Source organism: Pseudopodoces humilis, chromosome 17 (genome assembly GCF_049639895.1).
Source record: "Pseudopodoces humilis isolate 2021_Gansu_Grassland_sample_001 chromosome 17, ASM4963989v1, whole genome shotgun sequence".
NCBI classification, from domain to species: domain Eukaryota; kingdom Metazoa; phylum Chordata; class Aves; order Passeriformes; family Paridae; genus Pseudopodoces; species Pseudopodoces humilis.
In genome coordinates this window covers 7,492,397-7,636,575 of record NC_142216.1, presented here as the reverse complement: position 1 = coordinate 7,636,575, position 144,179 = coordinate 7,492,397, and the positions used below count along the sequence as shown (strand labels likewise).

At 43.2% G+C, this 144,179-nt stretch overlaps 2 protein-coding genes across 8 annotated transcripts; both read right to left on the bottom strand.

The window, feature by feature from the left end:
- Positions 1 to 607: 607 nt before the first annotated feature.
- On the bottom strand, positions 608 to 11,009 carry CLK4 (CDC like kinase 4). 5 transcript variants are annotated; one of them, XM_005523538.2, is made up of 14 exons: positions 10,809 to 11,009; positions 8,926 to 8,985; positions 8,168 to 8,325; positions 6,893 to 7,118; positions 5,620 to 5,710; positions 5,165 to 5,231; positions 3,866 to 3,982; positions 3,597 to 3,763; positions 3,397 to 3,491; positions 2,913 to 3,042; positions 2,536 to 2,618; positions 1,966 to 2,045; positions 1,044 to 1,131; positions 608 to 963 (listed from the first exon to the last, which is right to left on the bottom strand). In XM_005523538.2, the coding sequence occupies exons 2-14, from the start codon at positions 8,977 to 8,979 to the stop codon at positions 826 to 828; spliced, it is 1,494 nt and encodes a 497-aa protein (XP_005523595.1). In that variant the 5' UTR covers positions 8,980 to 8,985; positions 10,809 to 11,009; the 3' UTR covers positions 608 to 825. The 5 variants fall into 5 exon arrangements, with proteins under 5 accessions (XP_005523595.1, XP_087919752.1, XP_087919750.1 ...); XM_088063626.1 differs by having other exon boundaries at positions 10,812 to 11,009; XM_088063624.1 differs by having other exon boundaries at positions 10,816 to 11,009.
- Positions 11,010 to 24,028: 13,019 nt separating this feature from the next.
- RASGEF1C (RasGEF domain family member 1C) lies at positions 24,029 to 88,681 on the bottom strand. Of its 3 annotated transcripts, XM_088063557.1 has the most exons (15): positions 88,555 to 88,681; positions 50,941 to 51,021; positions 48,272 to 48,454; positions 46,547 to 46,669; positions 43,918 to 44,055; positions 39,261 to 39,473; positions 37,222 to 37,296; positions 33,757 to 33,852; positions 32,632 to 32,734; positions 32,452 to 32,531; positions 31,709 to 31,804; positions 27,227 to 27,322; positions 26,954 to 27,077; positions 24,896 to 24,968; positions 24,029 to 24,508 (listed from the first exon to the last, which is right to left on the bottom strand). In XM_088063557.1, exons 3-15 carry the CDS (start codon positions 48,446 to 48,448, stop codon positions 24,484 to 24,486), a joined length of 1,419 nt encoding a protein of 472 aa, XP_087919683.1. In that variant the 5' UTR covers positions 48,449 to 48,454; positions 50,941 to 51,021; positions 88,555 to 88,681; the 3' UTR covers positions 24,029 to 24,483. The 3 variants fall into 3 exon arrangements, with proteins under 3 accessions (XP_087919683.1, XP_005523596.1, XP_087919684.1); XM_005523539.3 differs by lacking the exon at positions 50,941 to 51,021 and having other exon boundaries at positions 88,555 to 88,646; XM_088063558.1 differs by lacking the exons at positions 50,941 to 51,021; positions 88,555 to 88,681 and adding an exon at positions 86,490 to 86,610.
- Positions 88,682 to 144,179: the final 55,498 nt, after the last annotated feature.

The window sequence follows — 144,179 nt, the reverse complement described above, 5'->3', positions numbered from 1 at the left end:
GAGTTCAGGAGTCACAACTGAGAACCCAGCCACCTCCATCCTGTACAGGCTCAATGCCAGCATTTCTCAGTTCCCAAGGTCACTTAATTTACCAGTAACTACAAACAAAGCTGCACAGAAATACATATTGAAGACTTCAGAATGATCTCATTACTGCAAGAGCTTAAATATGCCATTATTCTATGGCAGGCCATATTTCTCTGCAGTCTAAAAACTTATCACAACAATGTTCATCTTTAATGACTAGAAACAACACTGAAAGTAGGAAATGTTACTTTTCAGACCTTAACTAAAAAGATTAGCTCTGAATAATTAACACCTTAAGCATCAGACAAGTTTCCAAAAGCTAACTGGCTGGGGAGCAATGCAGCTATGTAACAGAAAATCTGGAAAAAAGGTGACCCAAAAAAGCCACCTACTTAGGATATACGGTTTCCAACAGTTCAAAATGCCATCAAACTGTTACACACAGCATAACTAGCTGGATCTTTTCTTCATGACTGATGAAAGCAAGTTTTGGGGAATGTTTCCAGAACTCCTTCAGCTAGCTCAGACTCCTCACCTACAGTGAGACTAGCATAATCTGTAAAAGGAGAGTGGTGCAGGCTTTCAAAAATGAAAATTACTTTTATTTTTCACTTTGATATCCATAAGACTACAACTGCTCAACAAGGTAAACATAACAGTTATACAAAACATATGTAATTATTTACAGACTTAACTGTACAAAATAATTTAAAGCTTACAAAAGTTTCATGCAACCTCTGCTGACTGACTGACACAGTCTAGGAAATCTCCTTGAAGAAGCATAGAAGATCTTTGAATTTATTTATTTAATGGATCAAAAAATGGATGCTGCAAGGCTTCATCAAGAGTAATTCTTTTGGCTGGATCATATTCCAGCATTCTGCGAACAAGGTCAAACAGACTTTGATGATCCGTGTCTTGGCAATGCATGAATTCCTGAAAGAAACAAGCAGGAGGTATTTTAGCGAGAGCTTTCACAACTGCAGTCTAACAGCAATAAAAATGCTGTCTCCTACCTTCAGAGGCTTACAGCGTCTCCTGACATACCGGCCTGCAGAGCTGTGCTCATCCCAGTCTAACTGGTCATGGTGAAAATAATGTTTTCTGCAGGACAAGGAAATAACAGTAAGTTGGTGTCAGTGCACACAGCAAGCAGATGCTTTTCCAAGAAGTTTAAAAACACCATTAAGTGTTCCTGCATGTCTCTCTGCATTTGAGAGCTAACATTTCTTTAAGTGAATATTTATTCACAGAGATCTGCTGCTTTTTTATTTCAGCTGCCACAATCATTAGAAAAAAGCTTTTTTTTTTTTTTAGTATTACTTGAATCTATTGCAATTGCTGCTTTCCAAGCTTTTTCCTGTTTTTCAAAATGCACTATAATCAACTGGACAACTGTAACAAACCATATACACTATCCAACCCAGAATTATTGCAATTCTACTCTAACATGAATTACAGAATTATCTACATGAACTGGCAAGAAGACAGCTTATGTAAGAAAGAAAACAGACAATCAAATCCCAGGACCTCTAAATCTTGGACATAGAGGGGTCAGGGGAGAACCCTGTGCTGGCTGCTTGTCCTTGCCATGGAAGTGAGAAACTTCTGTTGCATGGAGTTATCTTTGAGGAAGAGAGAAAGATCACTGAAGCATAGGTCTGAAGGATATGGAGGGGCAATAGAAGAGGATGACAGCTATATATGCAAGCAAGGGCCCTCTTCTTCCTCACAGTAATTATTGTGATGACATGGTCTCTATTCTCAGAGTTAAAGAAAAATTGATGTCCAATATTGTTCTGGTGACCATACCAAAGTTAGCTTTGAATCTTTGAATCCCTGTTGATCTGCAGCAATTCATAGCTTACAATGGCAACTTTGCAATTTCTCTTGTAAGAGAAAATATTAGGCAACTTACCACTTCTACAATGAACATACCTGGATTTCTTGATCATGTGAGTGGGCAGAGGCCCCAGTATTCTTTCCATCATTGCCAGGTGTTCTTTACTATCATGAGTCTGTGTAGAAAAAGCAATGAAAGCACTTAGCACATTTTTCTCCTCTGAGCCACTTGAGTGCTGGTAACAACACTCAAACTGCAAACATGATTTTGCTAGAGCACTGTCACAATATCTTTAAACACTGCCACCTTCAATTATAAAAAACAGATTATGCAATGCAGATTATACAACACTTTCCACAGTTAGGATGACCCTTGAACAACAGTTCATAAACCAAACATTGTACAGGTGTTTTCTTTGCTCTTAATTCCAGCAGTATCATGACAGTCTTCTTCACTCAAAATGCCAGAAAAGACCATCTTAGATACTCTGATGGAGATATCCAAGAGGTAACATTTTCCTGTATGGATGCTGGTTTTCCAGTCTAATCTATATAATCCTTAAAACCCCATGAGGTTATGCCTTTTACATAGTTAAGTGCATGTCATTAAAAGATTAAAATCAGTAGTCTGTAGGAGACATGTTCTATGTAAGTGTAGATACACACCTGAAACACTGTAAATCCCAGGTAATACTCAATCAGAATACAACCAATACTCCACACATCACACGGCTGAGACCATCCCAGTGCTGCAAAATAGGCAAAGTTTGTTTTACTTTTTAGTACGTTCTCAGAATCTATAACCCACAAAGCATATGCCCAGTTTCCACACATTTACTGATGCTCAACTTACACCCATGCCCTCCTCAGACCCTGGTGTTTATTTCTGGTTTTAGAATATTTATTTTACTGTTTACTCTCAATTTTACTACCACCATCTAAGAGATGACTGATTACCAGAACCATGAGCAACTACTCTGGTTTATGAAGTAAAGACATCTGAATGAACTACGATGAACTTTCAGTTAAGAGTCTCTACTGACCTAAAATAACCTCAGGAGCTCTATAATGTCTTGTAGATACCAACGTGCTATGATGCTCATCATCAAAAGTTGCACTTCCAAAATCAACAACTTTGATGTCTGTGTTTTTCAAAGTGCGTTCATCTCGTTTCTGCAAGAAATCAAAATGCTGTTAATTCTTTTTAAAAGCATGCTTAGGCAAAGAGCATTATCACATTATCTTCAAAGTACCAGCTAGCATAAAATGTGTAACAAAACACTTCCTCCAAATACTTTAATTCCTGTGCAGCTCAATGCTCCAAGAAGAGTGGGTAACAAAGTGATTTAATCTCAATACCCCAAACAGCTGAGTAAAGACCATTTACAGTAACAAGAGTTCTTTTCCTCTTTTGTTAACCTTAAATTAGCTTCAGTTACTTGTTATCTCTGTATTTTTTCTTTTTAAAGTTTCAATGAAAACAGAAGTAGTGAAATTCAAGTTGAGAGAAACGAAGAACAAACTTACCATTTTGGCATTATACTTCACTATGTAATCAGACTCCACAAACAAAATATTTTCAGGCTTTAAATCTGTGTGAGTTAGTTTATTATGGTGTAGAACTACAAGGAAAAAGAGAACAGTATTCCATAATTTGCACATTAAATTCCTAAAGGAGAATCCAAAGCACAAACATATATTTGAAAGGAGTATTGAAATTTACTTACAGTTTATAGACTGGCAAATTTGATAGGCCATGTTCCTAATGTCATTAATGTGAAATGGCAGAAAGCTGTTTTCCTTAATGAAGTCGTAAGTACTGAGCCCCAGTAGCTCAAAAACAATGCAGACATGGCCATGGTGATCAAACCATTCCAGCATCTGGACGCAGCGGCTTAAAAGAGAAAATAAAAAAAAAAGAAAACAAATGAAAATTGATTGAATAATGACTTTCTTCAAATCCTTGGTATGCTGACTACTCAAATTCCATACTTACAAATTGCTGCTTGGATCCATGTTGTTCAAATGTTCCAACACCTGTATTTCTGAACGGGCTGCCTCCCGGTATCGACCAACATTTTTCACTATTTTAACTGCTACATGCATTCCTCTCCTTGAAAAGAAAGTAAAGCATGGCAAACTGGATCAATTATTGTTAAATACCACAACCCCAAAGCAGCCTGATTTTAATAAAAGAAACACAGGAAGATTAAAGGTCATGGAGAATTATGAGTTGGATTAGGGGAATTTGATTTAAGCATGCTGCACTCAACCAGAACAGTTCTATAAAAAACAAAGTAATCCTGATCTTCTCTTTCTCAAATACCTATACTATATGCTTTATTAATGACTTCTCAGTATTACTATCTCATCTGAAGTAGAATAAACATTGGGACTCTGCCAGCAGAACAATCAAAAAATTAACAAAATTCTCATTTAAACAAAAATACTACAAAAATTTTATTTCTTTTTTTTCTCCCTGCAACTTGCACAACTTGTCCTGGCTCTTTTCCAGTGCTCTTACGGAATCAGGGGAATTGAGTAATTTCTGAAGTTTGGATTGTGAGCATTTTATACCAATGAAAACTGCCCTGCACTGAATGCCTGCATGCATTCAGACTGTAAGGCTGTCACTGAAATGGAACACAGACACAGCTCCTCTGTCCCATTCACTCTTAGACAATTCAGAACACTCCTTGCCATCACAACATGATCTCAAACTCCAAAACACTTATGAAATGACAAACAAACCAAAGATGGAGGAAAAGGTACTAAAGCTATGTCACAGAACTGCTGCTATAAAACATACAGTTAAAATAGACTGAGTTCTAACAACTGTTAGAAAATACAGTTAAGCTTCTCCTTCAGCAGACATGTCGCCAACATGGAAGCAATCATTCCATTAAGTAAGTACTGGATACTGGGTTACTGTTGATTCAAAAACACTTTAAAGGATAATTTTGATTATGAAAACTGAGGAAAGCAATTTACAGCTCACCCAATTCCAAGCAACTGCTTTCCAGAAACTGCTTTTATTAAGAAGCAAAACTACTTTCTCAGTAATTCACTGCACCATCTTTTAAAGTCTCCCAAACTAACTCTGCATTCTTTAGCTGCTCTCCTCCAGTTACAGTAGCAGCACTTAATCGTAACAGAAAAACGAAATAAAATTCTCAATCATTAAATAGGCCATTTGACTGCAACTTTCTCTTAAATAAAATGTCCTTGAGCTTTAATTTCTGATCTAAGTAGCTTTTATCATGAGATCCACTAATAAAGATAACCCAACACTTACATATCATGATCTATGCACTCCACTACTTTTCCAAAAGCTCCTTCTCCTAAAGTCGCAACAATTTCATCTAAAAAGAATAAAAATAAGTTAGAATTATACAAATACTTAAAGGAAAATGAACATATTAATGTAGATTTAAAAATGTGCCATTACAAAAGCATAATTACTTTAAATTTCAGCATCAGAATGCATTATTTTATTGGACAGGAGTCATGAAAACAGTTAGCCAAAAAACTATCTCTTGTTCTAATCTCAAGTTCATTTACTAATTGGAACTTTTTGAACACAGTATTTAAATTCTACAGAAAAGAAGATATGCAAAAAAACAAAAAAGCACAAAAAAAAACAGAACAAAAAGAGCAATGAGATTTCTTTAGCCCCCCTCCTCTGACATACTATTCTAAACAGATTTTTTTCTGAAAAGTTTTTTAAAAGTGTTGAAAAATGTTCTATACATCTTGCTCTTAGAACGTCTCCACTTTCACAGATCAGGTGACCCTCCTCATCATCCTCTACACTCCTGGATCTTTTCCTTCGGTGACTCTTCTGGAAACGGCACCAAGATCGTCCAGCCAATCAATATATCAGAGTGAATTCAGGGCAGAATACGCAATTCATTCAGCGGGGAGATATTCAGGCATTCAGTTACACACCAGGCCACGAACAGTTGGCAGGAGCAATTTCAAATTCAGTCCCCAGAAATTCACAGGGCACAGTTTATGTTACAGAAGAAAAACATGGCAAGGAACAGATTTTCAGATAAATACTTAAAGTGATACAAGCAACAGAAAAAAAACAACACAATTTTGTCTCTCAAACAGTGGCTTAATTGAAGACAGATTAAGACTGCAACACTGCTATTTCTAATACTTTGCTAGCAAATAGCAAAAAAACAGTAGTATTTATCTACACACCTAAGCTCTCAGTCAGGTGAAATGTTTCTATTCTTAAAACATCCACTCATGTAAACAATTTTACTTCCCCCATGTTTAGAGAGGGGAGGAAACGTACCCTGAAGTCCTTAATTTACATTATATAATCTAATAACTTTGCTAATCTTGCTGTTCTACTGCAGAAAAGTGGTATAAAACACCTGGAGCTGTAGATGCATCAGTGGGCATCACGACAATCATGAGAAATTCAGAGCACACCTTCAAAGAAGGCAAGCAGCAAACTTATCCCATCTCACTAAGACATTAGGTGCCATTAGCTGGGTACCGGGCTCATCAAAGCTTTCTGGAACTACATGTAGAATTGTCCACATCAATTTACCAGACATGCACTTTCATCCTTTCAATTCATGTTAAAAAGGCATGTCAATTCAATTACTTTTAGCAATAGGGTGGATAACATCTCACAATCCACCTGATAAAACATGGTTCACTATGCTGCAAAGCTAAGTGACAGCTGTACTTCAAAACAGGACAGCTACCTGTCTTCATTTTCAAGACATTTTTTTCAGATCAATCCCAGTGATTTTGACTATCAACCACCTGCATTCCCAGCGTACAACTAATACTGACGATCCCACTCCCCCACCCAACACTGATCCAAGAATCTCAACTAACAACATATTCACATGCTCCACAAACAGACTCAATTAAATACAAATCCTTTTTCAATAATGTATTTCTTAAATACCGTGGATCAGGAATTGCAGCTCTAGCACTCATTTACGAAGTCTATTACCACTAATTCATTAATAATAAAGTTAAAAATTACTCATACCGAATGCGATTGGTGACTGGAGCAATGATGTCTCTTATGCTTCCTTTTATGACTACTTTTCCTGCTCCGACCAGAGGATTTGCTATAGTGATGATGGTGACTCTTTTCATAGTCTCTGTGATAATGCCTGTGGTCATACACTTCACAGAAGTCATTTCTGTATTCCTCAACATATCTCCGGTCATGATGGTCTCTTTCATTTATGGCTCTATCGTCCAAATAATGACTGAAAATATATTTTAAGTGAATGTTCTCCACTTCAAAAACTTGAGGTTCCAACAAGATAAGTGACCTGAGCTGAGTTATACAGTATCTGTCTTTACAGCAGAAATGTTTTTTTTAATTGAATCCCTCCCCAAAAATAGTGGAGCTTTTCATGTTACTTTATTAGGGATTTAACAACATTGTCAGTCTCAATTACATGGCAGCCATCCACATGAACAATGTATGATCTGTCCACAGTTTGCATAGTAAGAAACTCAGACTTAAAAAAGATAAACACTTCCTAAAATATACTGAGCAACTTCATTACAACCTTTAAAGTCATATGATAAACCACTTTCAATACAGAAATCATCCCTTCTATGCTTTCAAAGCTCCAGGTGTTAAATAAAGCCTAGAGACTGAGAGAAGTAGCATAGCTCTAAGTGCTCTGCAACCAACATTAAAACCTCAGATTATCTGGAACAAGGATCTTTTGCACAGAAAACAGACCATTAAGAAAGCTGCTGAGGCACAGAGTTCCCTTACTGCTGTACGCCTACTCCTTCCAGCATTTTAATAAGCATGAGTATGAGCTTTTAAAATAATTCCATTGGATCTTTTCAAGGAAAAAAAATCAACACAAACCAAGACAAAACAGAAAAATACATCCTTCCAGTGAAAGCGGTGTAGGAGAAAACACAAATCACTTCCAAATTAGTACGAGAAATTCATACTTACCATTGTATTAAATGATTAAACAAACCTTCACCCTTCTTTTGTTCACATTAAGTTAAAAAGCACTTTTCATATGAAATTTAATATTGATTGTATTCAATACCAATATTTAACTGACATCACTGAGACAAACTAGTAACACTCACTTGCTTTTATTCAAGAATTTCTATTTAATGGTTCAGGTGCTGTGTTAACAGCTACGTATCAGGCTTGTCTTAAGCAAGCTAAGCCATAAGGAACTGACAACTCTAGGCATTCAAAAACTCCTACCCTGAAAACACATTTACTTTAGACATGGTAAGAAACATTTGCACTACTCAGTTCAGAGCCTTATACCTTTCTGAAATGCGACTGGGTTTATAGTGCTTGCTCTCTTGGCCACTGCTGTGGGACCTCTTTCTGCGTTTGCGGCTGCTGCTGTGCTTCCTCTGATCCCAGCTCCTTCTGTCGTCCCACTCAGGACAATGAGATTGCTTTGAATGCCTCATCTCCCACTGCAAAATACAATAATTTTTTTTTTTTAAATCAATGAACACACATGTAGGTGCAAGTCAACAACGGTAGCTTGACCAAGTATGACAAAACTAAAAAGACACATTTTTTCTCAGCTCCCTCCCCCAACTATGTCGGTTTGGCAGGCAGACACAGCTCCCTCATCCCAACACTAACACTGTTATGAAACACAAATCAAGATTAAATGGGCCAACTCATCTTCATTTAATAGCTTCAAACATGTCATTAAAGCCTGTTTTAAATAAACCCTCAAGTGACTAAACACAATAGCATCCTTAAAGAGCCTTCTACTGGAAGAAACCTTCCTCTCCAGACATCCTCTAACAATAAAACCTGGATTTAGGTCTTCCTACTGTATTATAAAGTAAAATCAAGTATGCACAATCAGCCTAAAAACTTCTCACACTAAACTATTTACAGAACACCAGGAAACAGTCACTTTTAGCAACAACCACTGTGAACGCTGATGGATTAACACAGCTTTGGAGCACCTGGAGCCAAGTCACAACTTTTGCACCCTATTAGCATGCAGGACTGTGAGTGTTCTACAGTTCAGCTGATTTGCCAAAGACAAAACCCACCAGCTTCTGTTGCTGGATGTTAGGTGCAGGAAATCTTTGTTCAAACAGGTACATGCACAACTGAAAAAAAAAAAAAAGGCAAAGTAAAACACAGTAGAATTAGTGTAACAAAACCAACTTATTTGTTTACTCATCTGAAGAGTATTTTAAAAGTAAGAATAATCTTCTGTATCTACTTCAGTATATTCCAAAGAATGATTTTATACAAGATAATAAAAAGTTTCTGCAGTAAGCAGTGACAGTGAGAACAGTACTTTAGAGACAATGACAGCAATAGAGTAGAAAAATCATGACTGTAAATCATGTGTAAATTGTGCAAATCTGTGTAAATTTACAGAGAACAATGCCTCTATACAAAGAGAATGCATTAAGACAGAAACTCCTAGAACATGCAAACGACAGGCCTATTCTGGAGGAAAAAAAAAAGTTTTTTTTATTATACTTTCAGAAGATCTGTGAGAGGCTGGTAATTAAAAAGAACGAAACTAAAAAAACCTACAGACATCCGCAACAATATTTTTTAAATCAAAAGCATATTACCAAACCGTGCAAAATATGTGCCTTGTATACATTTCGGGTGAGTCATGATTCAGAAAATCTTACTCACTTGTGAGATTCTAATAAAAAATAAAAATAATAATGTAACAAATGACAAACAAAAACACCTGAAAAAATTAAAACCGAGTTGGTGTTTCATTTATGTGCTTTAATTTCCTCTCTTTTTACACAGCTCCAAAGCCATTTTCCTCTTTTTTCACCTTACATAACTCAGGTTCTGAAGCACACTCAGGTTTCAGTGACTCCTGAGGTGCAGAGCTCCACGCAGTTATAGGGGAACTGAAAATTCTACTTATGGTTGCCTGGGATATTTTTTCTTTCCCTGCTTGGCAGAAAGTAGGCTGCACTGAGGTATTGAACAACTATCTAAATAAAATCACCATTAAACTGTTCTGCAGAGCAGGGCTTGGGGGCAAGAAATACTTGACACAGGAAACTGGAGAAAATGCTTTGCTGAAGACTAACTACTGCTTAACTACAATCAAATGCACATAGCACACGTGAAATTAGGATAAAAATTACAAATTGTGTCCCTAAAGGAGCCAAGTAAATTTAAATGAGGAGGAAATGGCCAGAATCGGTCTGAGTCCATTTTAAGGTAGAAGCCACCTTAAAACTTTTTACTACTGTGCTCTGTCTGATTTTAAGCGCCGAAGAACTTCACTTATGTAATACTGACAGCTGCCACGAACATATGCATTTCTGTAGCATGTGGAACTAATCCATGTAACAGGCAATTTTCACTCCCACATTTTGCCATAAGGAGCCATTCCCCTACTGAACAGATCCATACACACAAGGGCCACGAAAGCCCTGCCGTAAGCTGCCTACACAGCAATTTTTAAATGCCTCTCCTCAAAATCCTGGCAGGCGGAAGAGGTCAAAGGCTTATTCCTTTGGGATGACCAAAAGTCCGACACCGCAGATCCTGGAGGGGACACCCGCCACCCCAAGCCAGGGGCACCGGGCCCACTTCACGCCACGTTCCCCCGGGGAGGCCTCCGGGGCCGGCGGGGGAGGAAGGGCCCATTCCCGCTGCCACCTGGGCGGGCGCCAGGCACGGCGGGCCCGGATGAGCCCAGCTCCGCCCAGCCCAGCCCTCCGCGGAGACCCCCACAGAGCCCCTGTACCGAGAATCCTCCTCCCCTCTCAACACCTGATGCGCCCTGCGCCGCGGAGACAACGCGAGCAGCCCTCCCACCCAACCCCACGCCCTGCGTCCCCTCCGTCTACCCGCTGCTTCGTCCCCCCTAGAAACAGAAAGGAGTGGTGAAAAAAGCGAAGGAAGCGAAGGTGAAAAGAGAACGAAGAAGGGCCGCCCTCACCACTTACAACTGGAACAGAAAGCGAGCGAGTTCCGTGTCCTCCAAGCGCACAGACAAAATGGCGGCTGCGAGCGCGGAGAAGCTGCTTCCTCCTTCTCCCTCACTCTCGCGGCGTCTCTGAGCCGTGACGTCAGACGCACAACGTAAGACTCGGCAGGGCGGGAGCTCCATGGGGAGGTCCCGCCCCTGAGGTGGTGCCGCTGTCAGGGCTGCGGCTCTGAGGGCAGCGGGGAAGTGTTCTTTAGGTCCCGTCCCAACCCGTCCCAGCCCAGCCCAACCCACCCCACCCCACCCCACCCCACCCCACCCCACCCCACCCCACCCCACCCCACACGCTGGGCATCGACTTTACCCAAATCTTCATGGCTTTGTAAGCCAACCTTATGGAAAAGTTCAAACATGGAGGGCGAGCTCCACTCCAGAGTTGCAGGCCTGCCCTCCTGTGGTGCCTCATCAAACGCGTTTAGCAGTGCAGAAATCACTAATTAGTCACAACCCCTAATTAATTCCTTCTAATGAACTCGCCAAACGCAGTGTTTAAGCAGTTTGGTTTAAACATACTGGGGTTAATTCTGCAGTCAGGCCTGGCTTCATGCTCACAGTTCCCTGTGCGAGCTCTTCCTGTGTGATGCTCACGGTATAAACCCAGTAAAATATTTTATCTGCCGGACTCCGCAGCTTGGAGCTGCCCCCTCTGCCGTGTGCAATCGCACGGATCGCGGAGCGGTTCCTGCCCCGTTCCGGAGCACGGGTGCGATGGCGGATCCAGCCGAGTCATGTCCTGGCAGAGGTAAAACCCAGCGTCCCGGGCCTGAGGTAATGCTGGACTGCACGGGGAAACTTGGTATCACCAGCTCCTCCTGCTGCCATTAATAAATAATGGGTTTATATTTTATAATATTATAATAATATAATAATATATACTTTATATTTTTAAATAAATAATAAGCCCAAGGATATTGTTATGAAGTAAAGAAGGGCAAACCCCAAAACAGGGAAAAGTTGAACTGAAATGCAAGCTTCAGATTTAGGAGCTCACAAGGTTTTATCTGGGATAAATCACAATCTCTGAAGGTTAATGGGTAAATTGAAAAATTCCTGAACTCAGTGACTCTCTCCCAGCATAATTTTAGCAAGTGTTGCTTCTAATACACCAAGGTTTTGCAGCTGAAGCAAAATCTAGAATAGCTAAAGTGTAATATACTTTTAATTTAATGAGTGTCATTGTCTTTTTAATGTTAGTCCCCAATAACATTAGTAAATTGTTCTAAAAGGAGAGCATACTTTTGAATTTGTGGTTTTAAAATTTTCATTAAAATTCATTTGACAACAAGGGTAAGGTAACCATATTAAACCTGGTTTGCAACTTCATTACAACCTTAAACCTTTCCACTAGAGTGGAAATCCTGTTCCTCTTCTTGGGATTTTTTTTTCTTGTTTTTTTTTTGTTTTCTTCTTGGTTTTTTTTTGGGTTTGTTTGTTTGTTTTAAGAAGAGAAAGTAAAATACAGAGCATTGACACCTGTTTATTGCCCCCTGTATTTTTAAAAATCTTTTGACCTCGTAATTCATGTTGTATACCGAATCTATTAATGCCAAATAAGGCTTTGGTGTCATTGCTTCAGTGTTTCTCATTTAGCACAAAAATGATTGGTTATTATTCATAAAAAACTAGTAATATCTGCCAAGCATTAAGATTTTTCTCACTATCCACTGATACTGTCTGAGGAATTCTCTCAGACTGCAAGCAGCAGAGAAAAGATAGAAACATAAAATTAAATTTACAGAGAGTGAACATGCACCCATGAAGAGGCAGAAAATATCCATGTACCCAATATTAGCCAACTGTACCACACAATTACAGTTTTTCTCTAATTTCTTAATCCAAAAGGTGTGTCTGGGAAGACTATCTGGATTTTATGGAAAGTTGCTTGCTGGAAGGCTGATGAAAACCCAGTGGCTGGTATTCCTGGCAGGGCAGAGAAGATGGGATGTGACAGGATCACACTGTCTGCTTTTCTTGCCTTGCTACCTCTTCTAAGTTTTTACTGGATTTTACTTTTAATAATTTCCTCTCCCCTTACAAATGGATGCCAGGGCCTCTAACAGGATATAGCAGTTCAGAAACAATTCTGGGAAATCACATTTAATGGGAAAAAAGGAAATGAATGCAGAAGAGATTCTCAGAACTGGCTACCTTTGGAAGAAGGAAAATTTTAGGTTCTAGGAGATTTTGGTTCTCTCCTGTTAGGAATAACGATCTTCAGCCTGGAATAGCAAAGGTAGAAATAACTATTGTCCATTGTGAATACACAATGAATGGGAGCTGTAAGTTTACTGGTTTCAGTCAGAGGCTTTCAGCTGACAGTTGAAAGAGGAATAAACCTATCTGAAGTCAGTAATTAGACCTTTTTGAAGAAGAAAAACAGTGTATAAAGGTTGAACTACCATCATATCAAACAGACATAAAGAAATTTCCCTCTGAAGCAAAAGCCTTACAATGGATTTTATAGAATGTAGCCTCTGCAGACAGATTGCAAAGCAGTTCCACTCCTGCTCTGTGTGCTGAACAAAGCACTTTGACAACCACCTTTGCAGACATTCAAAAGAAAAGCACAATTGGAAGTTAATTTTGCTTTCTGTTCAGGAGGTGGCAGTGGAGACACAGCAGTGGAGGAATGTCAGCTGGAATTTAGGTGATGTCTCAGAGAAGGATAAAGTCAGGAGAAATTTTCTGGCCATGACCAGGTGTTGGGGGTTAGGTGTCCTTCCTTTTGCTCCTTCTCACCTACAGAATATTTCCCCATTACTTGAGGGGAAACCTGACTGCTGGTATTTATTGGGTGCCTGAGCAGACAAAGAGATCTGGGCTGGGAACAGGGGGAAGGGGGGCAGGTAACAGGGAGGGCAGGGGCAGCTGCGGGCGGGCTGCTTCCTTCGGCTTCAGAGCAGGACACACTCGGAGCTGTTGTTTGGAGAAAGGAATTCACCGTAACCCACACGGAGATGCTGCTTCTTCTTGTCCTTCTTCGTCTGTGGGCCCCTGCACCCTCTGCCCTGCTGGGATGTGCCAGTGCCAGGTATCGCCGCGGAGCTGCTGATCCACCTCATCCACCGGCCCGGGATCTCAGCTCATCCCTGCTGTTCCAGCTGAGTGTTCCTCAGAGCCCTGCAGGAGCACGGGCACTGACCACCCGAGGGGTTTGTGAGGCAGAGCCTCTCCTCCATCCCTTCCCATCTCGGCCAAGGAGGCTGTCACGGGGTCCCTGGTTCTGTTTTGTTGTTAATGCTGTAGTTAATGTTTGTTTGCCTTGTTATACATACTAGTAAAGAACTGTTATTCCTATCCCCATATCTTTGCCTGAGAGCCTTTTGATTTCAAAATTATGATAATTCAGAGGGATGTGGGGGGTCTACATTTTCATTCCAAGGGAGGCTCCTGCCCACCCTAGACAGACACCTGTCTTCCAAACCGGGACACCAGGCTATGTAGCACAAAGTGGCAGTCCCTCTAGAAATGGCCGTTTTTAAGTCAGGAATGAAGTGAAGAACACTGAAGAATCAAATTAGCGAAATTTAATATTTACAAAACTCAGGAAATCCATTTGAGTGTAGTTAGAGCCACTTCTGCTGTCAGCCCTTATGGTATTTACTTTTGTTTATGTGAGAGATCTACTTCTTTCATTAGATTTGCAATGCCAAATGTATGCACAGCTTGTGGAGTGAGCAACACAATGCAACTATGTTTTAGATTGCTTCCTACAGTAGAGTACATTACAATTCAGTGTTACTGCGCTGCTGGGACACATTTGTGAGTGCATGAAAAGATACATTAAAACCATTTGCTTCAAAATGCAATTTTGTAAGGTCCTTCTTTCAAATGCCTTACCACAGGAAGTGATCCATCCTCACAGCAGCTCTTCAGGAGATACAGATCTTACCTAGTTTTCTCATTGTTTGGATACAAAATTAAAAGCAAAGGTCATCTGTCTTGCTCAAAGCCTCAGAAAAACTCAGAGGCAGAGCCAAAAATTCCTGGCTTTCAGTACTTCCAGTGCTGTGCTTGCTTTCTTTTAATTACAGATGTATTTGTTTTGTTTTTCCTCTCTCTGGTTAGTGTCAGAGGGTGACTGATTAGCAGTTGTGCTTTGCCTTTAGCTGTTCATGGAATTCTGCAGTTCCATGGTTTAATTTTCATACTGACAGAGATTTTCTTAGGTTCCCTTGACTGTGGGGGAGCAGCTGTATCTTTGCTTGGGAGCTCAGGGACAGAGTAATGACATTACTCTCTCTTTATAAGGGACTGAACTGAACAAGGATGGAAAATCCACCACAAGAATTTCTAAGATATAGCAGGCAAAATATATTATTCATTTCACAAATCACTGTAACTACTGATCAAGGGAGACAGTGTCCCAGATTGTTGTGGCATATGTAAATTCAAAGAGATAATAGGAGCTTGGATGTGTGGATCAGCAGAAAGGCAAAGTGAGAACCCACTGACAGTTCTATTTCCATTCCATGAGAGTTTGTTTTTATAAAGGAAAAATTTTAAATAGATTTTTAAAAAAATTATTATTATTTTTAGATTATAAAGCTGAATAGACAAAATGCAAATATACTCAGCCAGGTGAAAAAGAACAAGGTATGGTTATTTAGGGACACATTCTCCTGCTTTAAGACTTAGTAGAATTTTTCTTAGAAAAGCAGTGACCCAGAAAGTTTGTGTGAGCACGGGCACATATTCATTCCCATATGCACTGGGGAAAAGTTGTGACCAGGTAATAGGATGGTTCTCCCTGAGCTGAGGTCAGTGGCAGACTGGAATGGCCTCTGCTGCCTTCAGCTGTTCCCGTTATCCGAGGGGCTCTGGGGCCAGCGTGCCCTGAGCAGCTGGCAGCTCACCGGGAACAAGGAGCGTTCCCTCCAGTGGGCACAATGGATCTCACCTTGGTGATACACCAGCCAGCTGGGATCACCTTGGGCTGAGCTGGTCCACTCCCTTTAACTGGAAAGCTCACAGGGATGCTTGAAACCTGGGACTGCTCTCACTCTCTGTGGCACAGCTGGGCCTCCTGAGGACTGAAATGTTTTAGCCTTATAGAGGACTGGGGGCTTCACAAAGGGAAGAATAAACCACAGTTTACAGGAAATTCAGCCAGATGACTCAACAGTTCCTTTTGGCAAGAGCTCTGGCACTGTGAGTAAGAACACTGCTGAGAAAGGAGGTTGCACATCCCACTTCTACAGGCTTTGGAGTCAGGGACACCACTCACATGGAGCTGTTCTCCCTTGGTGACAACAGACAGGACCAGCAGTGCTGAACAGCAGTTACACACTCACAGAAGCATCGTGCCGCAGGTGCCAAATGTTATGTCAAGGGAACTCCACCGCTTCTGTCTACACAAGTTTCACCTCTGAGTCTCTTTCTTCTTTATTTAAAAGAATTCTAAGCTGCTTGAACCAATGATGTCTCTTACTGTATATTGTTACTGAAATAGGGCCCTCATGTAAGCAGCATTTCTCAGTTTATTATTTGTATTGTCAGCAATACAAATATTAAAAGAGCACATTTAAACATCAGTTGTACCACAGAGTTTTATAGAACCAAACTGTAAAATACTCAGACCCAGTCTCAGCTTTTTCCTCCTATTATTATTATGAAGTTTCCATTCTACGACTCCTATTTAGGAAAATACTTTATTATGGTAACTGTGAATCTGTCTCCTTTCCTTGCAGTGCACATGCAGTGCAATGCTCTGAACATGTGACGATGAAGAGAAGCAGTAAAGTGGAAATGAGAAAGAACAGAAACGCCAGATTTCTTCCTACACACATATTCGTGAGTTGTTGTGCAAAGTTGGGGACATCACTGTATTTTTTGAGTTTCAAAGCAATGTGAGTTTCTTCACAGCCTATCCTGTAGATTAGCAGTTGTTGAAATCTTTACTTCATAAAAAACAAAACAAAAAATCCCCACAGCTGAGGGTTTTTTTTTTAATTGTTATTCTTATTTGACACTCACATTACAAAATTTAGAAACCATAGACAGTTCAGGCAAACTGTTAAAACACAGTATAAATTAGGGGGGTTTAATATATAAATTCTATACATAGGTAAGTTAGCTGGAACATGACTGACAAAAGGATTTCATAACAATCTTACCACAACTGTATAAAAAGGCATGGGAGTAGGATGGGCACTATCATCATGGATGCAGGTTAAGACATTTTCCACAACAGCTATAAAGCGTAACAATGACCATGCTATTCTCGCCGTGTTTATGTGGGCTACAGGATGCATATTACCAATAACATTTTGCAAGATCTATGTACAGTCACAAAATCATAACAGCCACTTTCAGGTAACTTTACTGTTTCCTGCCTGTGCAATTAATAAAGTGTTGGTATTTGTTCTGGGAATTTCTAACAAAGCTACATGGTTTGCGTATTATGGATGGGTTAAAAATTTGACTCGATCTTAAAGGTCCTTTCCAACCTAAATGATTCTACAATTTTATGGTTCTATGGTAGAGGGATTTCAATTTGACCTGAAAATGCTAATCACAACATGAATTTTTTAATTTAATGAAAAAGATACAGTAAAAGCACAGTTCCTCATTGCTATCACTCACATGATTAATATATAACCCTCTTTTAAGCCGTATTTATTTCTTAGCTTGATTATTTTTAAAACCTAAGTGACAATTTATTCCCATTTATCTAAGCACAGCTGTAAAAAGGAGTAACACCAGAAGAAATGTACAACTAAAATTTGGGTATCTTTTGGGGGTAATTTTTGAAAGGACGTGCTTCCCAGGTAACCCTGGGCCTGTCATGCAACCTTTGAATTTCTCAGTCTGAAAATAAAGACAGTTCTGCTTACCCATTTTTATTCTGCACTTTTAGGTCTGTGACTAAATAGTATCATTCTAATAGTTTTAGAATACTATGTTATTGGAGTTTAGGTTTAAGATAGTTGATAATCACTGTTATTAAAAGTGAAAAAAAAATTAAAATCTGATTTTTCACCTTTATAAGCCGACGAATGCTTGCTAAGAGTTCTGAAACACAGAGGGTATTTTTTTTTCTATGTTGTGTACTAGTGTTGGTGTTTTTACAGACAGACCCCTAAGGGAAGTACTTGTACATTTGTAAGAATCAGACTTTGAAGCACTTTAATTTAATAGCTGTGTGTGCATCTTTCACTAAGTTTTAATAATTCGAGCAATTGAATTAGAACAATTCCTTCTGGTTCAAGGCAAGGACAGACAGTAAGTGGTAACTCAGCTTGGGCTGCTAAAGAAATACAGATGATGTCAACAGTCTAAACTACAGCCCCCATTTTCTCTATTCTGTTTGCCCACAGACCAATCATAAAAACCATCATATGTTCATTTCTAAAAGGCTGGAATTTTAGAAGCATAATTCAATAATGAAGGCAGTGATATAGTACTGGCCAGTAATGGTTTACTGAGGAAGTTATGTTTCTCTGAAAGGTAGCTGGAATATGGAATTTTCTGTTAAGAATTCCATCAGCTGGGGCTTTTCACCTTTTAGAAGGAAGGTTCCTTTACAAACATTTAATTTGGAGGACTCCTGAGCTCTGAACTCCTAAGTCTTCTGCATTCTAGGAGGCCTGGGAACATTGCTACACTGTAATATTAATCTGGGTTGGCAGTTTTAAAGCCATGGGGATGAAAAGAGAGAAGGACTCCTATTCTGTTATGACAGATCTGGAGTATGAATACAGAGCCTTTGTATGGCAGAAAGCTAGAAAAATGTTCCTTTGTCATTTTGCAAGAGCAGTTTATGGAGCAAAATTCTTCTGTGGAGGGAAAGGCATCAAGGGAGGAGCAAGCAGTCCAAGCCACTCTGAATTTACAGCTCTGTGCTGGCCATGGAGCAGGGCAGGGGAGCTTAGGCAGGAGTTAGCTTTTTTCTGCAGCTGAGGCTGCAGCCTGAGTTTCAGTGTCTTGCACCCATGCACAGTGTATGAAATACCAGCCATACGAGCTATTTGCTCCCTAGCTACGCTTGCATAATGTAACAATGCAGGATGTGATGCCTTGTATGAACATTAGCTTTAGTGTACTTGGTATTTTTTGCGTATCTGAAAATATGCAGAAATAATTGTAAAATAAATTAATACAAACCAGATTAGACAGATCTGTTCCATCTTAAAAGTTAACTGGTTCAGCTGCTCCTCAGAGCAGGGAGCAGTGGTGTCAGAACAAGGGACACGCTCTAGCCAATATTAAAACAAAATGATTGGTAACATTTTCTGCACCAGTATTTCATTGTATTCTCTCCTGTCTTCACCTGCCCAGCTGCCATTGGTATTAACAGAAGATATTTTGTTCCACTCTGCTTCCATGCAGTGAAATATGAAAGTTAACAACCATCAAAGTATTTATCATAATTTTTAAAATACTTATTTTTATTAGATCTTAAAATCTCTGTCAACTAAGTAACAAATTCTTCACTGTTTTAAATCCACTAGAGAAAACCTCTTTTAGTTCAAAGAATTTTCTTGTAATCATTCTGTTGGGTGGATAAGGAAGTATAAGTAGGCTTTGCCTCAGGTGAACTTCCAAAACTTTCTCTCTTTCAAAAGGGATATGCCTGAGCATTGGAAAGCAGAGTGCAGGCTCAGGTGTGAATGTGCACTCAGCTTTGTCCAGGATCATCCCATCACCCCTGTGTGTCCCTGATGGTGCCTGTGCTGCCAGCCCGAGCTGGGTGTGTGTGTGCTGCTCCCCAGCCACACTTCAGGAATGCTCTGCACCACCTACAGAGGGAATTCCATCTGACAAGTAATGTTAGAAAGTAAAGACAGCTTTGGCCCACAGTTGTGCAGTGACAAAGAGGCTTTTCCTTGTTTCTCTGTCACTCCCTAACCCCATCCTGCAACTACAACAATGGAAATAATCAGTTCACAATAAAAGGGGGTTTAATTTCCAATGAGAGTAATTTGAGACAGTATGGCTAATTTCTACAAGTACAAAAAGAAAGGTTCTTAAAGCCAGAAAGTCAAATTTTACTCTTAGATATTAATTAATTCATTTGATCAGATTTAGTCCTTGAATTTGCTGCTGAAACTTCAACAATGTCAAAGAAAACTTCTGCTAAGGCTGAATCTTCACCTTACTAAGTGCACCTCCCATCTGAGAGTTGCACCTGGCACAGAGACTACACCAGCTGACAATACAGTTTAATACCTATGAATAACTAAAAACTGCACTACAGTTAGTAATTGCAGGACTGCTCCAAAGCCCATCAAAATTGCTTGGAGATTTTCCTCTGGCACGTTGCTGTGCTTGGGATCAGCCTCATTCCATGGAACACAGTCATTGCTAGGCCAGAGACTGTTAACTGTGTAACATTTTTACACTGATATGCATAACTATCTTTTCTACTAACATGTCTTTTCAGTTGATAATTCCAATTACATATTCAATGATCTGAGCTCTGTTCTAAACTGTATTTACAGTCATGTGCAAACCAGTGCTCATGTGCTTTAAGTAAAGGTGCATATACTATTGCAATAAACCATGATGAAATAACCAAGATATCAGGAAAGGACAGGCTTAATTTTGAGTGATTATCTTATCACCACTGACCACATTATAAAATATTCTCAAGCTGAGAAAAATATCTCTGCATTTAAATTGTTTCTTATTTGAAGTGCTTTAGCAGCTGTCCACACTTTTTTAAAGTGACAGCTCAGCAGAAGCTGAGATCACAGTTTGCTCTATCCACATGGGGAGCTTCCAGAGATGTACAACAGGACTGTGCTCATTGCCTAGGAGAGGGAACAATGACAGTCTGATCAGGGTACTCTGGTGCATGGGGTGCTTGAGTGCTTGACTCATTTTGAGTTTCTGCCCCGAAAATTTAGTCATGCCCAGCTGCCCTACATCCCTGCACCTTTAATTCGGTAATGTGATCAATGCTGATGTGAAATTGAGGCAACATTGTAGGATTAAGTGTCTTTTGAAAGGCATTGAGCAAATTCATCTACTGACTTCACACAAGCTAAAGGCACACAATTCCCTCCTTGCTTTCCACTGAGCTTTATACCTAGCCCTGCATTGCAGGATGGCACACTCATGAAATGGAAAAATGGGACTTGTGCTACCATTCTGATTACACTGGAGGAGGTGCAGAAGTGATTTCATGTATTTAGGTCTTTTAAAATACTTTTAAAATTCAAGAAGCTAAGTTAATGCTTCTGCAAGACTGTGTCATATTCACATCGTACCAGCTTAGAGAGAGGTTTGATACCAGCACTGCAGATCTGCAAGTCAGGTTTTGCTCTGTTCTCTGTGTAGCATTACAGAGAATTGTAGCATTACAAGCAGCTGTCAGAGAGTGAATCCACGCAAAGAAGCAGAATTAGAAAGCTACAACATTACTGCAAGTAACCTGTCTAGATGTTGATCTAATGACTGCACACCTTACAGGGGTTTTAGTTCTTGGTGGGAAACGATCCTTCATTTTCAGCATGGCAGGAGTTCTTTATGCCTTTATAGAAAAAAAAATGGATTACTGGACATATTTATGTTCTCATTTTCATGGAATATTAATACATTTTTAGAAGAAATATATTGCCCAAGTTATCATTCTTTGTTTCCAGTTTCACCAGTACTGGTGCTTGTTGGTGAAGCAAAGCTCTGAGCCTGCTCCTACCAGGAGCTGTTCACCCTGGTTAGGCCAGAGATCGATTAGAAATGCAACCCACAGCTGCAACTTAAGGCTTACATTGTTTCTGTTTAAATAGCATTTAGCTACAAAATTATGTGAAGACAAGCTATGGCTCCTGAAGTCCGTTTTTTAAAAGCACTGTCTTCTTATTGTAAGTTGTTTCGCACTCTCATCTCAATGCAAAGTCCTTTAGCAAAGAGCAGTGAGTGTCTCTGGAGATCAAATACTTCAGATTAATGTGCCACGCACTTCTATAAAGCAATAATTGCTTCACTACTCCCCAGGAGATGAGGATGTTTAGCACCTCTGAAAAAAGACCTTTTAAATGTGTGACTACATAAAGGCTTAAGAATAATTTAGTGCTTCTGACAGTCCCACTAAGCCCTTAATACCTACCTAAATCTGACCTTTATGCTTCCATTTTAAGCACTTGAGGTTTGAAAGTTTTGGACTACGAAAGTGGTTTAGTTTGCAACAGTGATAAACTTTAGATCTAATTTAACTTGTACTTGCAAAATTGCTCAAATTCATGAAAGGTGCCCCAAAATATAAGGAATTATAATGGTGCCCCAAAATATAAGGAATTATAATGAGAAATCACATTTTAATTAATTGTCATGGTTTTATAATCTCATCTGTACCAACCTCTAGTGGCTCATTAGAAAAAGAGTGAGGATTTCCATTTTAAAAAGCAGGTTTTGAGAAAGGGCCCATCCACCTGCACTGGGTTTCAGATAAGCAAAACCCCCGTATTTCCACTGTGAAGTCACACTGTGCCTGCTAAAAATATGCAGATAGTTAAGAAAAAACAACCATTTAGCAAACACACTTAAACATTAGCATTGTTGTAGATATGTTTATGGTTATTGCTCTGGATTCATCTGAAATTTAACAGGCTTTTAATGGCTTCATTTTGGAAATGGTTCTGCCTGAAGGAACAGCTATATGTGTATAGTTTCTTTGTATAGCTCTCAGCTCATGTACAAAAATTAACCAACAGCAGATTCACAGTATCAGCAGAACAGTCATCATTCCGTGGCTGCAATGATGCTGTACCATCCTTACACTTAGTTCTTCCATACAAAGCTCGAATAAACACATTAGAGTTTTATGTCCCCGTCTGAATTTATGCACTGATAGATCTGCAGGAAAAGGAGACCTGAAGTTCTGCCTCAAGCCCTGTCTGCAAATCCTGAAGAATCCATCCTGCTCAGCTCAGCAAGCACAAGTGGATTCAGTGAGCCAGACTGGGCTCCCACAGGCCATAACCCAACACAGAAATGCTCTGCAGACACACCAACCCTGGAGTGCACCACACAGAGCATTCTCTAACAGCAGCCCACCAGTGCCTCCGGGTCAACAGCTCACTCAGGCACAGACAATTTCAAAGCCTGGCAGAGGGCAGGAACAGTTCCAGTTTTCTGGCTGAATAGGCCAGCACAGCCAGGTTTTGTGATTTCCATAATTTTTCAAAACATTACAGCCATTTGGAATCACTCTGTGCTGAAATAAAATTATTACTGATTTCAAAGAAAGGCTTACATCCTTCTGTTGTAGGGAGAGAAGGGCTGGAACATCTGAAAAGGTAGCACCAAGTCAGTAAAAAAAATGCAAAGTTCAGTATGATGTGGCATTTAGGTTTCATTTAAGCTTTTTAAGGTATTTTCTGGGGCAGTTAGGAACATTCCTTCCACACACAATAAGTCTACTGTTAGGGCTTAGTTTTGAATCTAACAGAGTTCATTATCATTTAATATATCTATTATAGTAGCACCTTGATTACTGTACAACTTTAAACACAAGATATAGTCCCTATTTCATGTTCTCTGTAAGGAAATGGTGAACTTTACATCCTAAAAGTAACAAAGACAAAAATGGTTATCTGCTCACGAATGACAAATTCTTTAGTGCATTCATTCCAGTCTGAAACCCTTTGTCCTTTTGAAGCATACCAGGTAGTTCCAAAGTTCAGAGCAATTACCCCCCATCCTCCTAAGTATCATGTTACAAAATAAACACTACTGTGTTAATTGGAACCTGATAGAAATGGTAATGCAGTATCTTTTTTCTTTGAGTGTGATAAAACCCCTTAAAAGATGCAACTCGGCATCAATAAATTTAGGGAATACACTACATACATTAAATAGAGGTAAGTTGAGTCCAGAGTAATTTGCTTCTTCATTCAACCTCAGAAGTGGTGGGGGTGTCTTTAAACAGCACCATCAACGCTCTGTGCCCTCCTCAGACCAGCCCAGATTCACAGTAAGGAAAGCAACAACAGTGGTGGGAAGAGTAATTGAACTTCCAGGCTGTTCTCTCTAAAAATCCATGGGGTCAGGACAATGGTCCCGTGCTGATGTGGCCGAGATGTGACAGACGTGTATGTGAGCAGCGTCAGTCCTCATCCCTGCAAACTCAAACCTGCAGCAGTCAGTGCTTTGTTCAACAAGGCTGGGGGACTGCGAACGCAAGCTTAAGTTCTTTTTTCTTCATTCAGCAATTAACCAGATTGCTGTTGTCTGTCTTTGATTTAATTTTACAATCCTCAGAGGTTTAAAGAACTGTTGTCTGAAGCACCTGCTTCTGAAATACTCTTGTATATTTTTGCTTTCCTTTTTTATACTTTTCCATTCTCTGTTGCAGTACCATGATTCCCCCTGCTCCCGGTTTTCTTGCATTTTCCTTCAGAGACAAAATTACAGTGATTCTGACGCAGTTTGGGCACAGCCACAAATTGTCGGTTTGTCCTTCCTCTCTCTGTCTCATAGAAAAGCATCATTGTGCACACAGTTCTGTTGATTTCAGTGGATGAATCCAGTTCATCCATCATGTTAGGCAGTCAAAAAAAACCCAACAAAAAAACTCAAACAAAAGAAATTGTCTAAATCCCAAACAGGCATCTTTGGAATCAGTAGTGCAAAATGTTTGCGGATTTCTTTTCCTTGACCTACTGCAATATTCTCTCAATCTTCAAGTCTTTCCTAAAATAGTGGATCTGTAAATGTAAAACACAAGGACATTTTTTAAAAAAAGCAGATTTAAAGGTTTGTGTTGTTTTAATTACTCTCTTCATATTCTCACTTATATCAAACCATTACATATCTCTTACAAGAGCTGTAAACTGTTGGAAGATCCCATTGATCTGGGGCATTCTTCATCTGCATCAGGCTTTTGCATGGGTACAGCAAGATGAGGGTATTCTTTACAGGGAGGATAATTTGAGATTAAAACCAGCTTTTATCAGTGCAACCTCAACTCTGCAAATTAGTTTTAAATGGATCTCCCTCAGAGGTCACAGCTTAAATACCTGCAATACAAGCTTTGGTATCAGAGCAGCCATTTTGAGGTACTTTAGAAATGAGCTGATAAAATGAGACGTTACCTTAAGGATTTCCACCTGTCTTTTTCTGTCTGGTTTTCTGGACTTTCACTTTCATAGGAAGCCAGATACAAACCTGAAAACGGTGAATATGTGTTATTTCCAACAGCACTGGTAACCCCCATCCTCTGCATTCTTGTATGTCCTTTTGTACCATACAGAAAGAGAAATTTTAAAACTTCCTGGCCCCTCAGGTAGCTGGTGATCAGTGGGAAAATGATGTTTAGCTCACTTTCCTACCTTGGAATACTGTTACGTTAATTTTGAGGGAACAGTGAGGGAGCCCAGAGTTAAAGTATGCTAGCATGACCGTCTCTTTATAGTATTAAGCAGTTGAATGGTTTTACATGCATAGTTCTGGGCCCATTTCCTCCATCACAGCACTGCTGCTCAAGAGTTACATGAATTTTAGAAGAGAGACAGTGAGAGCTGACACCTAAACACATAAGCTTTTAAAAACTAAGGATATTCTCATCACATAACACAACTTTATGTTCCTCAATATTTTTAAAGCTTATGGGGACATGGTATCTTGAATGGATACACAATACCCTGAAGGTGAGTTACAGAAACCAGAGCAGGAATACAGTGGAAGAAAATCTGTCCTTTCCCCCCCCTGCAAATCTTTACACTGTAGGATGTATTTTATCCCACCAAAATTAGTCTAGATTGTAGAGTCTCCTCTGCAAAAGCTGGCAGTGCATTAAGACCTCACTGTCTTCACAGAATCACAGGCTGTAATTTGTGTTCACACACATTTCCTCATTTGACTGTTTCATGATGCTTTTATTCTTTAATGCCGGACCTATCTCAGCATTCAAGTCTGTGCTACAAATGCATTGTCTTTTAATATTCAAATGTTGGCCATTCCTCCACATTGTGACAAGCAGAGTACAGCTGCATTCCAGATGTCACTGCTGAATCTCTCTCAGATATCCTCCCACCTTTCATTCAGAGCAGTTCTTTCTACTCTGCACTGCCCCTGGGTAATGGGGGAAGGCTTCCTGTGGCTTCTGCAAAGGGCATTTCACAAAAGCACTATGAATATAGGGGAGGACATGAGGGAGAAAATGTGCAAACAATTAGTGGGTTGAGGTCACTCTTTTTTAGTCCAGTAGCCTGAAAACTGCACTTTTACCCTGACTTTCATTTTCTGTCCCTTTAGAGCCTAAAACAAGAAGAATGCCTTCATCCTATTCTCCTTTTGATACATATTAATTTGATCACATTAATTATTCTATTTTGGCAGTCATTCTTAAGATTTAGGCAGGATTTTAGAAGCAGTATTTTGCTTTCTGAAGTAGTCTGTGAAATAAAAGCTGTCTGGTCTGATTACCTTGGATTAGAACAGAAAACTGCCTATAGAATGAAGAAGAAATAAACACACCACCAGAATAGCTTACAGGAGGGTTGCTATAGACAATTCAGTGTGTGACAATGTATAGAGAGGCAGCTGACACAAACCAGTATGAAGTGACAGTCTGACATGCTGGATACCAAACTGACAAGGACAGAAAAGTACAAAAAGACAATCAGAGAAATAATTTCAGAACAGAAGTTTCATAGCTGCAGCTGAAATTAATAGAAAAGGTTTTCTTAAAAATTCTTTTCTGTACATAACATGTGTCATTGTTGTAGAGAAGGAGGTCAGCTGGACTCCATCGCCCTGGGCTGTGTTTACTGAAGAGATGATGGCATTGGTTTGTGAAAGAGATTAGCTCTGGTTCCATCAATCACAGAATGAGTGGCTAAGGGACAGCTGACATTCACAGCAGCCCATGACATGCTTGTGTGGCCTCTTTCTGTGATTACAAAAACAGGGCCACAATGGCAGCTTCCTAGACAGTGCCTCATAGAGAAGCTACAGACAAGGCAGCAGCTTCATGTGTTAAAAGGTTTTATTTGCAAAAACACATTGATAGACTATCAATAAACAAGCTGTTTGGCAGGAAAGCTAGGAAACAGCTGGGACTGGGCAGTGAGAGAGATCCCCAAAGTATGGATCAGGGTGTTAATTAGTAGGGATGAAGAGAGACATTTTCAGTGATGAGTGAGTCTTACCATCTTCAGTAAAAATGGGAGCAGTGTGCAAGTAGTGGATGATGTTGGGGTCTTGCTCAAATGGACACTCCACTTGTTTCCATGTTATAAATTCTCCTACTTGCTTAGCCAGTTCCAGAAATTTCTGTAAACATAAAATCATTCCACTCAGATATAGTAAGATTAGCTCATATTCAATGTTTGATGGTCTGCACTGAAAACTGCAGGCCAATAGTTTCCGACAGTCCCTTGGCTGTCGGGGTGGGAGAGGTAAAAACGTTTTTCAGCTCTTACTTCAAAGTTGACGTGCCCATTTGGAAGGCGATTAGCACATCCCTCATTCAAAAAATAAATGTCTTTGATCAATAGGCTGAAGAAGGGGATCACAATCTGTGGAGAGAAATGACATAACCATTATCTTTTCAGTTCAGTATTTTCTCTGCATGGAAGAACAACTCAGGTGGGAGAGAGGAGAATAAAGAAGTATGAACTTTTCAGTGTGCTGTGCACTTAAAAAGCAGTACAGGGACAGGCAGGCAAAAGGGCAGTAGTGTCTAGAGAGACCTTCAGCCACCAGGAGAATGTATGCTGAGATGAAAGTGACCTGAACACAATGTTCACTGAGCACAATAACATGACTAAGAAAATGCTAAAAGCCCAGTTTATTATCAACATCACCGTTTGATGACAACATCAGACAGCAAAGAGCAAAATAACATTGCAGAACTCTTCCCTTTCCTATTGTGTCCTTATAAGCAGAGATGTGGAACACACAAATTGAGCAATTTAAACACAGGTGGGAACCAAAGAACCAATATTGTCCCTGGAAAAGGAAAGACAGCATAAAATCTGATGACCAAGGGCTTGTCTACAAACTGTTAATCAGGAGCTGTTTCATTTCAACAGCTCCATGCATGGCTACCTCTTGAGGCATGTAATTTCCTTCCTGGTGCCTGATTAGTACAACATGCTTCTCCAAATTAACCTGCAGACAACAGGATTGAAAATATTAATCTGGTTGACAAGAAACTGCTAACAGTAACCAGAGAGGCTGTTGTAGATCTCAAAGTTATCCCTGGCCATCATTCCCAGGGCAGAGTGGCATATAGCAGTGATCCAAGCCTTCCCTCTAACCCATCAGAGTTGGGTCATAATTTGCTATAAAAGAAGTCTGGGTAGGACTCTTGTAATTAATGGAATTACAAGCAGAGATAAATAAATTTTATGCCAGATGCTCTACAGGAGAAAGCAGAAACAGTGCTCCTGAAGTGCATCCTCAACCCCAGCAGAGATGCAGAGTGAAGCAGACTCCCTCAGGGTCCTTTGTCTCACAACTCAAAGGGACAAGAAAGGTAACACAAAGGACCAGTCCATGAAAGCTGACAGTCAAAGCTCAGTCTGCCCACCTCTCCAGCAGTGACACTGTGACTGCAAAAGGCTGCCTGGGGGGGCTTGAGCTGAAGGTCAGCAGCTGCCCTGTGAGAATTTTCCTGTGTCAGCAATGTCTGTCTTTTATACCACCAAATACAAACTTAACCACCACAAACATAAAAGAAAACACACTGCATGGTAGTGTCCAAATGTTTCCACTTTTTATATATTAACTGAACTGGACCTTATTAAGCAGCACCAAAGCTGAAGAGCCCTCATGGCAAGCAAGAACAGCCAAGAGAGCAATCCTTTAATTATTTACTGTTATTCCATGTCTTGCTGTACATCAGCTGTAACAGGATATGAAATGGACCCAGAACAGGATTGGCAGCTGATATTTTCCAGTCTACATGGATGCTACAGCACTGTGATGCTCCAATGAGTGTGAACAAGTCATAGAAGCGAAAACACTGAGGTAAGGAGTCCACAAGCCAGTGTGTGTTGTGAAAATGGAAGCCAATTTCTGTTCCAGCTAAATTAACATATCCAGTAAATTTATAAAGATCTGCATCTCTGCTGGCTTTCTTATGGGACAGCCACAGATAAACTCTGTAATGTCACTGCAAACACCCATAAAAAAGCCTGGACTGACACTCCAAGAGCCACTGGATACTTATCCTGATACATTCCACTGATAAAACTCAGAAATGAAAACAAAGCACAGCCTTATCCTCTCAAAATGCTGAGCCCTCCTATAAGGGTCGGGTGGAGCAATTTCTAGTCAAATTGAGCTAAGTGTGTTTCAGGATTTATTCTCATGTTATCCAAACTAGATCAATCAGCCTGCAGTAAAGAATACAACTCTATGTGATTTGTTTTCTACCAAAAATGATGATGACTCTGTAACCAGTGTGATCTCAAAAGGTGGAAAGATACAGAGAGCTGGAGCCAGACACTGATGCCCAGCTAAAAATCACTGCCAGGTTCTGTCTACATATTTGTTTGCAGGCAGATGTGAGCTTGTTCTGTCCTGCTTCACTGCCTGGGAGCAAGGTCAGCACCATTAGTGGTACTAAACATGAAGGAAAAGCCTTGCTGAGAGGAAAGGTACACAAATGTGGGCTGGATGCCAGGCTAATACAGCTACAAAGCCCCCAGTCAGCTCAGACCATGGCAGAGCTCGTTCTCATCTCATCCAAAAGGCGCTAAAGACATACCCGAGGATGCCAATTCTCTACACGTTTCCAAGGAATTCCTGTATTTTGGTCACCATTTATTTCCCCAATAAAAATATATTACCCTGTATGTTTTGCTTTCCAAATTTCTGTAGAAAAAACAACAAAAGTGGTTACAATTATACTCTAATACTGGCTTCACTCCAGGCACTTTGCTAGTATAAAACCTGGGTTAGTGCCAGAAACTCATATTTCTCTCCATTTTTATCCCCCTTCCATGCCATCCAACCCACCCACATACTGAAGGACAATTGCTCCTGCAGAAAGAAGAAAATTAATGAGATTTGACATGTTCTTGCTCCACAGTATCAGACAGCAACAACACACAGCACTGTGCTGTACATACTCCCAACATTTCAAAGCCACAGCCATGCCATGAGTACAATGCAGAGTTTCCCAGTGGAATGGCTTCATTTTGGAGCTGTCACAGGTCATTTGACTGCACAGACAAAACCAGACTTACTAACCAGTACAGCCCTCTGCAAGCACAATTCAGTTTGAAGATAAAGATTTTCTTCAGAGTGAGCTTTGCTATGAGTTTGCCAAGACACAATGTAACATCTTCAATCAAAAAGGAGTGATCGTGTTCTTTTGGATTTGTTCATTAAACAAATAAATTATAATCTTGCTTATAAAAAGAAACAAAATTCCTTAATGCTACAGAAGGCATTACATGATTGCTGTATCTGACACTGTAAAATACCCAGTATGAGCAGCTACCAGATCATATCCTGGAGCATTTTCCTGATCTAATGTTGTCTACACAAGGAAAACAGAATATGGGCTTTTTCTGATGTAAAGTAGATTCCTTTCAGTCTAATAACCTCTCTGCCATCAGTATTAACCAGCTGGGGTAGAGATATGACAGAGATTGCTAACTTCACAGGAAATTAAGTCAAACAACAAAGCAACTGGTTTGAATATCTATGATGGTTGCAGAAAAACTAAACTGCAAAAGCATCTCAGGCTGACAGGTCCTCGCTGCAGTGTGTGAGAGTTGAAAGAATTTCTTTTCCAGTCACAAACATCCAAATCATGTCTCTTTTGCATAGAGAAGTGCTTTTCAGAACAACTCAGTGTACTCCCATTGCAGCTGAGTCAGCCTGCCACCAGATGCTGATCTCATTTCACTGTAAATGCTGTGAGATTCCATTAGCTTCAGCAGATTTACATCAAATTTACAGGGGGTGTGAGATTAGCATCTGGCCTGGCTCCTCTAGTGAATGAATACTAAATTCCATATTGTGCTTGTTCATGCAGCATCTACTTTAGCTTTGCCATGCTTACTGCAGAGATTACCCATTTATGACTATGGGTAATTGCAGCATAAAACACAAACCCCTCTTTTATATACCAAAAAAATAAAGAATTGAATGGAGGAATAAGAAAATTAACAAGAAACATATCAAGGCACAAAACAGGAGGATCCTACACTCTAACATCTTGTCAATCTGATTTTTGCAGCATCAGTGACATGTCAGAAAGCTCCACATCTGCCATGAACACTGATATAACACTTCAATTCTTGCTCACCGAGATGGCAACAACAACCAAATGAAATGAAAATTCACAAGGACAGAATATTACCCCAAATTTGTTGCAATGAATTCAGACTAGACTCCCTTGCAGGACTTGGGATAAAATCTTTCCTTTATGCAAATGGAGAACCACCTCCTCTCCACTGCTGTGCCCTTTGCTCTCCATCTCACCTCACACATCTCACAATAGGGGCTTCTGTGCCAGAGCCTCAGGGCACAGTTGTAACAAAGCACAGCTCCATGTTCTGCCAGGCTCATGCTCCATCACCAAAATAAAAGTAATTTCAGTCTGGAATACCTGTTCCATCAGGTTTATCAATCTGAACAATGAGCATTTTCCAGGGGTGTAAAGACATTTGCAACAAAGTCCTCCATGCTGTGTCCTGCCCTCTCTGACCCTCCAGTTGTCTGACAGCAAGTCCACAAAGATTTGCTGTGATCCTATCCAGACTCTTTCAATCACATTTTATTTTTTTACATTTTACATTTCCAGCTGCATCTTGAAGCACACAGGCCTCGCACTGGTGACCCATAGAAGGGAGGAGAGGATCTACATCAAGTGTTTGAGCCACAGACTCCCAACAGAAGTGTCCCCCAGCATGTGTTGATGGACGGGATGTGCTCACACCCACCTTCTCCCTGTTGCTGTGTGCTGTCAGGGACCTGTGGGCTGCCCCCCGCAGCGCTGTCCGGTAGTTGTAGAAATTGCCAGTAGGGTCCATCTGGTGCTACATGCACAAAACAACACACGTTGGTTAGGAAGTAGCCTGGGCCCTCTAAAGATAATTTTACACTCAGCTGTAGCAAGCCATGAGCAGAGCAGAGCCTACATCTTCAAAATGTACATCTTCAAAATCCACATCCCCATGCACCAAGGGTACAAGGAGAGGTCTACAGCCCATAGCTGTTTATACATTTGATTTTACTACTGACAGTTATGTGACAGAGCTTTTATATGAAGAATAAGCACTGCACATTCTGTGTGTGCCAAATCCTGGAATCCTCAACACAAAATAAAGCCTTGGATCTTCACTCAACCTCCAAGGTACAGACTGGTAGCTTTACACTCAGCATTGTGTCCAAGACTAAACAAAACATGCATCAGTGGAAGCACTGTGGTGTGCATATAGGTTCATACTTTGTGGTTTTTTAAAGTCATCTTATTTATTTGAGTACTCTGAATTCCCTCTACATATCATCAGCTTTACACCCTGCTCACTACACCTGGGTTATTTCAGCTTAGAATCAGGCCCTCTGCCTGTGAAATGTGTCTCCAAACATTTCACACCTGGGTAACAATGCAAAATTGCTGAACAAAAATATCCTGCATATTATTAAAGCAGTGCATCAGGAATTTATTTATTTCTTTTTTTACCTCAAGAATGAAGAATTTGGCTGTTTTCACTTTTGACCAAGTCTTCTTTAGCCTGGAAACTGGACTCATATTCATTCCAGCTATGAGTGAGAGAGAAAAATACAGAGCCATTGATAAGAGCTGAGTTTCCTTTTTCATCTGTGACAGCTGATGGAAGACCCAGTTAGAAGCTGTACTTACAAATGATTGCCATCAGTGAATTAAAATTCCCTATGTTAAAGCACTCTCGGGCAACATCAATGAAGAATTCGATGACTTGTGCTCGCTGTTTCTTTTTTGCAGGCTGTAAATTAAAATAAATGAGTATCTGTAATGGGCATATGCAGAATTGGAGGTCATCCTAAGAATTTGTTCCATGCATAGTGTGGCTTCACGCACAGCTTGGGCCATCTGCTTTCAGTCATTGGCCCTAATTCTGTTCCAGCTATCCAGTGGATGCTGGTGACTGGCAGCCTCTGAAATCAAAGCTTTCCCTGCAGTGACACAGAAGAAATTCACGGCAATTCCCAGCCCCTGTGACCGTCTCAGTGCTGGAACAGGCAGCCCAAGCAGCCCTGAAGCAGAGCCTCAGCTCCCTGATGGCCTCCCCAGAGTTGTGGGCTCATCCCAGAAAGATTTTCTAATGTTTCACTGCATTAATCCCTTTCCCCTCTTCTGTCCCTTTAGCAATATGGCCAGGCCAAACAAGAGCATTTTAAATACACATTTTAATTGGACTGGAATCACCCTATCTTTTCCAAAGAGGATCTTCAAATGGTAATTCTTACATGTCACAGGCTATCCAGGGTCTTTAAACTATTATTCCTTCCTTCCAGGATACCCTCTTCAAAGAGGAAAACATTAATTTTCATTCTGATGGGACCAAGTTAAACAAACTAAAACCACTACCAAGTTAAGAAACAACAGCCACAGCTGCACTAATGGGCAGCAGGACAGAGAGCCATGAAGTAGGAATTCACACACACAGCAGGTCTTTAGGATGACAGATAACAAATATGGCTCCATAGAATCTTTGCTGGCAGAAATCTCACAGGATAACTCAAGGCATTTTTTCCTCTCTTTTTCCCTGCAGGGTTCATTATTCCACACTGTGCTCCCACTACATCAAGAGAACAGTGCATTCCCCTGTGTGCTGCTGCCTCTGGTTTGCAATACATTTGTCATTTATCCGGTCGCTTCTGCAAGTGCAACACTACTAAAACTTACCATCAGATGCTTAGCTGGGTCCTAAGAAATAAATCCCCAGGATTGCTTATTAATATAAAATCTCAGAGTGGTAAAACATGGCACGTACTTATAACTTACCATGCAAATTTCTGTTGCTACAAGATAGCAGAGTCTATTGAACCATTTCACATAGGCCTCAAGGTTACTTGTCTTCTTCTGTTCACTGAAACAAGTCTGGGGGGAAAAAAGGCACAGAAAGATGTAACTGTGTTCCAGTCAGTGACCTGATTGCTAAGATAAATACTGCACAAAGGTAATTACTGGCCACATCTCTCTCATGCTCATGGAAGACTGTGCATTTAAGGGCCCCTTTTAAAATCCTGTGAGTGGCAGATGGGGGGTTTTAGCTGGATGTGTCACACTGCACAATTCACACTGGTGTCCAGAAAACAGCCCCATTTTGCCTGCAGCAAGTGTTCACTGAGAGTCTGCACTGACCCTTGTTCACTGGGATGTGAACAGCTCAGGCATTGCAGGATTGTGACATGAAGACAAAATAAGACAAGGCAAAGTCTTTCACAGCAGGCTCAATTTGTGACTTAGATTCCAGGATTTCCTCCACCTCAGTAAATAAAATCACCCACAGCCCTTTTCAGGAGGGAAGGGACCAGAATTTAGTGAAGTATACAAGAGGTAAATAAGGGAAAACACAGTTCAGGTTGATTTTTTTTATGAAAAAACCCACTATTTTCCTTAGTGAGTTTTCAGAAAAACAGGTCCTTAGCAGCCAGCTCTGCCTGGGTGGCTGTGCTTAAACAGGTCACTTACGTGCCAGAGGCACTTCACTAATAAGAGACATTACAAGAAGCATATTTTTCACTTACGTATATAAATGTAACATAAATTCCCATAACTGATACAGGTTATGTGAGCAGATACTTGACCAAACTCTTCCAGTTCCTTTGTCATCAACAGAAAATTTGACTTCAGAGCAGTGACAGGGCAGCTCACACAGCCTGAATATGTTTCTTGGGATTGTAAGAATTCAAGTGCTTTTCCCAGTTTTAAATCCTTAGACAGTCCATCCAGGACACTCAGCTCTCTAAAGTTGGAGATCTGTCTGAACATTCAGTAACATCCACTAGAGGGTACCAGAGAATACTGATTTTTGTTTCATTAGGATGATCATTTCCCAGAGGTACCATAAACACATGCCACTAAGAGGAAAATCATAATGCATAAGCAAAGATCCATTAATGTCAATGGGATCACCTATATCATGTAAGGTAAACCAGTGACTAAGAACCCCTTCAGAAATATGGCTTAATATGATTCCCAGGGTAATTCCAAGTAAGAAAATATTCACCTGTGATTCTGCATACAGACGTGTTTAGAAACAGAAATCAGTGTACCGTGCTATGGAGGAGCAAAGCCTAACAGGACTGGAATTCTGAGTCACCTTGTGAATAGACTACAAACACAATAAAAGTGTATTTTTAAAGCATCTCAAAAGTAAATGTTAGCAAGCAGCATGCAAATATCAAAAACCCAAAGAAACCCCAAATCTAATGGTTAGCCCCAGTCTAACCATAGTGGCTGTTTTTCATGTGCCCTGTTTCTTGTTTCCTATTACAGAAAAAGTACACAAACTCCAGGTTTTGCTCTGAAAATAGTATTTCCATCTCAGAACTGTTGTCCTGTGCCAGGGCGTAAGAGCCACAGCTAATAACGCAAGACTTGTGAAAAATGTGCAACAGTAAAGTTGAGACAGACTGCTTTTTAAAGGTTAAGCTTTATAAATGGCAGCAGTATTTAGCACCTCCCAAGCATCTTCCATCTGCAGCTCAGAATGCTTGATAAACATTCATAAGTGAAGCCTTTTGAAGCCCTCATGCAAGAAAGTTGTTTAGTATGATCTCCAGCTGGAGGGAATTCAGACCTGAGCCAACTCCCCATGTTTGACAGGGATGTTCTTCATGGGTCAGGGAATATGACTCCACATAAGGTTTGTGCTACTTTGTCCAAAGACATGTCCAGAGAGGGGCAAAGGAGCTGGGGAAGGGTCTGGAGCACAAATCTGATGAGCAGCAGCTGAGGGAGCTCAGCTTGGAGACAAAGAGGGGGAACCTTCTTGCTCTCCACAGCTCTGTGGAAGGAGGTTGTAGGGCAGGGAAAAGCTGGTCTCTTCTCCCAAGTAACAGGCAGCAGGACAAAAGCAAATGCCCTCAAGTTGTGCCAGGAGAGATTTAGATTGGATATTAGGAAAAAATTTCTTCACTGAAAGGGTAGTCAGGCATTGGAACAGGCTGCCCAGGAAAGTGGTGGAATCACCATCCCTGGAAGTGTTAAAAAAATGTATGGATGTGGCACCTAGGGACATGGTTTAATAGTGGCCTTGGCAGTGCTGGGTTAAGGGTTGAGGTGAATGATCTTGGAGGTCTTGTCCTACCTAAACTACTTTGTGATTCTGTGTGCAATGGTCTCCCCCTGGGCTATAGCTTGGCACAGAAACTTTTCTAAATCAGCCACAAAGAGCATGAAGAAAAGCTCCAGACTAGCCCCACTCTGATCAGCTTTGCTGACTTGAAACCCAAGTGGCTGAAACCTCACTGTGGCTGATTTGGTATCTTGTGTTTCTGATGCACATTTGCTGCCTTGGGGTTCCTTTCTAAAGAATGTATCAATGCCCAGAATACCTGGAACTCCATCTCTGCCTATTTCCCTCATCCTGAAACAAACTAGACAATCTCCACAAGTCCAAGAAGAGAAGGAAAGGGCCCAATCTTGCACATTCCATCCATCCATCCATCCATCCATCCATCCATCCATCCATCCATCCATCCATCCATCCATCCATCCATCCATCTTTTCACCATTACAAGCTATTTTGGTGCAGTTTGTGCAGCACTACAAACACAGGTCATCCTGATACCTTTGGCATCCAATGAGGAAATTCAGCCCTTGATCTCAGTGGGAACGCATATACAGTTCAGGGGAAGAACTTTCCACCCTTTCTTTTCAGACAGCATGTGAAATCTCTGACTTTCCCTCTCCAGCTAGGAAGCCTCTTTCCTTATTCAGGCACTCTCTGAAATGTTACTTCAAGCCTCAGTGGAAAGACTCCAAGTGGCTTTCACATCCTTTGGATGAAGCCCTGATCAGACTCTTCATTCCCTGTGGTGCTTTGGGTTAGAAGCTATTGTGTAGAGAGAGAAGAGTTGATTCATGACGCACTGACTCATTGCTGTGGTGTCTGGGCACACACTGAGGCCATTACATCACACCCCGAGCCTTTAGTCCTTCAGCAGAGCAGCAGACATTCCCTGGCTGTGGACAGCCACAACCATCTGTCCCAGTCAAAGCAGGTTGGGAGGAACAAGCCCAAAAGCACGTCAGGGTGGTGGCCAGTTTGTCACCAGGGAGGAATGGCAGTGACCTCCAGTGTGAGCTCTGCCAACAGGTTTCCAGCCTTGCCGTGACAGCAAAGGCCACCAGCTGGGCTGGCCCATGCCAGCTTGAGACTCAGGCCCTGCTCCTGGGGACCTCATCACAGCTGGACAAACTGTGCTCACAGGAGTCACTCTGCACGTGGAGAAACCATACCTTGGTGCCGTCCAGAGGGTCCTTATGTACAAATGCCTGCACAAACTCCTCAGGTCCAATGTGACTTAGTCTTTCCTGTTGAGGGTAGGGGAGTGGAAAGAGAGAGGGGGAAATAAGAAAGCATCCCAGAAAATGTTCTATTTCTCTTGATAAAGCATCATCATTTTCTGTCAGCTCTGAGTGGTGTCACTGAACTGGTAGACAGCCAACTAACCAGACATTAAAATTCATAGTAACAATTAGAACTATGTCAGCACAAAGATGAAAATCAGAATAAATATGTCTCCTTACTGAGAGGCTCAAAAACCTTTCTTCAGCTGTTACAGTGGCAGTAATGCTGTTATCTGGTGTCCACAGCACCCCACTGCTCACTGCCCACGCAGGGCTCTGCCCTGGCTCCCTGCCCACTGACCCTCAGGTGCTGCCTCAGGGTGCTGGCTCTGGGTCATTGGGTAAGGAAGGCACTGAGGATGCATGGGACACATTAAAAGCTTTGCTTACACTGGAGAGTGTCCCAGGCACTAAGCAAAAGAATAAATAAAGTATCCAAATCTCTCTTAGTAAAAGAAAGGCCACCTCCAGCAGTTTCTGAAAAAATGTGGCAGCTCCAACCACACACTGACCTTCCTGCTAGGCTTTTCACTCTCCTTAAACATGTTTATTACAAAAAGAAATATTTTCAGTAGGTTGTAGGCCACAAAGGTACCACAGAGAAGGTATTTTGGAATTCCTACAGCCCAAACTTAGAATACTCAAGCAACAATAAAATAAATTATAATCCTGCTTGAGGGAAAATTTTACGTCTAGTCCTATGCTTTTTCTCTGGGGCTCTCACCATAACACTGATAACTGCATAGGGCTCTTACTAATCAATAACTGTTATAAATAAGTATCAGATAATTCTTACTAACAAATAAACATTGGACAGTTTCAGTGCAGAGTACTTGATGTATTGGACATAGCAATGAAAGAGAAGGCAGAGAATTCATTACAGTACAGTGGGATTATAATCTCTAGCTGGATCTGTTTTAAAAAGGCGGTGATGCCTCAGTTACAGGGAATTTCCCCTTGGAAGACAGTTGTACTGTGGGGAAAAAAAACAAAAGCAAGGAAAAAACTCCATGCAAAGGACTTCTACTCTCTGGCTTAAGTTATGTAAAGCAAAGAGAGCCAAAGCTGCATGTTCTGAAAACTAACCATTCCACTTCTTGACAAACAGAATATAAACTATCTTCAGAAATAAAGGCTGATTTCCTAATACTCACTCCAGTCCACAGTGTGTTTCATGTTTAGTTTTTCCATCCTTCCCCTGAAGGATGAGCAGAGTCCACAGGAGGACAGGCAGCAGGGCACCAGAGCAACAAGAGATCTGCAGATGGCAGCAATGTTTTATGTTCTTCTCTGCACATCCAGGAGGTCCATGGGGAGGACCTGACCCTGGGAGAAGGGTGTGCAGCACAACAGCACATCCAAGGTTTCAGCACTGCCATTTTTCACACAAGAGCCTGCTTGGGACCAGACTACAGCCTAGCACAGGGGGAACAGCAGGAATTTGTGGGGGTGGTATCTGCACACCCTTATTTGCACAAAATCCCAAAGAGAAGAATGAAAGCCTCATCAGATAACTCACATGTTTTGTGCATCTGGAGAGATGGATTTGAACTGCTAAAATTTCTTCCACATTTATAAAAGGGTTAATGACCAGCCATTTCCATAGCACCTGCAGAGCTTGTGGGGCTCTGAGCATCTTATAGAAGTGACATTCCTGGGACTTGACTCTGCTGGGATAGGGTTCTCATTTCACAAAAAAGCAAGCTGAAGCACAGTGACCTGCTCCAACCTGCAAAGGGACACTGATATATAATCTGCTTCCCAAGCATCTCTTAACCTGTCAAACCCTGCCTCCTGCTGCAGTGCTGATACAGCATGGGATGTGCTGCAGCAGTGCAGACATTTTTTGGTTATGTCTGGAATACTTAGCAGCTGATGGCTTAAAATAACATCTCTGGCTGCAGAAGTTGGGAACCATTCCCACTTACCAGCTCCACATGTGTCAGCTGCTGAGCCAGGGTGTAAGGGTCACTGCAGACACTCAGGATTTCTCTCTGAATTGATGGAGGTTTAGTTTTAAAGGCAACCAGCTTATCAGAGACAGCAGTACTGATCTTGACAATCCCTTCTTGCCCATGGCTGAGGGTTGCAAGCTTCTGATTCAGGGCTTGCAAAAGCTGATTCATCTTTTTCCAGTAAGCCTGGGGAGACAGGGAGAGAAACATAAGCCACCCAGAAAACTTGATGTAGGAGTGGGTTTTTGTGCTGAACTTTCCTTTCTGCAAAATACTCCTAAGGCAGCAACAGGTTACCGTTTTATTTCCAACAAGCCTATTTCAGAATAACCAGTTGGCTTAATTACAGTGCAGTGCTCTGGACACAGTGGCTGCAGTCAAGAGAAGAGGCAGGCAGGACTGGTGGGTTGGGCTGGCACTGATACTCCAGATTCCTGCCAACATCAGGTTCAAAGGAGAGGCAATGCTACAACAAGACTTACTCCAGCTTTCTGGATCACAGCTGCTTTTGGTACCTATCTTTTATGTCAGCTACATTTTGGCTGAGAACTCTACCTGTTATTGCTGCCTTGTCAACTCTTATTTATTAGGAATAAGAAATGTTTCTAATGCTGTTTTCTCCATCCTTTTGACCTGAATGCAGATCACAGCTGCCTGCTCCCCAGCTGGAGTGGCTGGAGCATTGTGTAGCTTTGAGTATTTAATATCCAAATGTTCATTGCTACTGAAGGAAGCTCATATTGTATTCCAAGCACAGCCATGTGCTCAGCAGGATCATCATTACCAACTTGCCCACGTTGTTCTCAGAGCTGGAGCAACCTTTTACAGACAGTGAGTGCAGTCTCTGGCCATGGAGGATGGGCAGAAAGAAATTTCTTCAACTCTTCATGACTGACAGATGCAGACATCACAAAACTGAGAAAACAGAACTGGTGAATGGGTTCTAAGGACAAGGTTAATTGGAAATGTCCTTGGCTAGACTGTGCCTCACCTCAAAGAACACCACACAGGCTGGATGCAGCTCAAGTGAGCCTTCGGGAAGTAACCCCACGGTTTAGATCCAGCCCCTGTCTTCAGAATTCTGTAGGCTGTGGATAGTCTTCAGTGTTAGGCACTGACAGCGTTCATGTTTGAAGTGTTCAAGGAACCAGAAACCAGAGTCACTGCTCTTCTCACCTGCACAGAATCCAATCTGCACATTGGAGATAGCACCTGCTCCTATTTCACAGTGAAGAGTAACTCCTCACATCTACTGTGTCCTCATCATAGGGCAGGAAAGGCTGCAGACCTTTAGAACATCCCAAGTGCTTCAACTGTTGCCATACTTTGTAACTTTGATGCAGCTTTTCTAGCAAAGGTTTCACATTGCTTTCTTGGACTCACATTTCTCTCCTTTCACTTAAGGAAGATGCTCTCTCGAGCTGGGCTAGAACGTGTACCAGATAAGCAGGATGTAGTCAGGCTGGGTTTTTTTGTAAAATAGAGCTGTTAAGTCTGAAATGAAGCAATCACCCAGAAGGCAGGAGAGACATGTCTTGGAGAATGACAACACACAATGTATTTGAAATCAAATCCCAAAGGTGGAGTGAAAAATGACTGAGGAAAAGAAAAGCCCACTCTTTTAGCTTTTCTCTGTTACTGACGTATATTAGCTCCAAGAAAGACCTTCTTCTTGTAAATCCTCATGTCAACAGATAGTCACACTTTTGATTTACAAAGACTCTTCTGGGCCCAAACTACTGACCACCATCTAAATATTTCTCTGTTTTACATCCAGGTGTGTTTGCAAATCTCAACACAGCTTATGAAGCTCTGTGAACATAGTTTGATTTTATAGTGAAAACTCAAATAGTGACATTTTGTGAACTTATTTTGTAAACGGGAAACTCAGGTTTTTGGGGGTGGGGGTGAAACCCAAGCCTTCTAATGAATATAAAACATCTGGCTAAAAGACTTGGCTGGAAACCCAGTTCCTCTTTCTAAAAGGAGTTTGGATGAAAAATCTTAGATCAGCCATGTCTATGTGGTATCAAATTCTTCATAGTTTGGATGAAAAGCCAAAAAGCCACATAAAATTGCTTGAAAGACATGCATATTAGCCAGTGTTTCAATAAATCTTTATCAAGAGATCTAGTTTCACCTCATTTTGTAGGGAATATGGCACAAAATATATATATAGACAACAGTAAACAAAGACTCAGGTAAGCCAACCACCTAATAAAGAATGAAAAAAAAAAGAGAGATACTTAAAGGACACAAACAATTACACAGAAATCAGAGCTCTTGAAAAGACTCACTGGAAATCAGTTGGGTGCACCCTTGCCTAGAAAGCTTTTCTGTGCACATTGGGAGAGAAATAAAAAAAAAAATCAAAAAAAAAATCCTGCTTTTGCTCTTCTAAAAGCCTTTCCTGTCTTCTTTAAACTACATCCACTAACTGAAAACAACATTGTTCATTACCTTCAATGTGCTGGTAATTATCTTGCCACAAAGTGACCCCCCACCGTACAGGGGCTGCATGCTGGACTTTATCAACCCATCTCACTTCACTGCCACATTAACAGTCAAAAGAAGCACACTACTGTTTAATATTTAAAGAAAATGTTTCTTTCTTAACTAGGAAAGTTCCTCTGAAGACAGCAGGCCTCAGCAGGTGGCTTAGGAGCTCAAATTTTAATTAAAATTTCTAACTCTAAATGCAAATCACAGTACTTACTAAGAAATGCTTCTCAGCATGGACACCTTTATAAGCACATCACAGCCTTTAGAAAGTGGACTCTACGAAGGACAGGAGCAGACACTGCAGGGGAAAATCCTTCACTGACCTACATGGACTGGATGACATCACAAATCTTTCAGTCTTTAATTTCTGTGGTTCACAATGGGAACAAGTTTCTTCCAAAAAACTAATGGCCACCATCACTCTTCTGTGCCATCCCTTAAAAAAAGGAAATTTGCATTTGGAGGATATGAGCTGTTTCTTAAATTAATTATTGATTTTGCTCAGGCATAATCACTTGCAATTACAGTCCCTAGTAATATCTGAAAAACAGTGATTTGAAACTAATATAGTCTCCCCCAGGGCACCCACAAGCATTTGTACACAGCTGTGCACGCTCCAGAGCAAAGGTGTGCAGTGCTTGCTCAGGTTAGGCAAATAAACCACTGCTTTGCATGCAGAAAGTTGATTTATAGCATCTATGATTCTTCACCAGGACAACTACTGCTCTTAAAGAGCACGTGCTAAGTCGCTGTTCTCCACCCTTCTCTTCCTTCTTTCCAACAGACACACTTCTGGTGGGTCTGGACGGGTTTCCCTCACTTCTGACGATGAAGGGCTGCAAGGCATCTTTTGCCATAACTGGCCAGGAGCAAGTCCATTGCCTCTTTCCCTTGAGGGAATTCTACTACTCTGGTTAACGGAACTAAAGCCACTTTGGCTCCTTCTGAGTTTATCTGTTGCCTTCACCTCCACCACTGTGTCTCACAGCTTCCCTGTCCTGCCCCTTCTCTCCCACGGGCTGCCCAGCCCAGCCAGTCAACCCATGCCAGCCTACAGCTCCCTGAAGTGCCAGACATGATGCCAGCCCAGTCCAAGAGCAGCTGTTCCCATTTATGAAGTATTTCATGAGCATTGGAGAGCCCAATTACATTTCAGTTGTGCTGCAGCCCTGCTAATTTCTTCTGTCCTCTCTCCACTCTTCTCTCTCATCCTCAAGGATGAGTATACTCATTGTTCTACTGGACTGCACCCCTCTCTGGCTTGAGGCCAGGCCTTCATGTAGCCAGTGAAACTGAATTTTTCCACATCCCATGGTTAACCTAGAAGTAATTAGAGACTCTCAGTGTACTATTTTGCTTATTATTTTCATCAACTTTGTGGTCTTTTTAATGTTTCCAAATTAACTTCTGGGGTTCACCCACCTGAATTTGCAAGCAGGTCTCCCAGAGGCTCCATTCACTGTGACCCACTGTGCCACACACAGAGCTCTCATATGTGAGCACCAGGACCATGCAGACATCTAGCCTGAGTCTGTGCTCAGCAGGCCACACACCACTGTCTTCTGCCACCTCCATGCTCCCAGACAAGCTACATGTCCACTAATATCAGTATTTTCTTTAAATGCAAGAACTTGGATCCACAGAAGCTGTTATTGCCCACCCTTGGAAGTGTTAGGGCCAGGTTGGACAGGGCTTGGAGCAACCTGGTCTAGAGGAAGATGTCCCTGCCCATGGCAGGGATAAGGAACAAAGGTCCCTTCAACCCAAAGCAGTCTGTGATTCTATGATTCTAACTTGGGAGATCACAGCTCTGCTTCTATTTGAATTATCACCAGCACATTCAGTCTATGCTATGCCTTCATATATTCCTTCCATAAAATGGGAATGTTGTTATCCTACAATTCAATGTGCAGCAGATAAATTCCAGAGCTCAGTGCTCCAGGAGCACCTAAAGAGAGACGTGGCTTTCAGGGAAGATAATACAGGATTTTACATTATTGGAGAAAAAAAACTCAGAGTATCCAGGAAGAGGCACGGAACAGAATGCAGAAAAAATAGAAAAAGGAGGAACCAAGTGGGAAAATGAATTTAACATATCAGCAGAACATGCCAAGCCAGGCATCCTCACCTCATCACATGGGGCTATCCTGTGAATCATGTCTTTCAGATGGCCAATCATCCGCTCTTCCTGAAAGTCATACGGGAATGTCTCTGTCCACTCTGTCAGCAACTGTAAGATTTTGGGTCCAAATTTTCTGATTCGAGCCTGAAATGCAAAGCATTGAATGATGGACAGGGATTGAAACATATTTACTCATTAAAGTCTCTCACTGTGTGTGTCACTGAGCTTGGGGCCTGGTTTTCAAAGAAGGCATTTGTGTTGCACCTGTAAAAACTCACACATGCATACAAAGAGTGTGGTGTACAAATAATACATTTTGGCATGCAAAATGTACCAGAACTCAGGTGCATGCACAACTGCCTGTTTTACATGCAGATTTAAGTATTCTGCACATGCAACTGGCCTGTTTATGGCTGGATGGACATTTTGTTGGTGCAACCTTTATACCTTTTTTAAAAACATCTGGCCTTTTTGCTGATTCAAACCATTTGTTCTTCCCTTTTGTACTTAAAACCCTTCTATATTTTCATCCTTCTCTGAAAAACTGCAATGAATTTCTTGACAAACAAAAAGGTTTTTTGCTCCTTTGCTTTCTGGCTGTATGAAAAAAACTGCTCAGTGACCAGTGGCAGATGTACAATGAAGAAAAGATGAACAAAACAGCAGCACTTTTGTAACTTTACCTGGGCTGCTGGTAATGCTGCTCTCTTCCCACATGAGCTCAAGGACATGATGGGACAAGGACACTCAAATAGCACACAGCTGATGCCCACCTCTGGTGGAGATTTATCTGAGGATGTGGCAGTGGAAATACTTGGGATGGGGCAAGGAGGGAAAAGCAGGGAATGGCACTTCTGGTGCATTAGTGTTATCTCAAAAGACAACCAGCGTGGCTGCTCCCAAAGCTTTCATCCTCCGTTACGTGAAAAGGAAATGGTGTTAAACGACAAACTGCATTTTTATTTACAGAAAACACAGACTGAAACAAACAGCCTTCTTCTGCATCCCCACATGCTGCAGCTAAAGTGTACCCTGTAATCAGGAAAAATTATACTCTTAAGCTCCCTGGCTCTTTGTTTTTCAACCAAGGTGGTTAAAATGCATATTTCAGCTTTCCACCAACAACAGGTTTCAATGAACCACATCTCTAAAAATAACTGCTGTCAGCCAGCATTAAGCTCAGGCTCAAAGACCAGCAGGTGGCTGCTAAAGGGAAAGCTTTATTGGAAACTACAAAGGTCTGGGGAGACATTTGCTCCAGCTGTGTAAACTGCATTATGAATTGATGGAGAGGACTTTGTGTAAGTCACAGGACGTGGGATAGGAGGTTGCTTGTGTACAAAGTTTCAAAATCAGCCCCACTCTCAGGGTACACAAAATCAGCTGTGACCCACCAACCTTGTGTTGCTACAAAACCCAGATGCACTTCAGGCAGATTAGAGGTCTTCATAATAAGACAGTGTTTCTCATTTCTTGAAAGTTTAATGAGCAGCAAAACTTTGCAATGCTCACGTTTAATCCTCCTAAACTTGTATGTGTCATAGAATTGGAGAACGGAACCTCAAACCTTAGAAAACTTGTTTTGCATGGTTCATCCCATACAGATTATTAACACACTGTATGGGTAACCCAGACCTGGGATTGCTGAGCATTCTGGAGAATGGCTCTCCACAGTGAAGGCAGAGCTCCTGTTACTCATGGAACCAGTTGCCTGTGCAAAAACAAGCACGTGGTCAGATGCTGGTGACTCAGTATTTGATGCCAAACTCACAGTTTCAAAGCTGGAAAGCCTAATCCTGAAAACCATTTCAGAATTTTGTGATTTCTGGAAATTTGCAACAAATGCATGTTCTTTCCCCCTCCACTGCTCTGAAGGTGCATCTCCTGCTCCAGATAATGCACTGAACAAGAGTTCATCGGTGCAGCAAGGAGAGCTTGGGCAGAACCCAGACTGAACAACATCCAGTGGGATCCATCACCACTGCACCGTCTGTGGCACTGCCAGAGGATGTACGTGTGCTGCTATACACTGCACAGTCCCTGGGGCAAAGAGGGAGGAGTGCTGAGGCAGGAACAGCTTGGATTTTCTCAGTGTTCACCTGTCAGGGCCCCACTGCTGCTCCTGCCCGTTCCTGGTGCTCCATCGGTGCCACTCTGCAGCACACAGGGCAGGAGCGTGCTGGGCACCTGTTACATGGTGCTCAGAGTGACAGGGAAGGCCAAGAGGAAATACTACTGTATCAGAAGCAAGAAAGCAAAGGGACAGAGACATCAAGTAAAAATGGGAGAGAGAGTGGTGTGTGGACATCTGCACTTGACAGTGTGTGAGGGTTACGTCCTACCTCCTTGCATCCCGCAGGCTTCACCAGAGACTTAAAGAAGTTAAGAGGGAAAGTCACCTGGGAAGACTGAGACAGGGGGAAAGGGAAAATTAGAAGATTTGAAGTGACTACTGCCTGAAGCATTGCTCTCAGACATGGATACCAGGATGCCTCAATGTCAGGATCTCAGTGGCAAATCCTTTATGAGAAAGTTTCATTCAATCTAAAGAGAGGCAAAGGAGACACACCAGAGCCCCAGAATTCTACACCCATTGAAAATACCTGACATTTTCCTGCTGTAAGGATAAACTAACCTTGTCCAGCACAGGGTCATCCAGCCGCTGCTGCTCAATGCACTTGTGACAAACCCGGGACAAAAGCTCATGGGGTTCGATGAAGAGTCTGGAGCTCAGCAGGAATGTAAAGATGTAGGCTTTCTGCAGGAGACAGACAAACAGACCTGTAAGCAGCCACACAGTGGGTAATATTGACTGTAAAAGCCCTGAACTTCACAGCTTTTCCATTTCTACTTGGCAAGACCTTTTCATCTAAAAGATGTAACAATTCCTGACGCTGAATATGGAACTGGTTATACTGGGTGCAGGAGGCAGCAGCATCTCTTCCTCCCCAGCAGCCACTTCCAGCACTTGGTTGCCTAAACCCTGGGCAAACATTCAGTGTGCAGTGTGCAGGAGCAAGCCCAGGTACAGCAGACAGCACAACCAGGATGCTGGAGAGGCTAAATGGGCAGGAATCTCTGTGTTCTACTGTGCTGGGAGCTGCAGACACCCCCACGTCAGCCACATCTTGCTACTGCCCTGCAGATCTCACCCAGCCTATTTTAAGCAATATTTCATTTATTCTATTAACTCCACAAATTTCATTTCTATCAGCCAATTCATATCATATGCAGTTCCACATCTGTGAGGCTGTGGGAAGCAGGTCTGCTGGATAAATCCTTGGATTATTCAAATTATTCCAGCAGTGAATTTAAAATACATGCATGAAGTCTCAGTTGTTTGCATCCTGACCCCTCCTTGCATCTTTGCACCTGAATTATCTCCTTTCCCCCAGCCCCAGCTATGCTCCCAAGCAGCAGGTATAATATTACATATCACACCTTGCCTAATGAAAATCTCACAGCCTGATCTGTCCATTACCTATTTTTATTGCTTTTCTGGTTTGTTTTTTCCTTTTTTTTTTTAATTGAGATGCTTCTTTATTACTTATTTTTAGCTGATCAGAAATTGAGCTCCGGGTAATTTAAAACATGCTGCCTGTTCTGCATTGATAACTTTCCCAGTCTCCTCAAGTACCCAGAAGTCAATGCTACTCTGTGCTTTGAAATACAAGTCATGGAGTTATATTAGCACTTAAAAGTCTTCCAGTCAAACTGTCTGAATTCCACTGAGGATGTGCAAAATCCAGTGAAGTCAATAGCTTGCAGTACCATAAACCTTCTTCCAGTTTAGACCCTCACTCTTGGTGAGGAAACAATTTCCACTGATGCAACAAGGATTAGGATCTGGATTTTGGTGTCCAGTGACTACACAGTTGTGAATACAACACCAGGTAAATTATAAACCCAACAGAAGCATCATCTGTGTTGTCATAAATGGAACACTGTACATACAGACAAACCTGGATGACTTCAGCAGCCACTGAAATTTAGTTAATTTAATGCCAGTTCAGACTTGGGAGTTTTTTGCTTCAGTTTTCCTCTAAACCTCTCTGGGAAGTGCTGCTATTTTTGAAGTGCTCCAACTGCTACATCACTAATTCATCACCACGACAGCTCCTCCCACTACCCTGTTCTCTTATTTAAAGGCAGTATCATCTTTGGGATCTGCTTTTTCATGGGAACAATTATAGAGCAGTGAAACAGCATTTAAAGCAATGCATCAATTTACCAAGCTTTAATTGTATGCAGCTTTTAAATGAACCCTCGTAATTCAAAATTTAACACATTTGCACTTTTGCATAAAGCACTGCCCCAATTCATCAAAATTAAACCATTTATTATACTGTGAATTGCTTACTTCAGGGTAGTAATCAGTGGTAGGTATCAGATGCTGGATTAGAGCATCCAGAGATGCTGAGGTAAGGTTTCCATCCTGGAAGATCAGTCCTCCTTGTTCACCTTCTTTTGAAGTATGTAGATGAGGGCTGAAGCCACATGGGGTAAACATACTGGTAGAACTCAGCGTTTGGGGCATGCCTTCCTGCAACAGAGACAAGATCCATCAGATCCACAGCCAAGTCTGTCTTCTGGCTGATTTGAACAACACAGTCACTAATGAGAGCTTCCTGTTCACAAAATTAACACGGTCCCTGATCGATAACCTCCACGTCTCTCTCACTGCTGGCACTGGCAGATCACACCTGCAACGGGCAGAACATGGTAAATGGGACATTTTGATTGTTTCTTTTGGGCCAGAAAGTGATGGCAACTACTTTGAGCTCTCCCCCTGTCAAGAGTGTCTGTTACAATTCCCTTTTCACTGCCATCTCTGGTCAGGCCCACACAGGAGAGGAGAGATACCTGGGACCTAAACCTCAGCAGGTTCCTCAACAGGCTGAAGGAGTTTGTTTGAACCTCTGCCCTCCTGAGAATGAGGCAGGGAGAATTTAGGGTGTGAGGGAGAGAAAAGGGGATGCCACCTAGAGCTTGCTTGGGATGGACTTTGGAGATGCCCTGTGGCAGAAGTGTCAGTGTGATTGAGGAGACAGAAGCAGGAGCAGAAGTCAGTTGGGGGAGGATGGAAAAGTTAAGGGAGATGGAGGAAACAGAGAATGTGGGAGCTGATGAAGAGACCAAATAGCAAGGAAAAGAGAAATGAGGAAGAGTGAGAAGGCAGACACCTGAACTATATTTGGAGCCTGAAGTTAGTCAGTCCTAGATCTATACTTAGGTACTAAATAAATGTTTCAAAGAAATCCTGAGCACTCATCGCCTTCACTAGAGCTGCTCAGTCCTCAGCACTTCTGAAAAGGAGGCCAGGCAGACTCTGAGCACACAGCTCAGATTCAAATCCCTGCATTTCAGTTATCTGGGTTTTTCAGGTTGCGTTCTAGGTTTCATCTTGATTTTGTGGTTTACACCCAGCTTTGAATGCTCCTCCTGTTGAGCAAAGTTGTTTTGTTTTTGAATTGCTGCAGAGGGATGAGAGATTTTGCCTTGAGAGCTTTAAAGCATCTCCAGCTGCCTCTGAAATCCCCCCTGGAAGCTTGTTCCTCTCTCAGCTAGAGGCAGCATTATAGGACATGGATGGGAAAAGAACAGTGTGTGCTCCCTTCCAGGTCTGCAAATGCATCTTCCAGAGCCAGGGACCTCTCTGTGACCTGACTGTTTGTTTCCATGTTTGATTTTACCTCATAAAAGGGAAGATAGGAAAAAGATAAGAGAAGAGCACCAGAGCCAAGCAAGATCTGCACCTTGTGCCCTGCTGAGCCAGCACTGACCTCCCACAGCAGAAGGCTCAGGGCCATGGTGACAGCGCTGCTGGGGCTCAGGCACACAGACACACCTTGGGTTTTAATATAATCCTCTGTCCTTTCCTGTGTTCTGTTCCCTCTGCTTTTCTGCTTCTTTACTATCCCATACAGGTGTATCAGTAGCTGTGCTGTGACCCAGACAGCTCAGCCCCAGCTCCAGGTACGGCTTGTTGTGCTCAATCCTGCAAAAACCCTTCCCTGCCTGGTACAACCCATCTGCTCCCCCAGCTCAGAGCCACCCTGGGCCACCAAGGAGAAGGGAATCATTCCTGTGAGCCAGGCAGGGTGTGAAGCCCTGGGAGAGGCTGGGAGCTGAGTCCCAGCTCTGTGGGAGATCAGGCTTTACAAGCAGAACTTGGGTGACTTCATCCTTCAGAGGAGGGACTGCTCCCTGGAGCTAGCAGTTCAATCACTTATCTCCTTCTGGGAGGCTCACACGGGCTGCCTCTGGGGTTTGCAACCAACAAAAAGGAACCAAAATGTCAAACCTGACCAATTCCTACCTTGACTGGAAAATAAACTAGATGCTGGATTTTAGTTTAAAGAGCAGAATATGTAAATGCCATCCCAGGCAGGATGGAAGCTGAAGCATCTAGTTCTAATGAATGTGCAGATGTGCCTGTTAATAAAGCTCTGAGAGCAAGTAATTGCTGCTTTTTGTACTACATAGCTCAGACTCTGTGTAGTAAATGGGAAGGATTGCCAAATCCCATTTGTTACTTCTAACACGCTCTATGTTATGGCTTGTTTCTATAGCAATAATCCCAAGAAGGATTTCATGTCCACACAGATCAAGAAATAAATCTCTTGGACATACAGCTGTCTAGATGAGGAAAATAAAAAGTTAAAACAGCTGTGAACTTACAGGACATCCTGGCTGCAGCATAAAACAGCAATGATTTATTCAGTGCAATCTCTCACTGTCAAAGCCATTTTTATTATCAAATAGAAACCATCTAAACAGGATATTGCCTGAACTTTTGCATCTTATTAAATGAGAAATCTTGTTGAAATACATGGTAATGCTTTTTAAGAAAAAGTTACATTTTAAAAAAAGGAAATAAAACAGCTGTACAACTGTCACTGAGACATTTATCCTGGGTATTGTCAAAAAATTAAATTTTACTTTTTTATTATGAAGTTCCTGGTCTAACCTCAAGTTTTCAGGCAAAACCTATGTCATATCTGAGCTGGTGTACGATTGCCAACTTACTTGCCACCAAAGAAGATGTGAAGTTTTTAATAGATGCCTTTTGCTCCTTTTTGCATTACATTCTCAGCAGGATGAGGCCAGCTGTAAAAAGGATAAAAGCGTCCTTCTTTACTAAGCTCAAAAATAACTAACATTAGCATTTGGCAGACATGAATTCAGGACAGGGACTTCTCTGCTCACACTGCCTAATTTCTTTTTCTGTTCATACATTTCAGGAGTTCTCTTTTCAAGAGTACTAAACAGAAACAAGGTATTTCTTTGAAAGAGCTCAAATATACAGACAAGGTTCTGCTGTCAATCACATGCAGAATACAGAAACAAGGGAAAGCACTGAGAGGAAAACAAACAAGCAAACAACCAAGGAGATTTGTCTCATTGAACTCTTTGGATGATGGAAAAGGCAGCACAGACAGAGGCAGACCCCTCCCTGAAGAGCAGTGACAGGACGAGAGGCAGCACTCCCAGGCTGCAGCAGAGAAATTCCAGCTGAACAGAAAATCATCCCCTGAGCACTGTGTGAAATTGGAAGAGGGACCTGGAAAGGCTGTTCAATTTCCATCCTGTGAGGTTTTCAAAACTCAACTAGACAAGACTCTGAGCAAACTTCAAGCCCTGATTCAAGTGGGAGCTTGGACTACAGAGTGCAAGCAGTCGCTTTTGATTAGCCTCTCTGTAATTCTAACACACGTTTCCATTCAAATATTGCCCTATTTCTGAGCTTTTTAATATAAACCCTGGTAAGAAAAAATTGAGTCCAGATTATTAGATATTTGTAAAGAAGTACATCTTGGCATAAAAAGTTTTTTTCCATTTTTCCTGGAAACAACAGCTCTAATACGGTAAAGAATACTCAACCTCACTTGAAAACCTCTTGGATTTAACCTGAAGCCAATGAGATTCAAACATGTGAACATTCAGCAGGTGCTTCCATGAACTTTCATCCAATTCAACACACAATGTTTTGCTGTTCCTCTCATTTCAGAAGCAAATCTGATGCCAATTTCAGTTGATAAATGGTGCTCTGGAGGAAGTCAGATGGTGAGATATTAGTGAAGGGCAAACTTCCACCCCCAACAAAAAAATGACTGATGATACAGGTGGCTGCACATACACAGCATTTAAACTACCTCTGTGCTCTGAAGGGGCGAGACCAGGAGACAGGAAAATGTTTCTGCACTGGCTAAAAAAACCAAAGAGAAAATCCAGGGGCAGACTGTTTCTGGGACTGGTCTGTGTTACACAGAACCTCCCATGTGGCAGAAGGCAGGGCATGTGCCTCCTTCCTTGCCTACAGAAAAACAAGGTGATAAATTAAGAACAAAGGCAGACTGGACTCAGCATTACTTGGAAAAAGGAACACCAAATGCTGCAGGGCTGGGCTGGTAATATTTTGTGCTAATTTTACCAAAATTTTATGTCCACCAGCTGTGGCCAGAGCAATCAGCACCACCATTTTAAAAATAATGGCAACATACACCTTTTTATCTTTCCACACTGGCCAGCACTGCCTGGTATTTCAACACATGAAAAGAGACACAGACACTTCTCACTACAAATGACACTGCTGACACAAAATATTTCTGGACTTGATTCTCTGAGCTGAAGCATGGAACCAAAGGATCACCAGTGCTTGGGAGAAAAGTTACCCACAAACTGCACAGCTATCTACATCTGCAAGTGCTTTGAAATCTCTGGAAAACCAGTGCCCAGACCTGGAAGACCGAGGAGGCGTAAAGGAGCCCTAAGAATGCACGTGGGCCCAGTGATCTGCAGCAAGAGAGGTTCAAGGTGCCAGAGAACAGCTGCAGGCTGCCAGCTCTGCCCTCCTGCAGCACAGCCAGGAGGGGAAATACCCACCAGCATCCTCCTGCTCCAGCACTTGCTGTCACAAGTGTCCCCATGGCAGGCACAGATCACGCTTATGTGGACACAAAATGTTCAGAAAACATTTAATGTGGTTTTCAGCGCCTTTGATGTGATAAGTGTTTTATCCTTTATCACAAACCTAATCACACTGTTTACTTTTGATCTTCATTTCATCTCTGCCTTCCATCTGCTCTGCCTCTCTCAAGGGGAAACAAGAGCTGGTACCATGTGACGAAAGGAACGGGGCTGCCGACTTATCTTCCCACCCACTTAAATTTCAGATTAACCAAATAAATAAAAGCCTTCCCACTTCAGGGATGAAAGGCACAAGCTTCTGACAATCTCCCAGCAGAATTACAGGAGCTAGAGAGGGTGGTATGGGAAGGTGTGGAGGCTGGGACATCCATCTGTGCCACGAGGGAGGCTCCAGTGTCACTCAAGTCAACATCCAAGGAATATGGATAGGACCAACCAAGACCCAAGTCAAGCATTAATTTGGCAAGGTGCAGACTTTAACAAACATACCTAATCCAGAGTGAGCTGGCAATCAAGATAGGAGTCATCTGGCATCCCATCTCAATCCTGAAAAAGCCTTTTCTGATCAAACAATCACCAAAACCATAGCTAAAGGAAGATGGCTCACAATAAAACATTTTGGAAAAACATCTTGACTAGTTTTAGTAACCAGGTCTATTAGTGTATGTATATATATATATATAATAATCAGCCATCAGGGAGCAAACCCTGTCAGAATAGCACAAGACAAACTGAGGTCTTCTCAGCCTCAGTACCTGCCCTCTGCTGTCACACAAGCCCTAAATACCACTGAGCTCATCAGAAACTTCAGTAGCAGATGCTCATTTCTCTTTACATTACTTTCAGTAATTTTCCAGCTATTCATCTTTTCTGACAAAAAAAAAAAAAAAAAAAAGAAATCATCAGATAATCATAACAAGTTAACATTCAGATTTTTCTCTGCTTATTTTGTAGGGAGGGAAGCAGAGGAAAGAGGAGAAAATAATTCTGGTGTTTCAGAATACAAAAGGAAAACCACTGCAAAGTAATTGCTTCCAGTTGCCAAGGCCATGGTTATAAACGTATTTTCAGCAAGAGTACCTGGCATTAACAAACTCAATGTATTTGATGATGATGAAATTAGGAAACTGGTAGCAGATGTAACTTTCTTATCACCTTTTAACCAGGCCCTAAAACATTCCATTTACAGCCCATGAAGTTGTGAGATTGCTGAAAACTGAACCTGTCAATCTCAGTACTGCTGGAAATGGTTAAACGAGCAATATAATGAAGTCTCTACAGGAGTTAGAAACACAAAGGAAGCACAAGGGATAAGAACAGTGGGGAAAAAACATTTAACTGCAATATTCTCCAGTCTCAATAATGATGATTATAACTTAATGCAGGTTCCCTCCCCTTTTGTACCCAACTCCTTGAAGCAGCTGAGGACTTCACTGAGATTCCCATGAATGATGCTGCAAGAGCAGCAAGCGAATTCATGGCTTTCTATATCTAATCAGAATTAGATGACAATTCTGTTTCCTTTGATCCCACCTGGTTCTCACCTCTTACTCATCCACCCACACGTATCACTTCCCTAAAGAGTTCACCTGGTGAAGCCTTCTCAGAGAGAAGGGGAAGGAAAACTCCTCACAAATCTAAACCAGCAATCACAGAAAGCAACCTTGGGTAAAGGAAGGGGAGCTGAGTAGCAGAGAGGACAGGACAAGACAGCTTTATGATGTGCTGTGGTACACAACACCCCAGAGCAGGGGATGTGGGTCAGGAGCCTCAGGGTGCCTGGAAGACTTTTCTTCTTCTTCTTCTGCAAAACTGATCTCCACAGAATTTACAGGGCTCTACAACTCCACAGATTTACTCCAGGCTAGAACAAGATCTTTTGTAATTCTCCAAGAAAGGCACATAGGTGCATTCAAAGCTGCAGCAGAGCCAGTGTACGTCTGCCTGCTGAATTCATTCCACCACAGTAAAATGATCCTAGATGTAAAATGATCTTGTACTAGAGGTTTATGAGAAATATCTTGCGGTCAGAAAAACAACCATGCTGACCAATTACCTCGAAATCTGACGGACATGCCTCAGAAAGAGGCTCAATTTATAGGTAAAGAGGCATTAAATCAATTACCAGCACGGTGCAAGCAAGAACAAGGTCACCTTGCTGAAGGAATATTTCTGTTTATGCTCATGTCAGAGTATTTTGCTCAATAGAGAAAAATGAAAACCTGATTATCATGAATTTGGTAGACTGGTCTGAAGCAGAATGTAAATCAGAAAAGGGAAGATTTATGGCCAATTAAATTGAACTCCAATCAAAATCCCATTCAGGCAACAGTTCCCTGGGGGCTTCAATTTGTTAGTGCCACATTTTTTTAACAACTTTCTTTTTCACGTAACATCAGCAATAACAAAAGCCTTTCAATAACAAGCAGAGCCACAAACAGTTTATTTATTTTAAAATGCCATCATTGCCTGGAATCAGAAGGCATTGAAAGGATGAGCTGTAAGCGCTTAAGAACAACCCCCCACAGCACTGCAATGGGTGTAAAGCTTTTTTTCTTAGTCTCAGAGCAATTTCTCTTTTCATTAATCTGGTTCAAGTCTGAAGTATTCCTCCTGAGTAGCGGGGAGTTGGTGCTGACCCTGCTGGGAGAGCAGCAGAGCCTCTGATGTCTCAGAGCCCTTCCCAGTGCTGGGTGTGCACGTGGCAGACACGGCCGGTGGCAAATCTGTGCCTCATCATTAGCAGATTTTTAGAATTATTAGAAGGAGAACGGCTATCAACATATTCCAGATGCCCTTGACAATATTCAAATGAATGCCAAAGGCAGCAGTCTGGATTTCTCTCTTTAGGCTAGGAAATCTATTTTCTGCTCTAATGTGACTCTCTCTCCCCTTACACCTCCCCTTCCTTCTCAGTTCCTGGTATCCTGGTAAAACCCTTAGACAATATAAAAACTATTCTAGTGCATAGAATTTTTTTTAAAGTGAAAGTTATCCTTTTTTTATCTGCTTAGAAATTATCCATTATCCTTTTTCTCCCTCTTTTAAGGAAAGAAGGTGGCTAAATAGAACATAAATGGGAAAAGGAAAACGAGAGTCCTTAGGGTGGGAATGAATTACTGTACCTTTTGTTAAACACAAAATTGCAAACTTTGCCCTGAGTGAAGTCAGAGCTCAACCAGGCATGGATAGAGAGGGAAATACCAGAACAAAACCATGCAGGCAGCATTCCCAGAAACCACTGACATCAACAGGAGCCTTTTGGCTCAGTTCAGTCATCACTGATGGGCCACCACTGTGACTGCCTGGAAATCAGTCAATGCTTGGATTTTCTTGTTTCAGCAGTGGAAGTGGTGAGGAGAGAAAGTTATTTAAGGATAACTAACACTTGTCAACCTGCAGGGCTGTGTGATTTTGTTGGGCAGCCTGGGCTGTGGCATTATCGAACACCTAAAACCAAGAAAGCCGCTGTGGAAATTGTATTTAATACCCAAACACCCGAGCGTGACATCGCGACTGCCGTCAGACCTCAGCCGCCTCCTCCCAGGAACAGCTCCTTCCAGACCAGACCTGGAGGAATCTGAGAGGCTTAAAAGCAGCATGGCAGAGTCTGGCCCCCGCAACACCGACAGCTTTGCAGGAGCAAGGCTGCCTCTCCCCAGCTAAATGAATGCTGTCTCCACCGCATGCTGTCAGAATTACAATGGAAAGCCCGTAAATAAAACAAAAATGCAGATCTCAGTCCTCCTCTCATGACATCTTGGTGAGAACAAGCCCTGACAAGAATAAAAAAACCTCCCACACTAAGCAAAGCACTTCTGCTATTTATGCAGAAGGAAGAAGGAAAGCTGTATATCAAACAAATAATTATAAGAGCAGCTTTATCAGTCCCTGCTGATTACTCTCAGCTCGGTTTGATGATTCTGCCAGCGCTCCGCAGGTTGTTCAGAGAGGTGGATGTCACAACATTTTACTTGCAGTTCTTTCATTTATTAGCACCTACTGCTACCTGTCTCTTAGTCAAAAATCTTGGCATACATTTAGAAATTGGTCTCCTGGAATCTGTCAGGGAGGTTTAAAAACCTATAAATCATGTTTTTATACATACACGTACATCCTCAGACTCCACATGTGAATATGAATGCGTAATGATGTATTTTGGGTGTCACATATGTAAATGCAGTTATACAGAGACACACACATTCATGTAAGTGCACCCCTCCTCCTCAATATGTAAATACAGAAATTCAAGTAACCTCCTTAGCACTGCTCCAGTTTGAGTGGGACAACATTTCTGTTGACCTATTTTCTTCCCCAAATATGCTAAAATATTAAATGGAAGAGGGTCTCATTTTTATCTCAGGAAACATCAACACATTCTGAAGAGCAGCATAAGCTCTGACTGTCACCAGTGTCAGTTTATCACCACTGTATCATCATTACACTGTATTCCAGCAATGCTCAGTTACCAGATCAGGAGCAAAAATTTAAGAGACAATTGTGCCAATTGCCAGGGTCTGGAGGCACCCCTGGGATTTATGTCCAGCTGCAAGGCATCCTTTGTGTGCAGCATCTCTGAGCTCCGGTGTGCAGTGCCTGGCTGAGGGGACAGACAACCAGGCACCTGATTTATGGTGCTCACATCTCTGAGCCTCAACTCACCTCCAGGAGCTGTGCACAGGACTGTGGGCAGGAAAACTGAGAGGTCAGAGCAGAGCCTGTCAGTGATGGATCCAGCCATGCAGGCCCCCTAGCACAGTCCCCCCACTCAGCCCTGGGCAGGAGAGGCACTGAACACTCAGACAGACTCAGGAGTTCCCTCCCTGGCAGGGAGGATGGACGGAGCACAGGGGCTCCATCAGCACAGCCAGCACCAGGCTCCAGCCTACACACAGACTCAGGTTATTTCATCCCAGCAACCTCAGAGTGCTCCAGACTGATGAGCAGGCTCTCATCCTCTATGGGTGACATATGGACACGTCTCCCTAAAAGAAATGAGCTCGTGAGCTTCTGGATTTCCCCTTCTGGAGCACCATCTGTGCCTGCTCCCAGTCCCACCACCCGCTGCCGCAGTGTGACCCGAGGCAGCGCCGCATCTCTGGCTGTCCCCAAATTTAAACACGTTCATGCTGGAATATGCTCAAGCACATACAAGTTCAACCTTCATTTGGGCAGGCAAGGAGTCTTTGGCTGACAGATTTTCTCTGGCTGCATTAAGTATTAAAAATAAAAAAATAAAAAAAAATAAAAGAAAGAAGAGACTGCTAACATTTAAGATAACACTGCAAGTCTGTAGCTGGAAAATAAATCCCTCTGCTTCAGAAGGAGGAAATCTGAGCTTCAGCCCAAGCAGCAGTGCAGGTGAGGGTGCTGGGCCCAATGCTGGGGTTCCCAACACCCCAGGGAAGCACCATGCTCAGCCCTGATCACCCCTTCCCCAGGGGACACGAGCAAGGGAGAGTCACTGCTGAACTGACTAATTGCTCATTAGCCGAAATTAACTCTGCAACACAATTCTGTGATCACTGGTAGAAGTCTGTCATTAAAAAGGACTGCAGACATTAGTTGTTAGCTTCCAATCAAAGCAGCAGCAATGTGATGTCCTGGCTTTGGGATCAACAATCTGCTCTCAAAGAAACACAGGAATTGCCCATGGTCCATCCAGCTGGCCCACCTGCCTCTCACGCTGGCCACCACCAGCATCTCAGAAGGGCAAGAGCACTGCAGGGTGCAGAAATACAACACTGCCCACTACAGGAGCCTCTTTCTGCTCCTGAGTTAGGAGAATAGTTTGTACCCCAAAGCACAAGATTTAATATCCATCCAAAACCTGCTCTGGTTTGTGATTCTCAGTGCCCATGCAGAAATTATAACCCTCAGGAACCAGGACCAGAACCCTTCCTAGAGCTATGGTAGGGAGCTCAGTGAAATACAGTCCTGTCAGAGGAACTGATTATAAATATTAGGAGATGAGTTTTTTCTTGGCATCATTCCACTGATTTTTGTGGTATAAAACCCAGGGGTGAACATGGTCCAAGATATACACAAAATGAGCTAAATTCTGAACTGCACTTGCTGACCTCATAACTCTTCAGCAGTTGAAATGTGGACTACAAAGCCAATTTACATAAAGGACATGTCCAGTTAACAGTGGGAGACTGTACTGACTCGAGCTGTGTGAGCACACTACTGAGATATTTCCCACATAATCTACATTCATTCCATACTTTTTGGAAGTGCTCCTCAAAAGATGGTGTCAAGGGTGCAAATCCTATAGATCAAAAAGATATGTAACCCGTCAGAAGACGCAGAGCTTTAATTACTCATTATTTTGGTGCTCTGAGAAGCCCCAAAAAACACACATGGGTTTTCTTCCCCCCATCCTCCAAGACTGCAGGGCAGCAGCTTGCCTAAGGTTTGTCCCAGATGGGGGCACAGACACCCCTCTGGAGTGCTTGGGAAGGATATGCTGTACAGAGACAGTGAAAATCCCAATTTGTGTCTACAGATAGCACCCAACATATAAAAACTATATTCATCCCTTAATTTTGCATATTGTTTGAGCAATAGTGAGGTTTTAAAAACAGCAACTCTCACTGTTATGAAATTGTACTGTTTTAATAATATAACAAACTGGCTGATACAAAATTTGAATGTACACCAGAGTTGTTACCCTGTGGCTAAATGTCTCACCCTTTCTTAATCTTCTCAGGCATCAGACCTGCACAGACAGACACAGGACCTTAAATTCCACAGAGGAATTTCTGGTAAACTATGCATTTACAGATATGCAAACACAGAGTATTTGCAAAAGGACGAGTCTAATGTCACCTGTAAGCTCTCAAGCCTGTAGATTTATATATGCAATTGAAGAAAACCCTTGACTTTCTACCCCGCATGGGAAATTGGATGAATCACATGCTCAAATTAGGTCTGGCATCACTCATAGCTGGTGCCATATTCTTGCCATCATAATTCTGTTCTGTGGCCTCAAAAAGCTCTTGAAATCTGTGTGAATATTCCACAAGTATGCTTCTGCTCATGTGGGTAAGGGGAGTCACCTTTGCTCCCCAAATACAACTGAAGTCTCACATCAACATTTACAAGGCTAGAGATAACATTTTAAAGTCTCTGGTATTTGCAAATTTTCTAAGAGTGCTAATACCAAAACCAGAAAAGTGCAACTTGTCTTGAAATGTTTATTCAACTAAATAATTATTTCAGTTTGAATAATTCTAAAGAAGCTGAGCCAGCATCCTGCTGCAAACAAAGAATATTGACAATAATCCTGCTTTATGCTCAATTTAGGGCAGTAACTAGAAGATACACGCTGCCCTTCGTCAACAGGATATAATCCAAGTAGGAATATGTGATAGCACAGAGTGGCCTCAAGGACTGTTTTAAGAACACTTAGAATTTCAGTAATCATAGAGATTAGGGGGTCAAGCCAGGAGCATGTGCAAAAACCTGCATGGGTGGGTTCCCAACAAAACACACCCTCCATGGACCCAGTCTTTGGGAACAGGCTGTACTCACACAAACATTTACTGTTGCTTGAATTTGCAGGTGGATGGACAAGCACAAGTGAAGATTTCATTGCATCCCTTGCTATGATGTCCCCAGCTGCAGCTATGATGGACATGGGGTATGGGAACCTGATTAAGAAACAATCTGAACTCCATGAAGAGAAAACTGTGGAAGTGAAGAATGTTGTGAAGTGTGCAGTGTTGAGTGAAACCAAGAAGTTGGGCTGAATGTTGGTTTGTAAACAACACTAATTAGATCAGAAAATGTAAGAATGGCAGAGCCCCACACAAGCCTCCATTAAAGTTTCCAGCAGTACAGATGAGGAGCTGAAACACCACGTACAAGCAGCAAAGCCCTTGGCTCCTGGCTTCACTGCAATTCTACATTTAGATGTGTATGGTCATTCTGTTCTTTGGGAGGGCACTTTCAGATCCAGGATATTCTTCTTGAATTTCAAATTTTCAAATTCCCATTTCAGCAGTCCCTGCTGTCCTTTTAGATGGCACTGAAATTTCACAGACTGTACTTCCCTACAGGGAGAATCTATTTAGGAGGGAAGCAGGGAGGTAACCAGCTGGAAACCCATGATGGAGGAAAGACTACTTGTTACCTCCCCAAGGGAGACATAGGAGAGTAAAAGTTAATGGAAGGATAATCAGGAACTCTTCAGGGATATCAGTTTATATGCCAGGAGCATATATAACTGAGACTTGTTTGCATATCAAGAAACTACAGGAGAAGGTGTGACAGCCAAATGCAGCTTACGAAAATATGGCTATCTGTAAAGCTGATAGCTGCCTTGCATGTGAAAACCCAATCCTAACACTCAACTTGGCAAGTGAAGGCTAAATAACATCAATATGTCTGCTCTGGGCAGCCGCACAGTGAAATAGCTTCTTATGACATTTACAGTGTTTTCAGAAGACATGCCTGGGACTCAGAGAAACAGGCTGGTTTCTTAGGGATTTTAAGGATGCCAGCTTAAAATATCCACAAAATTGAAATACTCAAGCTTTAAAACAACATGGCAGAATCAGGTGCCTTTAAATAGTCAGTGAAAAAAAACCCCAATCCAGCAACTGGCTTGAAAACACCACACTGTGCTACATGAACAGGACAAGACATAATTCAGTTTTAGACAGAGCTCTGCATATTTAAGTTCTTCAAAGAGTTTTAGCAGATTAAACTCCAAAGAAGCTGCAGTGTCCAAAAGCAGAGGTGTATTGCTATTTATCTGCTCAGCAGTGTACACCTGCAGTCACATCACTTCACCTGGAGACCTCCATGTACCTCAGTGGGGCCAAGAGTGTCCTGGCATGGGAGCCCTTTTGGGAAACAGAAGGAATTCACCCACATCTGAATGGCCTCCATACTGTAACAAGCATTTTGTTCAAGAACTATCTTCTAAATAGAGGTATCTGTGAAGATCCTCCCCTTCACACCAACGCTCCCATTCACTTCAATCCCACACATTCAATAAAGCCCCCAGCTGGTCCCTGTAAATGCCACTGGCACTTTGGCCAGATCTGTGCCCTGACCTTCCTGCCAAGGCCAGCACAAAGCTCTCCTTCCCTTCCTGCTCTGGACTGGTTGGCAGTGGTGCTGCAGCCTATTAAACACGATGAAAAGGAAGGACCACGAAAAGCCTTTCACTGGACTAAGTGATCAAATGCAGGATTTTATTATTAGAATCTGTTTTGTCAAAAAGGAGGATATTGGCCAAGATTATCTCAGTCTGTTTTGTGATCGTTTCAGTGAAATCTTTCCCACTGGCCAAATCCGGAAATGTGTGGGAAATTAAGTGATTTAGCCTATTATACATCTTTTACCACGCTAATGACCAACATTCTTCTTGATTGTCCAGGGCATTTTTTAGTGTGTGCCTACCATTCATAAATATATAATTGCTTTCTTGTTTAAAATTTGTATTAACATAGTGAGCAGTTAGATGGCTACCACAATTACCTGGGGGCAAAAATAGTTCCATCTCACATATGGTACAATCCACCGTATGGTACAATTTCTCAGGACTGTAGTCCATGCTGCCAGCTGAGTGACTTCTCTGTGAGAACTCAATTTCAAAATTCCCAAATCCTCTGCTTTTAAAGCTTCTCATGTTACACCAGCTCTTCATTCTGCTTCACTGCCACACCACACACCATGAGAAGCCAGAGCCAAGAGGTTATTCTGGAGCTCAGTCCATCATTATCCAACACTCATTTCTACAAAAGCCTCCAGGAGCTTCCAAGTTCCAAATGATCCTTCCACAAAGAAAGAGTTTGGTCCAGCACCATGCCTCCATCCTCTGTAGAATCCTCACATTCTTTTTCTTCTCTCTCACATCTCCAGATCTTTGATAATTTTCACCTTCTCCTGTCAGTTCAACGACACTTTTGATTTGCAAGTGAGTTCAGGCAGGAATTTTACTGGATGAGTAGTTTCACTACCTGCATTTCAGTATCACATCAGTACTGGCTTTCTTCCAACCAGGAGACTTAGAAGACCCCTGGAAGAGGTCTTTGTATTCAGACCAAGCCTTCTGCTGAGCTGTGGGCACCATCTGTAAAGTGACTCTATGAAAATGACACCATCGTGTGGCCAACGTGCTCTTCCGACAGTAAATTTGTTTGGCATACGGAGTCAAAATCGAGCTTTTTCAAATTGTCAGCATCTTGAGCTCAGTCTTGCAGCTAAATACCACGCTGTGTTCCTTCTACTCCACGTCTCACACTTCAGCAACAATGCAATCTCAGCAATCAAACCTGAGCTGGCACTTTTTGTGATGACTCACAGAAATGATGAAAATAAGATTGCTGTCCCAGACTTGGGCTGGCTCAAAATGGCACCAAACGTATCACAGAGGTGTCTCCTAGTTCCCCACCCTTTGTTCAAAGAATTAAACATGCACACAGAGAAGAGACAGATATGGCAATGAAATGGCCGTTTTACCCTCATTTGTAACCAGTCTGACTCTTAACTAATGGGGCTTAATGTAGCTGTACATGATGGTTTTAGATGGGTGTCTTTACTCACACTGAGTTATGCACCTCATGAGGAGCAGCAACAAAACCACACGCTCACCAACCAAAGCACTGAGAAATAAGGCTGGAGTGAGACTCTGTAAGTTAAAGTGACATTTAGTAGCATAACAGCCACGTAACCTCCAGATTGAGGCTCTTAACCCACAGCAGACTTATTTCTAATGCTGCGTTTGTCACAGGTGACATGCAGTTACATGCTCCCCAGACACGATGACACACAATAGAGAAACCTTCAGTCTCTCTGAAGGCAGAAATGTTTGTCCTTGTCACCCAGTGAAAGATGGCAACTCCAGCCTGGTGTGTGCTGCAATCACAGCAGCACAGTGAACCTGGCAGGAGGAAAATTAAAGCAGCCAAGAGGCAATGCCTACCTTTTGAATAAATTTATCTCAGGGCATGCCTGCAGCCCTCCTCTGCGAGACACCATTGCTGTGCACCAGCAACATCACTGAAATAGTCAACAAATATCGACCTCTAAAACACCAGCCAGGCTGTTCTGCAGGAACCCTGGCATGTGACTCAGCGTGGGAATACATCTTCAAAAGCAAGAGTTTCAGGCACCATTCATTCTCTTAGAAAAAAACCAAAACAAAAACCCAGCTCCCAAACAAACAGTTCATTTCAAACCACTCTTCCTCCTCCTTTCTTTTAATTGCACCAGGAATGAGCTTTTCTGGAGTATTATTTTAAAAGTCTTTGAGAAGTTCTGCCAAGTCCTAGAAAAACACAATGTAATTTTAAAATTACAGTCTGACAAACTGCTGCTTTGAGAGAACAACCATCTTCTAAATGACTGAGCAGGAGCCCTCAATCGCTGCTTTACACGAGCTAGAGAAGGGACCACAGGAGCACTTAGCAGTCACTGCTCCAACTCCTTGCAGGCCATGGACTTCAACCAGATCTGAACACCACCACCTTGGTAATGAAAATCTCAAGGAATTGCTCTGCACCATCTTTGCTTGGCCTGAATTTGGTCACTGTGCTGAAAACATCAGGATGGTATCACAGCACATCTGTTTGTGTGTCTTGTTACAATGTCAGATTGATACCACACAGCTCCATCGAATAACAATTAAATCCATTTGTGTTATTTCAGTCTGAGCTGGACTGTGCACTAGAGAATACTACACAGAGACAGAGCACACTGGGTGCAGCAACAATCACCTGAATGAGCTCATGGTCCAGACAACAACCTGGACTGAAGCTGGAGGTGGGACACCAAAAGTAGTGACAGATGATCTCTGGCTCTCACCAGAGGTGGGAGAGTAATTTATTTTCCTTACTACAAATCCTCTGCAGCTTTCAGACTTGTCAGTAATAAAGCACTTCCCAGCAGGAGCAAAGTAGTCCAGGATACTCCTGCAACATAATTCTTCCTAATAAACTGGAGCAATGGGCAATGGCACCTTTGCTTACCAGCCCTGCTCTGGAATCCCACTCAGCACCTGTGGGACCACATTGTGGGGGAGGATTTGGGGAGCTGTCGAAAGGCAGAGGAGACCCAGAGCCTCCAGCCCTTTTCCCTGCACAGCCACACTACAGGTGCCACGATGGCACACCAGCACAGGATGACAAAGAGCAGAAGAGGCTGGCTGAAACCCAGACCCAAGCTGCAGAGATGTGATGCTACTCTGCAAAGAAAAGTGATTTGGAGAAAGTTTCAGTCACAATTCTGTCTTTTATCCCCAAGTGAGCCCATGCCCTGTAGTCATCCACCCTGGGTCCAAGCAGAGTGACAGTGTGTGATGTGCAGCCCCACTGCTCATAGCCTTGCTGGCAGGAGATGAAGAGCTCTGTGCTGCTGGACATGAACCCACGTCCTTCAGCTGACCCAGAGGCCATCAGACTTTGAACCTGTGTATCACCATGTCCCTGTGGCCATGGCCAGCACAAGCCACCCACAGAGCCAACACCAGCAGCACAGCCTGAGGCCACCTGCACCACAGCTGCCGTCTCCAAGGAAGCTGCAGGAGAGGGTAAAAGGAAAGGAAAATAGCACTTGTCTGGTGAACATTTGATTGTGGCACAAGACAATTTATAAAGCATGGAATTCACCCCTGAATTTGCCCCATGGGGGAAGGGCAAACTCACTTTTAAGCACTTAGAGATTTAAAGAAAATTCCACCAGCTGGACACACCGCATCCCACAGCAGGAGTGCACCCCTGTCTTCCAGCTTTAATGATCCACAGAGCTCTACTTGCTGCTGGCTGTAACCTAGAGTATTAACGGTACAAGATTTATGTTTAAAGCATATTAGTAACACTTTTAAATGGTGAAGGAGGTGTTTTAGCAAACACAATTCTGCAGAAGCCCTGTTTGGCAGAGTTATCAATAATCCTATTAATGACAAGGTGCAATTTACAGCAAACTGGCAGTGGAAAGGAGATACAGGACTTACATGAAACAAAAAGATAATGCAATATTATTCCATTGACTGTGCTTTCTCTTAATTGCCTTGTTATGTACGCTCAGGGCTCACAATCTATCATGGATGAAGTTGTTTGTTCATAAAGCAGCACACAAGAGGTTTTTAATCCAAGATCCCCCTAGCTGCATTTCAGGATTCATTTCAAAGTTGTCTTTAATTTTTCTATTTTGTGTAAGTTTATCCTAATATTAGCAAGCACTCCTCTGAAAAGAAATTGCTGTGCTCAGTTGTGCTGCTTGTACTGGATTATTTGACTGCTTACTAAGGCTTTACTCAGTAAGACTGCACAAAGAGACATAACTTGCAAAGCAGACTGCAGGGCTCACGTCACTCTTCCCAGGCCCCAGGTTTGCAGAAGGGCTGCTGCTCCTCAGGACTGAATCCAACTCATTTGTGCATTAGCACAGACCTTTTGCACAATTATGAAACAACTCTATCAAATTGAATGCATAATTCTAATGTAACAAGCAAATTTAACCTCTAAGAATATATCTATCCTATTAACACATTAAAAAAAAATACATTTGAAATTTTAAGGATTGCAGAAGGATGCATTTGAGGTTTTAAAATTATTCAACTTATTTGTTTTCTTCTCAGCATTATCTCATCTTCAGGTGTCTGTGTGGGAGAGCAGACAGATGGTTACTCAGCTGAGGAACTTGAGGCTGGTCTGTCTTTGTACAATGGTAACAACCAGCAGTCTGGAAAGAAGATGGGCTTCAGCCCAGGCTGAAGTCCAAATTCAGGAGAAGAGGCTGTGGAAACATCCTTTATGGGAACTGCTCAGCTTTTGTGTGGCTTTGCTTCAGCTTCAATTCCCAAGACTCTCACAGATGGATTTGGTCATTACACCATGAACAGCTAAAAAGCCCAAGGTGCACATTTTTATACCATATATAGTGGTAAGAATGTCAGCTATGCTGGGAATGAAGATGATGAATGCATTTGTTTTATTTCTAGTTTTAATCATTGGGTAAATTCCATTTACCACCTAGAATGTGAATGTGTTTTATTACAATAATATGATTCCGGCATGAAGCCAAGACAGAGCTTCCAAGCAAGGGGGAAGGGGCATTAAACTGTGCTGGCTGGTGTTGAAAGCACTTGACATTTCCCCATTTCATTTCCTAGGTGCCACATCATAAATAAGCTCAATAAACTGTTACTTACAGCCCTAGCCAGTTTGAAATTCTACCTGATAGATTTATTTCAAGTATACCCTGTCCTCCAAAGCTGCTGGGAAACAACAACTTGACACTGGCAGCCTGTTATTTCTAGATCCAACATGGTCCATACATCAGCAAAGCCATTTCCAGTGCTTGTTTGCAGAGATGCTGAAAGCCACTGGAAGCTGATGGCTGCCTGCATTCATTGCTGAAGACACAACAGGTAAGCCAGGTGACATTTAGCTGTCCTACACCACAGGCACTGCCAAAAATTGAGAAAGAGCAATAGAACTGGGGATTTTTTAAATTCATATTCCACAGTTTAAGAGAACTGGAAAACAATCCCTTGCTTAGGATTAACAATATTGGCCAGTCTTTATCTATAGCTCTATTGGCAGTGCAACCAAGTTGATTTGAACCAGAATAACTCCAGTTTCTGAGAACTTTCCCTTAAAAAAGCTATCACCTGGCATTACCTGCCTCTGGCAAATGCAGAGCAAAAACCACCAGGTGTTTCTCTAGGGGATGTTCTTGTTAAAATACACACTTGGCTGGTGTCCTCCATGCAGATGATTGATGTGAAGAGGACTGGGACTGGACTTTCTGATTTGTGACAGCCTTACCTCAAAACGAACTGCAAATGAGAGCGTGGCATTCTGCTGTATTAATTCAGGTACATGGTGGAATTAGTGAAACCGATCAGTCCTGGGTCTGCCATCAGTGACAGGCAGTGCAACTGTTCCATGCAGCTGATGTAAGCTGGGAGCTCACACCACAAAGACCGTCTGCAGCCACACCTTTGGGCTCTCCAACTTAGAGCTGTTTCACTCTTGAGCCCTTAATGCTGCTCTGCTGAGATTCAAGTCAAACCCTACCCTGTTCATCCCTTGACAAGGCTGTTCATCACCATCACCCTCTGCATGCCCAGAGTCCTGCAGCAGCATTTGCTTCTCACACATTCACTGGCATGTGAGCCTGGCTGGAGCTGCTGGCAGAAGGAGACTGTCCAAGAGATTTCCACATTATCATGGCTCTCCATAAAAGACTTCAAAGGGATATATAGATCCTATCTTCAGGAGATTAGCTGGAAGGGCACCGCCTGTGCAGGCAAGCTTGTTCCAGTTTTTCATCCAGTAACTTGCAGGACCTCCACGCAGCAGAGACAATCCAGAACCACATTTGCCAAAGCCTCCTACAACAGACCTACAGGATGGTCATTTCCAGCTGCCAGGGCTATAAAGGAGGATGGGACAACACAGCCTTTCCTATTGGATAAAGATGTTTATTCCAACCTACACAGCAATTGCCATTGTTTTGCTTAATAAGTATTCAAATCTTGCCCTGTTATGAGTTCCAGAATTACTTTTACTGGTTAAGTTTACACAACATACATAATTACATTTCCATGAATACAAGCCCCATTTCCTGTTGTGCCTGTACACCCAAAGAAACAGCTCAGCAATACATTAATGCATGGCTGAAGGCTGGCAAGTCCCTGGGAGCTCTGGGTGTCTCCTGACAGGAAGGAGCTCTGCCTGCAAAGTGGGGAACAGGAGCTGCACCTGCCATGAACAGTAAACAGCACCGTTCTGAAAAAGAGCTGTGCACAGGAACTCACAGCAGTGGAGCCCAGGGGAAGCCCCATATGCTCTGAGATATCTGGTTAGTGCTGTCAGACAGAGGCTGCTTGGCTCTGCACAAGCTGCTGGGGCTGGGACAGTCCCTGCTCCCAGCTCTGTAGGAACACATGTTCTCTCCCACAAGGCAGGTTTCCAGCAGCACTGCAGCAGCTGCCAGGTACTCAGTGAAGACACTCACACCAGTGCTTCTGGTGCACCTGTACATTTTCTCAAGTGTCTCAATATTTGACAGACTCCCTGGATTCTCTACCAGGACAGCACTGGGGAACCAGGGACAGAAGAAAGGCCACTCTCCAAACATTTCAGCCACTGAAGAAGTTATCAGAGATATTTCAGTGAAGGAAGCATAAGCTGAGCTTCACCTCCACATCCTGCTCATGCCAGCTGGAAAAGGGAGGATTGGGCAGAGAGAACAAAATCACATGGCTGTGGTTTCCTTCCAACAAACGGAGCTCAGTGCAGTGGCTGCTGCCACCCCAGCTCTGGAGCCAAACCCTGCTCATTCCTCCCAGCCCATGCACTCCCAGGGCTCCTGGTAGGGCCTGCCTGCGGTATGTTTCTGTTTCCTCACCTACACTGAAACGGGAACGATCCTCCAAGTTACAGGGTGGAAAAGCCCAACATGGTGCAAGTTTCGCTCTCCTGGATGAGACATCAGCTCGTGCCAGCCGGTGCTGCATTATCCACGTCTCAAACTGCTCCAGCTCTGCATTAGCATTCTGAAGCACAGCTTTATCCTCCTGCTTCAGAGACCAGCCCCTGCTTTACATAAATCTTTAATGAAACGCTCTGCCTCAAGCACCGTGCCTATGAACAAAAGGCAGAGTTGAAGGAAAACAGTTTTACCTCCAAAAAACCAAAGCAGCTCTACAAATAGCACACAGAAATTACACTTGCTGCACCAATCTGGAATCCCTGGAGCACCACTATAAAGAAGGCAGAGCATTGAAAAATGTGAGAAGCTGGGACAACTGTGAGTGCTCTCCAGAAAGACAGGTAGGAGAGTCATCCAGCTGAGGTTCATGCTGAAAACACAGCAGGACAGACCCAGTGTCCCCATGCACGTGTCTGGCTGATGATGCCGCCGTGGGAGGTTGTGAGGCTGCATGTGCCAGGTTGGCACCATATGCTCCCTCAGCAATGCAACAGGTCAGGAGACTGATGCTAAAGCCTCAAGATTTAAAAACACATGCACAAGTCTATCAAATTCCCATTCCCTAACCGTAAGAGTGCTTATGGTTAATGCTGTCAAGTGTTTCAAGTGCTTCCCTCAGGAATTTAAAGGCTGCAAATGTTCATCTCCCCCTGCAACACATGCTAAGTAGAAATGAGGCTAGAAACTGAAACTGAACCAATCAGGATGAGGAATTGTTATTTAAGATAAAACTAACTAAGTACCATGAAGCTAAAGATAAAATTGCAGGGGCTGGCAACACAGTGTGACAAGGACAGTGAGAATCCTGTCAGAAAACAGTGACCAGGAGATGTTACAAGATCCTCAGAGCTGAAAACATACCTGCAATGCAAAGACATCCAGCATTTAGGGCTTCACACTGGAACACTTGATTCTTTTCAAAGCAGTCTACAGGAGTTAAGGCATGTATCTTCCATTAAACTTAATGGAAAATGTTTGCTTAAATCCTCAAGACTGCCTTTAAAAGATGTATTTCAGATTCACAATCTGGACTGGATGCTTTAATTTTAATTTTTAATATTCACATCTGCATATAGGCCCCAGGTCAGTAAATCATTTAAATATGTTCTTCAAAATTCAACAGCCAACAAAGCTACTCATGTGCTCAGACTTTAGTAAACATATAAATGTCCCATCCAGCAGTGATGGAGCTGCTCAGATGGTTCTGTGTTTTGCTGAACTGATGCCTAAAGTCTGCAGAGAGCCACGAGAAGTTACCATTGCCAACACGTATCACAATTACTACGCTTACTCCTACAAATCAAGAGGAACGGCAATGCCAGAGACGTGCTCAGAGACACTCTGGTGTCTTGGACACATTGGTTACTTATGCACTTTGGCTTTCTCATCCACATTTTGGGTTCCCTACTCAGGAATCTGAATTAAGTTGAAAAACTGGATCCAATGTTTTTCAATTATGCCTTTATTTTTACTGAGCAGCAGGAATCCTGGACTAGGTTTTCTGTTTCACATAAACATCTATTGAGAAGATTACAAATAAAGTACAACTGTCCAAAGACCCAAACAAGTACATTAAATTAACAGTAATGTAGTGTAGATCAAACCCTCCTCCCCATTTGTAGCTTGTGTATTTCAAATAACAAAGATGCAGATGGCTCTGGCAATTCAAAATGCCTTCAGATTTGTGTCCCCCTTTCCTCTGCAGGACAGCATGGGATGAACAGGGACAGGAACTGAACTCAAGAACTTGAGCTGAAGGGGACCAAAGATGGGCAGGAAGTGTTAGGCCCTTTGGGATGAGGCATTTTGAGAAGGATCACCAGGAACATTTGGGGCGAATCTCCAACTTGGGAACTGAGATCTCTAAAAGTGAGGAAGTATTTGGATCTCACCATCAGCTTCTCACTTACCCCAGACAGATTAAGAGTCTGACAGCAAATAATCACTACATGTACCTAACATCTTAGCTTTATAGAGCCAAAAAGAGCTATTTGTGGCTGCATTTTGATACTCAGAACTCAAAAATAATCATATAAAAGCTCAGCAGTTTCCACTTGCAGTCACATCCAAGGTAAGAAGCAAGACAGCATTTGGATGCTAAACATAATGTGGTGTGACCATGCAGAGAGTGAAGGAGACATCCTGCTCTCCCACTGCTGCCAGTTGCTTTCCTTGCAACAGACAGCAACTGGAAGAAAGTGTGATGAGGCTGTTAAATCTGCTGATCCAGCAGAAAATGAAAGCACTCAGAGGTAAGAACCCCTCCAAGGACTGCCCTGCCCCTTATCAAAAGTGAACATAACCCACAGAATGAGCCCAGGGAGCCTGCTCCTGTCTGTCCCACAATCTGCAAACCTGAGACAAGGGAGAGGGAGGAGATTAACAGCTCCAAAAGAGGAAAGAGACTCCCTTTTGGCATCAGTTCATGGGCAGGGTAAAACCTTCAAGCCACGCTCTCAGTGAGCAAGTGGCATCCAGCACATGTGGGGGAGGAGACAGTGCTGTGGGATTTGGGTCTAGCCAGCAGACACAGGCAGGTTTGCAGAGTAAGACATGAACAGTGCAGGCAGAGATGTGCACATAAAAATCACAGCACGGGGCTGACAATCCGTGGGATTCCTCCCCACAGCTGTGCCGAGGCACGCTCACACAGGGGTGCACATTTGGCCTCCCCTCGTACAGCTGTGAGCCTGGACCAAGTCCTGCCAAGCACACAGGAGTGCCAGCTTTCACACAAAATCCCTCCCCACCCCCTGAAACCCTCCATGGATCCTTGTAATTTGGAAGGACGAGCACATGTGAGGGAGGCAGGAGGAGCTGCCCACAGGCTGTGTGTTCAGGCATTGGTGCTGAAGGTGTAAGGAACATTTGCATGGGGACAGCAGGCTCATGCCAGCAGGTACCAGACACAGCAGCTCACAGCTGGACAGCTGCACATATTTCCCCCTCAGATGGTGATCACAGTCTGGGCTGTGCCACACTGCCCTCGAGACACTCAGCTGGGCCCCACTGAAACTATCTTTTATCCACTGCACTGGTGCTGCTGGCAGGGACACAGGAAAGTGCAGGATTCTCTCCAGCCCTTTATTCATATTCTCTCAGTAAGGTTATCACCCTGGCCCTTTTGCTTTGGGATCCTCATCCTCCCATAAACAGACCCCTACTCCTACACTACAGCAAGAAAAGGAGTTCCATGAACTCTGGGTCACAGCATGCCCTGCCTGCATAAAGAGCAGGGTTCCCTCAAATTCATTTCTGTGTGAATGACAGCTTCATTTTCAGAAAGAGCAGCTCATTTTGATCCTTCTGACTAATTCCACTGATTGGAGCCACCAGAGTAGATTGCTCTGTGGCTCATTGATTAAGCTCAATGTGAATTATTGCATTACTGAAATAGACTGGTTCAGGCACTGCTGAAGATAGGTCAGAGCAGCCAGGGGTGGCAGGAGCAGTGCACCCCCCACACAAGGGCCACCCTGGCTCTGGGAGGACAGGAGAAGGTGCCTGTGTGTGACCTCCAGGAGATCAACAGCTTGCCTGTTCTTCCCTCTGGCTGTATCTCACTCCTGAGTGGATGGGCCACTCCACGCCTGGCCCCAGATGTGGATTTAGTATGCATGACAGTGCTCCTGAGGGCAGCGCCTACCCCGAGCAGTGCTAAACATGCTGACAAAGGCAAGGGAAGTGACCTGAAAATGACAAAGTGAAGCAGGGGAAGGAGCAAAGACGAGGTGGCTGAGGAGAAACGTCTGCACGGTTATTTCCACAGCGCCCGCTGAGGAGAGGCGACGAGGTCTGTCTGACACAGTTGGTGCAGTGCAGGCGCTGCTGGATGTCTCTGCTGTGGGCAAAGCTCTGTAGATTGGCAGCCAGAAGATTAATCTTGTACCTTTCAGAAGTGGTGAGGGCTACACATAGAAGAAAAAAATAGCTACTTTAGTTTTTCATCACGTAGAATATTATGTCGAACGGCAGAGACGCAGTGTCCTGAGCACAGTCCCAGCTTCTGGCAGCAAGCACAGAGCTGCCACACAACTCTGAGCAGCTTAATTCTCAAAGCTGAAGTCCCTTTTTCGTAACAAGAAACAGCAGAAACATTACTTCTCATATGCAGAATGAATCATTTGTAAAATCAAAGATGAATTCTAAAAAACTAAAGAGCTACTTTTTATGATAGATGAGGTTTTAAACACCACAGGAGAGAAGAGACTTCCATTAAATAGGTGCCAGTTAATTAATGAGATTTGGTAAATGAGTGCATTTCCTGCGCCACAAACTACAGGCTTCCACTTCCAAAGTACATTATGTTAAATTGGACAAAGGCCCATTATTCTGGAATAAAAGATTGCCCACTGGAGGGTTCACACTAAAGTATTCCAAGAATATCTTCATCCAGGAATACAAGCAGTGTATTTGCAAGCGGAAACCAAGCAAACTTTTAAAATACCAGTACCTCCTACAGGAGCTGGTACATTCAAAGATTTAGCACTTAGTAGTAAAAAACCCCCACAGTAGCTCAGCCTATTGGTTATACAAAAGCTCAGGAGAAAAGGATGAGCTGCCTCCTGTGACCAGAAGGCTCTTGGGGCAGGTTTATGCTCTGCAGTATAAAGCAGTGAACTGCTCCATAGCCTGCACTGCACAGATATCACATCTCTCACACAGTCAGTACCTGGGGGCCACTGTGAATTTCATGTGAACAGTGAGCCACAGTGTGAGCTGGTTCAGATGGAGTTCACAGTGTTTGTGCACTGTGTAGGGTATGGGCAGACAGGCTCAGCATCCTTAGCACTGTACTGAAATCCCCAGTGGCCTTGGGCACCAACAAGTGGGTGAGTGCACACCTTGAGCAAACAGAAGTGGTGGAGACAGTAATGGACCCCTGCTCCCACTTCAGTCTGGAGCACACAGATGTGGCAGCTTTCCATCACAGCCCTACAGACACCCTAAACCTGCTGAGAATGGGCAGGGGCATCCCTAACAAGGTCAACAGCAGACAGACCAGGCACAAGAGCAGAGTGGGTTATCAGGTCTCTGCCCAGCTCAACCTGTAACACTCCCAAAGCCACCTCCTCCAAATTCCTCCCAGAAGTTTGCCTATAAAAAGCTTTACCTCCACCAAGTGCTCAGCCCAGATGAGGGGATGCTCACCAGCACTGCACACAGAGGGCTCCAAGGCAAGTAAGGCATTTGGGATAAACATCTTGACCACAAAACTCCTGGGGAGGTGATCACTTCCCAGGCTAGCTAATCATAACCCTTAGCAGACTGATAGAGAAAGACTATTTGAGTTGTTCTATGGAATAATAAGCACCAACCTGGCCACCTCAGGATCTGAGCACTCTCACTGCAAACAGCCAATGTCAACTCACCAGGATGCCCAACTCTTGACTTTCATTATGGAAAATTATTCACAGCAGAAGTGTGACTTCAGCAGTGTACAATTCTTGTCATTATAAATATTTTCATATCATTACTTTCCTTCTCTTATACCTGTGGAGTCTTAGACCACACTGACTTCTTCACCTGTTCAAAGCTTCCCCCAGATAGAGGACAGTCTTCAACTTCTGGAACATAGAGCAAAACTCAAAAGGATCCTCTCCAGACTTTTAGAAAGAAGCATTAAGAATATCCTACAGCACTTTCAGTGATTTTTCCCATTTCCCAAAAATACATTTTCCTTTCCCTTCCATCTCTGCACACACTCCACCTTCTGTATAATCAATATCTTGATGAAGTAGTGAATGCCTTGCCATACATCTTTTTACTGCTGACTTCTCCCTATGGCTGTTTGAACTAAGTCCACTCTAAACCCTTAACTGTATTTCTGTACCAATGATTTCCAATTCAAAGGCATTGCTTTGTCAATTACACACATGCATGCACACACCTACATGTTCATCTTCTGTTAATACTTTAAGCAATACTTGAATCCTTTAATATTCTCTTCAAGGCCTTTTACAATTTTCCCCACAATGCTATTTAGACTAGCAATTAACCCCCCTGAAACACCACTGCTATCTAATGCTCTTACAACAGCACTCAGAGACAGGACAATGTGATAGAAATACACATTCTGCATATCCTCACATGCAGGTATGATGTCCTGGCTTGCCCATAACCATGTTTTTGTTAAATTATCTAGGGATGAAAACCCTTATCTATTCACAACTCTGCTTACCCTGCTCTGTTCAGAGCAGGAGTGCTGAGTCACACCAGCAGAATCATCACTCTTTCTTCAGGGATGTTTGGCATGGCCAGTGCCATCAGTCAACACTCACAGAACGACCTGGGCTGTACACAGCACGCAGGGGTGCTAGAGCAGCTGGGACACATCGTGCCCCTCACCTCGCATAACGTGCCAACCCTGCAGTGGCAGCAGGAAGGAACACTGCTTTCCATTTCCAGAGCTGGTTTCACACTGCCAACCACCCCAAGGCATGGACGTGGGCAGCAGGTTAACCTGTCACACACAGGACACAGCTGAAGTCTGCAAAGGCCTTATCCTCCCTGCAGCTCGTGCCAAGACAGCTGGGGAAACTCCAGAAGTGGAGGCTCAAGCACACAGACATTGCTCAGAACCTCAATTTACAGTCAGCCTTCCAAGGAACTACTTGTATATCTCCAGGAACAAAGTGGTTCTCATCTGTAGGAAACCAAGAGAAGAAACTGTCCCTTCCACAAGCTGTGGCTGCCCAGGTATTCCTGCTGATAGCAAGTGTTTGATTCTGGGTGGATTTTAAATTGAAGTTCACCTGCAGGGACCTGTTTGGAAAAGTATTCCCTAATCCACTTTTGTCTATGAGGATAAATGCACATTTCTGCTTAAAAATTGAGACTTTTCTGATCAAAGGAAGAGGAACTTCTATACTACCTGAAACACAACAAATCAAAATACACTTTTCCTATTATGAGCATGAAAAAAAAAGGAGAAACCTTCCTACATAAACATGATAGAACAGACACTCAAGTCACATACTAAGCATTTTTCAGTGGTTTGGGAAAGAAAAGAAATACAAAATGTGAAGTTAATATTCCTCCTGGAATGAGATTAAAGATATTATTTTACACCCTACTTGAAACATCATAGTAATTTTCTTCTGCACTAATAAAAATAAATCAGCAGCTGATCTTCCATGCATTACAATTACCATTTCATGCAACAGTCACAGTGCTTCTGAGATGCATTTGCCCTTTGGAACTCCTGCCACGAACAGCTGAATGTAGGGACTGTCGAGTGCACAAATTTATTACATCAATTCTTTGAGGACATTGTCATGTAGAAAATGCAATGTGGGCAGCTAGAGAAAAGCATCCAGAGAAAAGCATCAACCCTGAGTAAAGATTTTTGAGAGGAAAATAATTAGAACTGAACAACTGAAAAAATAAAAAGTCATTTTGCATGGCACCAACTGTTGGGTGACCAGCAGAGCCCTGTTTGGAGCACACTCATCACCCAGACAGGAATTAATGAATTCCCAAGCTGCCCCCTCGCCTGCAGCTCAGTCTCTTGCAAAGATGCTCATTTGCAGAGCAGGACACAACTTGCTGTTAGACAGGAGAAGTTCAATATTCATTAACCAAAAGAGCCCCCACTTTGTGCTGCTGCTGCCTGCAGTACAAATCACCCACCCACAGGTTTTATCAGTCCTGTCCCTCGCTGTCCCAGGAATGCTGAGCCTCGAATGCAGCAACACTGCCAGCCGTCAGCTGGGGCATTTGCACAGCCAGAGCCCAAAGCTGGGAACCTGCAACCGCCCCTTAAGCAATTCAAACAGAAAATGCTGGAAACACAAAAGGTTTAATCTAAAATTTGCATATGGCAACTTATCCTCGCAATAGTTCACTGCTTAAAAAAGAGCTACATGAAAAGGGAGAATTGGAGCGGGCAGCTGCACATTGGGAGATTTACTCCAAACCCTCCCAGGAAGCCTATGGGAGCTTGCACGCACACGCTTTTCTTTTACAACCCAGGACAGTAATACATTCAACTGTGCTAAAGCAAAAGTGTCAGGCACAGAGATTTAAGGAGATAATACAGTGAAGGCTCAGGGACTAGATAAAATCATAAAAAGATGCAGGCAAAAGCTGCTTCTTGCTTGCTCTTTACTATCAGTTGTCCCTGCTGCATTGGATGGGGAAGGCAGAGCATAACAGCTTCCGCAGGAAGGGTGGCTGGGGTAACCTTCTCCTTGGCTGCCCAAATCCAAACCCAGCTCATCCCTGAGCTCCCAAGCTGGGAACAGCTTTCCCTGAAGACACCTCTGGTCACCAATGCAAACATCTGCACCCAGCAGTACGGGACACCAGATGTACAGGGCTCCAACCTGCTCCAGCCTGCATTGGCAGGTGGAAGGCCACGTTGCTTTAGAGGTCAACCACAGCCTTGGATTCTGCTGTGTCTGCTGAGCTCTGCAGCATGTCTTGGCAACACACAGATTATCCAAGAAGCTCAGTAAAGACATGGCTAAGAAATGCCAAGGTATAGTAGAGACCCAACAGCACATTAGCTGTCAAAAAAATACCAAAACAAAAACAACCGCCCCGCTTTCAAATTTCTGGAAGCCATGCAGAAAAGATCTTCATGGCTATCTGCTTGGTGCCTGTAAGCACTTGGTCCCACAGGTCACAGTGGGAAAACCCAGCAATCTGGAAAGCCCCACAGCCATCCATCCATCCTTCCGGCAGCAACTGGGCTGAAGCTCCCCCAGCACTGGTGATGCCTGGTCACACACGTCTGCCTCTGCTGGGAGCCTGGAAACGCTCTCTTCAGGACACTGCTTTGCCAAATAGGTTTGTCACTGTCTTCCAAATGACTCACATGAATGTCTTTCATTTTTCAAGTGGTGCCGTGAAACATGGGGCTGCACATGCCACGAACACGGACATATTTCACTAATACAATCCAGCAGCAGCACATGGGGAGTATTTATACAGGTCTTTATTATTTTTTATGAAAGGTAAATGACCTTCTCTGAGACATGGTGACTTGTGCTGACAGCATCTTTGTTTTTAGGAAAAAAAATACCAATAGGGGAGGGCTGGAGGATTTGCAAATCTAACCCATGGGTACAAATTCCTCCAGTCCTGCTACAGGAAAAAACTCAAGCATTCTCTTCTTCCCATGTTTTTACTGTCATTCATCTTACAAGCTGGTCTTATTAAACTTGTTAGTCAGCACAGTAATTAGTAGAAATAAAAAGATAGATAAAAATAAAATTCAGATATTGACTCTAATTAAGTCTTCTTAAGTGGTATTTTACTAGTTGGGGTGGAGCAGTTTTGTCATGATTTAACTGTTCAGGAACAATTAAGTAGAACGCAGCTTTAATTCCTTCCTGATGTCCTGACAAAAGCCAACACACATTCAAACTCATGTGAGAGAAACCAAAACCAGTGAGAGCAATCTGACACCATCACGGTGTCTCACCAGGTGAGATGCCAAGCTGGGATGGTACCCAAAGCTCAAGCGGTGGCAGCAGTGACGCCCTGGGGCGGGGAGCAGTGCCTGGTTTGGGGTATTTGTTCGCCCTCCCGAGGAAGGGCAAAGGCTCAGTGTGACCCAAAGGATAAGAGATGGGACCAGTTTGGCTTTTAGTGTTCCAGCACTGAACTCCTGTGCTCTGACCCGTCACACAGCAGTCCCAGAATCTCACTGTCCCTGTTTCTGTCCATCACAAGTGGAAACCAGCCTGTCTCCGACATGGAAGGACGCTTTGATAAATGCAATAATTATCACCAGGCACCCCACCCAGCAAGCAAGAAAATAAAGGGCATTTATTTGTTCACCTAGTTATAAAACTACTAGCAGAAAACTCTGCAAATCAAGGCCCTGGAATCTGATTTAATTAAATTAATGAGAATTATATCATCAATTCATCAGAAAGCTCAAAGTTAATAGGAAATTGTTTATATCGACTACAAACTCCTCCCATGAGCTGCCCCGCTATGGAACAGCCCAGCTGCACCTCTGCCGCTCCATTTGTCATCTCAATGCACCATTTGTTCCTCCCAACACAGATCGTCTTACACAAAGCAGTTGTCACGCTTTGTGCAGCCCCTACTATCCCAAGCACTTTGCACATTCCTCTCCCCACGTGCTCATAAAAATCACTTGCCGTAAGAGCTTTTCAATGGGGCTTGTCAAAACACCAAGATGGTTTCTTGATGAAGCACCGGTTTCTTGTGGTCTGTGCTGAAACACCCAAACACACAGCCTGGTACCAACACAGGCTTTTCTTTCCTCAACACACCCCCGAGACCTGGTTGTAAAGAAGAATCCTGACGGGAGGGAAGGGAGACACAACAATCTTAAAATGAAGCTTCACACGTGTAAAAGGCTACAAAAAGTAAAACTTGAATATCTGTAACAGAAACTATTAGAAAGTGATTAAAAGCAATTTGTAAACACCGTTTCTGTGGCTGGTTGAACACCTTTAGAATACAAATATTCAGCAGGCTCTTTACAGGTCAAGGGAATAAGCAGAGCAGAGCACAGTCTATTCTCAGTGAGGAACATAAATCTTGAGTAACTCCAAGAGACGTGAAGAAGTCACTGGCTTTATCTCAATTTAACTGATTTCAGGAAACTTAAGCAATACTCAAGATGAGGGCTCTCAATCTCAAAGACACTCAAACCCTGCTAGACCTGCTATTGTGTAGATAGCAATTGCTAATTTATTGACTGCACAGTGCTGTGGATCAAGCCTTAGTATTTGCTAATATGTCTCCTGGAACTGGCCTTTAATGGCCCAGTTCAACTGTTATTAGTGAAAAGGGAACAACGCCCATTTTCTTCAATAGAGTTGGATGAAGTTGTATCAGCAACTGAACTGGAAAAATAAAACATTTGGACCAATTAGTCTCACTGCTAAGACACTTAGGACACATTTTATCTGATAGGAAAACTTCAAATCTAGGGCTAAACCAAAGAAATTCTAGTATAGTTTTCAGATTAAAAAGAAAGGTGTTGAGAAGTGGAAATCCACTTCTCATTCCCTTGGGTGCAATTCAGAAGTAACCCTGGAGAAGCCAGGGCAGCTCCAGGAACATAAATAGGAAGTGACAGGGAAATCCAGCCTACTATTCACATCACATATTCCATGGTTCTTTCTATTTCGCAGTAATACACCAAGTTAAGCTGCTTATTAGATGGGCACATTCTCCTAACCGCAGCCAGGCTTGTATGTTATGTTGGGCTTGCCATCAGTACTGACTGCCCTTTAATCATAATTCTGCTGTCATTTGTGGTTCCACTTCAGAAGATCCTTGCTTTAATACACAAATGGGATTGCTGTTAGCACTGCTGCAGCCCAGAAGAGAGGCATGTGAGTAATGCCACGAGAGGAACTCCCCAAAAACAGCCCTGTTTGTACAACCCTCCTGCACATTTTCCTAGCAATTGATACTTTCAAATACTTTACTTGGTCTACAGGATGTTGTGGCATATGCTTCCAAGCCCCACAGCACACCTATTAGTAAATAATGACCTTCCTAAAATGACCTAATAACAGCTAATAACTGTCATAAAGCATAAAAAGGCTGCGGTACAGAAGGTCTTTTATGGAATCAAAAAACCCCCAAATTTTTATTAGCAGAATCACTAATGGATACAGAGTCCTCATGTGATCGATTTACTTTTAGAAAATGCCTGGTATCAGATAATGAAATTATCTCACAAAACAAAAACAACCCCCAAACCAGTACTTTCAAAAAGCACAGTGCAGTCTGGCAGCTCATGAATGAAACACTCCGTAGGTGTTTGTGTACATTTATAATTTACTACACCACATTAAGAAATAAGACAACTGCAAACGACAAGCTGATGCTCTCCCAGCTGTGTACACTATGCAATGATACTTTCCACCAGGGCTCAGTCAGCCTCACTACCAACCTTCCAGCTGGGAGAAAGACAGAAGGATCCAAAGGATCCGAATCAGTTCTAGCAACTGAGTAACAAAGGGCAGCAATTCTGCCTTCATGAAGCTCTGAAGCAATATGCACTGAACTGCTGTTTAGTGTGAGTACATGCCAGGAGCAGAAGCACAAATCCCACCCCTGATACAGAGCATCACACCTGCTCCAGACCTTGCTTTCATCCTGCATCCCAAACTTGTATAAAATCACTGCTAATCTCACACAGATGATCTGGCAGCTCATGTAGGACCAGGTTCAGCCCCTCTGGAACAAAGCACCAAACTCAGCCAGTCACAAACTGAGCTTCACACGTGTTCCCAGCTCAGGGAGAAATCTCCAGGTGCAGTGTTCAGCACATAAATAATCCTGTGAAACACAGCAAGACAAGCTTTTCTTATGTCCTCACCAAGAGAAGACTCAATGTAATGCATGGAAGTGCCTCACAGCGTATTTTCTACACCACTTTCACCTGCTCTTGATCTTTCTACCTGAATTTCTCTGTTGGACCCACTGTTTGCAGTTGCACCTGTAACCCTGGTGAATTATTCCATGCTGGCTTATCCTAATGGCTGAACCATAAGTGACCCATGTAACCAGAACCTCAAACTCTTTCTGTGCACACAGATAAGGAGGCTCTGCAGAGTTTCGGTTCCATGAAAAAGCTGACAGATTTGAATGAAGCAATGGAAAAGACTGAAGATCTCAACAGTCATCTTTTCTCTCTGCAGATCCACTGACTACACTCAGCATCTTGTCTGTGTTCCAGTTTCAGTAGAGCTGAAGTCTCCTGGCAGCAATCCAGGGACAGCCATGGATCTCTAAAGCTTTCAGAGTGCACCTTCTCCAGTCCACAGGGCACAGCAGGAGACTGTCTGAAGACATTCCTTGCCCAGCTTCCATACCTGTGCACAATTCCCATTCCTACAGCCTGTCCTGAGTTCCAGGCCTGCAGAAAGCATTGGGCCTTTTGACCGCGCTGATGTGGAACATCCCAACTTCCTTCACTTGTGGCTTTCTCTTCTATTTGTTTTTAAGCTGTGGAAGGTACGTGGAACATGATCCCTGAGCCAGGTGACCAGGCTGAGCACGGTGCAGGATGTTTATACACATGCATTGGAACAGCCTACACATACACGTTCAAAACTGCTGTAATCAGGAAATGAGCCATGAAATGTGTAAGCGGCGGCACATTAATAATCTGTTTTATAGCTTAAATTAGAATCTTTGGAATTTCACAGCCAGACACTTTTAAATAGGTCAAAAATGCAGCAATCACACTTAATGATCACACTGTGATGTGCACGGCATCAGAGCTAGGAGTGAGGAAACCTGAGCAGAATGGATATGAACTACTGGCACTCTCAAAAAAGCATTTAACAAATCTCAGGAACAAAACACACAACTCAGGCACCAAGTTTTTTATCTTTTGATCCTGCTCTTCAGAAATGAGGTGTGAGATTTCATGTGATCACAGACAACAAATGCTGTTCTCTGTGTTTTCCTTTTAGTTAGCACTGCAGATTAGCAAAGGATTTGACCACTTACAAGCAGTGAGAATTTAGTGATGCTAACAAAGCCTTGCCAGTCTGAGAAACACGATTTTCTGTCCTACCTGCCCACGCACTTGTCACCCCCAGTGTACAGACTTAAAACACATTCCTGAGTATCGGCATTTGGGTTTCTTTTATAGAAAAGAACAAGAACCCACAGATCAATCTCAGTAATCTTTTAGTCTCCAAACCAGGAAAACCCTTCACAATTTTGCTAAATTTAGACACATGCTTATGTTATCTCTACACCAACTTGACTTCAGGTACGATAAACCTGATGGAAAAATTGAATAAAGAATGAGAATTTCAGCAAAATACGCAGTCATTGACTAATTAATCCTGTCCTGTCAAGATACTGAGGCATAACCAAAAAGGCAAACTAGAAGAAAAAAAAAAATCAGCTATATTCTGTGAAAACAAAGTCAATGTTTGTCTACTGCGAAAGTACAAAGTCAGCAGGGGAGACTGCTTGGAAGCTTGTAAGAAAGCAGTAGAGAAATGGTTTTTTGGTTTCTTTTTTCCTCCAGTCAAACTTGGCTTCTTCTAAAAAACAAAGCAAGGCAAAAGATGAAAGGCCTTCTCTTCTGAAGCCAAAGATGAAGAATACAAAGAATATTAATGACTAACAAGTCTGTCTGTAAATGCCATGAGCTTAGCTATAGAAGGGGCTAAAAGGAAGAACAGAACTGCTATTAACTAATAAGTTTCTGATCTAACAAGAAGTGATGAAGGCTGATTGGGTCATTTATGGAAGGGAACATTAGTTCACAAGAACACAGGTTCTCTACAGAGGATAAAAGGAACGAAGAAAGGATGCCATTATATACATGCAAAATCTCAGAATGGTTAATTCACCCAGCACATAAAGGTAGTAAATTCTCAATTAGGGCTTGTCTGTCCCTCACAGGTTTGTGTGTGCAGGTACAGCAGATGGCTGTCTTGTGGAAAAACTTGAGAATTGGTGCAAATTTGTCACCAGCCTTATATTACAGAACACTGGATTTTGATGAATCGCATTTCCTAAACCAAAAATTCAAAAAGCACAGAACCTTGCCTTTGTCACAGCAAAGCTTTATTACTGGACCCAGTACAAGCCTGCCTGGCCACCACAGCTTCCCAATGTCCTGGAATCCTGCAGTGGTTCAGGAGGGTCTTATGGACCAGGGGCAAGGGAGGGAGGCAGGCACTGGCCTCTCACCTCTGGACAAGCACAGTGAGACCAGTGCAAAGCATGTCCTTCCATGTTTGAAGTTTTCCCATTCTCTTTCAAGAAATTCTTCTAATTTAAGCAAGTGAAACACAATAAAACCAGGAAGAAGAAAAACAATCACCTCAGAGCCAAAAGTGACACCACGCCAACTTCAGATTTGGAAACTGATTCATTTGCCAGCTCATAGGCACACACACCTAGCGTGTCTCTATTTATATGCACGGACGCAGGCTCCCTGCTTGGTAGAGGCACTCTGAGTATTTTTATATCAGCAAGAAATGAAGAATCACTGTACTTAGAGAAGATTGAAAAATTCCCTTTTCTCTAAGCTCAGATTAGAGGAATCTTGACGTATCAGCTCTGCCTGTAGCATCCAGCAAGGCTGAGAGCCAACACGGACACACAATTCACTCTCAGATTCCTTCCCTTAACAGGCCACTGCTCACTGCTGCAGACAGGCTGCATTTTGCATTGCAGCCTGATCCAGCAGATGATATGAGAAGCTTCTGTGTCAGGATGGAAATCTGGGAAGCATTCTGACAGTGTGAGAGATGGCAGTGTTGAACCCAGTAGTGCTGGAGAGCTGTGCTGCTGCCCCTTCCTGCTCCCTTACTGGGCTGGGAATTCACAGCCCCATGTTCAATGCCCAGCTTTGTCCATAACCCACAGTGGTCTCAGGAGATCACCAAACTCTCTCAGCATCCCCTTATGGAAAAGGGGGATAACAACATGTCTCAGCAGATCACAAAGGTTTGTTAATGCTTGTAAGCACTTTGTAGATAAGCAACATCAAGACAGCAGTTAGCAGAGGGATTTGGGGCACAGACAGACATAAATCCAAAGCATTCATATCATATACTTCTTTTAGACAAGCATAGCAGCCGATCAGCTCCCTGCAGTTAGTGGTTGTGGGCTCCATCCTCTCAACAGACCGAGCACTCTGCCTTTGATCCAAAAAATGAGTCCACGGAGAATATTCACATGTTTAATGTTAATCATATGCTTAAATTCTCTGAATCTATAAAGAGAGTAAAAGAGAAAAGTGCTCCCCAGATCCAAAACAAACACAAATTCCCAGAAGTTATATTTAGGACATGAGCAAACATTTGGCCAGCAAAGGAAAAGCCTTCACTACACACCTGCTAAGCTTCCGCATCTCTCAGGAAACCTGCAGGTGGGAAAAGTGTCCAGAGTGAGGTTGCTTAGACAAAACCTTTCTAAAATAACAAGCATGATGATATTTGACAGAAACACCCCAGACCATGTGACCTACTATTCTTACACAGGCAGAGCAGTCATCGAGCAAGGAAATCAGAAAACAGAATAAACAAAGTTTATTAAGAAATTCACCACACAAATTTGAACTTCTGACTAGGAATTTATAGTTGCAAATGAATGCAATCATTTATTAACTGTTTACTGTGAGAGAAGAGGCTTTCCTCAGAGGACAGGCGCTGCTACCCAGTCCTCACAAATTCCATATCCCTCCAGCAGCACCTAGAAAGCATCTTATAACTGCATCAGAAAGGAACAATACTGAGCAAAAGGAATGGAACCCCCTTAAAGCCTCGTTCATTTTCAGCACATGCTGCTCTCTCATCCTCACTATCCGAAACATCTAACTCAATTTACATCCTGCTCAACTCCCGGGCTAGCTAATGGCTTGGGGCTACCAGTCTGCTAAATCAGCTGGCCAGAGTGTCCAGCAGTCTCTGCTCTTGCATCTTGCCCACCTTGAGCCAGATCACCCTGAGCCCTTTCCTGCAGCTGGATCAGCTCTGTGGAGTGAGGACACAGCTCCTCTGATGCAGGTGGGAGCAGCAGAGCACGAGCAGGGACCTGCAGCGTTAGGATGTAGCCAGCTCCATGCAGTCAGACACTCCTGCAGAGCACTTCCAGCTACAGCCACAGCTGCAGCATGGACACAGCCCTGGCCAGACAAACATCTGCAGCATAAACATAGAGCTGGCTTCCAGAGATGATTTTCAAAACCCTGTTAAACAAGCATGTATAGCAAGAAAAGCCTCAGGCAACCAAAGGGCCACTATGCAGAGCCTCATTGCTGTAGCAGACCTGTAAACATTATCCAGCTTACTCACAGCAACATCATGTTTTGCCAGCAACATGAAAAGCACAAATCACTCTCACCAGCATAAATTGTCCGAGAAGTTAAATAAGACTGCAAAATTTTTCTAAAGATTTTTAAAGAATCCTTTAAGATTACTGTCCTCAAATTTAATTTAAAAATGCTATAAATATTTTCAACTAAACATCATTGGATGAAATTGACTTGATGGTATAAAAGAACCATTCTTAAATAATTCTTAAGAGCCATTCTTAAGTAATGGCTTTTTGAGAAGCACGTTGTATTTTAACAGTGCACCTTAATAAACCAGAGGGAGCTGTACTAGTCACACCTTACAAAGGGTTAACAAGGTGTTTATCTTCCTTGTTTGGCTGAATTAGAACTACACAAAATGCCCTGACTCAAAGGAGGCAGAACATATTCCTACCTTCACCTGCCTTAAACCAAGAAGCACGAGGGATGAAATAACAATGCTGGGTGAGGCTGTAAGAAGTCCAAGGGAAGTTAAAACACCACAAGGAGTCCTGGTTGTATTTCTCCACCTTCTTTGCAAGACACTTTGCTGTCCCAAGATTTGCAGACACTACAAAACAATGCAAAGTTCACTGCTGTTGCAGCTTATCAGCATGACCTGGCAGACCCCACCACTGGGGAAACCCTTTGAAGAGGACTGAAAGCCCCATAGGACATCTCCATGACTTTCCTTCACCAATTTCCTGGAGGAAGAAGCACTGTCTCCTATGATGGGATAAGCTACAAGGCATAACTCCAAGCCTGTGCAGTGTGGGGCATCTCTCACAAGCTCAGACCACTTACTCATCTCTGGTGCCCCCATTAATATCACCCAGGACTTCATTACCAGGCACTTTCCCCTTGCTAGAGCCTTGACTCTTCCTTTGCTCTACCACTTCTTCGCTGAAGTGCACAAAGAGCCAGAGTAACAAAGAAATGCACTTCCCCTCCTCACTCCTTTACCCTGTCATCCTCCCCATCCCTCAAAGGCAGCCCACTCCTTCTCCCATCCCTAACTGAACAGGAAGATTGAAAGAGTCCTGGAGAACAGCACCAGCAAGGGACATCTTTCAGTGCTCAGGAGGGCAGACACACCTCCAGGCACCAGGTGCCACTGGCTGCACCACAGAGCACAGGAGTCCCACGGCAACAACTGCTGGAATACACCTTTTCAGCTACACTGACTTGAGAAACAATAATTAAATTCCAGTCTAATTTCCTCCTAATCTACAGCTCTAACTCCTTAGTGACTCCCATTAAGCTAATTCCCAGCTGTGGTATCACTCTGGGTGTTTGCCTTAAATAAGGAGCCCAGGAAGCTACTAAACAATCTTTTTATCTGGAAAATACATGCCCAGGAAATTTCTCCTGTTGAATACAAATATCAGTATTTCAGGTTTCAGTAACATCATAGGATGTGCCATCATCACCCAACTCAACACATGGACAGAAACCATCAAGTCTAGAAAATACAATCAAAATATAAATGGTTCCTCCTCTGCACTTCTCGTTTTCCTCCTCATCTCCCAGTGTTTTATGCTGTGCCAGAGGGAGCAGTGCCCAGTGTGGGTCCTCAAACAGCCACCAAAACACCCAAGGCTATGCCCTGGGTATTAAAGGCACCACGGGCTGAGGAGGGCTGTGCAGCTGCTCCCCTGTCCTGCTAATTGGGTACTGTGGACACGCTCACGCCGTAAGCGCATCTTTGACATAACACAGCATGACAATTTTTCCAGAGTCACAGAAATGCAGAGCATACAAATAAACCTGAATGAAACCAGGCTGAAACCATTTCATTGTTCATAACAGTATGCACGCTGCACCTGTTACGACCAAGGACACTATCTGCGCCTTGGAGCTGATAATTTCAGCTTCTAACAAGCCTGACTGTCTTGGAGGACTATTAAACTCCAGGAGTTAAAACACAACAAAATTATTTTACGAAAAGAAATCATTACCGAATATAAAGGTAGAGATCTTTAAATGCGAGGTAAAGAAAACAATCCTGAAACTGACATTTTCATCTCACAACCGCTGTGTCAATTTAAATCAAATTTAACTGAAGCAAAATAACTCCAAAATTTATATTGGTAAATTCCTACCCTGAAACAAACGTTCGGGAGCTCAGGTGCAATCCCAGCCCGGGACTCCCGGCAGAGAGGACGGCAGGACAGGACGCTGGCGCGGCACAGCGGGGAGCGCTCCCCGAGCCCGTCCCGGCGGGAGGGAGCAGCGGGCGGCGGCGGCGCTCCCGCAGCCCCGGGGGGAGCCGGAGCCGCCGCAGGGAGCAGGTGCCAGAGCCGGTCACCGCAGCCCGCCGCCAGCCGGGGCCCCGCCGCCGGCACGCGTGGGGGGCCGGGTCGGGGGTGATTTTTCGTCGGAGAGAAGGAGACGGAGGAGCGCGGCAGAGGAGCGCCGCCCGGGGCTGCGGCAGCGCGGTGCGGGCAGGGCGCGGCGGAGGGGACGGGACCGGCACTCACCGAGCTACTCGCGGCTGCTGCTGCCCCCGCTGCCGCCCATGGGGCCGGCGGGGGGACGGGAGCCCGCTGCGGGCCACAGCCGCCCCGCGATCCGCCGCATCTGCCCGGCGCCGCCGCCGCCGCGGAGGAGGAGGATGAGGAGGATGAGGAGGAGGAGGAAGAGCGGAGCGCGCCGCCCCAGACCCCAGCACAGCCCGGCCGCAGAGCGCCGCCTGCCCGCCGCGCTGGGATGGGATGGGATGGGATGGGCTCGGATGGGCTCCGCTCCCGGCGGGCGAGGGGGGGCCCGGCCGCGGGGGCAGGTGCAGCCGCCCGGGGCGAGGGGCGGCGCGGAACCGGAGCCGGAGCCGGAGCCGGGCGCGGCCCCGGGGTGGCGCAGCCGCCGGAGCGGGGCTGGCGGCGACCGTGCGCGGAACGGGGGGCGAGGAACGGCTGGAAGCGCCTGTGTGTAACGTGGCAGGGCGCGAATCTGCCCCGCGAGGGCTTTTAATGAAGTACAGATGTTCCCTAATATAATCATATCGTCCTCTCCCCGATAATTGGCTTTGGCAGCCGCGCTGATCGATTCCCCCCGCCCGGCTGCCGGGCGCACCCTCCGCCGGCAGCGCAGAGCCGGGGCCGGCCCCGACACCGCGCCCGGGCTCTGTCCCGGAGACCCCCGGCTCTGGGGACCCCCCATGGCCCGTGCCCTGCTCCCGAGAACCCGTCTTCTTCAGAGACCCGCGATTGCAGTAGAAGCTTTTGGCTCACAGCAGGTGAAGATGAGGTGCAACGCTTATTTCTTAAAGTGCATGTCCTCAGCGAGTGTGGGCTCGCTTTGTAAACTGGGCTTCCCGTAGGCAGGGAGGATGAAACACCGTGGCTGTAGGACGGAAAGGTTATTGCACACATTGGGGAAGGAAGGACCTTGTTATTGAACAGGAGCTCAGCAGCAGGGGATGTCCTGGCCATCTGAGCAAGACCAGCACCCCCGTGCAGCTCCCTCGCTGTACCTGTTCTCTCAATGGGCCAGGTGTGCTGCTGATGGCTAAAACTTCCCAGTTCTCCCCAGCTTGGTTTGTCTTTAGGGAAATTGCCAATGCGGACACGCTAATACAAGCCAGATGTGTAGGCGTTTTATGCATCTATGTGGGGAAAATGGATCAAGCCCACAAATTCATCTTGCAGAGGACAAGCAGCCAACACAAGGTAATGATTTCTAGTCACTACAGGCCCCAGACCACACTGCTTTCACCTGATGACTCAAAGCTGAAACCTGGCTACACCATTCCTGCTGACACCTGGACACTATGAGGGGTGTAAATACTTCAGATAAGCAGGATTAGGGAATTCTTTTAGCCCAGGGTTGCAGAGGGGAGCCGCAGAGAGCTGACATATCTGTATTTCTCTCCTGTCAGCTCAGGCAGTGTCTAAGGGGATGGGCAGTCCTGCTTGTTAACACAAAGTGCAGGTTGAAAGTCAGCTCCCCCATCCCCAAAAGAGATTCTGTCCTGCCCACTCCTCTTGCCTAGTCCAGGGTCTTAACCAACAGGTCTTGTCAATTTAAGTGAAGGCAAGAGACTACAGTTCTTTCAAGCAATTAAAAACTTCTCAGCCCTAGCCCACAATAGTCACACTCCCATTTTGTATTTACCAGTGATACCAAGGTGACACCTGTGAACAGAGAATCATTTTGGATCTATGGAAAGGGTAAAACGGTGGCCCTACACAGAGTCTGGAGCTACATCACTGTTAATTCTGGTCTCAGCACGAGGAGCTCTGCCTTTGCCTCAGCAGAAACAGTACAACACTCCTTGTTTTCACACCAATGCTCTGCAGATTTCTGAGGCACCAAAACAAACAGAGGGTTTCACAAGCTGGGCAGAACATGGAGCATCCTTGGTTTGCCTCCTGCTGGGCCTCTTTGGGGTTTTGCATACTGTAGTATGCCCATGGCTGCTCAGGAGACAGAGAATCCAACACAGTCACAGAGATACAAGTGATACTGGTCTTCCAGACACTATTTTTGATGTCTGATTTTTGTTCTTGATTCAGTTCTGATTCCAGAGGTGAAGGCATGGGGAAGGCATGGTGTCAGAGGCAGCTGTGTGTATTCCCTGAGAGCAGATGCCTCTGCAGTGTGGATGGCTTAGGAGGCAGGGTGGGAACAAAGAAACTAAGACTATCCTTTCCTCCAGTTTCATTTCAGCCATAGTAGAATCTTTTCTTAGAAGGATATAAATATAGAACAGGTGAGGGAAGCACAAAAGCAATACAACCTGGAACAACATGATTTGAAACAGAGGACAAGCAACCTGACAGACTGACTGCAATTTCTCTTTCAAGCTCTTTTATTTTTTTTTTCTTTAAAAACCAGCCCATCATAATTACAGGCTCGCACTTAGACTTCCCAATCTTCCTTTAAAACCAACACAGAAATTACTTCAGAGGACTACCTAGTTTAGTTTTTCCTCGAGGGCAGATGCAGAACATTCACCTTAAGCAGAGAAGTTCTCCAGCTTGTGAGTTCTCCAGTAAAGATACAAGCAAACTCACACTTACCTTATCCTTGTTTTTATGCTTCATGGCCAATCTCCCAGCAGGAGCCTTCTGCTTCCCCCAGTTCTACAGATAAGTACTTTTCAGCTCCCTCTCACTGAGTTTCTCTGCCTCTTTCCAGGTGTTAAGCTGGTAAGTGTGTAATTTCCAAGGATCAACTCTGTTAAAGAGAGGAGGAACAGTGGACTTACTCCTCTCTGACCTCTCATATTTTCTGTCCTCCATCCATTATTAAAGGTAGATGGTTCAGATCAGACTCCAGCTTGCTCCTCAGATATTCCAGGTTAATCTTCTTTAGGCTTTGGCCTTTTCAGCATAATTTTTGTTTCTGTGCCCTTCTGCAAATAGGTAGGTGTTGTTTCCTGAAAGCATTGTGCTTGTATTTTCCTGGAAGTAGAACACAGGGAAACTTACTGTAAAATTCAACCAATAACAAGTCAGTAATTGATTCTGTTCTTGATTTCATCCCATTTTTTGAAAGAAACAAGATCATGTAACTGTTTGATCCTGAACAAATAAGACCAACGCTTCCCCCCCAGCCCAGTACAAGGCACCTGTCCGATATTTTATTAACTTTGCTAATTGCATTAAGCATCCTGCAGTGTTGAACAGTCATGAGCTGCTAAATCCGAGATCACTACAGTTGAACTGGCTGTCAAATGAGAAAAAAAAAAGACATTTTAGATCCAGAGTAGTAACCAAATAAGCATACAGCTCTGAATTCTGTTCAGCTCCTCACAGTGATCATATTTTATGAACTACTGGAAGATGGTGTTAGGATTCACACAATAAATATGAGCTGTATGGGTGCAAGTGAGATTGATTAATAGATCTCACATGTTCAGACATTTCTTTAAACAAGAAAAATTAGGTTTCTCTATGTGAATATTTTATGCAGATTTTTATGCAGATAATTTGTACCTGCTCTTTCATTTTGTTACCTGTAGTATTACATGTGAACATAATAATAATCTAAATTTACATACACAAATTACTGGAAGGTCTGGATCTGGCACACTGGGGAATAATTTCTGGCTGGAAACATTAGCAGTGTGATAACTATTTAGACAACTATATGAAATGAAATAAGCACTTGTCAAAGGGAAAATGCATTGTTATGAAAACTGGAATTGGTATAGTCTCAAATAAAAATGGAGCTTGTGAACATGAGTTAATCCTAAATTCTCTCTTGCCACTCCCCTGCTTTACTGCTTTTTCTGTTTTTTCCTCCTTTTGTTGGGGTGAAATCCTGCAGAGTATGAGAGCTGGGGAGGCAGAAGCAGGCAGACCTTCCTGAAGATGTGGGAAGCAGTAAATCCTGGATCAGAGCAGAGGGCTGGCAGGATCCCTCAGTCCAGGCTGGTGGCTCTGCCTGCAGGGATCAGACATGCCTGTGCCAGAGAGGGACCTGGCCGGGCTGTGTGTGCCCTGCACTCACAGGGACTGCTGCAGCACTCACAGCGCGTTTGACATGGGAAATGCTGGCCTTGATTTTGGTCCTGATGGTAGGCAAGACCCGAATTCCGCTCAAGAACTCGCAGGAGAAGCAGCAAGGTCAGAGAGAAGAGACAGAAGTTGCAACTACCTGCAACTGCTGCAGGCACTGTCAGGCAGTGGGTTCCAGCTGACAGGCTTCCATTTTTAAGAAGCACAAGGGCATTTTTACCATAGTTTTGTGAAAGTAATATTTCTGCCTTTTCTTATTTGTTCACCAGGAAACCCATTCTACAGCCAACCAGAACAAAACTGTGAGGAAGAAAGCAGGGGAAAAAAAGAGAAAAGAAAGGAAAAGCCAGTCAAGCTACTGCTAATCATATTAATTTATATATGTTGTTTAAAATTAGCGTTTTTAAGCATTCATTTTCTTTCTTCAAAAAAGACCACATCTCTCCAGGACCCTCACCGTGTCCACTGTTTTTATGACAGGCAGTAGAGATAGGTACCAATTACTTGGCTCTTATTTAGTGAGTACTCCAAAATACTTTGATGCAGCAGCATTGTAAATTCTCTGTAGCAGCTAATTGTCTCATTTTAATTAATTTTAATGAGACACCTGGGAGAGTGAAGAAACATCACAAAACCACAAAAATCCCAGAATACTTTTGAATTGGTCTCCCAATCTCTCCTTATTTCTGCCTTCCCACAAAAGGACTTTTTGGTACTAGCACATAAAGATGCAGCTTCGCCCAGCTGTGTGACAGCATTGTTCCCTGTCACTTCATAACCTTCTCCCACAGGTGAGGAAGGATGGTGGTAGAATCTATAAAACACCATGGAAAAAATCCAGAGGGAAGTCTCTGGTCTTCAGATGTTCTCTCTACACAACTGAGCCACATTTTGTCTGTTGCCAGCAGGCTGCAGAAGGAAGTGCAGGGTTCTGAAGGAAGGGTGGGGTTCTTGCACATCATCATTTGACATGCAGATGTGACTCTCAGATAGAAAGAAAAAAGGTGGCAAAGAGGTATATTTTCTTCATCAGCAGCTGATTAATTGCACACTTTTTTGTGGAAGAAAAAATTGTGTCCTCTGACAGTCACCGGCATGGTTTCCTCACTTAAGAAACCCTCTCAGCTCTCACTCACATGGCTCAGTGTTTACATTCTGTGCTAACATCCAGATTTTATTGACTCAACAGGGGAATTAATTCCAGTAAGACAGAACTGCCCAAACTCTATCAGCAGTTTGGCTTCAGCAAGTCCCCTGGTCTCTGCTGCTGTGGGAGGGAAAAGGAGCACACACCAAGGCAGCCCTTAACCGAATCAAATGAGGAGCTCCTAGATCAAAACCAGGACTGCCAGTGGAGAAAGAGCACTGGACATTGAGAAATATGTGGGGGATGTTGTCACTTTAATTAGAAAGGTACCTGTGGTGGCAGATTGGTGGTGTTTCCACCGAGAGATTTACCATAAATTGAAAGGCGAACCCATGAGCTGTGCGGTTTCACTGAGACATTCCCCTCTCAATTTTGGTAATTAGCTGTGCTCTTCTGTTAGCGCTGTGATAATTGTTACCAGGTGAGGTCTGTCAGCAGCCACAGGGCGGTGTGGCTGTCCACAGCCACCACAGCAGTGATCATCCCTGGAGCGGTGTCCCCACATGCCCGCAGGGTCAAAGTCTGGAGCACTTCTCACTGGCTAAGCCCTATCCTTGCCCTGCATTTATCCTGGCATTCCTCATCTTTAGCTTTGGTGAGGATCTGGTGAGTGTTCAGGGCTGTGGAAAAGCCTGCAGGTTTCAGCAGTAGCTGGAGAGCAGCTGTGGATGCTGATTCCGTGGCACAGGCAGCAGATGTGCCCCCCTGGTTAGTGCTGGCCTGCCCAGATGCCATAGCCTGCAGTCACTGACTGGCTTCAGCAAGGGAGAACTCTGGTCCAAGCTCAGTTTCTCTGATCTTTAACAGTATAATGACATTTGATACTATTAGTATAGCAAAAAACTGGCTGCTTCTTTTGTCTACATTTCAGCTGCTTTAATGCATGAAGGAGCCTTGCACATTTGGAGCATTGGGACCAGGGGCGGGTTGATTCCAGCAGAAGAGCTCTCGAGCCTTTGGTACGGGTATGGTGGAGCACCCAGCACAAACACTCAATGGTTTTATCCTCCTCAGCTGCAAAACTCCCCTTCAACTTTGCTGCTTCTGGGAACAGACTGAGAGTAAGGTGAGCATAGAAGGCTGCCAAGCTGCTGAATTCGTTTGCAGGGGTCATGCTGTGACCATACGGTCAGGGAGAGCGCCACTTTTGGGAATGAGCATTCATGTACTGAATCTACTGTTACAGAAAAAACCCCTGAAAATCCCATAGCATTTAAGAACTCTTTGTTGATGAGATTATTTTGACAAGAACTCCAGGAAACTTACTTTCCCACTGAAAACCCATTTTCAGGCTATTTTTGTCTTGACTGTATTTCATCTTCTTTTCTCAGATGGATTTTTTTTTGCCACAGATGAGATCCCAATTTCTTTTCAGACTTGGACAATGGTGCAGTTGAAGACAGTGACAACAACAAGCTGCTTCTCAAACTATTACACAAAAGACTTCAGTCAGGATATTTACAATAAATACAGGCACCAAATGTGGGGCTCCCGTTTCTTGGCAGCATTGCTTTACCAGATTTTTCTCTGGAAGGAATCTATTACATCAGTGGCCTCAGGAATGTATATTGAGATGGTTTAATCAGAGTTGAAAATCACAGCACAGAAAGGGGCTTCAGTTCTCCTGGCTGGACATGACGTCCCCTGTTTGGGAGCTGCTGAGAAATGTCACTGATATCACAAAGTCTTTAGTTCGTCTCTGTCCAGTGTTAAAATGGCTGGTGGCAGCATTATGGCCCTGACTCAGCAAAGCACTGAAGCACATGCTAAAGTTTAATTTCTTCAATTAGACTTAAATACATGCTTAGGGCTGAGGATATGCCACAATACCCACAGAGATCACAGTGCTGTTCAACAAGTAATTTGTTTTTGGCCAGTGAATCCCTCTGTAGATAAAGGTTTTGTCAACTTTCCCGTACTCCTGTCTGTTGTTTGGATCTCCCTGTTGTCTGTATCCCTACATTGCCAGGCAGTCTTTCAGGACACACCACTTCCTCCTCATTATATGTTCATACAACATCAAGTACAAATAGGGCTGTAGTTTCTATAGTTCTCATAACACCAATAATTACAACAGGTATGGATTTAAGCATGGGCTTTATTGTACTCCTAAATGGAGGTGTATATTTAGAGGCTTTATCTTTCTTGTGTTTTCCTCCATGTGTGAAATGGGTCTTTACCCAACCCAGCTTGCTTTAGGTCCCCACAAGGCAAAGTGTCTGTGGGTGGAATGACATCTATTTGAAGGGAACAATATTATGTGAGGAGTAAAGATTAAAAGGTCTGGAAAACTTGTAAGACTTCAGCTGACATATTGAGTAATGCCAAGGCTGTGGCCAAGTTCCTCTGTGGCTTGGAAGCTATGGAAATGGAGAATGTTTCTGCAGTAAGTTAATCTACTGATAAGAACCTAAACCAGAGTTAATTACAGAGCAGGTTCAAGGGAAAGCTCGGCTGAGCCTGCAGAGTTATTGCATCAGTGACACAGCCTGAGGTTTGGAAAGGAGAACAGAACACAGGCAGGTGACCTGGGAGAGATGGGCCCAGGCCCACTCTGCTCCAGCAGTGTCAAACTGATTGTCAGCAGGAGCAGATCCAGGCTGGAAATTCTCAGTGAGTTCCAACAAGTGTGGAATCGGCTGCCTCATTGCATGAGAGCTGTGGGGGAATGACAAAGGTGGATCTAACTCATCATCCAGGGGCAAGTTCTAACACTGCTGGACAAACATTTTGCTGAAGGGTCTTTCTTAGCTATCAGGTTTTTATCTGAATTCTGTTGACTGCATTCCTTGGAGGAAGAAAAAAGCCTGCAAGGGCAAACCCTCACCCAGACAATTGTATGTGTTTGATTGACAGTCATGTACTTTTTTGTTTGAAATTAGATTTTTCAAAGGAGTAGGGTCAAGGGCTTTTTCTTGAAGAAGATCAAAGGTTACATCCTTTGCTCATCTAAACCAACTTGGCTTCAGTGACTCCTTTGTTGATTTGTAGCAGCTGAATGTCTCTACCAAAAATACAGCCCAGACATGGAATCAGCAGCACACCCATGCCTGCTTTCCAACTATGAAATAAAACATGATTCATAACCCAAGCACAGAAGTGGAATGCCAAAAGCAAACAGAACACAAGGTGAAAAGTAATTATATTCCCTTAATTGCAGATTTTAAAAAACGTAACGCCAAAAATTGCTCATGAGAGTCTTTTCTTTTAAAAATCTGCAAAACAGGAAGGCAGACTCTTTATTGAATCCTGGGTTTTGCTAGAAAAATAAATATTTTTGTAGGAATTATTGAAGCATACATCTGATTAAAATCTTTAAAAAATGCACTGTAAATGTAAGAGCTATTAAGCTGGTCTAAAATATATAAATCATATTCAAGCTGAAAGGAGGTAAATAATCCATTGCTACAATATGATTGCCATTGGCAGAAAATAAAATGATGTGGAATTATGATAAATAGTGCAGCCAGTAATGGAAGCTATGGCCAGTATTCCCAAAGGAGGCACCACCCACAAGTGGCAAGTAAAGAAAGTAGTAAAGTAAATAAAGTAGTGGCAAGACTGGAAGTACAAAATCTATTTGGTAAACCACAGGTTTGAATGTGGAGAGAGTTCTGTTCTGATGGCTGAAATCACAGCACAGAGTAGCAGTGTGGTAGCAGAATTTCATCTAAGTTGACATTCTGATTTGTTACCATTTTCTCCTGCTGTGAGACAGGCTGAAGGGGATGGAAGGGGTGTGTGTGCATTGGGGCAGAGTATTCTCCATTTCAGCCCAGCCTGGAAGGTGACAGTATGCTTTAATTAGTTTTAACTGGTTCAAATTATGTAAACATTGATTTTCACACTTACAGGTTGAGTAAGTAGATACTGTCAAAAGAAAAATTAAAAGAAAAATGAGTGCATAAGAGTAGAAAGGGCTGAGCAGCAGAGAGGAGAAGAAAATAGAAGAGCTCTGTGAGATGAACACAGGAGCCACCTTCACCAGGTATTGCTCCATATTAGTATTTTCTGAGTGAGAACAGAAAGTTGTTTTGATTTTTGCCGCAGAAGATGTTTAGGTTCGATGCCTGTGATGGAGTCTGCGTGACTTGAGAACCAGCAGAATAATACTGTGTGTGTCCAATATCATAAAACACAATTTATTTGCTTTTTTCCACCAGAACACACTATGTTCCTGTGGGGGCATAATCTTAGAGCTCAACGCTCATGCTGGTTCTGAAAGCTTCTATTAAGAGAGAAATCTCCCAGATAATAGAAAACTGTCTCAGGCCCATTCTCTTGCACATCAGGCTCTGTCTGTCCATTTGGGAGTTTATAGCAAGCTCATCTTCGCAATAATAGAGAGACTTTAAAAAAGGTCTTCAAAGGCCAATGATTTCCAACAGCATCCCTGTTTCCTTCCTCTACTGTTGTCTCTTTTTCCTCCCTCGCTCTGACAATCAGTACTGGTAGAGAGAGAGATATTGCACTGGGTTTGGATGGTGGCAGGATAACTCAGTGGGGAGGCTAAACTCAGAGTCCTGAGCAAAGCCCACTCTGCTAGCAAAGCTGAAATCCCCCAGGAGCAGCATTCTGTGTCTCCACATCTCCCCAGATGCAGCCAGGCTTTCCCCAGAGGGGAACCTACTCCTGCTTTTCCCAGAGGAGGGGATCACAGACCTTGGGCTCTTTTACAGAAAGATGAATAAATGAAAGAGGAAAGAGGAACAGAGCAGGCAGCTACATGACATTACTTTTTGATTTAGTCATCCAGAGTTACAAAGTGATAGTAAACACTGTTATCTCTATGTTCTGGGTGGGTGTGAAACATAGCTTTAAGGAAATACTCAAAGCTGTTATTGGCTCACTTTGTGCTGTAGACTTTTCTAATAGAGCTGAATTAACTTCTCAGTTATCACAGGAGGAGACCAGGTTTATTTAATATCTAAAATATTATAATATACTTAATATCTAAAAATATTTGCCCTAACAGGTGGCAACACTGCCCTCCATCAGGCAGTGGAGAGGAAAAACACAGCCCGGGTTTTTTGTCTGTTAGCTTTAACATTTTTCATACCCAGCATTCAATTAGTCAGCAAGGTTAATCTTTAGCCAAAGCTCAGTGCAAGGGCTGTGTTTCTTTCCTCCTTTCTGCTGGAGATCCTTGTGCATGGAGCCCTGAATTTGTACATCCATAGAGGCAGGGACTGGCCTGGGGAAAAGGCGAAGTTGTGCCCTTGTCCCCCAGATTGCCCCTGAGCAGGTAAGGTGAGGCTGCATTAGCACATCCCCTCTGTCATTGTACTTCCCACTGACCCAAGCCTAGTCCAAAACAACAGCAGCCCAAGCCAAACCACCAATGATGTTATATTTGCTCTTAAATATCAAGCTGAGGAATTTGCTCCAGTCATGTCACTTCCTGTGCCAAAATCGAATTTCAGCAGCCTCACAGTCTGCACCAGTCAGAACTGGCTCTTGGTGCAGTTCTGAGTGAGTTTATTGCAGCTCAAAGCTGTCAGGAGAGGCAGAGCAGAGACACTTCAGGAAAAAAAAGTAATAAACAGCAGTCATACTTCACACATGAACTCATTATTTTTTTTTCTGAAAAAGAAAAAAGCTTGCTAAGCTTCAGAAGAAAGACTCCAGATTGCGAACTTCAGATCTCTTCCCAGCAGAGTTCCTTTATCTTGCCCCAGACTGAAACGCAGGCGTGAGAGCACAGGACAGCTGAGATGGGATCGCTCCTTTTCCTTTCGTTATGTGGAAGTTAAAGGAAGACCAGGTGAGGGCACTTGATTTGCCGGTGCATTAGTCAGCCAAGGAACTCGTCCTCTTGCAAAACAAAACCACTACCAACAATAATCCAGCTCTCCATGGAACATGCCAGGGAATGAATGCAAAGGCTGGAGACTGAAAGACAAGCTGAGAGGAGGGGGAATACTTTCCTCCCTTTGACATGAGCAAAACACTCACATCCCTCACCCCACAGGGCACCGTGTCCAGGTCCATGGGAAACCTGTGAGCAAGGCTGCACAGAGCTGGGAAGAGGGGCTAAAGCACCTCAGCTTAGAGCTGCACTAACCCCAGCACCTGGAAAGCTCCTGTTGGAGAGCTCAGCTAAAACGAGGTGAGAGAACAACACCATTCTTGACTGCAAGGTATGGACCTGCGCCTTTGTATCTCAGAAATGCATTTGGGAGTTTGTATTTCTCGACACTTCAGAAAAATAAGGTCTGCACGATATTGTTGGTTACATACAGATGCAAAACATCTGCAGGAGAGGATTTTAAAAAGCTCTTTACAAGAATTTGTTACAGGTTCTCTAAGCAAGGAGGATAACTGGACTATGGAACAACCAGTCACTACAAAAGGATGCAGAGAGGCCAAAATCCTAGCAGTGGATTTTTATCTGTCCAGGCAAATTAGAAAACACCATCAGGGAAAATTTGATTGGAAGCCTTTGGTTTTGGTGCTGAATCATGTAAAGCATATCCAATAGGGAATGAAGCTGTATGAAACTTAATTTTAAAGGCAAACTGCACCAATAGAGAAAAACAACCCCCTCTGAAAGGTAGGGCAGGCAGACAAGATAGTTTTCCAAAGAACATTATCCTGTGATTAATCTACATGATGTTACTTATTCCCAACAACATCCAAAACTTCTATCTGCATTATTTACAAAGTCCACAGCTATTTGGTAAACAAGACTTAAGAAGTGTCAGCTGTAAGGGACTCCTGCTTTGAAGACAAATAGACAAGCAGACAAAGAGTCAAGGAAGGGCTCCAGTGTTTCAGCTGCGTGGCCGAGAGCCACTTCTTTGTAGCATATGGCGCACACTAACAGGTTTATTTTCCCCGAGGAGGATGTATAAACTGTCTGCAACTGCTCTTCACACTTGTCACTCTAAGTCAGATAATTCTTCCAAGGCATCCTGCCGAAACAGACCCCAAGTCGAAGCTGAACAAAGAATTTGTGGACGCCTCGCAGGTTGCTCGGGGAGCAAAGGCTGCAGAGCCCGAGTGTGATAAAGCATATGGGGAAGTGTGTCAGGGACGCCGACAAAGGCGGGCGGACCAGGCCCGAAATGAGAGCAATTAAATGAGGAGGGGCAGGGCTGGAGGGGGGCACTGCTGGGAAGCGGAGTTAAATTGGGGTCAGGGAAGAGAAGCAGCAAGTGGCAGCATGTCTGTGCAGCTGTCCCAGCCCTGCTGCCGGCCCAGCCCCGCCAGGTCCCGGCTGCAGCCCCTGGGCTCTCTGCCTGCGCCAGGCAGCGCCGCTGGGTGCGAGGGCTGGCCAGCACCTGCTGCCAGCCCCACCGAGCTGCAGCCTGCCCCGAGGCCCATTACACACCGTGATTAATATGCACAGACCAAAGCGACTGGCAAAGATAATTACACAGCGAGTCAATTGGCTGGCAAAGTTAATTATGCAGGGAGTCAAATGAGAGGCGAACCGAGTGACTGAGGCAGAATAAAGAAACATTTGGCAGTGACAAATGGCAAAACAAGTTGCTCAGACAGGGGGTCAAGCGGGCTGGCCGCTGGATGCGTTCTTGCAGCAGAGGCTGCGTGTGTCGCTGGCACCGCGCCCGGGGCAGGGCAGGGCAGGGCAGGGCAGGGGCGGCACAGCCCCGGCTCCAGCGGGGCTCGCATCTCCGCCTGCCTCCGCTTCAATTACCCCTAACCCCGAGCCACTCAACTTCCCTCCGCCTCAGGACAGAGCGCTGTCCCCATTGCGCCACACCAGGAAGTGTTTTGCATTCTCTCCAGCCGAATATTAAGCAGACGTATCGACCCGGACAGCAGAACTATTAACTGAGCCGGGAGCGGGCTGTGCGCCCCCGGGCCAGCACCAGCAGGGCCCGCCCAGCGCCCTCGGGAGCTATTGGGAAAGGAAAGGTTTTCCTTCTGCCATTACCAGTCCAAAGCAGGAAAACCCCACTGACTCAGACAGACAAGTTTCTACTACGACAGACTATCAAGCCACATTTTATCTGCAAACCAGCTAGATCTACTTTTCCTGACTGTGAGCAAATGTGTCTTTTTCAAGGACTTAGTGGAAGATGGCACAGAGCTTTGAGATCTCTTTGAGAAATGTTACATACTTTATTTCCATATATATTATATTATAAAAACAGTAAGAGCCCTGAAGAGACCTGTAAAGGGCTAAAGGGAAGCTGGTAGCTCTAACCTTTTTATTCCTTACAGGGTATAACCAAAGCAAGAAGCATTGAGATGCTGGAGTGTTTGGGACTGTTCCTTGCTTTCTTCTACAACAGATAACTTACATGAATGCCAGAGCCAGAGCTCCCAAAAAATATGTTATGCCTAGAAATTACTGAGAAAAACCACTGAAGAAAAGAGAATGTCTAATCCTCACATCTGCAATAGTTTTGGTTTGTTAGCATTTACTTCATTCTGCTGGCCAGTTGGCATGGCTGGACAATGAAGGGCTTTGAGACCACACCTGCTAGCAAAGCTCAGGTATCTATAAGGCAAATTTACACACAAGTTCTCCAGTAAAATGAAAGAAATTAAAGTCAGCTTTTGTTAATTGCCTACAAAAATAGTTTTCCCAAACTACACCTAGTGTTTGCCAGATAAATTCTGCTCTTTGCATGCAACACTTTCATATCTGACTCCAGCATTTTATTTAAAGCAGTGTATTTGTTCTGAGTTATGCTACTATAATCATGAGGAAAAAAGGGAAATAAGAAAAGGCAACACCGGGCAGTTTAAAACAAAGAAGAACAAATAACAATAGCAGAGAATCAATGTGGTACATGAAAAATAAGTCCTTTCTAGGTCACGCTCAAATTTGCATTAATGGCCTTCTTGTCAAATTATCCCAGGGGAACTTTGGATTAGCATGCAAAAGAAGCATGATACAAACTAGAGCAGTAATACTTGTTTTATTTACCAGACCATTTTTTCCAAAGGAACTAAATATGAGAATTTTGGGGGGATCTGGCTTTCATCTTTTAAAAAGGAAGCATAGTCAGGAAGAGCTCACTGTAATTAGCAGCTAGTCAAATAACACATAATTCCTCTCTGTATTTACTCAGCAGTGTGTACTTTAATCATGGCAAATATTAAACTGACCCTAGCCACCTCCTTCTATAGACTGGCTCAGGAGCCCATTTGTTCAGTTCTTGGATAAGCTTTTAAGAAAACAAATGTTACCAAGTGCATTTAAAAGTAAACACAGGGTATTCCCAAATCTGTGTCTGAAAACTTATTTGATAAATAAGATAGTGGAAGAAAAAAAAAAAGAAGTCATAAGCATTTAATTTGCCAGTCCAATGTGCAATAGAGTTGAGGTGGCCACCTAAGGGCTGTTGCTGTTGTTCTGGAGGAGCAGGGCAGTCTATTGGCAAGATTTGGGAATCAATGGAGATCCTGGCTTTTATTATTGTCTGGTGTGCCAGTGAACAGTGAGAAACCCCAAACTCCTGCTGCTTCAGCAGATCGTGTGGGACACCCACTCTGTGGGGTTTTGGTTCACACACTTGATCAGCATTCAGTGAGACCTTTGGCCCTCATTGTATTCCCTTCTTCACATCTGTACAGGAAGCATTTACTGAGGATGCTCCACATCTCCAGTGCTGGCAGGAGGTGGAGTCTGGAGGTGGTTTCACACTGCAGCGTCGGGTCAGGGTACCACACATCAACTCAGTTCTTATTTAGCAAATGAGTTACGGTTTGCTACAAAACCAACCTCCCTGCACAAAGGCAGCCTGGAGATAACAAATGGACTTTTGCACCCAGCTCTGCAGGGTGTGTGAGCACACAGACATAAAGGCTGTCTGACCTCTAAAGGAAGTATCACTCATGTCATCAAATCTCTGCTGTCAGAGCAGGGAACTGCACCAGAAAACCTTTTCTCAAATGCTGGAATCTCAACACTGGCCTAGCAATACACCAAATACAAGAACAGTGCTATTATCTTACTTTAGGATGAGAAAAGTGAAACAAATCTTTTGAATTAACAGTAATCTTTACAAATAGCCCAGAGCTATTGTATGTCAGGTTCTTGGACTTCCTTGAAACTCCTCTGAATTTTAAAGCTCATAAGGACTTTGCAGCTGGAGTGGGAGTAGGTAATCCAGCCCAGACACTGCTATAGGAAAGAAACTCAACAGGGTGAGACAACAGACACCAAACTGCAGCTGGCAGAAGGTATTTACACACACTTCATGGAGTCACAGGGGGCACAAGGTACTGGAAAAATCATGCATTTAAGGCACCCAGGGCAAGAGACAAACAAATTGCTAAAGTAATGGTTTTTATAGATGGCACCTACAGTGAATACACAGTTACCTGTTTACATCCTGGTATATTCAAGTGACAATTTTCAGAATTATAAGACCCACATATTAACGTGGTTTGATCAGCAGTTTTACACTGCTCAGCCATGGCTGCTTTCATTATCTGCCACCCATCTGTACTGTTGGTATGCTTGGCTCTTTTACAGTGTTGATCATATCTGATTTAACATGCCAGGTTACATTAACAGCTCTAAAACCCAAATGGCCACACAAGTCCTGGAAAAGCGGTTGGGCTGCTTTGCTGTTGTTACACTTTATATTCCCCTCCTCACTGTCACTAAATCCAGCCAGAGAAGCACTTCTAGGGGGAGAGACCATTAGCCACCAAACACCCCAGGGCATCACAGCAGTCCACAAAGCTGATACTTTCTGCCAGCAGACCAGCAGCTCTAAAATGTGCAGAGTTTGTCAGGTTTCTAGGCACCCCTCCTCTCCCCAATTAGTCATACCAGTGACTTCTCTGTACAAGGAATTAGGAAGAGGGGGAAAATAAAAAAGAGGTTTTCCTTTCCTCTGGCTTCAAGTTTAATGAAAGGCTTAAAAGTTCAGTGAATTCAGAGAATGTAACCTTTGGGGTTCTTGTGAAGAACAATGAAAATAATAAGAAAATCTAAGGTTTCTTATACAAGTCTATCTCTTAAAACTCTTACAAATTTTAGCCTTTTTGGTGGAAAAACTTAAACTAGAGGCAGATTAGAGTCTTGTCAGCTTTCTATAAGATTAAATAGTCTATTAATCAAAAATCAGATTAACAACACTTTGTTAAAACTAATTATGTGAGGAAAGCCAGCTTCTTGTTGCATTGCCAAAATATTGGATATGTATTTTTTTTAATTCGTTGCATCATTTTAAACCAAATGTTTTGGCAGCTTAATTAGAGGCAGGTGGTGCCGTTGCCATAATTACATAGAATTCCTCATATTTTTTCATCATGCTTATTAGAGCCCTTGATTCAGCATGAAAGGGAAGCATCCTGGCCAACCAAATATTGCAGCAGTTTTTATGGGAAATGCAATGCACTTCTACATGAGAGCTGCCTTGCTTAGAGGATGCCCAATATTTATTTCAGCTGTGGGACAATACTGCCTTTTCCTGTAGGAAACAGTTAAATGAGACTAAAAGCTCTCAACCCCAAATGAAACCCAGACTCTGCAGTGTATGGCAGCATTCCCATTGACTTAATTGGGACCAAAACCCAGCTGGCTTTCCTGAGCAGGGTAAGACTGATTTATATAGGATGGATATGGGACAAGTCCACAAATATAAGTGAGATCAGAACTTGGCTCATTAATCTCTCGGGATTTGGGCTGGCTGTGGCCAGGGAAAGCAGAGCTGGATGTGGTTTGCAGGACAGCTCAGGATCACAGCCCTCAGCCCACTCAGTTCCAAAAGGTGATAATGTTTTTTTCATGTGGTTCTGATAGGGTTTATACTGAGGCTGTAAGTAGAGTGGTCGTGTTCAGTTCAAGGTGACAGAACTTGATTTACCTTACCTTACTGCAGACTCATTCACCTACATCTGAAAAAAACGATAGAGCTTCAACTGCTACTGCCACCTTGACAGATCTCTCCAGTTAGGGCAGTCCTGATTTGGTGCTGGATTGCACCAGCTGGCACAAAGGGGGAACTCAGATCTCATGCCAGGCACAGGGCTGATTTTTCAGAGTGACAGAGCACTTGTAGATAGCCAGGTTACAGTCTGTGTGTCCCTGGGAGTCAATTGACCTCTCAGCCTTGGATGGTCCTTCTGGTCCAGGGAAATTGTGTCATGGCACACAAAGGAGTGGATCAGTCTGTATCACATCACAATTTTCAGCACCCCAGATGCAACTCCATTCAAAGTCCTGGGTTAACAACCCAGACCTCTGAACACACAGCATGCACCACAGCTGAGCCTCACTGAAACCGAGCTAAAAGATAATCCATATCTGCATTTTTAACACCTTTGCCCCCTTCCCATTTCTACCATCTTATTTTTTCCAACCACACAAATTATTTTATGATCGTGCCCCTCAGAGTGAGCTCTGGGGTCTGTGTGTAGCTCATGTGTGGAGCTCCCACTGATCTTCCATCATTAGAGAGCTATTAATTAAAATTAGTGCTACAGAATGTAAGTAATAAAGTTCTTCAAGCACAGCATTTCCCTTAAGCCTTGTCATTTATCCCTGAGATCTTACACTGCCTGTTCAAAGTTAGTGACAGGACTCAAGTTTCCATCTGTGCTGGACAATTTCTTGTTGATCTTAAAGGTTTTAGACCATTCAATCCATGCAGCTCTGCTATAGGGAATGAGGCCAAGACAATGTATCTCAGAGAGCAAACCAGGAAATTCACTGGGGGAAAACACCCAATCTCCCATGACTTGTTGGTCATTTGGGAATCAGTTTGAGGAAATCAGTGCTGTACTTCCCCCTACTTTGAATTTGGAGCCCACATCCCATGTAGGTAAGAGAGACAGCAGCAGCAGGTTAAGTGTTATTTTGATTCTCCCATCCCAGACTTTTTCTGTGGGCCTGATTCTGTTGGTGCAGAACTGATGGGAGCTCAGCTTCTATCAGTGTTTTCCCAGTTCATTGGGGCACATTGCAGTCTTAAAGAACTGAATAAATTCCAGTATAATCAATATATTTTATCCCTGTTCTAATGCATGCAACAGTTTTAAACCCTTGTGGCTAGTGTTATATTTAATGCCAATAACCTAGCAATAATCATCTTATAGCTGTAGTTTCAATGAAGCACTTAAGAAGTCATCGAGTCTCATAAGGTGCAATCAACTCAACAGCCTGAGTAAAAGTATTAGAGATTATCAGTTTTTAGGGTGTTTTCTATATACACAGCTAATAAATCCTGAAAGGTATTAGAAAAGACCAACAACAAATAAAGATTATGAGACTATAAAAGATATTATTTAAGATATTTTTGTAACTAAAAAAGCGCAACAAGTATATCCTGCTCCCTCATGTAAACTCTGAAGCCTGCAATAAAGAAAAAATCTCCTAAAATGAGTCTGTGGGCTTCTGGGTTTTCAAGAAATAGAACTCGGTGGCAGCATTTACTACTGAAATGAGTGCTCAGCTAAAGAGAAAAGCAAGACCAAGGGCTTGAGACCGAACCTTGTGTTGTTTTTCTGCAAAGGGAGAAGGGATGAAAGGACAGGATTGAGCAGTTGTCAGAATCACAGCTTGTTCTGTATTTCTGCATTTCTGTTTTGGACAGACTCCAAGTTCCAAATGAAAATACTCTGCCCTACACTACAAGGGAGTTTTAATCCATCCCAAATTTAGCAGCCACAGCATCTCTTCCCCTGTGGCAGTGAGCATTTAACAGAGCACTGCTGCAGTCATTTCTGTCTTTTCCAAATCCACCACTCTGCAGGGGAAATCTCCACATTTCATTTTTATTATTTCCCAAATGAAACGCAGGGAGGTTTCCCCAAGGGAGAACTCACCGCTGGTCCTACGAGGTGGCTGGTTGAGCTGAGGAGGGATAAAAGCACGCGAGGACTCCAGCAGGAGCCGTAGTGCCCATGGAAGGCTCAGCCCAGACACGCTGGCACAGCTCCACTCGGGTGCTCTGCTGGGGCCAGGCTGGCTCAGGTGCTCCCAAGCTGCTGTCCGTGCATCCAGCCCAGGCAGCTGAACCCTTCCCTCTCTATAAACACACAGCTGAACGCCTCCAGCCAGAGCAGCCACGGTGGGAAATGGGCAAAGCGAGCTTTGGGAACTGGAACCGAGTTGAAATGCGACTGTAACTCCTTTAATTTCTTGGGAAGGGAGAAATGAAACATCGGTACTTAGTGCAATCACAGCTGGATGGCACATTCCTCACCACAGCATTTTGCTTGCCTTAATTACCCAGACTTTTTCTTTTTAAATTAAAGGTCTTTCCTGGAAATGAAAGACACAGCACAAGATTTGTTTGTAGATTTTAAGATGACACTTATGACAGTCATAGCCAATATAATGTAACAGATCAGAAACACTCCACATAAAGCTCTCAGCTCATTTGGACAACTGTACCTTTAAAATATTTTGAATTTGTCTGTAATTGATGGAGAATTCAGCCCCTCCAGAGACTTTGATCAGTCTCCCTAGGATAGCATATCTCTATGTTCTTACACGGGACACTTTCCAGATATCAGTAATTTTTTATCAACAAGCACTTGGAAGCCCAGCCAGCAGTAGAGCTGACTTTCCTCATGGAAGAGTCAGAAGCAAAAGCAAACATTGTGCCTAGCTCCATGACACACCCAAGTGAACCAGGATGTTCATTATCCCTCTGGCCACTGAGGTTAGGAACACAGCGCTTCCTGAAAAACCCCAGTTCATATGTCAGTGAAAGTTACTTGAGACTGATTCTAAATCCATAAATTACTTTAAACAAGAAGGATTCCAATAACAAAAATAATTTCTTACCAGAACACGTCTTGCTTTGCATTCACCAGGACTCAGAGGCTCCAGCTCAGCTCAGCCCTGGGTCTTGAGGAGCATCTGCCCCCACCTCTCTCCCACCACTTGCAACTTATTGACTTATTTCTAGTTCTGATTTTCAGCAACTCCTGTAATGCTCTATGAAATACCTGTTTTTCCCTGGTATTATAACACCTACACTGTGTAAGGTTGAATGGAAAGTGTTTTTATCTAAAATCCAATCAAAGCAAAATGATCCCTGTCAGTTTTATTCACTCCATATTTTAAAGGAATAGAGGCCAAAGTGTGTATTTCTTTGGCAATTCTTACTTCTCCCTTGCCATCTTGAAGAAAATTGATCACTGCCACTCCACAGAGGGCAAGGTAGTTATTCCATTAATTAATAGAATGTTGTTATCACTAGTATTCACCCTTTGATCATTCCCTATTGCCTTTTATTCTGTTTGATTCAAACTCCAGAATTTGAGTTTGAATCAAACTAAAAAACTAAAGAGCCCAGGCTTTTCCTTGATGGAGGCTTTGTCACAATGGTTACTTTTTGCTCCTGGTTTCCCAAGCCTGGTGTCACCAGGAACTCGTGGGAAGGTGCAGCAGCCATTTCCCCTTCTGCTGCAACCTGTTGCCTCTCAGAACAGCCAGCTGAAGGAGTCACAGGATGTGTTTGATTATGAGTGAAGGTTATTTCTGATCCTGCTGTTGCAAGTGGTGTTTTAAACAGCCAAGGGGGGGAAGATCTTCACAGTGTGCTCAGTCCTGGTGTTCCACTGCACTGTTCAAGTCAAAATAAATTAAGGCCATCCTTGACAGTCTCTCTGTTTTCCTAATAATTTTCATTGCTGCTATCCTGGTCCAGTGCTTCTTGACACAGTTAATCAAAATTCACAGGACAAAAGTGTCCACGAGACAGGAGGGGTTCAGAGACAGCTGCTTGTTGGATAACTAGCACAGACCTGGCTGTGACAGAGCAAGCTCCTTCCCACAGCAAGGTGGTGTGGGGAGATGGGGAAGCTTCAGAGCTTTCTGTGTTTGCTGAACAAGGCTGTTGCTCAGCAGCTGCCTCAGATTGCAGGGGATGGACATTAGCTCTGCAGCCACAAGCTTGGGGAAGCATGGAGTCACCTTCGGCAGGGACTGCAGTCCTCAATGTGAGAACCTGGGTGTCCCTTTACCAGTCCCCCAAGCCCTGGCTCTGCCTCTTTTATACTTCAAAGCCTTCAGCTGTACTTCAGAGGCTTTGACCCTACAATCCTTAATCAAGGAAATCAAAAAGAATTTTACTAGATTGAATCAAAAGCAGATTTACAGGATTAGACTGTAGGATCAAGAATTCAGATTGAAAAGGAGAAACTTTGAAGTAGTCAATGTACAGTAAAGAAATATATTTGTCCTTACATACCTGGGATGGGAATTTCCAAGATGTGTGATGCAGGAAGGCACCCAGATCCCACTGAAATTCCTAGGAGCCTGGCACGTAATTGCATTAGGGCACTTTAAAATCTCAGTCGTGCTTATTAACTGTCTGTCATAAAATTTAAGCTATATATTTGCCCTTCTGTTTTACAAGGCAATAACCCAATTAATGTGTGGATAAACCAGGAGGCCAAAGGGAATTGGATTATGTCTGAGGAAAACAGAGGAGCAATTAAAGTATCACTGTTCTAGGAGAGATTGAATTAACATAGTAATGAAAACATTCCTGCCTGTTTGGGAAATGGGGACTAGGTCTCCAGTTTTGTGTCTAGGGATTATAAGCAGCAAAAGCCCCTTGTAATACTCTATCAATTGACATCTCAGCCATCATTTCATTGCATGTGAGTTGGCCCAACAGGGAGATGGAAAGAGCAGGGATTTAAAGGGTCTTGTACTTCTTTCTGCCCCAAAGCTGCACCTTCCCACCAACTTCAGCCTCCCTCTCACACCCACACCCAGCAGCTGCTGCTCTCCCGCTTCCAAACAGTATTTCAGGTTTGAGTTCAAGTGAATGTTTTAATTAACAGAGAGAAACTTCTACCTGGAGCTATCTCATTAAACAGGCGAATCCAACACTGGTGATGATTTGCCCTCAAAATGAAAATGGTGCCTCCAGGAAAACATAAGAATGTCTTATAAACCCACAGAAAACTATAACCATAATCCAAAATGCCTTGGAGTAACAGAACAGCCTTATTTTTCCCAGCCTGCCAAGCCTATGGCAGGCCTGCAGTTCTGGTCCACGGGCCTGTTTGGCTTTACCAAGTGTAAAAGTGCTCAATGGTTATTGCTGGTTTACAGCTTCCCTTCCCCTGTAGTGCCAGTGCCAGGGTCAGGCTCTCAGCCCTGACAGCAATATTGGTGTGCACAATGGTGGAAAATGAGTTATTACTCGGTGTAACAGGATGGCTCTGAAATCAGAGTGATAATGCTTAATCGTGTACTCCACAGACTGTGCTCCCCAGAGTTATAAGGATGCAAAGCAGTGCTGGAAATACATTAGCAGGAAAAAGAAGAGCTTCCATCCCTCTTATGGCTTTGTTAAAACACTGCATTTTGTGTTATCCTTTTTGGCAGTGTGAGTTTAGTCCTGGGAATACTTAACAAACTGACAAGCTAACGAGTTTTGCCAATGAATAGGATTTCATATTTGAGGCTAGGGGAGGGTTTGTTTTAACTGAGGATTTTGATAAAGCCATTTTCAGTTGTGTGTTGAAAAGTGCTTGCTTGTACACCAGCGTGGATTATTTGGTTGCTCAACCAGAAAAGTAGTAGCAGAAAATTACTACTCATACCCCAACATGGATTATTTTATTGCTCAGCCAGAAAAGTAGTAGCAGTACTCCTGATCCCCTTGTGTTAGCAGCACTATAGCAATCATACAGGGACTGGCTGTGATCATGTGTAAACTAGATGGCAATAACTTCTGTGTGTGTTTTTTCTCTCCTTGGGACTTTTTGTTTGTCTGGTTTGGTTTTATAGGTTGGTTTTGGTTTTGGTTTGGTTTGTTTTTTTTTTAAGGTGAAGACAAGCCAAATTTTAAGCCAGGTCACCTCTGTGCTCTTCTTGGGCAATGTTTTTGGTGTCCAGGCTCAATTGAGCATGTTAGGCTGAACATCAAAGCCAGTTTTATGGACTTGCCTACTCAACTGAAAGACATCAGCTCAACAAAATGCACTTCTAAGCCTAAGGACAATTTGTAGGTGAACAGCCCTCTTGGGGGATGTGACAGACTGGTCCATATAGCTAAAAGATATATTTTTTCTCAATTAGAATGTAAGGAAAAACTCTGATATTACAGAAGTCAGGCTGGATGACTTAAATGGCTTAATTCGGTCCCTAAAATATACCACTATAATTTTCAAAGCCAGGAACATGAATACATGCCAGGATATTCTTTAGTTGCCTGGATATCGATACCTCTGCCTAACAAGGTGCATATCAGCCAAGCAATCTTAGGGGGTTTTTGCAGAGTTTCAGAATTCAGGGTACCTCAATGTGAAGGTCTGGTTACAAAGTCATTGCCAGATGTCTCCTTTGACTCCCTGGTGTGACAGGGTCAGAGCAATGGGCTGTCCCAGCACAGTCTGTGGAACTGTGCCTGTGTGTTCATGCCAGGGTGGGACAGGAGCTCAGCTCAGTCCCTGTGCCTGCTCCATCCCCACATCCCACTCGGCTTCAGTGGCATTAGCTTGACCTAGCACATGTACAAGTAAACCCTGAAATGCAAACTAGACCAGAATGGAGGCAGATTTCTTGCTTAAAATCCAATCTAAATAAGAACTATAAATGAATAATACTAAAAGTCCAGGGCAAACATTCCCATTAAATCTCCCACAGAATATGATACATCTGTCAACAGACTTTCCCATCTGTATGCTGTTGGGAAATGAAACAGGGGCTTCTTGGGATCACAGGGCCTTACAGCTGAATGAATGACAGTCTACATTTCAAATATTAATAAATCCCCTTCCATATATTTAGCTCCCCCTTCAAACTCTTAAACCTATCCTCCTAATCCACACTGATTAACAGCAAAAGTGTCTTTAATCACATGCAATCTAATTGAATTGTTTCAATATCTGTGAAACAAGCTAATGTTGCACACACATTAGCATTGCTTCTCAAATGCAAAGGTGTACTGCCACCTTTCCAGAGCGTCAGCTCAGATCTGCTCCCAGTGCAGGACATCTACTCCTGATTGTCCTGTTAACTTGTAATAATCTCACAAAAATTAAGACATTTCGCTTAACAAATCTTCCTTGTTAACTCTATTTCCCAGTAGAACCAACAGCTGAGAGAGCAACTCTGAAGGCAGAGGTCCTGCTCCCTGCCTTCCTTCAGCTCTGAATTCATTGGAACCTGTGCTGAGCCAACTTTGGGGCAAGTCTGTCAAAACCAAACCAAACCAAACCAAACCAAACCAAACCAAACCAAACCAAACCAAACCAAACCAACTAAAAACCAAACCAAAGATCTTTTTTTGGCGGGGCGGTGGGTAGGAAGGGTTAATTTTCAGTTGTATTTACAAAAAGATTCAGCTCCAGGCAGGGTCCAAAAAGCATCAGATCCAACCCAGCACAGGTAGAGAGAGCAGAAGGGAACAGGGCAGAGGCCAAGCAGACCTTTCCTGTTTGGCACCAGTGGGTTGGACTCATGGAGAACCTGCCCCTCCCTTTAGTGTGTGGCAAACACAATCAGAGACATCCCAGGCACTTGCCCTTGTGCCAGTTGTGGTAGACAAACACAAACTGGTTCTTATTTGAGAGGACTTGCCATGAACAAGTGCAGCAGCTGCCTGTGTTCAGCCCCACAGTTCCTGTGATGATCCAATTGCAGCTTTCTTATCACAATGTTCTGAGCTGGAAGGGAGCCACAAGGATCAAGTCCAACTCCTCAGTGAATGGCCATATGAGGATTACACCCACCACCTTGGTATTGTCAGCACCAGGCTCCAACCAGCTGCACTCTCTCACCCCAGGACTGTGCCCTGCAGAGCCTGGCTGGGTGCTTCTACAGACAGACACAGCCTGAACTCAGCCCCTACCCAGGCCAGCAAACACCAGGACAGGGACACTTCTCTGCTTTAGAGCTGCTGGATTTGTCCCTCATACTTAAAGCTGAGCTGATTCCATTGGTTACACCATTTGGGAAGGCTGCAGGGAATGCAGAAGCACTGGGAGAAGCCATCTCTGAAGTTGCCTAACCAGAGCTGTGATGGCTATTGAGCAATAAATATAGAAGCTGATTAATTTTTGAAGATAGAGGAGACTTTTTAATGCAAAATGTCCTTATCAAGACTGAATGTATCACTCACTGCAACCTAGATATTCGAGCACTTTATCCCGGTTTTAGCCAATCCCAGTTACTATGAGTACATCCATTATTCCTAAATATCCATCCAATTTGGGATCCAGTTGCTGCATGAGACCATTACCAGTGCAATTATTCTGGGCATGTGCACACCAGGTCCAGTGTCCCAATGCAGACATAAAAGACTGATGCTCATAGAAGCAGCCAAAGAAATTTTCTGCCTCATTTGATTTTTAAAGTGTGTAACAGGAAGATCTGAAAGGACATCTATTTTTCCTCAAACTGAAGTGCTTTTAATCTTCCTTGGAAAGATTCTTCAGATGCATTCCTTACTTTCTTCTTTGCCTCCCCTCCAACAGCTGCCCCTCTGCTATTTTAACAAGCTCTCAGTCTCTTAACACTTCATTGCATTCAAACATTTCTTAACAAGTGCCTAGAGAGAAAACAGGAAGAAGAAAAATTATTATTTTCAATCCAGTCCCTAGTCAAACTCTTACATTTTAACTGCACTTAAGACGAAATTCATTAGCAAATTATGGGTAAAGACTCAAAGCAACTTTCTCAGAGATGATTCCCTGCAGTCTGGTTATTGAATATAAACATTTGTCCTTTGAAAACACTTTTTAAAAAGGCTATTCCTCTACAACAGCAGCATTTCTCTTTAAATGGTTAATATTAATAATTCACTAGTACTGAAGGGATTCCAGCATTTTATTTCATTTTTGAGCTAGTGCTTTGCTTTTATTTTTAGAGGTTTAAGTCAGCCAGCATATAGCTGAGATTATGTTCGCATAACAAGACTGAGATCATTCTGCAGTTAAGGCCCTACTAGTACTCAGGAGCTGTAAGTTCAATTCTGCTTCTGGAGTACATGTGAGACCCTGGGGAAGTCATTTAATCAGTTTGTTCTCAAAGGCACATTTCCTCCACCTTTTCTATTAGGTGATAAATAGAGCTTAGCAGAAAACAAGACTTTAACATACAAAGCAAAAGGCAACAACAAAAATTTCCAGAATCATTTTTGTCCAAGACCCCCAGCCTTTCAATTAAATTGAAAGCCTTTATTATTTATTCCATTTGTATGGGATTTTGGAAAGGCTGGGTCTTCTAGGAAAGCAGGAAACAGTGGCCATTCAGACATGGATATTCTCTGTCAGGGGTCTGGGAAGTCAGGTAATTTCCACAAAACCACTCAGGTTTGACAACTGGAAAATTCCCCATTCAAGAAGAGTCTTGTGCACAAGCCCCACCTGCAAGTTCTTCAGGACAGAGATGAATTCTGAGTACCCAAATGTGTAGCTGTTAGCAAAGGGATACCTGCCTTTTGTTGATGCCTCCATGTGCTAAATGATAGCATGTGTCTAATGAGGAACAGCTTCTTTCATATGCAGGATTTGCACCACGGAATCAGGAGGAACTTGTTGGCAGCAGCCTCTCATTTACGCTGTAAAAGCTGCTGCTTCCTGTAATAATCAGGAGGGAGAGGAGGCAAAGCACAGCTAAGCTGATCCTCTCCCCCAGGTGCCCGTGCACACAGCACCTGCCGCAGCAAAGAGGAGTCACACGAGGCTGAGGGCAGAACTTCTCCAGAAAACCCACTGGAACACTCCTTGTGCTCCGCCAGGACCTGGAGCAGCCTCGTGCTCAGCCAGGACCCAGCAGGTATCTCTGCTGTGCAATAACAGCCAGTAAAGCACCATGGGGGTTATAACAAAGTTGCAGTATAGGTGGGAAAGGCAGTTACAAGCTCAAGGAAAGTCGAATGAAACATTGGTTGTTTTCTAGGAAAGCCCAGACACCTCTCAGCCATGAAATAATGCAAACAAAGGCACACTTTACTGTGTAAGAGAGAAAATTAAAATTCTCATTAAAATAAATAAATAAGTAAGCAAATAAATAAATAAATAACGTTTAGGCTGCTTGTGAAGATTCTTAGGTCCCAAATAAATTATTTTCTGCTCCTCTTAAAGATGTGATTGCTTTGGGAGGAAGAATATGATTACTGAATGCACTTGTTAACAGCTGTGAGTCAGCCTTCAGTGAGTGACCTCATGGTGATTTAACCTTCTTAATCCTACAGAAACCACCAGCAGGACAGTTTTGTTCATCAGCATCACCTCCAGGAGAGAAGGAGGAAGCCAGCTTGACAAGGTAGATGGTAAATAATGGCAGATCCCCCCCATCTGAGATCATCTCTGCCTTTGATACTGAAAAATTCCTGGTACAACTGCCATTGTCACTTACAGCAGATGACAATTTTTTTAAAATAAATTTTGACACCCTGACAAACTTCAGTTTCAGACATGGAGTTGCAAAATAGTCCTGGGAGACTACTCCACATGAGTATAAATCTAATTATAACCTTGGCCTTGTCCAATTAGCTTTTAAAACACAGTTTTTAAACCACAGAATAAATTTGTTTGAAAGGAAAAGGATTTTTTAAATAACAAGATGTCTATCATACAATTTTAACAAACTTCACACAAGAGGATGCCAACAATTTTCTGAGCCATATGTGGATTTCTGTTGTCAGTTAAAAATCTTGAATACCCCATGCAGGAACTACTGAATAAAGCTGTTTATACTATAGAAGCAAACAGAAGAAATTTGGAGGATTCTTTGTGTTTCATCATCATTACCAACTTAAGACACTTTCAAACACATTAAAGTTTGTTATGTTCAAAACCCATCAAGTTTTATGAATAGGAACAGGCACAGATTTAATGTGATCTTTTGAGCCAGCACAGCTGTAGCTGACTGCAGAGCTTAGGCTAGTCAAGCCAAGAGCTGTCTTTCCTTGTTGTGATTACACAGTGCCTCTCAGCAGAGGTTTATCCTTAAACCCCTCACTCCTCTGATGGAGGTTTCACCTTTAGGATCAGTCTGGCACAGGACTGACCAGCCCCATTTTCCCCTGAAGCAAGTTCCTGGGACCCTAGTGTCCTAGGAAATATGAGGATTGAAACTTGCATTCACAGAAAAATCCTGAAAACAAGAAACTCCAGGGTGTCAGTTCCATCCCCATCATCATAAATACACAAGAGCAAGAGCCAGCACCACAGCTCACTGGAACTGAGAGCTGAATGCCACAATCCAGCTGCTTTGGCTGGTGGAGCCCTTTAGTATCTCTGGAATTCCCCAGGCACTGCTCTCTTTGGAGTGGGATGAGCCTGGGCAGCTTGTTTGTACTCAGCCCCACACTCAGCACACAGCATCCCCAGCACACAGAGCCAGCTCAGCTGTGACAAAACCCATCCACAACAGCAGACAGGAATGCCACTTTCCTTCCACAGCTCATTATCTGTGCTTCTGTTTTCCTGGGACAGGTCAGCTCACCCCTGAGAGTAGACCCAGAGTGCTGGCAGCACTGGGAGCTGCTCCAGGGGCACATTAAGTCAAAATCCTGGCAGCATTCGAGGCAGCTGCCCCTGCACTGATGGACTTTCCAAACACCAGAGGTTTTACAGCCCATGGTGGGATTTTAGCAGAAGCCACTCCCCTGCATAAGTGCTCACATCAGATGTGGGGGCACATTTCTGCTGGAGCAGACAAGACTGAGGCTAAGCAGAGTTGTTAAAGGTCTCACCTTGTGTTTTGTAAAATGAGAGTAGTGGGATTAGCATCCTGGTCAATACCTGGCTGTGCTGCCAGGGTTTTTCCTGTTCTAACTATGCCCTGTGGTTTCTGGAGGATGTGAATGGGTCTTTCTTGTGATAGGCAGTGATTATTATCCCAGCTCTGGTCCAAACTACAGAAAGGAGTGCTTCTAGTTACCTTCTTGGGCTGTGTCTAATGTTTCTGAGATGCTGTTGGCACAAAGGTGCTTCCAAAACAGGAGCACCTGAGAGGCCATTTCCAGGCCTCCCACTGACATTTGATGTTCTTGGCCACAAACACTTCTCCCTCCACCATGGACCTCCTCTTCCTCCAGGGCACAGCTCAGTGCTTTGCCACAGGACTGCCCTTCCTCACGTCCCCACATCTTCACCTCCATCCTCAGAAATGCAGCTCCTGTGAACTTCCAGCTCAGTGTAGTCTGTCAGCATCACAGGCATTAAAAGACAGCAATATACCAAGGGTTTTACACAGTACAGTGGATGCTGCAGTTAAAGTTTAGAGTCACTGTTTCAAATTCCTCTCCTGAACTACAAAAATCCCTCTGAATTTCTACTTTTAAAGAATTTTCACTTACAGCTTCCTTCCTTCCTTCCTTTAAAAAGAAATACTGATTTTTATCAAAACCTACTAAAATGCAAATCAATGAATCTTTGCTATTTTGGAGAATGATAGTTATGAGTTGACAAACAGTCTACTCGCCATCTGAGAAAGCTTGTCACAACACACATAAATTAACCCTCCCCCCACACAAAGTACAGTAATCTAAAAAATGGATTTTTCTTTTCTTCAACTACAGCCCATGGAGAATTATCTTCTTTGCAGAGCTTCTTGTGATGTATTGCTGCTCAATCATGCATGCACCTTTGAAACAGCATCACAAGTTCTTCCTGACAGAAAGGAATGTGTTCCTACTCCAAGGTTACCTTTGTTCAAAGTATACAATAGAAACTAGATGCTAATGAGAAAATAAATGCACAGCGCAGACTTTGGAAATGGCACTGCTGCAGCCATCACCTTGCCTGAAGCAATAAATTCCAGGCAAGCACAGACTATTTCTAAAATTTATCACCCCACAGACTAGCAAGCATTCATTGATTACATGTTTTTCTTTGAGTAATTGCCAATATCATTAATGTGTTCAAAATTACACTTAAAAAGAAAACACGTTCTGAACGCTTTTACAAAGGAGAATATGTCTTAAGAGCAAAGACTAAAATTTCTCTGCCAGAGGAGGATCCTGACAAGTCCCCAGCTATAGTTAACTGGGACAAGCTCAGTAAGGAAGTAAGATCATCACTGAAGTGCAGAGCAGTGAGGTCGGGGAGAAGCCCTCCCTGGGCCACCCACCACCCTCATGTGGGACCCAAATCCCCTCAGCAGTCCCAGCCAGCAGCCCCTGCTCAGGACCTCGTGGAGAAACAGCAGAAGCTCTGCAAGTGCTTCCAAAGCAGGAGAGACTCCATCTCCCACAGCTCCTGCACCTTCTAGTTGAAGTCAGTTGTATTTTTCTATGACTACCTAATTCCCATCTAGTTAACTTAACCAAAAATTGTTTCGGGGCTTCTTTCCCCTTTGTTTGGTGCAGAGAAGCCAGAATAAAGCTCTCCTTCAGACCTGTTCCTACAATGGCATTTAACACTTAGGTCAGCACAGCCTTCCACTGAAAGCCAAGCCAAGGGCAGGGCACAGCAGTGGCTCAGTTCCCAGTTGCTACCAGGAACACCACAGTAAAAAAGCAAAGAGAGGAAAGCACCTTATTTTCTCCCTGCATTTCAGAGGTGCTCCCTGGTCTCTGCCACACCAAGGTATATCTGTACACAGCAGCCACATGCCTCCATCTGGCTGTCAAAGAATTGACTCTTAAGTAGTACAGAAGATACTGGTTAAAATTCCAGATCAAGCAGGCTCCTCACCTCAGGGAGAACTGAATTAACAGTATTTCCCAGGGGAAGGGCCTGCCCTGCCTTCCTTAGGAAATTCTGGGAGTGCCCTTGGGTCAGTGAGACAGACACTCAGCAGAGAGAGGCTGTGTGGAAGCCCAGCTTTGTAACTCTCTTTAATGACAAGGGCCCTTCTTGATCCTTCACACACCCTGCCCACTTCACCAGGGCTTACAGAATCAAAATGAGACCTGGAGTAGCATTTGTTGCACCTACCTCTGTCATATTTCTCACACTGCCACAGGATGTTTCCACTGAGATGCTTAAATCCTATCTCAAAGAGGCAGCAAAAACAGGAAAGCTCTGGATAGGACTGACAATTTTTTTTCTCCACACAGCATTATAGATAATAAATAAGCTGTTCATTTCTCGATTTTCACAATTGCATGAATGCTAAAACCCTTTCATTTCTGAATATTATCATTAAACATGTCCTGAACAACTAATTAGTATAAAAAGAACAAACTAGCCAGTCCACAATGCAGGTAAGAAAAGCATCTTTGTGGAAGAGGAACCTTAAGAAATCTAGCGAATATTAGATATATATCACATATTCTAAATTTAAGACTGAGTGTAGTTATTTTAATGTGGAACATTCAATCACTGCTCACCCTACAGAGCTTCCCCCATGGATTTGAGTTTGAGTAATGTAGTAATAACAGCATTACCACTTGTAATAGAAAGAATCATTACAGCATTATTTTCAAGAAATTACTCTTGCAATTAGCGATAATTCCCACATTCACAGTCAAATAAATAACACTTTCCCCAATAATTCCCACATTCAGTGTCAAATAAGTAACAGTTTCCTCTATAATTTAATTTTGCCTGTAATTCTAGGGTAAGCAACTTCTATCACTGTGTTTTAATACACCTGTCTTCTCCTTTGTCTAAATAGTTCCTAATCCTCTACTTTTTGAAGAGTGCCATGTCTAGTCAGATAATTTCACAAAGATCAAACTACATGGTCTGTCAGGTTAGCAGGCAGGTAAAAAACTGAATTCCTCATGTTTGACCTGGTTCTATAATGTACTCTAAATGGGAATCATGCCCTTCAGATGCATTTACAGCAGGAGAGGGATGATAGCTGAGGACAGTGTAAAACATCATCCTCTGTGCATCCAGTTGTTTGCAATGGCTACTAACTAGTCCTGGTGAGTAGCATCTCACAAGAATGTTGCTGTGTAATTTCTGAGAGTACATGCCCATTTGCAAGGGGACTCAAACTGCTCAAACTGTCAAGAAGAGCAGCCCAAATTCAGGACATAGGAAGTGTTTTCACTTGTTCTTCTGAGCCCACACTTTCCTCCAGGGAGGCCCAATGAGATCTTCCATCCGATTTTATCGGCCCTCCATCATGGGCTACCCCTTCCAGTGGAATATCAAAGAACAATTTAGACAGGCAATTTTATAATATCATAGAACCATTAAGGTTGGAAAAGACCTCTAAAATCATCGAGTCCATCCATTAACCCAGCACTGCCAAGGACACCACTAAGCCATGCCTCTGCATCTACACATTTCTTGAACACTTCCAGAAACTGGATCCATGGATTCCACCACTTCCTTGGACATCCTCTTCCAATGTCTGACCACACTTCCAGTGAAGAAGTTTTTCTTAATATCCAATCTAAACCTCCTCTGGAACAACTTGAAGCTGTTTCCTCTTGTCCTATCACTTGTTACATGGGAGAAGAGACCGACCCCCACCTCACTACAACCTCCTTTTAGTTAAATCTGTGCAGGAGGCTTTTTGTAGCACAAAGAAAAATTAAGGCTCCAGATGAGGAAATCTCCCTCTTACCAATGCAAGGCAAGGATACAGTGCAGTGCAGAGGAAGGATGAGAGTTTTTCCTGGTACTTTCAGTGAGTCCACTGGCAGAGGTTAACCTACAGAAATAATCTCATGTTCCCTGGTTGTTTATCCTGGACAAAAGTTTGGCAATTCTCTCAGGTAAATTTTTCCATGGAAAATTTCCCTGGTCTGCGCCATCCCACAGCAGTCTTACTGAAGAAACTGCTGCAGAATTCAAAACACTGCACTCCCTTTGTACTCCCCAAAATGCCTGTAACCAGCCCCCACTCTGCAGGCACTGGGAGCCTGGAAGGCCAGGGCATTGATCTGTGCCCCATTCCTCCTGGCTGAGTGTGATAAACAGTGTTTCTCCATGGCAGAGCCAAGGAGAGAGTGCTGAGCACAGCCCTCCATTTGAGACCCTGGCTCCTTTGTACAGGCCCTAAGTGGGAGCTAAAGTCTTACCCTAGATACTGATGCTGAATTTCTGAAATGCTTTTGTAAGTTCTAAGCACAGAGGGAGAACAAAACAACCAACCTTAGGACACAGCCCATGTAGCACATTAGATGGATGTGCCAATCTTATTATAATTCTATTACATTTCCCTTCATCCCCCAGCTTAACTCTTTGCAGAAGCCCTCCTCAGCGAGATCTTACAGCTGCTTTATATGAAAGCTGATGAATACATTCATTGTTCTTACACAACTCCAAGGCATATAGTTCCTTAGTAAATCAGACATTCAATACACAGAGGAAAACACTGTAAAATAGTACAAGACAGAGTAAGAAGTACATGGATTACTATCAATAATTAAATAGAAACCATTGGCTAGTAAATCTGTTGATGTTCCTCATGTAGATTTTTCCCCACTTCACTGATGTTACACAGTGTCTTTATTTCAGCTCACATTCCCTTAGGACTGCAGAGGATTTTGAGCCATCACAATTCAGCTGTCACATGCTCCCATGTCATGCAATCCTTCAGATACTAATCAAAAGGCAATTTATGGCTATTTCAGGTGCTGTGCCTGAACACTGTGTGCCTTTCCCAGATCCCTGCAGTTCTCATATTTGGAATCCTCCTCACACTGAAACTAAATTTATCTCAACTTGACTATAAGAGTTCCATGCTAGTGCCAAACATAGAAGTACCACAGCTGCTGTGGCCCAAGACTAGAAGAAAACCAGAGTCTTCTAGGAGACATAACATCTTTCAATAATGCATTCATACAGTGGGAAAGCACTGGGCCAACTGACAGATACACGGGCCAACAACAGAGTTCTTCTCCTTCCTGTTATCTATTCCTCTTGAATTTATAGTCAACAATCACATTCTCTCTTCATCTCGCACTTCACAAAGCAGTAAGAGCCAAGCTGTTTCTCCTGTGAGAACCTCAGCCTCTTTCTCTCAGGATTAGAAATTCCTTGTTCTTAACAAGACCATCACTCACAGCGTACCTGTCGCAGACTGGGATGCAAGTCCTCCACTCTACTCTTTCCAACAGTGAACAGCCCATGGCCCACCAGAGGAATTCTGCCTGAAGGAACCAGAATTTCAAGCATCCTCTGAATTTATTTCTTTTTGTTTTATTTGCACAGTCTTATCACAAAGGAAAACCATGACATGCTCACATTAACAATTCTAATATCAGTAACAGATGCGTGTTGTCTGAGCCTGAGTGATGATTTCCATTGCATGATACTTAAAACAGCCTTGAGTGATTTGCTTCTACTCTGTAATAGTATTCATAATTAGGGATCCACTTCTTGCCTCTCTCATTGTGAAAAACAATGTTTCCCAGCTTTTAGCATTGATAGGAAGGAGTGGTGAAGGGCCTGTCACAAAAGTGATTAATGAAACAAGTAGGAATTCTGTTCCTGCACCACTTGTAAAAATGAATATGCAGCTTGCTTCATAAGGAGTTCTCATTCCTGGATGATTCTAACTCATTGCACTTTGTAAAGCCCTGAGGTCAGGTAAGTTTCTTTGCTATAAGTGAATGAAAAGAACTTGGCATTCCTCCAATCACTGTAAAATGAAAAACACTGAGATCTCTCAGAGCAATTTGTTCTAGCAGAGTGCTCAGGCTATGGGACTTGAGCACAATCCTGCAAGTCAAAGCTTTGCAAACAAAGCCCTGTATTTATAGCAAAACTTCTCCTCCCAGTGTTGGAATTCCAGCTTAGAAGTGCCATACAAGGACCCAGCTCTGCTGGGAGATGCTCCTATTTCCTACTGTGCAGGGAAGTGGTGTTCATGGCAACATTCTACCCAGAATCCTGGAGCCCAGGTAGAAGATGGAGACTGTGCTTGGGATCAGGTTTCTGTTCTTAAAAAAACAAGGAAAGGAAGCCCACACCCAAGGGAATGCGTAAAGGTGGCCTCAGTGGGCTTTGATTTTAGCTCCAGAATTTTCTTGCCCCCAAGACCAACTAATAAATCTTACTACAAAGCAGCTTTGTCATTTGCAGTCATAGGAAACCATCGCTGCTCTGCCACTGCTTTGCACAGCACCCGGCATGAGGGGGAAAGAGGTGAGAAGGGTGGGAGAATGTTTGTTGTTGTATTTGTGTTGTATTTTGTTTACAGGGGCAATCACTATGCTCAGCAGGCCAAGCACAGTGTAAAGATCATAAGAAGAACTTGCCATGAATTAAAAATGAACAATTGTTAAAGATCCCATTTGCCTATTCTCTTGGCAGCATGCAGCACAGCAAGGTAACTTTTCAAAGCAAGCCTCAAAAGTTCTGACAATATATAAAATGCAGAGCCTGACCTGTTCAGCATTTACACAGTTCACTGATCAATTAGGATGCAGCACTAAACAGCAGTGCTTGGAGCACAGATATTCTCCACCTTGGCCCTCTTTGACCTCCTTGTGCAGTAATGAATTTTCTTCCTGCTTGCCCTGCAGAATGGATCAACCCTAATTATTCCACGAAAGACCAACATTGACCTAAATTTATTAGAAAATTGAGGGACTGCCATACTAAACTGAAAGTCTGATGTCACATCAAAGTTAGCTCCTGGCACTGTGTCCCTGCAGCCAGGGCTGCACTGCAGGGTGGCTCTCTCGGACTGGAACGTGGCAGCCTCGCAGGGAATCGACACCACAACGCTGTCAGCAGTCTGCTGTCCTCCTGTCTCTGCTGTGGGGTCCCAGCACCCTCCAAAGTCACAGCTGAGGTTTCACTAGAGCTGCTGAGTGCACGAAGGTGAAAGACAGCATCCACAAAGCCAGCCTTCCAGGACAGCAGGGTGTATCCACAGGCACAGTGCACTCAACTCCCAGAATGGAAGTCTGAGGATCACTGAGCATGATTGGGAGATCAGGACTCAGAAGGGACCTTGAACAACTTATTCACCTCCTCTGTATCACAAAAACTGAGATCATTTTCAGTAGCTGCTCAATTCCAGAATCTAGTCTTCGATTAATTTAAAGCTAGTGGCTACAAATGTATTTCCATGTACAACTTCCACCACTGTGAAGCCTAGATTGCAAGGCTCAATTAAGTATATAGGTAGGATCCAGTCAAGAGAAGTTACTTAAAACCCAATCATAAATCACTGTAATTAGAAATAAAATAAATGTGAGAAATAGCCATAATGAGAGAGCTGTTCATGAATACAGAAGAGACAAATCATGCAAATGGATCTCAGTGCAGAGGTTGTGCATTGTCCTGTGAAGTGAATTTCCCAATATCCAAGTTACAGCCAAAGTGTTTGGAAGCATGAAAGCCTCTGTGGCTTTTTGTTCCATTTTTTGGTGCCATGCCTGTCCTTGTGCATGCCCAGAGCAGTGGCAGCTTATGAATACAATCAGTCTGGGCTGATGCACATACAACCATTCTATTTAAAGTATTGCACTTTCTGAGGTGTTGCTGGGACTGAGATCTGAGCTGGGGGACAGAGGCAGCTGCACAACAGATCTGTGGTACAGCAGAGCTCCTTGTTGGGAAAATCCCTGTTGTTTTATGTATGATATGGGACTATGGCTGGAACATCAGATGTGTAACATAAACACAGCTCACTGACCCTGCACAGTACCACTGCTGCAGCATTGTTCTGCCATGCAGGCAGAGGTGCCTTGATTGGGCAGTGCTCTTTCTGGGAATTGATAGGAAATCATGTTCAGTGAGTGAAATATCTTTGCATAGAGGGTCATTCAAGTGAAAGGTGTCAATTCTATCCAAATTACAAAGAATTATTACAAATCCTGTTTCTAGGACAGATTTTTTGTAAAGAAACGAACATTCTACTTATTGAACTAACAGCATTAAAATGCATTGGTGAGTCTGCCTAAGAATGAGATCCTGAGCTAGCCTAAACCTCTGCTCCTCCTGGACCCAAGGAGATGCTCAAACACCAGCAGGTCGCATTTCTAAAGAAATCTGAGAACCCAACAAGGTCACAAAACAATACAGCCTTAGAGGTGAAGGATGTCAAGGCTTGGGTTTAGGTTTTGCACCTCTGGTTGAGTCTGAGGACATCAAGAGAAAGACAACACTGCCAGATGCCCAGCTCTTACTATGAGCCAAGCACTCATCCTATGAAATTATCAACAGTAAATCCCTGGTACAGGGAATTAGAACAGTAGGACTCAGACATGCTATACAGCCTCCTAAAGGGCCCTTAAACAGCATTTGGAAGACTCATTTCTCATTTGGAATATTGTTTATACTGTAGCAGTACCCAAAGACCTGTTAGGATTAGAGTTCTATCGTGGTAGAAACTGTATAATCACATAAGGAATTATTCTCTGTGCCTTCTTCCTCAAGCACCTGCAATTTCACTGGAGATGAAGCTTGGAAAATACTGGAAACTGCCCTAGTGGGAACTCATTGGCTGCAGCAATGCAGATGTACAGTCCAACAGCTCTGAAATGCTGACACCTTTAGAGCAACTATATAGTGCATATCAGCAGTATCTGCAGCTCTATGAACTATCAGCTCTACCCTTTTAGAGAAGGAACTACTTTGAGTTAAACTGCAAAGTATTTGAAAGCATTTTTTTCAAACTCTTAATTCTGTCTTCATTAGTGGTTGTTTTACAGTGGAGTAATGAAGCAGGAAAATTATGTACTTAATATACCGAGTAGCTATTTAAATTCATGTGCTGCTCAGCTCCAAATCTAATAGAATTTGTTTCTTTTTATTTTTGTCAGCTTCTTTGCTGGGGTGTATCAATGTACCATTCAGGGGGTGATGCCCACTTCCATCAGATAAGAGCACTTCATGGTATTATCTACCTGCCCAGAGGAGGTGGTAAAAATATCTGACTCACATGGGTCATTCCAGTCTGCAGAAATAATTAATAGTAAAGTATGATATCTTTGACACAATCCTGTTTGCTTTCAAATTATGCACAAAGCCTTGTTTCGCTTCACACACCAGGAACGAAGCAGCAGGAGAGAGCTCCAAGTCCTGTTTTAGCCAGCAAAAAGCTGCATTCAGCATTTTCTCAAGGCTGTGCTGCCAGTGCTTGTCTCTGGCTGCTTACACAGACGATCTGATGCTGCTCTGCCAGGGCACAGAACAGCACCTTGTGAAGCCCCTACAACTCCTCTGAGTGGTGAATTCAGTTGGTCAATGTGGTGGGTGCTTTGCCATATGAAAGGGGACATCAGGTGCTGCTGCTGCTGTACTTCCCCAAAATGCAGCTCAGCACAAAGGCTTGCTGTGGCTAAACAGTGCCTGGATTTCACCCAACACGTAACAACACAAATTATACTTTCTATACAGCAAATTGAAGGAACAGGCAGAGGCACAATAGTGGGTGGCTTTCAGGTCACCAGGACCTTGCTGGGGCGTTGGGGTGTGAGCAAGTATGGAGAACGTTGCTCTGATACTGGCAGGACCCACCTCTGCAGCCCCTGATCCATCCTTGCTATGTCTGAAGCCTCTCCCCTTGCCCTGCCTGACCCAGAGCAGTTTCACTGCAGCCCTGTTAGCTAAAAGGCCAATATTTTGGCACTGTAACCATCTGACTGAGGCTCTCACACACAAAAAATTGAGGCACTCAGCTGCCTGGCACCAAAATACAGGCAGTTCAAAAGCATAGCTTGGCATGTGCTGCTCCTTTGTGTTTAGCTCTGCTCTTCTCCTGACACAAAGCACTTCAAGGTTCAAACCTTGTTTTTGCCTTTATTTATGTATTTATTTTTTTTATTGTTGTCATGTATTGTCACCATCCCAGTTCCATTATAGCCCACATGCTGAGGCAACATCCCACTGTTTTACTGCTAGTTCCCAGACTGTGGGCTGCATCTCTCAAACATGCACTCACATGCACAGAAGTCAACCCTGCACGAGCCTGCGCGACCCTGTGCAAGTTGTTTCAGGACCACAGATTCCTCACCACCCCACTCTGCTGTGTTTTGCACATGGAAGACATTTGCATTCAGGTAAGTCTTTAAAAGCCTTTTGCATTTGTTAAAGAGCCATCATCAGAAAGGGGCTGTGAATCAATGTGCTAAGGGTGGGATATATTGATTTCTCTCTGAGGTTTATTTGCAGTATGGCTGAGAGACCTAATATTACGAGACAATAAATTGAGCCATCTCCCCACTCAGGGGCAGCTTGGAGAGGGTTACACAGGTGCAAGTGAAGCAAAACAAAGCAGGCACAGTGTTACCTGCAGCCAAGGCAGAGAGAAACACCCCAAAATCCAGACAAATGCCAGGAGCAGCAGCAGATTAGACCCTGCAGTAGAAGCCCCTCCATGCAGCACACCACAGGAAACAATGCAACTCTTTTTATTGTTAAAACTGGGTATTTCCCTTGTTATGTTTGCACCATGGGAAGAGTCTCTCCACGCTTCTCCAGCAGCTGCTGCTGGCACACCCAGCCAGGCCTGCTCAGGGCCCCAGTGAGGGGGACAAGGGCAGGAGAGGGCATCTGACCCCTGGCATGGCGAGGGGTCTCCTCCTGGTCCCCGGGCAGAGAGATGCCACAGAGAGTCCCCCAGAGACAGCCCCTCAGCCCTGGGCAGGAAAAGCACCTTTTTAATGTTCCTTACCTCGGTTTTCCTTCACTCAGGAGTGTACCAGGGCCTTCCTCCTGAAGGCAGCTCTGGTAATAGCAACGAGCTGACCACAAATGGCGTTAGGGGAGTTACCTCACGTAAAGCCAGGGGTGCCTCATCCATGAGGCCACAGATCTCCTGTGTTCCTCCCTCACATCAATCTCCTCAGCTCCCAGGATGTCTCCTGCCAATCCAGGGCCCCCTTCCAAGGAAAGGACAAGGGCAAGGACGTGCCAGAAAAAACAACATGGGCCTGTAACAAGACTGGGGGAAAAACTTTCCCAGTCCCTTAGACTGGGTGGTCCTGTTTCTTGCATATCCCTGCTTTTTTGAAGGGAAAATTGTGGTGTTTATTGTTTGCTCAGTCCTGGAGGAAGGGTTTGGAAGAGGCACCTCACTGTGCCCAGATGGACATGCCATCTCCTTTCAGTGAGCCACAAAGGCCAAGAAAACCAGCTCCAAGATCAGCACAGGGGACACACTTCAACTGCTCCCACAGGGAGGCAGAAATGCTGCCAGGGGCTGAAATGTATTGGGCTGTGCAAATGTGGGCTTTAGTCTGTTGCTTCAGGAAATTAATTTCTACCGAGTTTTACAGTTTCCCTCTTGCTCCCTGGGCCTTGTGATGGTCATTTGTCACCACTGCTCTGAAGAAAGGCGATTTTCAGGAGAGCAATGAGGCATTCGACAAGCTCTCCAGTTAAGTGTGGAAACATCACACTGTCAAATAATAGAGCTGTAAAAGCAGCAACACCTCTCCAAGTTGTATGGTCACATCTCTAGTGATGAAACCTCTCTTTGTTACATCAAAAAAAATTCTCAGGGAGGATATTCTCCAGAGCAAGGAAAAACATAAGTAGGAGAGGATTAGACACTCACAGACATGCAAATAAATTTGTGTGGAAATCAGAAACCCCTTAATAGAGTCAAATTTTGCAGCCCCACTCAGCCCAGCCTCCCTGCAATGGTTCAGCCTTAGGTTACATCCTGGTGATAGTATTGCTTTGCCAGTTTGATAATACTCCTTTCCATGTACTCCAATTTACATAACTGATAGACAAACCCTGCCAATGACAATTGCTACAAACTTTCCCAAAGCCTATATTGAATGAGCTTTTCTTCCCAGGCAGTCCAGGCCTGTGTTGAAATCCTGCAACATTTCCTCACAGAGCAGCTGAGTCCTGCCTGACATAACCTACAGGTGTTTATGTAGTGCAAGAAACAGGCACAATGAAACCCTTTTTGACCTTGTTGAGTAAAGGGATTGCAAAAATTTATAAATATTCTTTATTCTTTATTTCAGGAGCTATTAGTGAATAGTGACCAATCTCCTTGGCACTGAAAGAGAATAGGATTCCCTCTCAGCAGAATGGGAACGTGCTTTCCTTGTCCTGGTAACCTCCTAACCCTCTCAAGTCTTCTGCTCTCCCATTTTCCCAGCTAAACTCCTCCAACACAAAGAAGATTTAATTCATAGTCTGGATAGCACACAGAGGTCAGTGGGAAGATATAACATGGTGTACATTACAGTAGGAATAAAATTAACACCCTGGCTCCAGTGGAGAGTGAAATCTAAAAGGAGGTGCAGCCTCCTTCAGTCAACACTTCCTTATCACTGCTTCTTGTCTTTCTAGAAATATCCTGCTCTTCTGGCTCTTCATACAAAAAATACTCCTGCTCAGGTAAAATGAGCCAGTTTTGTAGTTATGTGGGAGTAATTATAATATATGTGGGTGTCAATCAAATGGCAACAGAACTGGTTTAACTGGCACACTGCGGAGTCTGGCAGAAGGCACAAGTGACACCAGTTTTGGCTCAGTTGTGAAGTTGCCATTGTCACCTCCATCATAGTTTACTAAGACATCTCTATGTTTTCGCCCTTGCTAGCCAGCTCTTTCCAGTTCTGAATAGATAAAATATAGGGCTTATTTCCATGTTGCCTTGTGCAGTTCAAGATCTCATTTTGTAAAGCTCACAAATTACAGCCTTTCACATTTACCTGTGCTTTCACTTGCATTGCACCAGTGAAAGGCTGAAGTCCAAGGCAAAGTTTGATGTTTGTGATAAACAGGAAGATGCTGACCTCAGACTTCAGAATTGTTTCCTTTGGGAGCTAAAGAGCTTCACAGCCCCCCAGTCTCCTATCCAAACTATCATCTGTGCATTCTCCAGGCTGGCTTCAGGAATAGCCAAAGCAAATCCCATTTGTAACACAGCTGAGAAGAGATGCAGAGAGACACACTGAGTCCCTCATGCCAGATGCTACACAGCACACCTGTAGTTGCAGGAAGATGCTCTGACACTGTTTTTGGAGGTTTTATAAGAGCCTATATGGATAAACATAGAAAAATTGAGATCCAGAGTGCTCATAATGATGTGATCACTTTTTCCTCATGTCCCTGTTTAACTTGTCACCAAATGAAATGTTTTCTACTCTAAGTTTCTGACATTCTGTCTACAGTTTGGGGTGTAAAAGCCACCTCAGGGCAGCCAGCATTTTGCATAGGTTTTGCTGATTCTGGCTGTCTCCAGAAGAGATCTGGTCTGACTCCAAGCTAATTTCTATTAAACACGAGGTTGAAAGATGGAAAGAAAACAAACCAAAGCCTATCAAAAATAAAAGTAGCTGCCCGGAGGAACTAAGTGGCTGAACCTTCAGATTTAAAGCTAGAGATCATCTGTGGCCTTAAATCAGTAAGAGAACATTTCTGAACTCTTGAGGGAGTAATGTGTGTGCACATTAAAACTCTAGCTTCCTCACCTGGTTTATTCCCCAAACAGCCACTAGCTCAAAAATGGTCCTGCAGTACATGAGTGCATTGTGCATTCCGTTTTTAATCTGGATCCTTACAACAACTGAGAACTTGAAACAATGAAAAGCAGGAATAGGATGTGTTGGACTTGCTCCTATTCCTAGTCACAGATTTTTTTTTTTTCCTAGCTGCTTTAATTTCAGCAAAAACTGGATAAGGTTCAGAAGCACCAGTTCAAACTGGGACAATGCTTAAGCAGGTACCGGCTTCACTGGGGTGGGGAAGCCTCAGACTTCAAGCTGAACACATCCTTAGGTGTGATTGCAAGCTGAATATCATTATATAACTGCATGAGAAGGGAATCCATCCCTCTAATCTCAGACATCTGTAGAAGTGACACCTTTTTTGCCCAGGGCAGTATTATGGGTTGTCTCAGTTTTTATCTGTTTGCACTCTGAGCGAGATTTGTCACGTTTCCAGCTGTTCAGAACATCACGTCTCACACTGAAATGGCCATGAAACAAGACAGTGTTTGTAATAATTTAAAACAGTCACTTACCCCTAAGCAAGTAATTTGTCTCCAACCAGAACACCAGAGTAATAATCGGGATTAAAGATAGAGCAGTCAAGACAAAAAAAAGGTAAATCAATCACTGTATTAGGATATTTGAAGAATCGTTTGCATGTACTCAGAATGTATGATACTTGCTATTGAGCCCAGCTGTAGCAGTCACAAATTCATAAATATTCATCAAATAACCTTTTAGCAAAACTCTGGGACTATGATGGTGGCCAGCTACTGAATTCAATCTAATTGAAAATCTGAGAAGTAATGAAATGATTGCATGTCTGTCTCTTCATTAAATCAGTGTGCAAATTTGCATAGATTAATTTGCGTCAAATTAATAGCTCCACTCTTGGCTTGGAGCCAAGAGGACTTATGATCAATCTATAGTTTTAATTCAATTCTGCAGTCTTAAAATGTTGGGTGTCTTTTGCTGTTTTAGAGACAGAAAATCAGAGCTGAATATGATTTTCACCACTTCTGTAATTTCTCCCCATTTCTTGGGTTATGATGATTAATTATAATGAAATGCGCATTATTTAGAAGCAAAAAATAAACATGCAGTCTCAGCCATGGAGAACTGAGGTCTGGTTTCCTTCTCTGGAAGTCACATTGGAAGGCTCAGCCCCTCAACTACATTGAATTCAAGCACAGGGTGGTGAATGTCTGAGGCTGAACAGGGTTTTGTGGCCCAGAGCAGCTCCCCAGACTGGTGGGGCCCTGTGCATTTCAGCACAGTCCTGCTTGTCCTTCACCAGGTTCCCAACCTTTCCAGAGGATGCAGGATTTGCTACTTGATCCCCACAACATTTTAAATCTCTTTAAATACTCTGATGTTCCATGTGCTGAGATCTGTCAAGAAAACAGTTCCTTCAGCCTTCAGTTATTTGAAGTTAGTAACAGCGATAGACAGTGCATGCATTTACATTGTCAGCTTGCTTTTATTTTTTAACCTACTTTTTTTAAAGAAAAACAATCAGGCTTTAATTCAGGACATTTGATTAATCAAACTCAGACCATCTGCTGCAGTCCTGTCTCCTGCTGATCTGCATTGCCTGAAGTCAGTGACATGATTCAGGGCTGCAGTCTCACACTGTCTCTTCCTCTGTCAGCTGTTCTACTGCAAATCTGCTGCTTTCACCCAACACACACTGACTGGGCTTTGTTTACTGTGATGACCATTTAGGATAGCTCTGGTGCTAGAAAATTTGTATCAAAATACAGGACATGTGCAAACACTGGTTATACAACAAATAGTTGTATCTGTATGAAAATAGCACAAACTATGGAAATCACAGCAAGCCAAAGAAATTCTTTACAAAAAAAAAAAAAAAGAATCTCTTCACAAACACTTTTAGTAGCAGTGCAATTTTAGCTTCATCATAGTCTGTGCTTTAAGTCAGTAATGAATATCTGCCTTTTTTCCTCCTCTGTTCAGAGATGTACTCAGGAACTCAGAGCAAAGAGCTAGGCTGTCTAAACTTGCACAGCTTGGGGGTTTTAATGGGATTAGATCAGTTTTAGTCTAACACAGCATGCCCTCACACTGGATATGGCAGAGGTAAGAGCTGCGACTCATGTTTGTGGGTGTAGCCACTGCACTGACCAGATGTGTTGGGAAGGACAGAAAGGATATGGCCCTTCAACAAGTGAACCATCCAGGGGATTCACAGAATTTTTCAGAGGGATGTGGGCATAAGCAGCACGCTTAAGTGGCAGTAATGAACAGGATAAACTCAGTTTTGGTGACATACAGGCCTCCTGCAGATGGATGAATGTCATCTCTGTTGACATTAGATGCTGGAGTCAACCTCAGAAGTCAAGGAGGAACAGCACCTGGAGAGTCAGCCCTCATTTAGTTATCAAAAGCAGCAGGCAGATTATCAGCATAGTGCACTAGATATTGAAAATTTGGTTATCTCATTTCCTGTAATTGCATGGTGATAGAGTATCAAAACACTAGTTCCCAAAAAGCTGACCTGGTTTTCATTCTTGTCTTGCTGGTTACATCCAAGTTACTTGGGCCTGTTGGATTCCTGAATGTCTGAAGATGGGACTCAGCATGCAATTGTCAAGCCAGGAAACTCTCCAGGAGATTTATTGCTGCATTATCAGAGGATCAGGGCTCTGCTGGATGCAGCTTGGAAGAAACAAGCCATGTCCTGCCCTGGAAACACATAGGCTAAATAAACAAATCAAGGGAGGAAAATAGGAGTCCATGAAGGTGAAGGTTACAAGAGGAGTGATACCATTCTTGTCTTCCAAGAAAGGTGTCCCAATTTATCGCAACCAGCTTAGAAGCTGCTTTACCAACAACATCTGCAGCAAAGAAATGGACAGAAGTCTGCATAACAAAGATTAAATGGAATGCATGGGAGGTTTGCACCCTAAGCATTAAAAACAAAATAAAAATGCAGTGTTGTTTGCTATTTGCCACAACAGTAATCAGCAGAGAATATGGATCTCTCTGTACCTCCATAGCCAGTCAGAAGGCACAAGAGGCAAGCAAAGCACATCATTTCCAAAAGGGACGAGTTTTAACAGGCCAGGAAAGTATTACAAGCTTTGAGTCTGGAATCTCAAACAAAACAATCCAGGTAAAGTAAGTTTCTAGCAGTGGTCAGTTCCTGCCATGGGGAAGGCACAGCTCTGCACATCCCTGGTGTGAGGCAGCCCTGGCTGCTACCCACGGAGCTCCACAAGGAACTGCACACACTCTGCTCTCTGCAGGAACAAGAGATTTCTGACTGCCTTCAACAACAAGCATCCTCCAACCACCACTTAATACAATAAAGTGGATTTCATTTTGGCGTAAGAAAAACCAAGGGAACAACATGATGTATTGGCAAAATTTTAATAATAAAAGGCCAAAGAGGCAGCTTAAAAGAGTTAGGCTGTTACTAATTGGGTCATAGTGATGCAGCATTTCAAAACAGGCTTAACACCTGCTAATTTCATTTCAGTGCTGCTGAAGCTGAGTCAGCTAACAAAGCCTCTTCTGGATCAAGCACGTTCAGAGCAGTACAGCAGTTCCTTACCTTCATGAACGTGCTTCCTCTCTTTGGTAAGGGCACTAAGAGGGAAGAGAGGAGAAAGGATGATCCCTTCCCTCCTTTAAGCCTGCCTGTGCAGCCAGAGTTGAGGGGAAGGAGGATAAGAAGCATCATGGTATTGAAGAAAATCCCTTAGATAAGGGCTATTATATTTGCTACACTGGTGAAAATGAGGGAATGTTTCCCTCCAAATGGGGACTGAAGCAGCCCGAGTTTCCCAGAGCAGGTCAGTGAGAACAGACACAGACCCAGGCCCTGATCCCTGCTACTGCAGCACACCACACACTCATCCTCTCATTGCCCTCTAACCCCCTCTTAAGAATTATCTTGTTGCTCCAGTTACCTTTGCCCTGCCCTTGGCTTTGGGAAGACAATATTGATCTCTGGATTGCTGGAGTGAAAGCAAGATCCTGATGTGAAGGAAGCTGCCCTAGAAATGGAATGAAAACTGACACATCAACCAAGCAGTGTGGAAGCATCCAACCACTTCTTCCACTACCCACAACCAGCTCCGCAGGGAAAATTCCAGTGGGACCAGGCAGCCCTGGGCAACAAAATTGGTTCCTTTATTCTTTATGAAGGGAACTGCTGATGGGAATATTCCATTCATAGTAAGCTCTGATCTTATCAAGAAGCCCAGGACTGAGAGAAGTTCATCTGTTCCAGAGATCTGTTTTTCATTACACTCTTCTCAGTCACATCTCTTCCATGTTCCTAGCCCTGTGTGTGCTGCTGTAGCTGCCATACAGTGCTATCAACACTGCTGTCCTGGGTGCCTTCTAAGCCCCAAGGACAGCCACAGCCCAGATGTGGAGCTGACCCAGATGTGGAGCCAGCCTGAATCTGCTGGGGCTCATTAGCAGAGGTAGAACATGGCTGGAATATGACAATACAGATGGCTTCACAGGACAATCCTGGCTCTGAGAGCAGCTCAGTAACTGCTGCTCACTGGTGAGAAGCTGTTCTGTATTAGTTCTGCTACTTGCAGAGTATCTTCTTGCAGTTCCCCGTGTTTATGAAAAGTTAAGGATTCAATAACTGGGCAGAGGACTTGAAGCAAATTTCACAATAAAAGGACTGTGGTAGGGCAAATCATTTATTTTCTTATTGCTTTCATTCTCTTTGGAGACAACTTTCGTCCCAAGGCTTACAATGAGACCACGGAGTCAGAATTTTGTAATGGAAGCAGTTTTGCATCCCAACGTACAACATTCGCTATCAAATGCTAAACCTGTCTAATTGCTCAGTAGCTGGCAATACAGCATCCACCTCCTCCTCCTTGACAGAAATGTATAGTAACAGCAAAAAACACTGCAAATCAACCCTAATATACTGAAACAGGACTCACTTTACCAGGATTGGCACTTACTATAGGCTTTCTGCTCCATTTACACAGTACAAAAGACAACTGTGAAATGACTGGAAATGTAATATGGAAGAATATAATTGGTTTTGCTGGAGATAGATGATAGATAATCTTTTATGAAAAGCAACCATCAGAAACAAAGGTTGGATTGTCTTCTCAGTTTCACCAAGGTAAAGCAACCTGATTATGAGAGCAGAGAATACACCAGATATTTACTGTCCAGAGAGATTAGGCTGATATAAAGCAAGTGTTTCAAGAGGTAAACTTTTTGGATGCTCCCACAGTCCTTGCCAGTTGGAATTTTGACATGCACATGTCTAACTGAGGTCCAGAATTCTCACAAAGTACCTGATTCTGATGGATTACTTGTGTTTTTCCAGCCAATAATTTCAGTGCTTATTGCTTTGTTGTTCAAATACAGATTTCTGCTGTCCTAAGTAGAGGAATTGCCTGAACGTCTCATATGAGGTCCATTCCTAGCATCAAAACAAGGAACTTTGAGATTCTAGGCAAAGACCTCCATTTTTGCTTTCTGGTCATTTCATTAAAGTTAGTTAAGTGATAGTCCCCTGCCTTTGCAAGAATCCAGGGTTACAGGGCACAGAGCCCAGGCAGCCCTGCCTGTCTGCCACACACCTGAAATATGCAGTTAAGACACTGGGAAGAAAATGATTTCTATGCAGTGAGACACTGAGCCCTTTGTTCTGGGTCTTGAAGAAGCTCTGCTGTGAGCCAGAGGTCCTCAACAAGGCGAGTTACAGCAAATATTCTGGTCACCCCTCAGTCACTAGTTATAGGCTAAGAAACACTTCACTGCCAATTCCACACACCCTACCCTGACCCCCCAAGAAACTTAGAGTCACGAGAAACCAGGTGAAGAGTTAATTCTTCTCCAAATATTTTGGGCTTTTTTTCCCCCCAAAGTCCTGATCCTATATAAGTTGTCTTTTCCTATACCAGGACAAACCACCACAAACTTCTATGAACTCCAAGAGAAAACTGTTATAAATAAAAGGAAGAATTGAATAGCTTAGAAGTTCAGAATATTAGGAAAGAAGCCACAAAAAAACCCTTTCTTATTTCAGGTGTAAAACCTGAAATAAATGTCCTTCATAAATGTGTCATATATCCCACAGCAGCGAGAGACAGCCCAGAGTGACAAGAGGGTGCAGCAGACACAAAAGGTCACTCAGGATCAAACATCTTTCTTCATCTGCTCAATTTTTTGTATTTTCAGATCTGTCAGTACAGTACATGTTGAGCACTTCTGGAAAATCCCTAGGTACCTCTCCCCCAAGAGCTGCTAAGTTATTTCATAGCTTCACCCACTTCTCAAGAGATCATTTTTTATAGGCACTGTATCAAAGTTCAAATATAATGATTGTGGGCAGGAAGCCAATGGAAGCATGACAAAGAAAATTCCAGTAATACATGAATTAATTTGACCATATGTCACTAAGCTTTATTGTATGCCTAAGTAACCCACTAACAGTAACTGTTTAATTTTACAGAAGATGATATGCAAACATAACAAAAAGTAAACACAAGTCTTATGGTTTTAGCTGTCCATAAAGAACATGAGAACTTCATCCCACTTTTACCTTTCCTGGGACACAGACATGCTTCCCTGGCAGATGGTCACAGAAGACTCATACAAGCCTAGGAGCAAACTGTGGGAAAACAACCCACTTGATCTCACCCTCTTCAAAACTCACAGAAGTGAAACCTCTCAGCACCAAACTAACCCCAGAACTGCTGCTTACCCATGACTGAAGAGCCATACATGCTCTAAGAGAGCTTCAAAAGTACACAGTGCAGGAATAAAGGGAGAAATCCCCCTCAGGCACACATTAGGGCAGCTACAGCCCCTGAGCTGCAAAGCCACTAAAGCTGTAAAACATCTGGGACAGGTGTGGGGCAGGATGGGGACAGCTCACAGCTGACAGTGATTCAGGGCTCCTCATCAGCTAAAAGATGTTCCCTCTCTCCCCCCAGCTTCTGGGAGGGAGATGGAGTGACCCAGATGAGAGATTGTTCACCCGGAGTAATTAATTACCTGGAGTAATTTACCCAATTCATAGCTCTCAGAGATGCAGCCCCTCTTTAGATCCAGCAAGGTGGAGAGAGGGGTTCAGTGCAAAGGCAAAGGTGAACCTTCTGGAGTCTCTGTGCCTGGCTGTCCTATGCAGCAATTAGAACAGCTGAAACAGAGGCAGTGGCTGACCTGATTTCCAGCTTGATCTTTAGTATTTTATTGCCAGCAGTGCACCAGCCTGAGCTGCAGGACAGGCGAGGTGCAGTAATGAAACACAAGGACTCGAGCAGCCACACACATTCCCTTGGGAGATTTTCCTTCAGCCTCTATCAGAACAGACAAGATGGGAACGTGAATGAGTGTCCCATCAATACTACAGATCTGCCTGGGAGCAGAGAATTCCTCAGAGAAACAAGCTGATCTCTCTAGGGGAAGATTTCTTTTTTCAAACAACTTTTAAAGACCACATGACCCCTTTGTACTTTAGGTACAATGGCTAAGCAATAATATTTGTGCTTTGAATTTGAACTTCCCACCAGCAGTCCTAGCATGCTTGAGAAACACTCTAAGTGGCCTTTTCCAGAGCATCTGTAGGAATTAGTAGTGTAAATTACAGAATCTGTAATGTTCTAAAAGGAATTACATTCCTAATGTTACCTTCCTTCTTGTGGTTCTTGTGTGACTTTGGTGTAATCAGGGCCAGGGCTCTCAGTGCTGGTAAAGCTGGGCCTAAAATGAAGAGCACTGAATGACTCCTTAAGAGGGAAATGCTGGTGCATGAGATGTGATGCTCAGGGCTCCTCCTTAGGAAGTGCTGTCTTTCCCTGCTCCTCTGCAGGGTCACTCTGCTCCCTCTCTTCCCACTGGTGGAATAGCCAAGGCCACCGTGGAGGTTTCTCAGCCACCACTGCAGCAGCCAGGCACAGAGCAATCCTGATTTGTCACTGAATTTAGGGGCAGTGAGCTGCTGCCTTCCCTGTGCCTTCCCTTATTGTGATAACCACAGGTAGAATCTCTGCTAGGAAAATGATTATCCACCACATACCAGTGGTTTTGGCTGCTCTGCTGGATCAGGGCTCTGCATGGTGCTGGGAGCTCTGGTGGGAGCCAGACCTTTGCCAGGCTAATTTATACATTTTGTCAGCATGCTGGAAAGGAGCCTTTGGATATATTTTCAGCTCATGTCAAAACACCACACATGTTTTTCTGATCCCAGTACTTACATTCTAAAATGCTTTAAATCTGCTTTCATATTTGATATTTTTAAAGAAGGCGTGTTTACATATACAGCACCATGGCGACAGGAAAATAAAGTCAAGGGAAAAGTGCACTAGTGCATCAAACCTGTTTAGAACACACACTCAATTAACATATCTAAATTAATCAGTAGGATTTGGATGTCCTGTCACTACCATTTCAATCAATAACAGGATAGGTATAATGATAAACTCCCATTACAAATACCTTACAGGTATTAATGTCTCTATCCAGTCCATCAGCATCCACCATATAATTAACCCCAGAGAATGAGGATCAATCTTTTCCTCCAGAGCACATTCTCCAGGATCTTCCCCCCATCACGAGCCCCCAGGCTCTGACTGTGGTGTTACAACACGAACCAGAGCCCACATGAGGGGCTCTGTGCACGTGAGTGAGCTGCCAGTGCTCAAGGAACACGAGCAACACAAGTACACTCATTTTAAAACATGAACATTTGCAAAACATAAATAAATGTCCTTAAAAATTTCCCAGGCATCTAAGCAAAAATTTACTTTCAAGACAGTTCTATTTTAAAACATGAGAAACACAGGAAAAAAAGTAAAAATAATAATAATAAACAATAAAAATATAAAAAAGAAAAATATAATCATAAAAATGGACTACAAAGTCCATTTTCATTGAGCCCTGAAAGCAAATTGACTGCAGTTTCAGGCAATACTTTTTAAAGTCTGGTAACAGGATTGAAAACACAACAATCATCTTCCTCCCACTGCCATTTGGTATGGGACTAGTAGACTACAGTTCTACTACTACTTGGATCTTAGCTATTGAAGTCACAGCCCCTGAGGGCTGTAAAAAGTTGCTGCTGTCATATATAAATCAGTCTTCTTCATAAAAATGACACGGTTTGACATGTAGGGATAATATTATAAGGTAACTACCATGGAGGTTTCATGCTTGGATATGTTCAAAAAGATGTTTCTCTTTATCCCTGACCGCAAATACTTATTGATGGTTTCTTGTCAGCTGTTTGAAAGCTTTAAAGAACTGCTGTCTCTGCTGGGGTCTGCTCCTTGGCTGAACTTTTCATTAACCTTTGATCACTCTTCAGAGCATTTCCTTAGCAAGCAACTGAAGAATTTCCAGTGCTGCAGTGAGTCCGTATGTGTGGGGGAGAAGAAGAGGAGGGGAAGATTTTTTATAGATGTACACATATATCTTGTACAAATACACACCCAAGTCCCTAACTCTGACAGGACTAGAGAAAAAACAAATGGGTATTCTATTTTTAAGATTTTGCAAAAATGTGAAAATAAAGAGGATTTATTGTCTGCAGTTAAGTTACCTCTCTTCCAGCATCTTCACCCCAGGGAAAAGAACAGGAATGGCTTAAAGAAATTTGATTTAGCAGATGCAACTGGTGATGCAAATCTAATTAACCCAGCTCTTCTCTGCTGAGGGGATGAGCACTGGCAAGGCTGTTTCTCTTCCCAAACTCTCAGGTTTGCAAAAAGCTAAACTTTCATACACACTTAGCACCCAGCTACAGATCACTGTGGAAATGACGGTTCCGTCCCGGAGCGTTCGCTGTGCCCTGCGATGGCAGCTGCTTGGCAAGACTGGCCCGAGCTTGGCAGAAGCACAGAACCCCTTGGGGGGGTCAGCACGTGTGTCACAGAGCTGCAGCTTGTTGGCATTGTCCCCAAAACATGGAACACGGGTTCATTCATTAGGTGGAACAGCTCATTAGTGCGCTGTGGATGCGAACACCCATTGTGATACATTTCAGCTTTTGTTCTGCTCCTTCGCAAGTTTAACTTAAAGCATTTTCTCCAAAGCAAATGCACCCCACTAGCATTTGCTCACAGAGGTGCTTTTTTTTGCATTTAAGTACCTTCCTGGGATATGGCAGCCTTTACTGAGCGCTCCACCAGACATTTTTAGCATCCCTTTTCCTCCTGACAACCAGCACATCAAACAGCTTGCAAATTTTCACTAGCTGAAAGTGCAGGGTTGTCTTGCAAGCTGGCAGCTGCACCGAATTTTCAGGAATACGTAGCAGCTGTGGCCATGACTCTTCCCACTCCCCTCTGTTTTGCCAAGGCAGGTTAATTGCTTCTTCATGCAAGCTGTCACCCTGGTTCCAGAAATGCCATTGAATTTGGTGCATCCTGGGGGCTGTAGTCTTTTGGGAGGCTTGTGTTTATGCAAGGAGGTCTACGAGACTGCAGTGCAGCTTTGGACACTCACTCTGGATTGTGTTTTAGATATAAATCTTCATATGTATCTATGAGTACAGAGTTGGAATGAATTTCAAATGCCTGAAAATAAATATGGCTCTTCTCTTCACAGCAACTCCACTGTTTCCAAAGAGGATTAAATAAATAACAGTATGCTGCTTAAACATAGCATAAGTGTGGAAGATGAATTGATTTGAGGATTTGAGGGTGTTAATTTTGTTTGGGGAAATGGCTAAAGAGAATGCCATTAAAGATAAATGAATGGTTCTCGTCTCTAGCTGGCTGTTGGAGAATTGTATAAAGGTTTCAGGTCAGGTTTTTCACTGCTTGCAGGCATTGCTTTGGGAAGTGCCTGTAAGCAGCAGAAACAGTCTTTAGCTGTGTCTGAAGATGTGGTTACAAGGACACACTCCCCGTCTCCATGGCAGGGGTCAATGCCCCCTCTGATGTGCTGAGATGTGTTTTCAGAGCACTGGGTTTAATCCACAAGGATCATATTCATGGGGACCCCCCTTCACTCCCCCCCAGGGTACACGTGAGGGGATGGAAACTGTACGTGTGGGCAGAAACAGGTCAGGAAGGTGGGAATGTCTTAGATTGGCTCAGCTAGGAGAGAAAATGCTTGAATAGCTGTACCCAGAGCTTCCTTCTGATAGGAAAAAGGCTCTATTTTAATGATGTATTTGATATGAAAGGGCACGGTGCTTCAGTGCATAGCTTGCAATAAGAGGAAAGTAGATATGACAGCTGAGGCTTCACGATGTTAGAAATAGGCATTTCAGACTTTAAGACAAGAAAAACAAACACTAAAGGACAAATTTATGGTTGGAATAATAGACTGGTGGGTTTGGGGGGACAAGCTTGAAATAAGCTTCCCTTGACAGCTTCTATATTTGTCTCATGCTGCCTACTTTTCATGCAGCATCCCCACCCCCACAAACTCCTCAGCTCTAGGTAGAGCTGGAGGTTTAACTAATTCCTCAAAGCACAGCTGAATTGTCTTGGAAATTATCACTGCAAGTGCATATGCTGTGCTGCAGAGCAGGAGACACCACCCCAGTTAGAGCCTGGCTTTGCTGGGGTGGCAAGAAGGGCTTGTGGGGTGCTCAGGGTGTTAAGGGCCAGAACTCAAATAGACAGGCAGCAAAATATTTTTTGGTCACTGGCAAAAGAAAAAAAAAGTAAAAAAAACCCAGATTGTATTCAGGGAGGGAATCATAGAAATGGGAAATCAGTTTAAGAATCCAAGCCAGGGTACTGTTGCCTATATTTATATATGGGAGGCAAAGGAAGACATTTAATATATATGTATATATATATATATATATATGTGTGTGTGTGTATACATATATATTTGGAGTTGCTTGGTTACTCAGGCAGTTTGACAGCCAGGCACAGTTTGGCATTTGTGCCTTTGGGAGCTAGGAAGGATGTGTAGAGATGGACAATCATTTGATAGCAACAGAGGAGGAGAATTTTTTCCCCACTACCCTTCCCTGCCTGGCATTCTTCTCTTCCACAGGTTCTGCTAGACACATATCACATTACTCTGCATTATCATTAACCCTAGAAATTAATTTGTGTTAGCTCTTTCTAGTACACTCAATATTCTATTTACTTTGAACATGCTCTCTTCTTTTTATCCCCTTGAAGCCTGGGGACATTATTAGTACTCAAGTACTCAAAGACTTAACCTACCCTCTTAAAATTGACTTCTCTATATCTGAGTACTTTCTTTTTTACACATTGGCCAGTCTTAGCCATTTAATTCCTTTTTAAATACATTAGAAGAAAATACACCATTATGGATTTATTCTACTAAGCTCTTGATTTCTTCTCAATTTATTTTCTTTCCTAGAATTGTATATTTGCCTTTGCTTACCAATCCCTCAGCTTCAGGTTACTGACTTTTTAGACACATCTCTTGATTAAGCAATTGCTAAATGTTCTAAAATTGAACAGAATGTCATTCCAATTCTTAAACACACCAACAAATTCCTTGCACATTGTGGCCTTTTTTAAGTAATGACAAGTTTAATTTCTATATAACCACACAAAGCTTTGTAAGGAAACTGTGTCATGTTCTACATTTTCACAAAGTTGAAGGGGTAGAAAAACTACCAGGATGACTGCTGAATAAATGACAGTACAAATAAAGCAGCTCAAGCGTGTGACACACTCAACTTTCAGGATCTCCTGGTATGCCATAGACAGATTTCCATTAATAATTCTTTACTGTCTGGACCTACCATAAAATTTTCAGAGTTACCCATGCTCAGTTTTTTTTTGTTTCTGCAAAACAAGATTTTCAGATAATATGACTGTATAGAAATATAGTTATGGCTCTTGAAAAGACGCACACATTTTTTCAGGTACTGAGGCCTTTAACTGATTCTCATTTTCAGGAATGGGGCCTAAGTATTTCAGGCTGCTTCTTTTGTCTAGCAGACAGATCAGAATACAATAGAAAAGATCTAAAGATGAAAAAAACCTTTACCACATTTGGAATTACTGAAGGTTTGCTTTCCTTTACTGGACATCTTGGGGATCCAAAACAAATGAGTTCCCTTTCTTCCAATTTTCACCCTTATCATTATAACTGTATTTTTCAGGAGTACAAACTCACTGTAACCACCAAAATATTTTCTGTAGTAGCAGCTATTTACAGCCAGGGGAATATATTTGGCTGCTCTTTCTGCTGCCCTGTCTGGTTTCCTCTGACTCCAGGGAGTCTGTCCACACTGTGTTGTCAGAGCAGAGTCAGTGTGGCAAGGACAGCCAAACTACTGGAGATTCATTTTAGTCCCCCTGCTTTCTAGGATCACCCACATGCCTGTGATGGGTTTTTCTGTCACACAA

Excerpts from the sequence above, each read along its gene's own strand:
- CLK4 (XM_005523538.2), bottom strand. The coding sequence starts at position 8,979 with ATGTACCTGTTTGAACAAAGATTTCCTGCACCTAACATCCAGCAACAG. Across the intron at positions 7,119-8,167 it reads CCCAGTCGCATTTCAGAAAG|TCATTATTTGGACGATAGAG; the intron begins GTATAAGGCTCT and ends ATATATTTTCAG. Across the intron at positions 5,711-6,892 it reads CCAGTCACCAATCGCATTCG|AAGAGTCACCGAAGGAAAAG; the intron begins GTATGAGTAATT and ends TGCCGTTTCCAG.
- RASGEF1C (XM_088063557.1), bottom strand. The coding sequence starts at position 48,448 with ATGCCCCAAACGCTGAGTTCTACCAGTATGTTTACCCCATGTGGCTTC. Across the intron at positions 44,056-46,546 it reads ATGACCCTGTGCTGGACAAG|GCTCGAATCAGAAAATTTGG; the intron begins GTTAGTTTATCC and ends TTTGCATTTCAG. Across the intron at positions 24,969-26,953 it reads TCCCATTTTTACTGAAGATG|GTTTGTATCTGGCTTCCTAT; the intron begins GTAAGACTCACT and ends CACCGTTTTCAG.